General features: G+C 36.9%; 13 protein-coding genes, 1 long non-coding RNA gene, 1 other non-coding gene and 4 pseudogenes across 20 annotated transcripts; 6 read left to right on the top strand and 13 right to left on the bottom strand.

Moving 5' to 3' along the window:
* Positions 1 to 9601: 9601 nt before the first annotated feature.
* LOC125187604 (L-type lectin-domain containing receptor kinase S.1 pseudogene) lies at positions 9602 to 11899 on the top strand (annotated as a pseudogene).
* A 4446-nt stretch (positions 11900 to 16345) lies between these two features.
* Positions 16346 to 20023, bottom strand: LOC148926497 (uncharacterized). Its single transcript, XR_016130327.1, has 3 exons — positions 19499 to 20023; positions 16658 to 17011; positions 16346 to 16570 (listed from the first exon to the last, which is right to left on the bottom strand). It is a non-coding gene; the product is annotated as an uncharacterized LOC148926497 (long non-coding RNA).
* On the bottom strand, positions 17038 to 18771 carry LOC148926498 (uncharacterized; annotated as a pseudogene).
* Positions 20024 to 25745: 5722 nt separating the features above from the next.
* LOC125191475 (U4 spliceosomal RNA) lies at positions 25746 to 25882 on the bottom strand (annotated as a pseudogene).
* Positions 25883 to 26488: 606 nt separating this feature from the next.
* LOC125189642 (uncharacterized) lies at positions 26489 to 29064 on the top strand (annotated as a pseudogene).
* On the bottom strand, positions 28815 to 28969 carry LOC125191469 (U4 spliceosomal RNA). The gene has a single exon (XR_007171151.2). It is a non-coding gene; the product is annotated as a U4 spliceosomal RNA (small nuclear RNA).
* A 397-nt stretch (positions 29065 to 29461) lies between the features above and the next one.
* LOC125187426 (Mitochondrial import inner membrane translocase subunit Tim17/Tim22/Tim23 family protein) lies at positions 29462 to 31982 on the bottom strand. Its single transcript, XM_048084018.2, has 5 exons — positions 31785 to 31982; positions 31252 to 31356; positions 30267 to 30522; positions 30103 to 30180; positions 29462 to 29847 (listed from the first exon to the last, which is right to left on the bottom strand). The coding sequence occupies exons 1-5, from the start codon at positions 31821 to 31823 to the stop codon at positions 29720 to 29722; spliced, it is 606 nt and encodes a 201-aa protein (XP_047939975.2). The 5' UTR covers positions 31824 to 31982; the 3' UTR covers positions 29462 to 29719.
* A 6696-nt stretch (positions 31983 to 38678) lies between these two features.
* Positions 38679 to 41991, top strand: LOC125186851 (anthranilate phosphoribosyltransferase, chloroplastic-like). Its single transcript, XM_048083318.2, has 10 exons — positions 38679 to 39074; positions 39191 to 39334; positions 39799 to 39960; positions 40058 to 40141; positions 40657 to 40845; positions 40951 to 41041; positions 41164 to 41223; positions 41317 to 41435; positions 41615 to 41749; positions 41831 to 41991. Exons 1-10 carry the CDS (start codon positions 38892 to 38894, stop codon positions 41867 to 41869), a joined length of 1206 nt encoding a protein of 401 aa, XP_047939275.1. The 5' UTR covers positions 38679 to 38891; the 3' UTR covers positions 41870 to 41991.
* Positions 41992 to 44657: 2666 nt separating this feature from the next.
* On the bottom strand, positions 44658 to 50093 carry LOC125186524 (uncharacterized). 3 transcript variants are annotated; one of them, XM_048082895.2, is made up of 13 exons: positions 49607 to 50093; positions 48752 to 48887; positions 48484 to 48614; positions 48163 to 48364; positions 47838 to 48076; positions 47632 to 47743; positions 47407 to 47551; positions 47182 to 47324; positions 46939 to 47108; positions 46557 to 46862; positions 46429 to 46484; positions 46127 to 46338; positions 44658 to 46034 (listed from the first exon to the last, which is right to left on the bottom strand). In XM_048082895.2, the coding sequence occupies exons 1-13, from the start codon at positions 49814 to 49816 to the stop codon at positions 44857 to 44859; spliced, it is 3240 nt and encodes a 1079-aa protein (XP_047938852.2). In that variant the 5' UTR covers positions 49817 to 50093; the 3' UTR covers positions 44658 to 44856. The 3 variants fall into 3 exon arrangements, with proteins under 3 accessions (XP_047938852.2, XP_088915083.1, XP_047938853.2); XM_089058957.1 differs by lacking the exons at positions 48752 to 48887; positions 49607 to 50093 and having other exon boundaries at positions 48480 to 48613; XM_048082896.2 differs by lacking the exons at positions 48752 to 48887; positions 49607 to 50093 and having other exon boundaries at positions 48476 to 48604.
* Positions 50094 to 53253: 3160 nt separating this feature from the next.
* On the top strand, positions 53254 to 57577 carry LOC125191200 (serine/threonine protein phosphatase 2A 55 kDa regulatory subunit B beta isoform-like). The gene is made up of 14 exons (XM_048088709.2): positions 53254 to 53526; positions 53607 to 53710; positions 53946 to 54053; positions 54197 to 54316; positions 54730 to 54918; positions 55008 to 55099; positions 55322 to 55440; positions 55887 to 56010; positions 56104 to 56227; positions 56527 to 56595; positions 56697 to 56788; positions 56869 to 56943; positions 57034 to 57110; positions 57205 to 57577. Exons 1-14 carry the CDS (start codon positions 53421 to 53423, stop codon positions 57336 to 57338), a joined length of 1533 nt encoding a protein of 510 aa, XP_047944666.1. The 5' UTR covers positions 53254 to 53420; the 3' UTR covers positions 57339 to 57577.
* A 302-nt stretch (positions 57578 to 57879) lies between these two features.
* LOC125188985 (zinc ion binding protein) lies at positions 57880 to 68373 on the bottom strand. The gene is made up of 23 exons (XM_048086123.2): positions 67866 to 68373; positions 66774 to 66986; positions 66541 to 66680; positions 65910 to 66005; positions 65683 to 65750; positions 64993 to 65094; positions 64706 to 64847; positions 63920 to 64063; positions 63713 to 63832; positions 63526 to 63582; positions 63153 to 63212; positions 62961 to 63068; positions 62001 to 62143; positions 61618 to 61696; positions 61181 to 61243; positions 60934 to 61064; positions 60593 to 60698; positions 60315 to 60503; positions 59839 to 60066; positions 59570 to 59725; positions 59199 to 59360; positions 58560 to 58679; positions 57880 to 58318 (listed from the first exon to the last, which is right to left on the bottom strand). The coding sequence occupies exons 1-23, from the start codon at positions 68026 to 68028 to the stop codon at positions 58151 to 58153; spliced, it is 2958 nt and encodes a 985-aa protein (XP_047942080.2). The 5' UTR covers positions 68029 to 68373; the 3' UTR covers positions 57880 to 58150.
* Positions 68374 to 68697: 324 nt separating this feature from the next.
* On the top strand, positions 68698 to 77515 carry LOC125190941 (protein MICRORCHIDIA 6-like). Its single transcript, XM_089058459.1, has 20 exons — positions 68698 to 68999; positions 71190 to 71543; positions 71754 to 71828; positions 71928 to 71962; positions 72435 to 72513; positions 72650 to 72739; positions 72807 to 72882; positions 73575 to 73653; positions 73853 to 73981; positions 74142 to 74240; positions 74392 to 74493; positions 74569 to 74706; positions 74946 to 75038; positions 75431 to 75482; positions 75559 to 75670; positions 75843 to 76003; positions 76124 to 76239; positions 76444 to 76523; positions 76715 to 76757; positions 76947 to 77515. The coding sequence occupies exons 2-20, from the start codon at positions 71198 to 71200 to the stop codon at positions 77046 to 77048; spliced, it is 2007 nt and encodes a 668-aa protein (XP_088914585.1). The 5' UTR covers positions 68698 to 68999; positions 71190 to 71197; the 3' UTR covers positions 77049 to 77515.
* Positions 77516 to 83991: 6476 nt separating this feature from the next.
* On the bottom strand, positions 83992 to 87167 carry LOC125191309 (uncharacterized). The gene has a single exon (XM_048088828.2). It carries the CDS (start codon positions 87045 to 87047, stop codon positions 84117 to 84119), a length of 2931 nt encoding a protein of 976 aa, XP_047944785.1. The 5' UTR covers positions 87048 to 87167; the 3' UTR covers positions 83992 to 84116.
* Positions 87168 to 95358: 8191 nt separating this feature from the next.
* Positions 95359 to 99001, bottom strand: LOC125186262 (uncharacterized). The gene is made up of 4 exons (XM_048082618.2): positions 98330 to 99001; positions 96365 to 96454; positions 96228 to 96295; positions 95359 to 95738 (listed from the first exon to the last, which is right to left on the bottom strand). The coding sequence occupies exons 1-4, from the start codon at positions 98960 to 98962 to the stop codon at positions 95609 to 95611; spliced, it is 921 nt and encodes a 306-aa protein (XP_047938575.2). The 5' UTR covers positions 98963 to 99001; the 3' UTR covers positions 95359 to 95608.
* Positions 99002 to 99804: 803 nt separating this feature from the next.
* LOC125187192 (uncharacterized) lies at positions 99805 to 102363 on the bottom strand. Of its 2 annotated transcripts, none has more exons than XM_048083732.2 (5): positions 102037 to 102363; positions 101655 to 101721; positions 101073 to 101468; positions 100296 to 100636; positions 99805 to 100208 (listed from the first exon to the last, which is right to left on the bottom strand). In XM_048083732.2, exons 1-5 carry the CDS (start codon positions 102118 to 102120, stop codon positions 99981 to 99983), a joined length of 1116 nt encoding a protein of 371 aa, XP_047939689.1. In that variant the 5' UTR covers positions 102121 to 102363; the 3' UTR covers positions 99805 to 99980. The 2 variants fall into 2 exon arrangements, with proteins under 2 accessions (XP_047939689.1, XP_088914422.1); XM_089058296.1 differs by having other exon boundaries at positions 101073 to 101460; positions 102037 to 102094.
* Positions 102364 to 103368: 1005 nt separating this feature from the next.
* Positions 103369 to 106419, bottom strand: EMB2759 (embryo defective 2759). 2 transcript variants are annotated; one of them, XM_048088084.2, is made up of 5 exons: positions 106245 to 106419; positions 105808 to 105898; positions 105294 to 105433; positions 104488 to 104934; positions 103369 to 104123 (listed from the first exon to the last, which is right to left on the bottom strand). In XM_048088084.2, exons 2-5 carry the CDS (start codon positions 105835 to 105837, stop codon positions 103709 to 103711), a joined length of 1032 nt encoding a protein of 343 aa, XP_047944041.2. In that variant the 5' UTR covers positions 105838 to 105898; positions 106245 to 106419; the 3' UTR covers positions 103369 to 103708. The 2 variants fall into 2 exon arrangements, with proteins under 2 accessions (XP_047944041.2, XP_047944039.2); XM_048088082.2 differs by having other exon boundaries at positions 104488 to 104937; positions 106245 to 106418.
* Positions 106420 to 107051: 632 nt separating this feature from the next.
* Positions 107052 to 108536, top strand: LOC125187265 (glycine cleavage system H protein, mitochondrial-like). Its single transcript, XM_048083817.2, has 4 exons — positions 107052 to 107252; positions 107341 to 107429; positions 107991 to 108161; positions 108301 to 108536. The coding sequence occupies exons 1-4, from the start codon at positions 107150 to 107152 to the stop codon at positions 108427 to 108429; spliced, it is 492 nt and encodes a 163-aa protein (XP_047939774.1). The 5' UTR covers positions 107052 to 107149; the 3' UTR covers positions 108430 to 108536.
* A 500-nt stretch (positions 108537 to 109036) lies between these two features.
* LOC125187044 (uncharacterized) lies at positions 109037 to 110669 on the bottom strand. The gene is made up of 2 exons (XM_048083554.2): positions 110364 to 110669; positions 109037 to 109698 (listed from the first exon to the last, which is right to left on the bottom strand). The coding sequence occupies exons 1-2, from the start codon at positions 110573 to 110575 to the stop codon at positions 109245 to 109247; spliced, it is 666 nt and encodes a 221-aa protein (XP_047939511.1). The 5' UTR covers positions 110576 to 110669; the 3' UTR covers positions 109037 to 109244.
* Positions 110670 to 111156: 487 nt separating this feature from the next.
* On the bottom strand, positions 111157 to 113562 carry LOC125187684 (Sec14p-like phosphatidylinositol transfer family protein). 2 transcript variants are annotated; one of them, XM_089058497.1, is made up of 6 exons: positions 113347 to 113562; positions 112485 to 112637; positions 112217 to 112363; positions 111856 to 112008; positions 111616 to 111738; positions 111157 to 111430 (listed from the first exon to the last, which is right to left on the bottom strand). In XM_089058497.1, the coding sequence occupies exons 1-6, from the start codon at positions 113482 to 113484 to the stop codon at positions 111413 to 111415; spliced, it is 732 nt and encodes a 243-aa protein (XP_088914623.1). In that variant the 5' UTR covers positions 113485 to 113562; the 3' UTR covers positions 111157 to 111412. The 2 variants fall into 2 exon arrangements, with proteins under 2 accessions (XP_088914623.1, XP_047940268.1); XM_048084311.2 differs by having other exon boundaries at positions 111157 to 111412; positions 113347 to 113561.
* Positions 113563 to 116502: the final 2940 nt, after the last annotated feature.

Genomic DNA, 116502 nt, shown 5'->3' with positions numbered 1-116502 from the left:
CATATAAATCAGTTAACTAAAGGTACGCGTATAATTTTACCAAATTGGTTAACCTTGGTGACACTAATCACACTATTATGAAATCCCATTTGTTGAATGATTAAATTAAAAAATCTAATTGCAATATTTTCGATATATAGTCGTAATTTTTTATAAAAAAGAACATATGAGTATATTGCGTTAAAATATTGGGATCTTCAGTCCACATCCTCAACATGTACAAGCATCACCATCCACTAAAATGTAAACCTAATTAATGTATTAAACTAATGAAACATTGTTTTCAAGAAGAAACTAATACTAGTATTATTACTATGCAATTTCTTAGAACTGACTCAAATTTAGGCTTCAACAATGGTGTCCAATACTCATCACTTAAATTACACTATTTTACAAGCATGAATGACACTATATAACTAAAATTTCAATCACTCTAAATCATATCATTAACTCATCGCTTCAGTATTTTCAAGGCTTCTACAGTGCTAAATATTTATGCAGTACTCCTATTAATGTTCATATTAAATGTAAAAAATAAAGTAAAAAATATAATAAAATGGAGAGTTTATTCTTTTTTATTTAAAAACGTGTTACGTTGAATTTGATGAAAAAAGTAATTTATGCAATTAAATACTAGTATAACCTAAAAGGATAAGGAAAAACTATCCGATAACGGGTGTTAGAATTCAGACTCGTATATTTGCACGTCTCGACTAAGAGCATCCGCAATGGTCGGCTAGCGACCGGCTAGCCGATTCGTCGTGCTAGCCGAACCATTGCGACCAGCCAGCGCGAAATCGGCGAGCGCATCGGCGTGGGCTGGCCGATCGCTCGTCGCTAGCCGATCCGCTGGCCGATCGGCTAGCCGCCATTGCAGGGGCCCGATCGGCCAGTGGTGTTTTCCGATTTTTTTTATTTTTTTTTTTAAACCTATATAAACGCGATTTTCGTTTCATTTTCATTTGCACCACTTGTTTTAACGAGTTTTCTCTCTCTCTAACTTTCTGTTCAAGAGCATCATCGAGCGATGGATCACGCGGGTGGTAGCGGTAGCGGTAGTGGTGGGGATCCTGAGGAGTACGAACGGAGGATGAACGAGGCTATGGAGGCCTACATGAACCGCGGGATGGAGCGGTACATGCGTATGGTGGAACAGCAGGCGATACCTCGCCCTCCTCCACCAGTTGTCCACCACCGAGCAGTGATTGATCGGGATCACGTAGCTGCACATCAGCGGCTGTACGAGGACTACTTTGCAGAGTACCCGCGGTTTCCCGCCAACATGTTTCGGCGGCGTTTCAGAATGCGCAGGGAGTTGTTTATGCGCATCGTTAGGGCATTGGAGCGTCAATATATGTGTTTCCGCTTCAGGCACGATGCGGCTGGCAGACCCGGCCACACCCCTATCCAAAAGTGCACGGCGGCAATCAGGCAGTTGGCCTACGGAGGCGCGGCAGACATGTGGGATGAGTACCTCCACATCGGTGAGTCGTCAGCCCTGAAATGTCTGAAGGAGTTCTGTGGGGGCGTGATCAGCATTTTCGGTGAGCAGTACCTTCGAAGCCCTACTCCCGAAGATTGTCAGAATTTGATGCAGATGCACGGGGAGAAGTATGGGTTCCCCGGGATGTTAGGCAGCATAGACTGTATGCATTGGGAGTGGAAGAACTGTCCGATTGCCTGGAAGGGGGCCTACACGACCGGCTACAAGTCAAAGAACCCCACGATAATCCTCGAGGCCGTAGCTGATTACCGGCTGTGGATCTGGCATGCGTATTTTGGGGTAGCCGGGTCGAACAACGACCTCAACGTCCTGAACTCGTCTCCCCTCTTCAACGAGAAGTGCCAGGGCGTCGGTCCAGCCGTCTCATTCGTGGCCAACGGCAACCGGCATGATATGGGCTACTACTTGGCGGATGGGATATACCCTCGGTGGCCGGTCTTTGTGAAGACGATCCGACAAACAAGTGATGAAAAGAAGGCCTACTTTGCGCAACGACAGGAGTCGGCGCGCAAGGACGTGGAGCGCGCATTTGGTGTGCTCCAGTCTCGATGGGCGGCAATCAAGGGCCCAACGCGTTTGTGGGATGTCGGATGCGTTTCCGAGATAATGTACGCCTGCATTATCCTGCACAACATGATCGTCGAAGACGAAGGCGTACAACTGACTAGTTGGGTCAGTGACGATGAAGCCGGTCCAAGCCACGGAACGGCCACCCCTAGTGTGCGACAGGGGGTACCCCTCGATGAAGCCGGCCGACTCAAGGAATTTGCCAGCATGCGCCAAGTGGATGCTCATATTCAACTCCAAAAGGATATAATTGAAGAGTTGTGGGCACGGAGGACTGCACGACGATAGTTTTTTTTCTTTATTATGCATGTACTTTTTTTTTTATCTATGTAACTTTTTAAAATGCAATTAATGAATTTTCCCGTACACGTGTCTAAATTTAATTCCGTATTTTAATCGTAATTTTAATTCCGTAAATGTAGTATATTTTGAATTGTTTTTATTGCGGCTGGCCTATGGCTGGCCTAAATCTGACGTGGCAGGTGGTTTTTTTAGTGTTGCTGACGTGGCAGAGGAGAGAATGGCTGGCCTATGGCTGGCCTACCGACCATTGCGGATGCTCTAACATGATACGACAAATTCTTTCAATAAGCAGTTATGTGCGTGCGTCTCACCGATACTCGTTATGACACCAAACCGTGATATTTAGCTCTCCATATTTAGACGGGGTTGTGGATGACCTTATTTAACGAATCCAAACGAAACTTTCGAATCGAGCCACAAATCAGATTGTTTGTGCGTGAGAGAGAATCATGTGTTGACATGGCCCACTGAGGATGAGATTAGTGGCAATAGAGAGGTGGAGTCAGTTACAAAGACATAGAAATTCGCGCTCATATGGAAGCGACACGTGGAGTTAGGTTTGCTATGTCTGTTGCCGGTTCACGCCAAACCCATTCATATTTGGACACAACTATAACCGCCTCCGCCCTTTTCCTTTTTTTAAGGTGGGCGTATTTTGGGACTTTCCGCCCTACATTCGTCTGTCGTTATTCCTCACTAACTAATTATATTTTAACAATAATAAAATAGGACTCATATAGTAGTAACTCATTTTGATTTTCCATATAATAATACTATGCAGTATATTAAAATGAGAAATATTATGTTATTCATGTAAACATTTTGCAAGGTACAGTCTCGTTAGTTCGTATTAATAGTACTATATTGGTATAATATTTAAAAAATTATTATTAACATATTATGAGTTACATCAAATAATTGCTCGATTTTATACACGCTAAAATAGGCAGGAGATTTATACTTCGTGTGCCAACACGGCAACTCCAATTAATTGTTTGAATTTATAAAACTTTAATTTCATTATGTACAACAATATGACATACCATCGAAAAGTTTATTTATAAAAAATTATGGATATTGGCTTCTAATACCATATAATTTTAAAAAAAGTTGATTTTTTTTCACGAATTCTAAAATTGATAAATAATATCACGAACTTTACTCGAGTTTGTTATTTCTCAAATAATATCACGATACATATTTTTTTTACTAATTTCTCGACAACAACTTCGAAAGATTCAAGTTCTTCAATATTTGAGGATAGTTTACTTGAAATACACCCTCTAAAATTTATCTTCTATCCATTAGGGCATCCACAGTGGGACGGACTATAGCGCACCCTAAGCGACGCCCTATGCACCGCCACGTCAGCATTTTATCCTCCGCCACTTCCACCCAATGGGGCGGACTATAGCCCGCCCTAAGCATTTTACTTCTATTTTGTATTTATATAATTTATGCAAATATATCAAGCAAAATATATAAATAAAAACAACACAATTATTAAGGCAGATCCTACATTTACTTAATTAAAAAGAAAAGTTACAAAATAAGAAATTAAAAAAAAAAGTTACAAACTAAGAAATTAAGAAAAAAAAAAGGTGCACTACATATAAACTAAACCCCGGCTCGTCTAGAGTAGTCCCAACCTGCGGCCGAGGCCATCGATCATCCGCTGGATGTCTTCGATTTGAGCCGGGTTGGTCGCATGCATCAGGGCGTTGTGCGTGTCCAACAACATCCTGTAGTCGGAGGAGGCCACCAAATCGGTGTAGGCATGTGACGCAGCCGAAGTCTCGGTCGGGGTCGAGCTCGGGGCCGGGCTTGCGGCATGGTCAGGCGGCGCTGCGACGGATGTGGTCGCCTTGCCCTTGGCCTTGGCAACCTTGATGTCAGGGGGACGCCAGGATATCGGAGTGCCAGAACTCTTATCCTCGAACACCAAATTGTTGAGGTCCATTGAAGATGCGCCGCTCTCGCTGCTTGTATAATCAGCGAAGGTGCGCTTCGACGCCCTCTTCTTCGCCGTTATCGATTGTGGAATCATACCACCAACGAACTTTTGCTTCTCCTTCAAGATCGTCCAGGACTGATAGTGCTTGAAATCGCCGTACAATGACGTGTACAATCTCACCGCTTTGTCGCGCACATCCGACAGACTCTCGCCGCTGGCCTGCTCCCTCTCGCACTTGTCGTACAGATTGACCTGTTTCTTTATTTGATCACAGTGCTTGCGTAGTTGCTCCCTATGGCGCTTGTAGGCGTGGGGCGGCTTGGTCTCGTTGTATTTTTCGGCGATGCGCTCCCAATATGCCGTAACCTTCTGGTTGTTGGCGAACACCGGATCCTCTGACACATCAATCCAACATCTTGTCAAGACGAAGGATTCATCTGCGGCGTAGTTCGTCCTTCCCGGGGTGAACTCTTCACACACTGCCGTTTGCGGTAACTTCTGGGCTCGTGCCTTGGGCCGCCTCTTCTTGGTGGCGGAGCACGACGCGGCGGCGCCGGATGGAGCGGCGTCGGCTGCGGATCAGCCGCGAGGAGCAGCGGCGGCGACGGCGGGTGTACTGTTCGGAGAAGGCTCCATGTCTGACAGCCCGTACGAGTCCGTGCTGAACTCGGGATCGTACTGGGCGTTGGTGTCGAATGGCCGGTAGTCGTCGGGTTCTATACCCGACCATCGTGCACCACCGAACATCGGACTATTCGGACTTGGGTAATCTCCGGAATTCATTTTGTTTGAAGTGTAGAATATGTAGTGTGAATTTGAGAGTGAAAAAAGTAAAAAAAGTGAGAATATATATAGGTTTTGAAAATTAAATAAAATTAAATTAAAAATCAAAAACGCGTCGCATCATCCGTCGCATCGTCCGCAATGACACAGTGGCGGACGATGCGACGAACGATGAGCATCGTCCGCCTTCGTCCGCGGACGATGGTTAACCCATCGTCCGCGATGCCACAGTGCGGACGATGCGACGGACGTTGCATCGTCCGTCGCATCATCCGTCCCACTGTGGATGACCTTAATATAGCTGGAATTTTTTCGTTGGTGAGAAATAACAAACTCGGGTAAAGTTCGTGATATTATTTGTCAATTTTAAAGATCGTGGAAAAAACTTAACTTTTTGAAAGTTCCATAATATTAGGGACTAATATTCCAAAATATTAATTACTCCTAATTGTCTTATTTAATATTCACATTTCTTAACATAATTACTCATTTAGGAGAGATGACTACCATATGCCGCTGATGGAAGTATATATAATAATCATTGGAAAATTATGTTGTTTGGTGAATTAATTATGCTACTAAACTACTAGTAATCATATACTTATGATTTGCATGATTTTGTAACTGCAACTCATAAAATTTTTTTATTGCTATTTATTTATGGATTTAATAAATTAAATGGAGTATTAAACTATAATTGATTCGACCAACAAAACCACTAACAGAGATTGATTTCCTCCCATTAAAAAAACTCACTATGATGGAAAATGTTGCGTTCATGTGCAAAGAATCAATTAGAGAGAATAAATCTCACTAATTGAGATTAATTGAAATTAATCAATATTTTTAGTGGTCCTCGAGCAACACGTACATGGAATGTGAGCCAGATTTACGACATTATTCCCAATTTTATTATGCTGAGTATGATTATGCGCACAACATAATTAAGATTCTTGTCGTATTTTTTTTCATTAAAAAAGGTGCTATATTATCAATCATAATTGTATATCATGAAACAGACGAACAAAGAGCCTTACGTGGCTCCAATAAAGTAAAGATTCTTGTGTGCTGTTCCCTACAAATTTTACAAATTGAAATGAATTAATCATGATTGATAGTTAGTCCTAGGCCTGCTTAACCGGTTCTCGGGTTCTTGGGTACCCGGAATCGGAACCGGAACCGATCGGGTAATTGAAGAACTGGAACCGAAGAATCCGGTTCCAGTTCCGGTACCGGTTCTAATGTTTTCATAAATTTCGGTTCCGGTTCTACTCGGAACCGAATAATATATATTAAATTTAATTTATTTATTTTTTTACTAAAATTGAAGTACAGTACTCCCTCCGTCCCACTTTAGGAGTCCCGGTTGAGTCGGGCACATGTTTTAAGAAAGTGTTTAAGTGTGTAACAAATAAATATTGTAGTGGATGTTGGGATCCACTTTTAATTGGGTGTCCAATAAATAAATGTTTTAGTGGATGTTGGGATCCACTTTTAACACTTTTTTATTAATTGTAGTGGATGTTGGGACCCACTTTTAACACTTTGTAAGTATTTTTTATTAATGTATCTCAACCGGGACTTTTAAAGCGGGACGTCCAAAATTGATCAACCGGGACTCCTAAAGCGGGACGGAGGGAGTAGTAATTAACAATAATTCATTTATTATTATCAAGGTTGGTTTTGATTCTTTAGTATTACTGAATGTATTCCTTTTGCTACTTTGATATTGCTTAAAATAAATGCTACTCTTGGTTTGACAATATAATTTTCCAATTTATGTGTTTGGATCATTATTTACCATTATACTTTGAGTTCTTTAAACAAAAATAATTTTAACAGATCATGAAAGCTCTTAGAGGAGTCAAGGTGGAGGTTACCAATTGAGGAAACATGCGAAAGAATATACCGTAATTCTTGTTTGACATCACAGACAACTCGTGGGCTAACGTGAGAATCATATTTCTTGATACTAAGTGGAGATAATGTAATTGTTGTTATATATAAGTTAAATCTAGTTTGGTGTCAGATTAAAATTAGGTAAATAATAAACAACTTTTAGTTAATTAGTATACTTAAATTAAAATTAAAACTACAAATCGGTTCCGGTTCGAAACCGGTACCGGCCGGTTCTTACCCGGTCGGTTCCAAACCGGAATCGGACGGTTCCGGATCCGATTCCGGTTCCGAGATTCATGAGATTTTGCAACCGGGTACCCGGTCAATCGGATCGGGTAGAACCGGAACCGGCCGAATAAGCAGGCCTAGTTAGTCCAATATTTTCCAACATTTCGCTATGGTATGTTTGCAAACTTTAATAAAATTTTCAAACTAATAGTAGTATGAATTTTTGGATATCTCACTCAAAAATGATATAATTTTATCTTTTAATTTATTTACTTTTTACTTAACTTAATTAAACACCCACATAAATACACTATCGAAATGGGTCACCAAATTTTACAATATTATTTATTTTTATTTATTTTAAAAGGTAATGATTTGACTTCATGCAGGATATAATGGTGATATGAAAAATTATATTTTAAAGTGAATTTAATGTTTTATGAAATCACTAGCGACTAAATCAAATTATGGCAAATCACAATTTCCTTCTTTTCCAAAACCATGACATATTAACAACATCATCATAATTGGATCAATTTGGGCTGGAACTTCGGCCTTTTCAGCTTTTAGTTTGGGCTTACCGTTTTATGACATTTCATTATTTCAAATACACTTAACTCTAATTTCATTTTTCATTTTTCAGCATATCCAATGTAGTTTGCAAAAGATTAGTGTGGTATACTATATGATTTAATTTTTCAGAGTCAAACCTTAGGAAAATGAAAATGTGATTGGTTGGCTATTTAGCACTTTGAATTTGTGGTTTAATGTCAAAATAATATATTAGTGCTTAGTACGGAATATAGACATTTTAAATGGCGATTCTCGCTGTAATGATTTAGATAGTCAGGTTCCAAATGAATTGAGTATTTGTGGCCATTCGAGAATTTGTGGTTTAATGTTAAAATAATATATTAATGCTTGGTACGGAAGATAAACATTTTAAATGGTGGTTCTCGCTGTAATGACTTAGATAGTCAGGTTCCGAATGAACTGAGTATTCGTGGCCATTCGAGTTTGGGCTCGAAAAAAACTCGTTCCTACCTCTGTTCCTAGTAAACAAGTCGAGATTGAACATGATTTTGAGATCAAGCTGGTGGTACTAAACACATGTTTGACCTTAGCTTAGTAGATTTCCTCTTCAAAATTTAAACCTCATTAATGCATACTTAGTCCAATTAAATAATATTAGCCCCAATTTAATTAGTAAAAGTCCAACAGGTTTGACCCAAGTCCAACCTCTATGGATCCTTAATCTGGCCCATTATAACTCTATATAAAGGAGATTTAGACAGAAGACAAATAATAATTCTTAATAAAATTTCGTTCCTCTCTCTGAGATTGAACGCCATTTTTCAGTTCTCTCCATAACTGAATTTTTGTCTTCTTCTCTAGTCAAGTCCTTTTGATTCTGATGAACTTTGCCCACCCAAAGGTCATAATCTGAGTTCAGGATACATATTAGAAGATTCGTGGTTGAGTACGAAGATCTTCACGTGGAGATGGAGCAAGCAATCGTCGATTCTTTGGAGAATCAGATCGGTAATCCTAAACCGTAGGAATTCATGAATTAGGGTTCTTATTCCTTGTTTGTAAATTATATGTGTTCTAACATGTAATTTTCTGTTTAACATGTGATTAATTGATCTTATAATCAGTCAAATAGATCTGTATGCATGATTGATTTATTTATTTATGCATGACTTCCCCTGTGAAGGGACACCACCAATTCCCTGCAATTACAAAGGGTTGATAAAATCTCAAGGGCCATATAAAATGGTTTGAACGTTATTCCCAAAAACTAAATAGTTAAAGGTTGATAAAGTCTAATAATAAAGGCATGCATTAGAATAATGCGACTTCCGTTAACATACAACCACTAGAATTTATCTAAATATTACTCTAATATTTTCCCATTGAGTCAAAGATATAAATTTCGCAATCGTCATTAAAACCGTAAAACCGATAACCAGGGTTTGACTAGTAAATCACTAAATTAATTAAACATACAAAAAAGTAATTTATATTGTGAAACAAAGTGCTCGACTAATTATGTTTACATGTTAAAGAAAACTCATCACTCTAATACTGTTTACATACTAAAATACTAGTAAATACTTATTCTCTTTAAAACAATGTTATTTTTGTCACCCTAACATTTCCGCCGAATATTTGAGCTTCAATTTGAAAAAAAAACAATTATTTTTAAGAAAATAATAAAACAAATGCTAAATTTTATGTATATTTAAAAATTAAAAAAACTCGAAGATCTAAAAAAAGTCCACTCTTTTTGCGGCAAAATCAAAGTGAAAAGTCCGCGTTCTCCATCACGTCAAAATTCAAACTTCCTGTCCGAGAACAGCAACCATCATCATCATTATCATCATCATCATCATATCATCATCATGTCGGAGCTCCAAAATTCCCTAAAATTCCACAAATCCAACACCAACACTCGCCGAAATCCCCAACAATGTCCCCAATTCCACCAACACCGCTTCTCCTCCTCCTCCTCTACTCCGCAGCTCCATCCACCGCCCTCGACTTCATCTTCAACTCCTTCCCCGCCTCCGCCGCCGCCAACTTCACCTTCGTCGACCACGCCCGCATCGACCCCCCCGTCATCCGCTTCACCAACGACTCCGAAGATCTCTCCAACGCCCGCGCCTTCCTCCCCTTCCCAATCCCCTTCCGAAAACCCCCCAATTTTCCCGCCAACTCCACAACGACGTCGTTCTCCACCCAATTCGTATTCTCGATTCTCCCCCAAATCCCCGACAGCCCCGGCTTCGGCCTCGCCTTCGTCCTCTCCAACACCACCACGCCGCCGCGCGTCGTCACCGGCCAGTACTTCGGCGTCTTCTCCTCTCCCCCCCGCACCGTCGCCCCCCTCCTCGCCGTCGAATTCGACACCGGGAGGAACACCGAATTCAACGAGGTCAACGGGAATCACGTCGGCATCGATCTGAACAGCGTTTTATCAGAGGCGACGGAGCTAGCTGGCTATTACGATTCCAGCTCCCAATTTGTGGAAATTGACATGAGGAGCGGGCAGAATGTCCACGCCTGGATCGAATTCGACGGCCCGCGAAACGAAATCAACGTCACGATCGCGCCGGCCGGAGTTCCCCGCCCGGCGACGGTTTTGCTCAGCTACAAGAATCCGGCGGTGGCGGACTACATCGCGGCGGAGATGTTCGTCGGGTTTTCAGCCTCGAAAACAGAGTGGGTTGAGGTGCAGAGACTCTTAGCTTGGAGTTTCAGCGATGAAGGAATCGCTAAGGATATAAACACCACCGTTTTGCCAATTTTCCACCCCGGGAATTCGGGTGGCTCTTCGCTATCGGAAGGGGCGGTTGCCGGGATCGCGGTGGGGGCGGTGGTGGCGGTGGCATTACTTGTTTCTTGGATTTGGTGGAGAAAGAATGTAAGCGTTAATGAAGAGGATGACGACATTGAGGATTGGGAGATGGAGTATTGGCCTCATAAATACTCTTACGAGGAGCTCACCGTGGCTACGAAGGGCTTCTCGAGCGAACAATTGCTCGGGTCGGGTGGCTTTGGGAGGGTTTATCGGGCTACATTGGCTGGCAATGACGCGGACATGGCGGTCAAGTGCGTGAGCCATGACTCGAAGCAGGGGTTGCGAGAGTTCATGGCCGAGATCTCGAGCATCGGGCGGCTGCAGCACAAGAATCTAGTGCAGTTGAAAGGGTGGTGCAGGAAGAAGAATGAGCTCATGCTTGTTTATGACTTCATGCCTAATGGGAGCCTCAACAATTGGATTTTTCACAATCCGAGGAGGTTGTTGGGTTGGGAGGGGAGGAGGTTGGTTCTTGCTGACGTGGCGGAGGGGTTGAGCTACCTTCACCACGGGTGGGACCAGGTGGTGGTCCACAGGGACATCAAGTCGAGCAACGTGCTGCTGGACGGGGACCTGCGCGGGAGGGTGGGCGATTTTGGGCTGGCGAAGCTGTACACGCACGGGCAGGTGCCTAGCACGACCCAGGTGGTGGGGACGCTGGGGTACTTGGCGCCTGAGGTGGCGACGCTGGCGTCCCCGACTGCGGCCAGCGATGTTTATAGCTTTGGGGTCGTGGTGCTGGAGGTGGCGTGTGGGCGGAGGCCTATTGAGACGGGCGTGGGGGATGGGGACGAGGACGAGTTGTTGATAGACTGGGTGAGGCGGAGGTACTTGGAGGGGAGGATATTGGAGGTGGCGGACGCGAGGATTGAGGGGGAGTACGGGGCGGGGGAGATGGAGGCCGTGTTGAAGCTTGGGCTGTCGTGTTGCCACCCTGATCCGGGACGGAGGCCTACTATGAAGGAGGTGACGGCCGTGTTGTTGGGGGAGCGCACGGAGATGGAACCGAGGGATATGCTATTTGGATTGACTCCGAAGCATAGCATGATCGATAGAGATGAAGATGAAGATGAAGATGCAAATGAGCAAGAAAAGGTGTTATTGCCTCAATAAAAGGTGTTTGTGTATTTGATATGTGTAAATATATTGTTTTATTGTGTAAATTGAATGTATAAGGTTCTTGATATTGTTGTTGTGTCATATACTTAGGAAATTTTCCATTCATGTACAAAGTGCTTTGTAACATTTCCTTATGAACTATGATACACGTTGCAACTGCAATGTCTAAGTTCTTTCTTGTTGAGAGTCTTAGTGCTACATGTGAAGAGAGAAGAAAGAAGTTCAAAGCTTTTTTTACATGTTTGTAAAAAAAAAACTTGCAACGTTTGTTACGCATAACGGTTAGAATAAACAAATACGGAGTACTATGTGAACTATAACTACAAAATGAGCTAATTTTACTATGAATAATTAATTACTTGGATTGATTATTCCATAATTTAGGACCATCTATGAGTAGTAAGCCATGAAGAAACAGACATGAGTGGTGACTATTAAAAGAAGAGAAAGTGAGATTCATGTAATTTGGAGTTGAAGCATTGAAGGCTATGTGTTTTCTCTTTTCTTATTTCCCTTATTCTACCTTTTTTTTTTATCTTATTTTATTCAGTCTTATAATTAGTCAGTAATCATCAATTTAGACGCGCCACTCAGAAAATGGGGGCTTCATTTTCAATTACAAAATCCGATCTCCACATAACTTGAGGAGAAGTCATAAACAAAGGAATAATCAAAAGTTGAATTTATTTATTCATTTTCCATTTAACTTCGAACGGAGGGATAAATTTAATAAACTTGATTTTAAATATAATTTGATCAGCCTCATAATAATAGAGAAGGTATATAAGAGAAATAAAATTATGAAAAGAAGCAAACGAAAATTTTCCAAACGTGCTACTTCATCCGTCCCTGAAAATTTGTACCATTTTTTTATTTCTATACGTCCCACAAAATTTATCTCATTTCACTTTTTTGATAGTGGAACCATATTTCATTAACTCATTCATACTCACATTTTATTATAAAATTAATAAATAAAAGTAGGATCCATATTCCACTAATATTTTCAATTCCACTAAACCCTCACTTTCATTATATTTTTTAAAATCCGTGTCGGATTAAAGTGGGACAATATTTGGGGGACGGAGAGAGTATATTTTTTTGGGTAATGCTATGCGGCCACATTATGGCTGGCCATAAAATGGCACTTTAGTAAATTTAGATGTCGTAGATATTAATGATTTAAATATCTCATTTAATGCCCTAATAACTTTACACTATTACCCTCTCTATTTAATTGTTGTTTTTTTTATAATTTAACTTCTCTAATCCGATTGTAACATTTCTTTTTTAGATTTATTCTTTGTGAATTATTTTACACTGATTTTTTAATTTATGATTAAAATTTTATTTTTAAAAAAAAAATGTATATTATTATACAATACTAAAGTTGAAGTCAATAATAATTTATAAATTGTGATACTATATATTATCACATTATATTTTAATATTATCGATACGTGCTATATAATATTAAGAGCTATTATTGTTTTATACTCCACATAACTAAATATTATTAGTTACTATTACTAATGACATATACTACAGTATTAGTTACATAAGCTTAGTACTTTTACATTACTTTCATAAATCAGGGGCAGATCTACTCGATGTGTGTAGGGGGCAATTGCCCACCTCAATTTATTTTATGTATACTAATTTGTTATGTAATTTAAAAAAAAAAATTCTTTATAAATGCCTCATTTTAAATTTTAAGTTTCTTTTTTATATATATTTATTTTTGTCCTTGTTGAACTAAATTCTTGGCTCCGCCCCTATCATAAATAATAATGACAATGATGATAGTTTAAATTAGTCACCTATATTCACAATGAGCTGCTAGCCGAGGATGATGATTGAATTACTTAGCAAATTAATAAGTAACTTTAATTTGTCAAAACAAATACTTAACTCTATATTTTATGTAGTAGTATAATTTAAGGTTATATTCTATTTTAATTATTTTATTCTAAAAAATTATAATCTCATAATAATTTGAATTAACTTGGAGTAATAAACTGTATAATTACCACATCATTTTTTATTTTAAAAAAAAAACATAATATCATCTTATTATATCTTACTAAAATGGTTACTAAAAATAAATTAATAATAAAAGAAAATAAATCCGATGAATTTATGAACTATAATAATTAAAAATATTTAAAGTATGCAACTAAACGTATATACATATATATTATCAAATTACCTGATTATTATATCTTATTCAATTTTAAATAAAACCTCATCGTATTTCATATACTCCATATTATCAAAGTATTCCTACATTTCAAGTAAAAGGGTACAATTGTCTTAACATGTTTGTTGTTTTTGAGGTAGAAGTAATTATGTTGAATTAGCATTAATTACACTGATTTTTTATTAATATTTGAAGTGTGTGGCTGGCCACATTATGGCTATTTAGCATCACTCTATTTTTTTCCCTGTGAGTGTTATATATACGTTCTTAACATGTTACTTGTAGTGTTTTTTTTCTCTTCAACCCACACATTTGTGTTGACTCACTTAATCATCATCTTTGGTATTTAATCTGCCAAAGTGTTACACAACAGCCCATGCCAATCATTCGTCGACCAGTTTAAAGACTGTGACCTGCTTGCTTTGGTTTTACTAATTTTAAAGTCTGTTAATTAGTTTTCATAGTTAATTGATTTGTGGTTTAGTGATACAGTCAGTAATTTAGTGTTTCCAAGTATTTGATTTTCCTAGTTAAGTTGTGTCTATACGTTGATTATAATATGAATTTTATTTTATCAAGTCTTTCACTTTCGAAATCACTGATTTTTAGCATTTGCAGAATAATTCTGTCCAGAATTTGGGCGGTGGTGTATTTTTAACATACTCTTAATTTTTCGATTTTATTAAAAACAACAAAATAAGTTCAAAGAATGACCTGATCATCACCAACAATATATTGATTACTTTCACGTCATTGTTGTTAACAAATTAAAGTACTATCATTGTAAAAGAAGATTAATTGTAATTCAGGACAAAAGTCCAATCAACTTAAAGAATTTAAGGGAGGGTTAGTCACTCCTATGTTACTATGTGTCTATGTCTAAGAGCTTGAAATTAATATAGCTAAAAAGCCTTGTTTTTTTTTTTTGGATTACACCACGTTCGTATTTCGTTTGCGAACCAAAGAATTTTAAACTACTATTATATGATTAGTTCATGATCGATTTTTCAATATAAGAATTTTATTTTAAGTATTGAGGCAATATAAATGATCACAATCCTCTATATATATAAAAAAATTTATAAAACTAACAAATTGGACATGTTCCATGGCGAAGATTTGTGATGAATGCATACTTTTTGTACGAATACAATATTATAATTCAAATTCAGAATTTTTCATTTCTTATTTTATTTATTTTATTATCCGCTTTACTAACAAAATCTCATTTTTCTTAACTCATGTGCCCAAAAAAAATGTCTCAAATTTCCATTAAAATGTACTAATACAATATTGACATGTAGATAATAAATAAAAACTAAAACTTACCTAAATATTATATTGTGCACCCGCAATCTTCAAAAAAAGAGAAAATAATTAAACACTTATTAATATTGCCATAGATATTCTTCAAAGAAAAGAAAATAAAAAACTTGTTAAATCCTATTTAAACATAATAGATACCATAAACATATAGCTCAAATTATCCTCAATTACCGCTCCATTTAGTTTCTGAATTTGAATATAGTAAAGAAAATTTTGAGAGTAAATACTATGATTTTAAACAGAAAAAAATTGAGAGTAAAATTCGATGTCCATTGTTTACCAGTGAGATATAACGACGGTGGCCGGAGGCGATTAGCAGTCGATGGAGGCGGATGAAGATGTGAATTGCAAAGCTGCGCGTTTCTTTATTTTCACTTAACTATTAGTACTATTATGAAAGAATTATTTAACATAAAATATGGAGTATGCATCAAGTGGTCAACTTTTGCTAAAAAAGGTGCAATTTTGGTGTAAAAAAATAAAAAAGGGTGCAACTTTTGTTACGAAATTGATTGTAATTAATAGGATAAAGTTTCGAATAAACAAATATACATGAACTATAACTACAAAAAAAGAGCTTATTTTCTATGAATTATAAATCACTTGGATTTATTTTCCGTAATTTAGGATCATCTTTTACTCTTTTAGTAATGAGCCATGAAGAAACAGACATGAATGGTGACTATCTAAAGAAGAAGCAAAAATCAAGTTGGACTTATAATTTGTATTATATATTCTGTGTACAACGAATTTCACAATGGGGCGGTTAATAAAAATAAATAAATCGAGTTTCTTTTTGCTTCCATTCAATTTAAAAATCTCAATTTACTCCATAATTTATAAAAACACCCAAAATAAATTGCGAAATAGAAACCATACTTAATTAATTATACATTGTGCATTACTCTCCTAAGGTTGCAGTGATGAATTGAAGCTTCCTTGACTACAAATGATTGAGATTTAATGATTTGAGATACATGTTCAGCTTCAGGCTCATCAACCCACATGTCACAAATATAAACATACATTTATTAAGGCTTAGGCTTACCGCTTATGGTTATAAATCAATATGCAGATTTGAGATGACTTACACGATGATTGACTTCCTCCATATATAACTTATACTATAAATTCACATCCAAACCAATTGTTACATGTTCTGATTTTGTTCATAAACTACATCATGATGTTCAAAACATTTTGGCAGTATAGATGAAAAGAACCAATTCATCTATCTATCTTGCAGTATGGATAACTACATAGAAAGGTCGACGTTCTCGACTGGATATGATCCAAGTGGCCATAGTGCAAGGTCGCTTAACTCTGAAAAGAAATGCGACGAGAAGATGATTACAAGACCGGGTGGCACGAAATTATACACTAGGATATCATTGTAAGATGCAATCTTACCTTGTTGGCAATGTTGTTCGACAGCCAGTCCAACCCAGAAGTTGCACATGTAGTCTGGATGTAGCTGCATTTGAGAAGTAGACAGATGTATGAGTTACATGAGATTCAAGATGCGTAGCTTGGAGGGGAAGGTAATCATGATATATGATAAGAGACTATAGAGTCTGTCAGTTATTTCTGCAGCATTCATTGCATTTGGAAGATCCTGCTTGGACAGCATCCCTCAACTCGTCCTGAAACAAAACGTTCATCCAAAAGCGTCTCAAGAATAGAGAAGTTGAGTGACGTGTCTGTGCAATTCAACAACACGATCATTGCTGTCAACAACAAAGATATCTGGAAATAATGACGGATCTGCATAACAGATAGTGCACATCAAATTATGGGAAAAAGATCAAAGTTGAAGCTGGTGAAGTTAACATACATTGTTAAAATCCGCAGAGGTATAAGTACTACTTAAATATTTAACACATCCAGAGGGCATAAGAGCATCCACAGCGGTGTCTCTTATCCGTCTCTTAACCGTCTCATCTCTTCACTATTCATGGGCCCCACTGTACTTTTCACTCCATCTCTTAACTAAGAGATAGCACCCACATCAATCCATCTCTTAACCATCTCATCTCTTAACTATTCATTCAATTTCATTTTTCATTTTTATTTTCAACAAACCAATTAATAAAAAACACACTTCATTAAATAAAATAAAATTACAATTTAAAATCCTAAAAATAAAAAAAATACATAATTAAAAACCTAAAAAAATAAAAACACACATAATTAAAATCCTAAAAAAATAAAAACACACACCATTAAAAAAAAATGGAGGCAAAGAGTTGTCTAATGAAGATCATTTGCGTCTACTCGTTGCCAAATTTTGCCCAAATGTGCTCCATTAGATCCTCCTGGAGTTGGCCGTGGGCGGTAGAATCACGTGTCCTAGCCCGAATACACATCCGCTCTTCCAAAGAGGGATGCAATCCACTGCGAGGCGGACTACTTGCGGTAGAGCTTCCCGCGGTCTCAGGGTCGAACCAATTTCCCGCCTGAGGTCCTTCGTCGGCAACAATCATGTTGTGCAAGATTATGCACGTATACATGATGTCGACCATATTATCTATAAACCACGTACGAGCCGGGGCTTTGATAATGTTCCATCGAGCTTGGAGAACCCCGAACGCTCTCTCCACATCCTTGCGAGCAGCCTCTTGCTTCTGCGCAAAAAGAGCTTGTTTTTCGTTCGCAGGCCTGTTGAACGTCTTCACGAAGGTTGGCCACTTCGGATAGATGCCGTCGGCAAGATAGTACCCCATTTTATACTGGCGGTTGTTAGCGACGAAGTTGATGGCCGGCGCTTTACCATTCAGAACTTCGGTGAAGAGGTCGGAGTGGTTGAGCACGTTGATGTCGTTGTTCGAGCCGGGGACCCCGAAATACGCATGCCAAATGCATAGCCGGTAGTCGGCGACGGCCTCGAGTATAACGGTGGGGTGGGTGCCTTTGTGGCCGCTCGTGTATGACCCTCTCAACGCCGTTGGGCAATTCTTCCATTACCAATGCATGCAATCGACGCTCCCGAGCATCCTGGGAAACCCGTGTGCTTGTTCGTGAAGTTGGAGCAGAAACTGACAATCCGCGGTGTTTGGCTTCTTCAGAAATTCGTCGGTGAAGGCTGCCTGGACGCCTTTGCAGAAATTCATCAAACAAAGTCTCCCAGTGGTTTCTCCGACGTGTAGGTATTCGTCGAACAAATCCGCCGTTTGTCCAGTAGCAAGCTGACGGATTGCTGCAGTACATTTCTGGAGCGTCGTGTGACTGGGACGGCCAGTAGCGTCGAAACCTTCTTGGAAGTACTCTTCCCGGGCCGCCAATGTATTTGCGATATGCAAAAATAGCGGGCGTGACATACGGAAACGGCGACGGAAGTAGGTATCATCCCATCTCGGGTTGTTAGAGAAGTAATCGCGTACCAACCTTGCGGCGGCTTGCTCCCTGTCACGATGGATGTATTTCCGGGTTCGCTTTTGACGCGCCGCGGCTTCCTCCTCCTCCCTACATCGATCTTCTTCTAGCGATTGTTCCATTAGTTGACGCATTAGCTCAAATGGATCCATGAATTGATTAAATTTGGGAGAAGAAAAATATTTTGAGATGAAGAATGTAGTGTGTTTGAGTGAGAATAGAGAGTTTTTTTATGGTGGATAATTTGTGGGAATGATTTGGTATTTATAGAAGTGATTTGGGGCTTAAAAAAAATTTTAAAAAAATTAAAAATTTGTAAAAAACGGCTATAAACGGCTATAAACGGCTAGTATAATTTTTGAAATTTTTTTTATATATATTTTTTTATTTTTTTGAATTTTTTCTGATTTAAAAAAAAATAAAAAAAAATCAATTTTAACGGATATAAACGACGCCCACTCGCGGGACGGCGAGTGGGCGTCACGCACGAACTGGAGCTCGCCACGTCGCACAAGCGCGTGGCGAGACGTCTCGCGGGGTGCCTCGCCGCGACGGGACGCGGGACGGGTTGGCGACGAGATGGGGACGAGACGACGCCCACAACGCCGTCTCGCTGGCGTCTCGTCCCTCCGAGACGAGATTGGGACATTTTTTTTTGCCGCTGTGGATGCCCTAATACAAACTTCCAGCAGAACAAGAATAAGGCATTCTAATGCTTTAGATACAAAAAAGAACATATACCCATTGATACCCAAGATACTTGTTAAATTATAATGAATGAGTGTCTGGTGCAGGAACTATAGATAGATGAATGAAACAATAAATATGGTATAGATGAAAACAACCAATTCACATTTTGCTGCATCTAAAACACCTCACCGAGAATAACTGGAGTGTCACTGCTTTTCAAATCTGGAGCACCACACCTGGGACGATCGCCAGCTCACTTCATTTGCTTCCATGCCTCCAATTTCTTCAAATTTGGTTGAGTTTTCATTCAATAACAAGATTAACGAACTTAACCAATTATGGAAGCTGCCGAGTGCATGGACAAGATCATTCGACTTATAAATACCGCGGATCTTGTCCATCCGCTCAGCTGCTTCCATACTTGATTTAGAGCTTGAGCATATCTCCAAGTGAGTGATCTTGCAAAAATTAAGAAATAAAACTATAAATTGTACAAAAATACTGGAATAGTATGAACGGCAGATATATATTGAATCCTCCATCTTCATCGCCTTTTGCATTTGGTGTTGTGCATCAAATTTTGGAAAAATCCAACAAGGACACGAGATGGGGAGTGCAGCGATGCAGCTTTTGAAGACAACAGTAACACTAAATTGGAATGATGTACAAATTTTATCAGTTGATTTTCCAATCCTCAATCATGAAAGATGGAATTGGCGGACACAGAAAGCTAAGGATCTGATTCATCTTCCAAAATCAACGTGGTTGAAGACTAAATCTCTGAAAATTGAAAATTGAAAATTGGTTGATAGGAATCTACTAAAAAAAATTACAGAGGAAAAGGGGTAAAAATGGCCGTTCCCTTATTAAAGTCGAATATATTTATTATGATGGGATTCAAGCGCACTTGAATACAAAGGATATTACTTTCATTTTTGTTTAGGAAGTGTATATTAATTCCAAATGTAGATTACTTTTTAATAAATGATTAATCAATCAATGATTACTTTTTAATAAATGATTAATTATTTAGTTTTTTTTTAAAAAATTTATCTATAATATATTATTACAATTTCCCACGTAATTCACGAGAATTTCATAACTTTGTAGCTTTAATTTATAAGTTCAGTTTTTCTCATTTATTTAATTTAATTTAATTTAATTATTCAAAATTTAGTTTTTTAATAGTTTTTTGGTTTTATTATGTGAAATTGATAATGAAAATATGAAAAATAAAATTGAGAAAAAATAAAAATTTTGCTTAAATTTCGTCTTAGTTGGAGCATTTTATTGCACGGAAATTAAAATAAGATTGCTTAGAGATTAAGCGGAGAAAGAATAAAGTTTTTATCTAAATAAGAAATAATTCAACTATCGTAAGACGATTTAAAAAGAAATACGATTTAACTATTATGGGAGGGACGAAGTTTACTATGAAACCCCCCGAAATTCTAACTATATTTTCTGCGTCCGACGCTTGGGCTTTTAGAGTTATGAAATTGCTATCATTAAATATCACAAATATATCGTTAATTATTAATCATATTATCTTCGATCCTCCGTTCAACACACTTATATATCATACATATTGCATATTTTGGACGAGAATACAGGATTTTATTAGATACAATATTCTAGAATAAATATGAAAAATGTCTTTTAGTACACATACTTGACTTATCCATCTATATAAAAATAATCCACTCCTCCTACCCCACTCCTAATCCACTCCTCTTACCCCACTCCTACTCCACCTCTCACAATGCAATAAAATAATCTACCATCGCTTGTTAAAATTGGTCATAATTATAATATTATTTTATTGCATTATGAGAGGTGAAGTAGGGGTGGAGTATGAGGAGTGGATTAGGAGATCCTCTCCGAAATAAATTACATCTACCTCCCCTCTTTTTCTACCCAATTCCTCAACAAAATGAGTTATTTTAAGTACTCCCTCCGTCCACGATTAAGAGTCCCATTTTTAAATGGCACGGGTTTTAAGAAATGTGGGTGGAAGAAAGTTAGTGGAATAAGGGTCCCACTTGTATATATTAGTTTTAAAGGATATGTGAGTGGAATGAGTTAGTGGAATGTGAGGTCTCTTTACCATTTATGGTAATTATGAACTGGGACTCTTATTCGTGGACAGACCAAAATGGAAAAACGGGATTCTTATTCGTGGACGGAGGGAGTAAAATTTACCGACAATAATAATGTTAATACCCATCGGAACTCTATTCCGCAATAAAAATCATATTTAGTCATGGTACAGGTGTTGAGAAATATATAAAAAAATGAGTTAGAATAAGTTAGTGTAATATGAGTCTCACTTATATATATTTTATAGAGTAAAGGCCAAAACTGGTCCTGAACATATGACCATTTTACGATTTTGGTCCTACACTTTATCTTTTGAATTTTTGCATCCCGAACATATCAACTCGGATCATATTTGGTCCTCCGCTAACTTTTACTGTCAATATTAACAGACAACCTTCTTAATACGATTTTGGTCCAAACTTAAGGTGTTAATTATAATTTTTTATTATTTTAAAATTAAAAACTCAACAGCTTCTCCTCAACCAACAATGGCAGTAGCCACCGCATCAACCACCTCATTCTCCACCGCTCACCTCTTCCGCTCGTCCTCCCTAAACAGCCTCTCTCCTTCTTCTTCCCAAACCCCCGGCGCCGATTTCCATCCCAGTCCCTCCGCTTCTCCGCCGCCCCCGAAATCTCCGCCACCATCTCCGTCGGCGACAAGCTCCACGACGCCATCCTCTCCTACCTCGACGCCTCCGAAGAAGAAAGAAGTTCAAAGCTTTTGTTACATGTGAAACAAGTGGTCTCCTTCTTTGTAATAAAAGAAACTTGCAACTTTTGTTACGTATAAACAAATACTATGTGAACTATTACTACAAAAAGAGCTCGTTTTATGAATAATTAATTACTTGGATTGATTATTCCATAATTTAGGACCATCTTTGAGTAATAAACCATGAAGAAACAGACACGAGTGGTGACTATTTAAAAGAGCAGCCAAAATCAAGTTTGGACTTATCATTTGCATTGTGTACAACGAATTTCATAGTGGGCGGTTAATAAAAACTAGTATTAAGGTTACTGTGCACAGATTAGTATATTTTTAAAATATTAATTTTTAATTTTAAATTAATTAAATAAAATTAGAATCTATAATAATATGAGTAAAAATTTTAGTTATATGAGAATAAAAATCTATATAAATCAACAATGAAGCATAATAAATTTGAAACAAATCGCATAATATAATGTTTAAACATTAAATCTTGGAGTAGGAAGATAAAAATCTATCATAATGAAGAATTAAACACAATGGATTCCTCTTACCAGAGATATGATATACAGCAGGCTGCTCGTTGGATCGAGCAGGTCCTTTTCTCGTTGCTTCTGTTGCCTCCAAGGTATTACCATGCTTCATCATATTGATATGGCCAATGATTTGTGTCAAAGCATAATTTATGTTTTATTATCTATTAATTAAAACTTTTCACTCACTCTACTTAATCACATATGACATAGCGAAATCTCCCACTCACTTTACTTAATCACAAATTAATGATATATTTAATTTAATATAATTTTTTAAATTAAATGATAATCTTGTAAATTTATTTAATGCTATAAACGAAGGCAAATTTAATAAACATGAGCAAATTGAAGCTTCGGTCTTACCAATTTACTTAAGTAAGATGCTATGCTAATGGAAATTCGTTAGAAGGTTGGATTCCATCTCTTATATTTGGAATTTGCTAAACTAAAGCAAATCGGTATTCATGAAACAATTTCAGATAACTTAAAAAATAAATCGAACAGATCAAGAAAATAACAAATAATCGATACCTCATCGGCGATCATAGCTGCGCATCTGAGGTTTGTTCGCCTTGCTATTGAATCTCCACAATGAACCAAAAACTTAATTCCAAGCAGTAAAACGGACAATATGCAATAACTAATTGATGAGAAACGTGCAATATTAAATAATGGACTCTAAACTCAAAACACGTTGTCTTCAATATTCATGTTTATATTTAAATAATAATATCTATTTTAAAAGGGCATTTTCTTAAATACTCCCCAAAACTCCCCATATTTTTCTAAATACCCAAAAACTCCCCTTTTATATATTGTATAGATGAATAAATCGAGTTTCTTTTTGCTTCCATTCAATCGCAAAATCTCAATTCCGCCAGATGAATAGAGAAGGGTATATTATTTAGAGTGAACTACCTAATTGGGCTCTAGACTTGTATGCTCTCACTTTTGCGGTGTCTAAACAAAATTAATATCACCAGCGATACCCGGACTTGTAGTTATGCACGTTTGAAGGTTTTTTACACTTTTCGTCACTTTTTCTGGACATTATAACCCCCGAATGGGTGAAGGGCTAATTCATCCACACAATATCTTTCTTTGTCTACAGCTGCCAGCCTTTTCATATGCATTTTGATTTGAGTGGATTTTTGGACAAAGTTTGAAATGATTTAATATTAGTTCATGTACAAAGTGTAAGCAGATGGAAGAAGAACCTAATTCGCCGGAAGTGATGGAAGAACCTAATCCACCGTCGGACTCCATTTCCACAAAATTTGGGCACCTATCTTTGTGATTTTAATATCTTGGGTATGCAAAATGATGTTCTCTTTTGTTAGGTTTCAGTGCTCATTCTGTGTGTTGTTGAGATTAGAGGTGGGTAATTGATGACAAATTAAACTTATCCATAACATTCACACAATAGTCAACAATGCAATATACTAAAATTTATTTGATTACATTACAACACAACATACTGATTACTTTATCTAAGTAATCAGAAAGGCAAAAAGTGCAAAAAGAAAACCACCAAAAGCAAGTAAGACAATCAATCTGTCGTTTCTTCTACCTCTACCTTCTTCACTGAAATTTCCATTGCTTTGAACTTTTCCTTCGGTTGGGCAATCTCTCAAACACTCCACCGGACCTTCGGTTGGGCAGTTTCTCAAACGCTCCACCGGAAGAAATTACACCCACCAATATTTCCTTTCTTCTCGCACACAAAGTACAACATCCCGTACGATGCTCGCCTCGAATCGACAACTATTTTCAAACAAGCTCTTTCCCAACACCAACACTTCTCATACTAGAATCTTAGCCACCTACACCCATTTCCTTGTTCTGAACCATTAGTAGACAACGTCCACATTTGTATGGTGGCGGTCGTAGGACTGCAAAATATACAAACCCAAGATGCAAATAAAAGAACAAAAGAGGGAGGAAGAGATGAAGAAGAGATACACAAAAAAATTCAAATGTAATAGCGTACAAGTCTAGTTCCCAATCTTGGGAAGAAGAAAAGTAAGAAGATGAATGATGTCTGCGCATCTGCGCAGGCTGGCAGCTGTAGACAGAGAAAGATTTTGTGTGGACGAATTAGCCCTTCACCCATTCGGGGGTTATAATGTCCAGAAAAAATGACGAAAAGTGTAAAAAGCCTACAAATGTGCATAACTACAAGTCCGGGTACCGCTGGTGATATTAATTTTGTTTAGGTATCGCAAAAGTGAGAGCATACAAGTCTAGGGCCCAATTAGACAGTTCACTCTATTATTTACAGTGGGATCAAACGTAAGCAATTTACTCTTGTATACACTCGACGACAAAAATCAAAAGGAACTTACAAGGTTGGATATAGTTAAAAAAACAAAACCATTTTTTTATCGTCGATCAACACTCATTCCCACATTGATCCGACATTCCAAATGAGAAGCCTAAACTATTGTTAAAACGACACCATTTTTCAATTCTTTAATCATAAAAATCTATATGGATTATAATTTATGATGAGTTGAAGCTTCCTTGACTGCAAATGGTTGAGATTTAATGACTTGAGATACATGTTCAGCTTCAGGCTGATCATCCTACATTTTACAAAAATAAACATACATTAACCAAGGCTTAGGCTTATGGTTATAAATAAATATGCAGATTTGAGATGACTTTCTTACTCGATGGTTGAATTCCTCCATATGTAACTTACAGCAACCCACTAATATATGATCCTCTGGAGTTATCCATACCACATTGTGCACAATCCCCACCTGCTACATCAAATGTTAAATAATTCATTATTACTAAACAAAGATTTAGTAGATCAAAGTATAGTATGCCTTAAGAATATAGCAATAACCTTCTGCAATGCCTTGAAAGCACTAAACCTCAGCACAGGCTTGTGAGAACGAAGGATTCGGCGCACAACATCTATTTTATCTCTACTCATGCCTAACACCCCTTCCAGTGACCGGAATCCTTCTATTGCCACCATTTTATCTTTGCCATCAATGGTGCACCTTCAGTAACAATGAAACAACTAATTACCAGATGATAATGTTGTATCATGTATGCATTTATTTGTTGAGTTATCATAGTTTATATATCATTCTCGGCAGCCCGAGCCAAGCCCAGGCCAAAGAGGGGGTGTGGAAATAGTTTTCAACCAGCAATAGACGCGCCTCGGTTAGAACCTCACTAGCTGTGTCATTGCCCCAAGTCTATAATTTATATGTAAATGGAGTATGATTTTTGTCCTTAGGTTTATCCGATGTGGGATTTTCATTATTTGCTTACCACACATCTTTAATAATTTTACAAAGTTTGGTAATCCATAAGTTAAGTCTTGTATGGCTAAGTTGCTAATCCAGTAAGTGGTCGAGCTGCGGGAGCTGGCTGGCTCGAGCCAAGAGGAGAGAGTCAGCTTCAAAGTTGGTTGCAGAGTCAGCTTGTTAAACAAGAATGTGACTGTGTTAGACTATTTTTTCTTGGTTTTGCAAGTAGTCATGTTATATAGTATCATGCTTTTTATGTGAAGTTGATAGAGCAATTATGTTGATGATCTCCTCCATGTAATGACAGCATCAGACACTGTGATTGTGTATTTGACTGTTAGTTATGGATCCAAGGTAAGATTAAAAACTTTTTTAAGACAAATACATAGAAACTTAGCCTTACCCTATCCTAGTCCCCTTGATATTTATGTTTAGTGTTCACATTTAAAAAGTCTCTTGACCAAGACTTGAAGTCAACGGAAGGCAAAGACTTTTGCATCACCTCTTTTCATATTATAAATTCTTTCCAAGTAAATTAGTACATCTACTTCCCTCTAATCCTTCATCATCAAACTTGATCTCGATGGATTCCGACCAAGGATGGAGAAACAGTAACTGTGAGGACCAGCTCCAAACGTGTTATATAAAACTCTACGACTGCAACAACGATTACGACGCTATGATAGAGCGCAATCTTGATGCACCAATGCCGTGGATAGGAATGTACATTGCAGCAGCTTCGGCCATCTGCTCCCTTGCTATGGCAGCTGATGTTATCAGAGGCTTCCGAAGCAAGAAGCTATGGCTCCCGTGTAAGTACTTCTCTCTCAATGCTACTTCATTGACACTCTTAACCGTCACAATGAAGCTCACCGTGGATCTCACAAGTAGCATGATGGGAACCAATGACAAGATTGCAAGTGTAGGCAGCCTAGTGCTGATGTCAACTGCTGTGGGAAATTTCATGACATCTGTAGCTTCCATGGAGAGCAAAGAGATTCTGTTGAATCTAACCGCTTTAGGCATTCTTGTCATCACTATTTCAGTCAATGTATGCATCCATCATGTCCAGACATCTGAATTTCTTGATGGCATTGTTGTGTTGGCTGAAGAAGTAGCAGCTACTGGTTTCATGCTTGTTTTGGTTATGTTGTTGTGTTTTTCTTCGATGGTGGTCCCAACCACCAAAGGGTATGTGGAGTCCAAGTACCGGGAGATGCACAGGGAGATCACGTCAAATGGGAGAAGGGATGTGGGTGGATTTAGTGTTGAGGAGCTTAGAGTGGCTCTGAGGAGATATTGGGTGATGGCAGAAACTGGCAGCCCTCAGTTTGTGATGGCGCGTTCTGTCATCTCTGGTGCTTCTGGTCTGATGTGCCTTCTGATGGCTCTTACGTTGGTGGAGTCATATGTACGGGTGAGGTTGTTGTACGGGGAATATACAGAAGAATCCAACTACAAGTGGTCGATCAATTGGATTTTGTATATACAGTCTGTTGGAGTGGCGTTGGGTACTATTGCTCCTTTGATGAGATGGTATGTTGCTGCTTGGTTCAAGATCTCGGAGATTGGACAGAGGAGTTTAGTAGAAGAATTCAAGATCGAAAAGTATTGGACTTCGAGGGTGGTAGAGTGGAGGGAGAGGCCGCTTCCTTTACAGATTCGATCGCACAAGTTTAGGAAGCTGCTTCATGAAGCAAAGAGATTTTTGTTGAGTATTTGCAGTGGTGTTCTTGTTTTCTTTGTTCTAACTAGCAAAATGGTTATCTTCATTTCTGCCCTATTTGGAAAAGCAATCTTCATGTGCTTCCACCGGAATGATGACGAATCAAGAGATGGAATAGAGCTCGATTTGAGGCCGTACGTTCTGTTACTAGAAGGAGAGGCAAAGCTGCCTAAGAGGATCATGAGAAACATTTGCAATGAGTTGGATAAGTTGATTGAAAGAAGTGAGATGAAGCAATGCAAGAATCTAATGTGGCTGCTTAGCAAATCTGTGAGCTTCAATGGGGTGAAAGAATTTGACAGAAATGAAGTTCCAAGCTTGTATTCTCAAGAACCCGCGAACAGCTGGTCTCTGCCTCTTGTTACCTTGACAAGCATTGCAGTAGCACTTCCTAACATCACGGCTCGTGAGGCTAATCAGCTAGTCAGTGGTGTTGGTGAAGGCTTGTCCCTTGTCAAGCTTGTCGATGGAACTCTTGATAGAGCCGGGGAAATGGAACGCGTGAAGAATGCAGCAGACGCGGTATGGGTTGGAGTCGAACTCTACAGGAAATGGCAGGATAAGGATCTGCTGGGAGATGCAACGTACGAAGAAATGCTACAGAAGCTTTCCGATCTTGGAGAAAAGACGGTTAAAGATTTCACTACTCGGATTGAAGATATTCTGATGCAGAACCCTCTGAATTGGCCTAGCAAAGTCATAGCTGCTAACTCGATGTGCAGAATCACTCAAACCATTTTGCTGGCCAACAAAGACAGCATACATCGAACGGATAATGATCTCTTTGAGAAGCTATGTGTGATGATCTCGGACATACTGGCAGCTTGTCTTACCAACTTAGCTCATGTCATAATCTTCAAGTGTCACAGCAATGCAATCAGAGACAGGCAAGAGAGTGTGAGAAAAGCCGCTGTTCTTCTAGGCGAGAGTCGAGAGATTCTTGAATTTCTGCAGCAGCATCGTCGTCTTCCAGAGTTTGGATCATGAGAAAGCAGCTAATATTGAGGAATGGAGGGCATCAATGGTGCACCTTCAGTAACAATGAAACAGCTAATTACCAGATGATAATGTTGCATGCATTTACTTATTTGAGTTGGCATAGTTTATGTATCATTCACCAAGTGTAAGAAATGAAAAAATATTAGACATAGTTTTGTAGAGCTTTACCCCAAAAAAGGGGAGCTCTTCCAGAAATTCTCGACAGCCCAAGTCAAGCCCGGGCCGAAGAGGGGGTTTGGAAATAGTTTTCAACCAGCAATAGACGCGCCTCGGTTAGAACCTCACTAGCTGCGTCATTGCCCCAAGCGCAAAAATGAAAAACCAAGTAGTAACAAGCCTATATTTTATAGGTGAATTCTATGATATTTGGTCTTTGGTTTATCCGATGTGGGATTTCCATTATTTGCTTACCACACTTCTTTAGTCTTTAATCACTTTATAAAGTTTAGTAATCCATCTTTTTATTTCAAAATTCCACATTTCAATAGCATTTCTGTTCAGCATCTGAACAGTTCTTGCTAGTGAACTGGTCCTTTTCTTCACTAGTCCAGCAATGCCGAGCATCAGCTATCTCGGAAGGTGGCCCGTGTTATGCATAAAGTTGGCTACACCGTCGAGCAAAGATAAGACGAAGTGAATGACAAGTGTTACGCATAAAGTCGTGAAGTCATGAATAATATTGCCGAAAAGCTGGAGAAGTCATGAATAATATTGCCTTTGGGATTTTGCATTCATTTATGAAATTTAGGATTTTGCATTCATTTATCAGAAAATTTGGCATTACACGCACACCAATAGAGAGGGAGATTGTACATATAATGAAAATTCATTCCATTTCAAATATGTGTATAGGTATACTGTTAACAACATCATGTCTAAAGCTAGGATGCGCCTCAAATACAATACACTACTACACTTTCTCTATTATTCGCTCTTCTCCAGCCGATCACCCGGAAAGGAGTGTTTGACAAATTGTCGAAATTAGCCACCTTGCTTCTAGGAGAGAAAAAAATCCACGTGTGCTCAAGAGCACCACTGCTAACTTCAGACGTTGCAAGATGATGATCAGGCCCTCTTTTCTAAGTTTCCTTCAAGCCTCTCAACGGCAGCAGCAATACCACTCTTCGCTTCCTCGTTACTAGTAGTCAATTTCCCTCCATTTGCTTTCGCCACAAGCTTCAAATGAAGCCAACCTGAAAAGAAGCACTTCCATCAGTCTGATTCTTGGTTTGCTTGTATTCATCGTTAGATTACATCTACACCGTCGTTTGATCCCGTTAAAGTTTCCACTTTATATTCACAAGTTCCAGTTTTGGAAATTGAGTTCAATCTTCTTACCAAGTGGGAAGATTGAACTCAATTTCAGATGTAAAGGTTTATGGTTACAGAGAAGAGGTCAGTAGATTAAGGTCTGTTCATCAATAGTATAAGATGGATGCATTTTTTACCGAGTGGGAAGCAGATCGTTGCACCCAAAAGTGAGCCCACCATTGCATTCCTTAAGCGCCAACGTAAGGAACCCGGCACTGTAACATCAAGAGAGATGGAAAAATATGATTTTCCGAAGAGGAAAAGAAGATTTCTGGATTCATTAATAAGTTGTGATACTCACAGATTAAACCAAACGTAGAAGCAGTAGCAGAACCAGCTCCAACTACATTATAAACATCAATTACACCTCGTTTCTCAGCAAGAAGATTCTGCAAACCGTAGAAGGCAGCAGTGAACATCCCCAGTCGAATTCCACCGACTATGGAACCACGAGCAACTGTAATAAATCTCTTCTCCATTGCATCCCTCATGAGTCGATACTGTTCACGCTTATCCGGTGTGCTCCCAAGCTTCAACATTACTTCTGCATCCTTGCTCTGTATACAGATGCAAAGGTTTCTCCCTCAACAAAGTCTTCCACAAATATTTAAAATGATAAGAACATCAAGAAGTCATCAAGTAATGAGAACTACATCAAATTAAAAGCAAAAACGTTTTTAATACTTATCAATCAGTTTAGCAATTCTGAGCTTGAATTCCAAATCAACTAAGATCAAGTGTTCCCCGTGAATATGCCCGCCATACTTAGATATCAATAATCATTGTGATCATGTGCAATGTGATTACTCAAATTATCATTAGAATCAGCATCAATGCTTTCTATGGTGCTATACTAAACCAGAATAGCCACACAAAGAAAATCCTACGGGTCCTCTTATTTACTAGTTATGTGTAATGTCTGATTGATTCAACTCAATGCAGAAACCGAAGCTCCCGGACGAATGAGTTCAAAACCAAATTCAGCACAAAATTCAGGAGTAGGCACCTCTACTTAACTTGGCTCAGATATTTTAAAACCAAATAAACACGGCAAAACCACATATTTGCTTCCACCAACAGGATGTTCCTTGAATCAAATACGGACACTAAGAAGCAAAATTGGAATCACTCGCTTTCTTTCTATCCCTCAGGCTGATTAGAGGCACTTGGCTAGTATGGACAAGCAATACCACACAACCAGCTCGATATTCTTTTCACGAGAAAAAAAGTAGTAAGAAACATGGAAAAGAGCATAGGAGAATCTCTATTGCGGTTAGCATACTTACCACAGACTCGGAAGCCGCTTTACTACCTCCATACAACATGCCGGCAAATACTCCAACAACCGTGGCAGTACCCCAGTTGACAGTGCCAGCCAGTTTTCCAGTCCTCTGCCATAAAAAAATTGCTCTTAATCCATCAGCCACAACAACACATCTAAGATACATCAAGATTTTCCCCACCAGCAAGATATCAATATCAGCTTATTAAAAAGGTAAAAGGAGCTGAAATTGAAATTCAGTACTTCACATTGTATTCAAGATTGGATTTTTTGAGCTTTGAATAACATAACCATAGCATCAATATTGATCATATATAGTCCAATAGTAAAACAGGAAGTGATACTGACAGTAATCTACCTCATCATACTCAACAAAGTTTTAAAATTAACTGGAGTTTGCCCATGCTATGCACTAATTCACTGTTTTTCTACAAAAATCGCATATGTAATAACTATACGGCTCACTAAAACCTAAAATCTACAAAAAAATTGAATCTATCAGCTGCAATGATGAATAGAATGAATACACATGCTTACATCAGAGACGATCTCTTCTTCTTTCGCAGGAGCTTCCATTGTAGCTGAATGGATCTAAATCAGAACGCCAAAACCCTAATCAAACCCTTGATTGAAGAGTCTTCGATGGAATTGAGGAAAAAGAGTTAAAAAACTGAGAGACTTTCGCCGGAAATCGAAGAAGGAAGAGAGTGAAGGTCGGCCGATGAGAAGAGAAGAAAGGGTTGGGCTTTGATTAATTTACATTGATGGACCTATATTGGGCCTGTCATAAGTAATAACAGGCCCAATCATATCATTTATAATATACTTCCTCCGTCCGCGAATATGAGTCTCGTTTTTCAATTTTGGTCCGTCCGTGACTAGGAGTCTCGATTCACTTTTACCATAAATGGCAATAGGTCTCACCTTCCACTAACTCATTCCATTCACATTTCATTTAAACCTAATATTTACAAGTGTAACATTTATTCCACTAATTTTTTTCAATCCATTTTTCTTACAATATTTATTAAAACCTGTGCAGCTAAGAAATGAGACTCCTACTTGCGGGTGAGGGAGTACTAGTAGTATTCGTTTGTTACGAATATAAATTTTTAAAAAAGATACTAAAAAATTATAATTATATTGAGCTGAATGGTCAGATGAGTTAGCTCAAAATTTCTAAGGTTTAAATTTATAATCCCATAATAAAATATATTCAATTAGAATTAATTTTAATGGAATAGTCTAACAACCCAATAAACTAGGAGAAAAAAATTAGTGGTCTCAGTATACCACCATGGAATGCATATGTGGTATGCCCAATCAATAGTATTTTGACAAATAGATATGCTTTTGGGTCCCATTTCCAACTAGAGTCACACTTAGGCACACACATATATAGAAATTTCTCATGTCTATACATAAATCATATAGCTCAATGTACACACATATATATATATATATATATGCATTAATTACCATCCCATTTAGCTAACGGCAGAAATTTGATTTGATATGAAATTTTGCATCTCATGTATAATTCATATAACTATTTAGGGAAGTGATCAATTGCTAACTCATCACTTAATTGCTAACTACAACTAATTTAAGGCCATAGGATATTAGTAAATGTGTGGTTTACAATTTGCCACGTGTAATTTTCGTTTTTATTAATAAAATCAAAAAAGATAAAAAAAACGTCAGATTAGGGTTTTAGATGAAAATGTCAATATAATGTTTCAGAAATATCAACACAATGCTTTGAGAATGTCAACACAATGCTTTAAGAATGTTAACCCATTGCTTATATTGACATTCTACATGTATTATATTGACATATTTTATATAGTATGTTGACATTTCTGCTTTACGAAAAAATTGAAAAAATTTCAAATTTTTTTTCAAATTTTGACGTCGGAACATATGCATGTATGATATCGTTGGAATCCTTATAAAATTATCTTTAATTTGATATATGTTATATGAATTTAAGGTTTTGGGATTTCTTTTAAAAGTTAGTTATAACTAAGCATGTAGTTAATTGACATTAATACCCCTATTGATATTTTATGGAATAAATCATATGGCTTTATTGACGTTTTTTGTTGATCGTATTGACATTTCGTGGTTGATGATCTAGGCCCTTAATTTGAATATCTAATGGCTATTATTTAGTTGTAGTTAGCAATTAGGTATTGAGTTAGCAATATAACACTCCCCTAACTATCTAACTATATACACATAATATATTCATATATATGCAGTGAAGGCTCCATCTTTCTACGCACTTAAAATCTCCAATTAATTTTATTTATTTTTATTTTTAATTGCTATTTATTGCAACAATCATTTACTCTATTTTTTTTCTAGAATTTTTTTATGGTATATTGGAGAATTTTTAATATATTAAAAATATTTTTGGATCATGTTATTATTATTAAACACTCATATCTTTATATCTTTAACATAGAATACAACGCTTATTACGTTAAAGTGCTATAGAAAAATAAAATAAGAATTTTAATACTACTATATTATCATTCATATTTAATGTGCTACAGAAAAATTAAATAAGAAGTATACTACTATATTAAGTATTATTCGTATAGATAATGTATTGTGTGCCTTTTTTAATTATGTTAGAGATTTTTAAGAGCATAGCAGTAGCATAGTTATTGCGTGTATATGGAGCTAGTAATTAATGCGTATATATGTGTGTATATGGAGCTATATGATTTATGTATGGACATGAGAAATTTCCATATATGTGTATGTCTATGTGTGATTCTAGTTGGAGATGAGATCCATAAGGATATCTATTTGTCAAAGTACTATTGGTTGGGCATACCACATATGCATTCCATGGTGGTATACTGAGACCACTGAATTTTTTCTCCATAGCAGTAGCATAGTTATTGCGTGTATATGGAGCTAGTAATTAATGCGTATATATGTGTGTATATGGAGCTATATGATTTATGTATAGACATGAGAAATTTCCATATATGTGTATGTTTATGTGTGATTCCAGTTGGAGATGAAATCCAAAAGGATATCTATTTGTCAAAGTACTATTGATTGGGCAATTGGAGATGAATTCCATGGTGGTATACTTAGACTATGAATTTTTTTCTCATAAACTAGCCGAACCTAAACAAATTAGTGCAGTTAACATCCTTAAATTTAAGTCTTTGTAACATAAACGACGCTTGTGGAACATTAATTAGAAAGAGACTAATACTTTCATTCATGACTTAATTGCCAAAATCAGTTTGACAAACAATGTGAATTGGGCGTGTTACATCAATTGATACCCTGGATTTAATTTATTGAAACGCAATCAATGATCGTGGCATACTATAAAATTTCGAAGCAAATAGTTCTAAAATTTAAAAAAAAAAAATTAAACAATAAAAGTCAAATATATATTTTTTGTTTAGGCATAATAACAACAAAAAATTCAGAATATCAAACCAAAAATGACATCAACGTATTAAAAGGGAAAGGTCACCCTAACTTGCTAGGTTTGGACATAAAAAATGTTCATAAAAGTTTCTCACTTTATTTTAAGTCAAATCATATATATTATATATGAATCAATTATTTTTGCTTTCTCATTTATGATCTACGCTAGACAGGGACGGATCTAATAAGCAACTAGGTGGGGGCATTTGCTCCGCTTCAAATTTTCTTCTCCATATATATATATTATTGTTCATTATAAAATTTATTTTTTTTAATTTTTCACTAAATACATCTCTTCAAATTCTTAAATTTTTTTCATAAGTAAATTTGTCAACTTTCCTACAAATTCATGGCTCCGTCCTTAAGCTAGTTAATAATGTAAAGTTTTGCATGTAAATTAAGTTGAGAACGGAAAATGACAACAAATTATCTGAACTCCAATGTCCTATTAAGCAGGGGTGGCAAATCGTGTGTGTTGTGCCGTTATCGTGTCGACACGACAATAACAAACACGAACACGACCCGTTAAGAAAATTCTAAACACGAACACGGCCCATTACCCTCAGACACAAACACGATACGAACATGATAAGGCTAATTTCATGCATCGGTAATGTGCGAAAAATGTTATAATTTACGGGGTCTAACACGTTTTCTAAGCCAGGTGTGTGAAGAAAATCGCTAGATCAAGGAAGTACTGAAGGAGATGGTCTAGCGAAGGAAGGAAACGAAGTGAGCAGGATTTACAAGGAAAATTGGCGTGACAGGGGAGTTAAAAGCTGAGAGCATCAAAGTCTTATCTATACCTCGCTGGGCCTCACTCAAACGCCTATATATAGAAGAGCATGCAACGCAAGAATTATCACTTTTTTTCACTCTTCTTAGCTCACACACATTACACACACTTGGGAATGGATCTGGGGTAGTCGGGAACGGAAGGTTACTTTCTTAGAAATTTCGTGGTTGGCAACACCGTCCGAGTGTGGGCGAAGATACAATTCCTTTTAATTTCAGTTGTTTTTCTCGTTTTTACCGTCGAACTTCACTTTTGGGAGTCGACCTTGCTGTTGATGATACTTATTTGTCTTTCCGTTTGTTGATCTGCGTTTAGCAGTTAAATTTCAAGTCAATTTGCATAGATCTCTCTGCTGTTAGTTTATTTCTTCAAATGTTATGTCGATCTCTGTTTATTTTGATGTTGTGGTGTTTGATATGGAATTTGGTGATAGATCTGTGGTTATTTGAGTATTTGAAGTTCCTTGTTTAAATCTGACGTGATGAAGAGTTTCTGTTGGTTGGAGTTCGTGTCGGACGCTTGGATCCGGAGTGGATTTAGCGTCTGAGTTTGGATTCGACGTGTGGAAAGATAGTTGTTAGATGGATTCTGTTTTCTTCTTGTTTTCTGTTTGCTTCGTCTAGAGTATGCAAATCTGTTTAGTTCTTCGTTTGTTATGCATTAATTTGATTTAAAAGTCAGTTGCTCTGTTTTAATTTTGCTTATGTTGAATTTCTTAAGAGTTTTACGCAATTTGGTTGTAGAAGACGATGTCGCTGTTAGTTAGTACGAGAGTTAGTTATTCTGCCAACTTTTCGTTCGTACTTTGCTTTTTCAGTCATGATCCCCATAGTAGGTTTATTTCCTAGGTCTAGTAGTGAAGTAGTTTTCTTAGATCAAGTGTCGAACAGTTAATTTCCTTTACTACGCTCTTTCATGATTTTTGCCTAGGTCTAGCTGTTAGCTTAAGAATTTTTAAAGTTTCCCAAGTCAAGTTAATTTTGTTTTTCCTCAACCCAAGAAAATGCGTGGCAGCAGCCAACACCAAAAACACACCCAAAACCTTGAACATGAGTATTACGCATCCTTCTCTGTGGGATCGATCCCTACTTCCCTATGCTAGGTTTAGTAAAGTGGTTGAGGTTTTTTTTTGAAAGAAGTACTCTGTGTGTCCGACGACCGGGATTCCTTGCGATCAACGAGTTCCTAAACCACGTGATCTAGTGGATTTGCTGGATCTAGGGAACCTGTTATTTCCTATTTGAACATACGCAATACACGAAATCAGAGCTTTCAGAACACATTAACGACACGAACCACTTCGCATCAACACGACACGATAACAACACATATATGATACGACACAATAATGACACTATAAAAATAATATTATAATATATTAGTATTATTTCTTAACGTGTAACACAAACAAAACACGAACACGACACAAAGTTTTCGTGTCGTTATCGTGTCTACACGAACCCAATAAGTCTTGACACATACCCATTAATTTCGTGCGAGTTCGTATCATGACAAAAATTGTCAGCCCTACTATTAAGTACATTTAATTGCCTATAAAATTATAAAATTTGGTCGAATTCTAATTTATCAAATACAATTTTAAATTTAAATTATAGAATGCAAAGTCTATAACTATTCAATTATTATTTTTTCAAACTTTTTCAAACAAATGTGTTGCTAAGATAGAGGAAGCGTGCAAAACGTTTGAATGTAAATTAAATTTATATCAATGTTACAATATGGGTGACTAAACAACGTCGTAGAACCTAAAAAACTACTTAACAAATTTAGTAAAATGACACAATTGAGACCTTTTTTAAAAAAAGTCGTAATTTGTCATTAAAAACACCACAGACTGAAAAAATATATTTTTTGTAATCCTATATGGAATATCGAATTGAAGGTCTAAAGATTTCATATCTTTTTTTTTTCTTTTTTGTTATACTCTTAGGTGGAGTTTATTTTTTAACATTAGTTTAAATTTAAATAATACTAGTATAAATTAATTTAACATTGATGAAGATGGATTGAAAGTTGAAACTTTAAAATATCATAAAATTCTTTAAAATTTCCTATATTCAAGGCCTAGGGTCCCTAAAATCACAAAGGTCTAAAGATTTCATATCTTTTTTTTTTCTTTTTTGTTATACTCTTAGGTGGAGTTTATTTTTTAACATTAGTTTAAATTTAAATAATACTAGTATAAATTAATTTAACATTGATGAAGATGGATTGAAAGTTGAAACTTTAAAATATCATAAAATTCTTTAAAATTTCCTATATTCAAGGCCTAGGGTCCCTAAAATCACAAAATTAGGTCCACATTTGGCATTTACAACAAATATAAAACTTGTTCGTTAATATCATAAATTTGTGCTTTGTAATTCTTCCATTTCGAGATAGTTGAAACAATTTTTTTGGGCACAAGGTTTAAGAAATTGATGTGTTAAAGGTTAGAATATAGATAATAAAGTGGAGAGAAAACAAAATATGAGAAAGAAAAAGAAAGTTTTTTTCAAAAATAAAATGATGCAACTACTTTGGGAGAATTCAAAAAAGGAATACAACCCAATTACTTTAGGCTGGATTGAGTATCAATTTTCCAACGAATTCGATTTGTTCTATATTGAATTCGGCATGCAACATTGAATTACGTAGGTGGACAAATCGGTCAATATAAGAAACGTCGTAACTTTTTAACGAGGGTAAACAATTTTGTTATGTGCATATCTATGGTTCACTGATTCCTAATTTTGTGACCAAATTAAAAATTCGTGAGAATTACCAAATTTCTAACTAGTTTGTGATTTCAGAGACAATCAATCATTTGTTTAATTCATATCCATGCTTAAGGCTATTTTTTGTTAATTTTTTAATTCGCATTTCATTACATAAATAAATGAAAATAAATCCTAATAAATATTTCAATTATTTTAACAAAATACTACTAGTAGTATAAGTTATTCTCGGTGTACCTTTTTTGTTAGAAAACAAATACAGTAAAAAAGTCATTACTCTAAAATTCCATTCTTAAAATCTTACCTTTTCTCCTCATACATTCTAATTAAAATTTCAGTAAAAAGCCATTACTCTCGAATTCCATTCTTGAAATCATACTTTTTCTCTTCATGGAGTACATTTTAGCTCCCTCAATTAATTAAAAAGCTATAAATCATCAATCTCCAATTCGTCATCTAGCGATGACCCAAGAGGGCCACACCAGAAAATCTGCAATTCCAAATCAATTCACAACTACCCTCTTCCCTCACACTCACCCAATTTACATTTGATTCGTTTGTCACGATTCGAAGGTTTCAAGAATCATAGTATTAGTACTACTATTAGTTGAGTTTCACTCTGAACATTCTTCACTGCCAAAAAAGATGTCTTCTTTGCGTATCCCATCACTATCTCGGTTTCAATCCTCCCCAGCTATTCATCGCCGTTTTAAGCAGCGATGTGTGGTAAAGACTCCATTTTTCAACGCCCCTTTTGGTGCTGAGTGCTCGACGTTTTTGCCTTCTGCTCTGCCGAATTCAACCAGCCAGGTGTCTTCTTTCAGTCAGGTGAAAATTGGGTTCTTTTCATTTGACCATGTTTTGAAAAACACACACACACACACACAGAGGTCATTTTATCATGTCTGAATTTGTTCCCTAATTTTTTATTCTGGGATTTGCAGTTGATTGAGTCTTTAATAAGTGGGGTGGATTTATCGGAAGATGAAGCTGAGGCATCTCTTGATTTCTTGTTGGATGGTGCTGATGAGGCTTTGATTAGTGCATTTTTGGTGCTGTTGAGAGCCAAAGGAGAAACTTTTGAAGAAGTGAGTGTGATTATTCCCTTTTTTCTGCTGAGATTTTTGCATATGTTTGTAAGCCAGTTTGACTTTATGTTGCTATGTATGAGATCTGCCAAAAATCTAGTGATCATTCTGAATCAGAGCTGAGTATTTTGGATGGTGAATCTTGATTTTCATCATTAAATTGAGTAAGAGTATATCTGTATATGGGAATGTACCGTGACAACGACGTTTCTCTAAGGGATTTTCTTGCTCCATTTCCATAGATGGAAGGATTTTGCTTTATGGCATGGTAAAAGAATAAGATCTTTAGTGGTGGATGCTCATTTTATGCATGTTTGAACTTTTATGTGTAGTGACACCAAATTTAATTCAAATTGGGAGGTAGGAAGGGTGCATTAACTTGTATATCTTGTGACATTGCAAGAAAATAGGCATTTTGGTTAAAAAAACAGTGAAATAAATACTGACAGCACACTATTAAATAGGTTGTTGGGCTTGCCAGAGCGATGGTGAGTCATTGTAAAAAAGTGGAAGGGCTGATTGATGCTGTGGACATTGTTGGGACCGGTGGTGATGGCGCGAATACTGTCAATATCTCTACCGGAGCTTCGATTCTTGCTGCAGCTAGTGGCGCAAAAGTGGCTAAGGTGGGACCTCGGGCTGTGTTGATTTTTTAACAGCAGTCTGTGTTTTATTATGTTTTGGTTTAAAAAATGATTCTTGAAATTTGGGGTTGGATTTCAGCAAGGGAATCGATCTAGCTCATCCGCTTGTGGTAGTGCCGATGTACTTGAAGCTTTAGGGGTTGCAATTAACTTGGAACCAGAGGTAATATATTGATTGCTTTAAATATATATTCTTAATTACTGCTTCTTTTGCAATAAAAAACAGATCTTGCACAGTTTCGTATTTGAGTGTGGGTTCAAAGTTGTTTATTTTGATACAATGGTGTGAATTAGGGATTTGTTTTATGTGGTAATGTGACATGGCAACGGACAGAAACTTGAAGCTTCGTTAGATATGAGTGTAGGAATCTTGAATGTATGTTTTGGCTATTGAGCAAACCTGTCTCTACAACCACTTAAAGATGTCGATTTGAACGGTCACCTACTGATCTGAAACGGGACTAGTCAAAGCCTGTTTAAACTTGCTTCCTAGCCGCAAAGTTACTGCCTTTGTGGTTTTCTTTGTAAATTGAAGGTGATGTTACCTTGAGTTAATCTGTAGATTACTTTCAGACAACTCAACCAATAGGGGTTTACTCGAAATTGAGAATTCTGTAAACAACTAAGTGCTGTACATTTTTGCCTTGGATTTCTTTTTAATACATTCACTCTGTGCAGGGTATTAAAAGGTGTGTAAATGAAGTAGGAATCGGCTTCATGATGTCTCCGATATATCATCCAGCGATGAAAATTGTTAAACCTGTCCGGTCGAAGCTGAAAATAAAGACTGTATTTAACATCTTAGGCCCCATGTTGAATCCAGCCAGAGTTCCTTATGCCGTTGTTGGGGTGTACACAGAAGATCTAGTAAGTCCACGTGGTTCCTGTTAAAATCCTGTGTCTGCTACAAGTTTGGCTTAACGAAAACATATATCTCGTGATGTGAGAATAAGTTTTACTGTCCTTTGCTAGGTCCATAAAATGGCGAAAGCACTTCAAAGGTTTGGCATGAAAAGGGCGCTGATAGTTCACTCTGAGGGACTGGACGAAATGAGTCCCCTTGGTAAGATCAATGAACCGGTTGTAGTGGTTCTTGATTCACGCATCGCATATTACTTCGTATCAGTAAGCTTATGCTCTTAGTTTTATAAGAATCACTCTGAAAATTCCTGTAAATATAAACAGGGCCGGGGCTGGTTCTTGATGTCACTCCGGATAATATAGAAAAGTTCTCGTTTGATCCACGTAAGAACCTTATTTCTTCCTCCCAATCCTCGATTCCTACCTCGTTCTTACTCATTTCTTGGATGGTGACTTGTTTAACACCGATTATGTCAGTGGACTTTGGAATCCCTCGCTGCACGGTGGAGGACTTGCGGGGTGGAGGGCCGGAGTACAATGCCGACGTGCTGAGGCGCGTTTTAGCAGGAGAAAAAGGGTCTATTGCGGATGCTTTGGTAATATATCCTTGTATCTTTGTCCAATCATATAGGAGTACCAGTGTTCTCTTTGATAGAGCATCGTCGATTTTTTGGTATTTTGTGTGAATCGTTGTGGAAAAGTCTTTACCATCGCAACAAATTTCTGCGTTCGCACCTGCATCCAACTCATTTCCTTCGTTTTCATTCCAATTCAGGTGCTAAATGCGGCAGCTGCTCTTCTCGTGAGCGGACGTGTGAACAATCTAGCGGAAGGCGTGGATCTCGCTCGTAAAACGCATGAATCTGGCAAAGCTATCGAGACTCTCCATCGCTGGATCGAGACGTCTAATGTAAGAAGATGAGATGCAATAGGTAATGCCTCAATCTCTCTGAAAATGAATCTAAACGGCATTTCCTCTGTTCTATTTCAGAAGAAGGAAGCAGTTGTTGATGCGCCAGTTGCCGCGTAGAATACCGACAGGAAGCTGATAAAACAATCTTTTTGTTGTTGTTTTTCCATTTTTGGAACACACAGTTACATTGCAGATGTAGATTTATTGAAATAAAATTTGGAACACACAGTTACATTGAAGATGTAGATTTATTGAAATAAAATTTGCATCACCCATCACTGCAGCAAATTCATCTAATAAAAATTAAATTAGAGATGCAATTAGTTGTGTTGTTTTTTTAAAAAAAATTAGAGAAAAGCTTGTGTAAGTTGAGGAGACAATTATTTACTATACTTTAGTCTTTTGTTTTGCTAACGTTTTTATTTGTATTCCTTAATTTTGGTTGAGACATTAGAGCATCCGCAGCGGTAGCAGCTCAGCTGCTCGTCCGTCTGTGCCGCTGAGCACTCGTCCGTCCGTCCGTCGCTGAGTCTCGTCCGTCCGTGCCAGCGGCACGGCACTGCTCTTAGCTAAGAGCATCCGCATCGGTAGCAGCTCAGCTGCTCGTCCGTCTGTGCCGCTGAGCACTCGTCCGTCCGTCCGCCGCTGAGCCTCGTCCGTCCGTGCCAGCGGCACGGCGCTGCTCTTAGCTAAGAGCACGTCCGTGCTGCTGAGCACCATTACGTGGCAGCTTCTGATTGGCCAACGGCATAGCCGTTGGAAATTTCGTTTTTTTATTTTTATTTTTTTAAAAATTTGAAATTTATTTTAAAAAATGTTTTTAAATAAAAAAAAATATTTTCCCACTTCCCAAAAAAATATATTCGTTTTCTACCCACTTTAAATTTATTTTTCAATTTTTTTTCCCCAAAATTCACATTTTCATCTATAAATACTCCCTCCCCAACACAAAAAAAAATCACATTCTCATATATTATCTATTCTATCATCATCTACATTCTCTCATCTTTTTTCCTCATACTCTATCATCTAAATTCCCACCACACTACACAATGTCCGGCTCCGGCGATCACCCATCCGGCAATCGCGGTTGGAACCACGATTGGTTCGACTCCGAGGCTGGATATAGTCCGGAAACCCAATTTACGGCCCCTCCTCAAACCAAGGTTCGCAAGCTCCGGGTGGCTACCATCCTTACCCGTTGCACGACCTAAACGCCCCCGGGTTCGGGTGGGCACCCGAACCCGAATCGGGAGGGAGCAGCAACTCTACTCCTACTCCTACTTATGTTCCTACTCCTCCTGTTCGTGGCACCCGCACCCCGTACACTCCGGGTGAGATGATGGTGATATTCAAAGCCTACTTGGCAGTCTCCGAAGATCCGGACGTCGGCACGAACCAAACCGAGGAAACTTATTGGTGGCGCATCACTCGCCTCTACAATGAAACCGGCCGGCGGGAACCATATATCGCAATGATAGTATGGTTCGCAATTGCATCTTCAGATGCAACGAGACAATCGGGAAGTTCCAGGGGATTTACCTCCAGGAAGAGCGGTCGGCGGGGAGCGGCACGAACGAGCTCGACATCATCACTGCCGCCTTGGCGGCATACCAACGGGAGGAGTTCAAACCGTTCAAGTACCTCGATTGTTGGCAGAAGGGGCGCCAACATCCGAAGTATAGGGGCGGCATAGCAGCATCCTCCTCCAGCTCCTCCAGCAAACGGTCCAGGTCGGTTGCCCTATCCGACGGCGTCTCCGATGATGTGGCTACCCAGCTTGCCGGAGCTAACTTGGGTAGCCCCGACGCTGGCCCGAGCAGTTCCCGCCCGCAAGGAAGGAAGAAGGCGGCGGCCAACCGCCCCCGCCGTCGCGCCTCGACTCCATCCGCCCCCGCTCCCTTTGTGCCTCCTCCACCCCCGAACAACACGTTGTGGGCCATCTTGAGTCAACTCTATATGAACGATACGTCTCGGATGACTCTGGATCAACTTGCAACACATGAGCAAATGATCCGGGGTCTCAAGAGGCAATTGGGGATAGAGGACTAGTCTTCCACGTGTGTAATTTTTAATTTCTAGGATTTTAATTATGTATTTTTTATTTTCTAGGATTTTAATTATGTATTTTTATTTTTTAGTATTTTAATTATGTAATTTTTTATTTTTTAGGATTTTAATTATGTAATTTTTATTTTTTAATGTATTTTTATAATGTAGAAATGTTTTTAATAATTGGAGTATTTAAATTGAATAATAGAATGGTGGAACCCTTGAGCTTGTCCTTAGCTAAGAGCACGGATGTGGGTGTTGTGCTCTTAGCTGAGGACAAGGAGTAAAAGTGGGTCTGGGCCCACTTCCGTGCTCTTAACTAAGAGCACGGATGGGGATGTACTCAGGAATGAGGATGTTTAGAAGTGTAAATGGTTTATTTAAAAACACAAAGTCATGAGTTATTGTTTCAAATGTATATTATTTCTCAAGAATTGAGTTAAGTGTTTGTATGTAAGTACATTTCCGTCTTTTACTCTAATTTTTATACTCCCTCTGTTTTACGATAGTTGAGTCATTTTACTATTTCGGGAAGTTTCTTCATAGTTGAGTCATTTCCTTATATGGTAACTTTTTTCTCTTTCTTACTTTACTCTCTCTACTTTATTCACTTTATACTTTATTCTCTCTACTTTTTCCTCTCTCTTACTTTTTTATCTATTTATTTAACACACTCAATATTCATTTTTAAAACTCCGTGCCGAAAAGTTTCGCCTCAAATATGGCAAAACGGAGGGAGTACGGATGAAATAGTTACATTACCGCATTTAGACATATTACTAACATAAATTATAACACCTTTTTGAAATATAACTTTTTAACTCTTAATAAAAATACTAGGAGTAGTACTTAATTCTTGATAATAAGTAGGAGTATATTTAGGATGAATACACACAATATACAGATTCATTGAGCCAATGAAGCCTGCTTTGGTTCTTACAATTTGTTGAGTTATCATGGATCATAAAATGATAAAAATATAAAAAAACCAAAAAAGGAAAGAAAGGCATCTAAAAATGGTGAAACAAGGCTTGATCAAAATTCAAAACCTCTCATTTGGATGCAAAAATGTCTTCCAACTCTTTGTGCAATCCCCTCGGCTTCGCTTTATAGTCCATTGACGTCGAGGCGGAGGCTGACGCCGACGAGCTCCCGCTCCTCTTACTCCTCCAAAACCCACTCCACCTCACCTTACTCGAAGAAGGGTCAGTTGGAGTGGTGGCCTTGCCTTCTTCTCTTGTAAAGCTAGACCTTGCCATCTCCCTTATTTGCCTTAGCCATGGCTTCTCCCCGGAGCTCCGGCTCTCTGAGCTCCGGTTCCTGCTCGTTGTGTCTGTCTCCCCGGGGTTGTTGATCGGAAACCCCTCAAGCAGATTCTTGATCAAGCAACGAGGCAAGATCAAGAATGCAAATCCAATGGTTGCATTTTTTAGGCCAATAAAAATTGAGTCTTTGATGGGATCCAACTGCTTGATCTGTTTGTACAATGCGTGCCACGCATTGACCATTTGTACCACAAATGCTAGCAAGAACACCGCCACCATTGCAATCCCTAGTTTCCTGTCGTTTTGAGGCGAAAACTGTCTGTCCGAGAGGGCGAGGCAGAAGGCAAAGATCACGAGCTCGCAGGAGACAGAGATGATCTCAACAAGCTGGAGTTTCTTCTTGATGAATGGCTTCTTGAGCACCATGAAGAAGAGCTGGAACGCGGTGATGGAGAGGAGGGCGACCGCGGGAGTTCTTGAAGTCCACGTCTGTGAGTAGGCGCCTGCAACGATGCCAAGAGTTACTCGCCTCGCGGACTCTAGAAATGTGTAGTAGATTCTGAGGATTCCGAAGAGTTTCTGTATGAAGGGTGCCTCTGCATCCTCTGTTTCGTCGTCTGAGGCGATGATCCTGTCTCCCGGCTTGGTGAAGCTGCTCCCGGAGATCTGTGACAGCATGTACTTAGGAGGGCCTCTTAGGTCCTCAAAGAGAGGGCCTAGTATGGTTAAGTAGATGGAACGACGTTCGTTCTTCCATGTCCATTGGCCTCTCTTGCCCGGGCCTAGTGTGACTCGAATGAGCTCTTGATACCAGTGGAATGTCTGGCCTTCTTGGTGAACCTCCTTGTATTGAAGCAGTTTACCAAGTGTGATGCCGAAGGTGAGGAATACGAGCAGGCAGAGCAGCGCGAATGCTACTAGGCTTAGTATGAGAACACCCACAATCGTGCCAGTAGGCGTTGCTCCTAACGAGTAACGATCAAGATGACAATGTAGCTTCAGACAATGCATGTTTCTTCCGTGGAAAATGTAGAGAAGAGTAGTTTTTTCGATGTACCTTTGATTAGAGAAGCTGATGCTTCGGAGATGCAAGGCAGTGCCAGTATCAGAAGGAAGATCTCGAATCTTGGGAAAATGAGTGCACCGTAGCTTTGTTTTTCCTTGTTTTGTTTCTTAAATTTGAGGATCATGAGAACTAGAGCGTGGAGCAGTATTAAACCGATTCCGATTACAGCTAGCCAGAACATGCTTCTGCTGAAATCTCTCCATCTGGAAGAAACATTAGGCATTCATCTAACTGCAGTGGTAGATTTTGCCTTAAAAAACCAGTTCTCGGTAAGAACGAACGTGCTTGCTTACCCGTGTGAGTTCTCTGGATCCAAGATGTATTCAGCTACCGGCATTGTAGACTGGCTCTGCGTTGAAAAGCCTCAATCAGTATACAGAAGTGAACAGCAAGATTAGCGCGGAAGTAGTTCGATCCTTACCTCAAAATAGGATGCATACTCCATAGGATTCAGTGGCAAACCAAAAACCTTTGGTGAATCCACATTTGCAGCTTCTGGTTTAAGGCCCTCGACGAATATTGAGTCACGTTCTTTGGGAGCAAGGATCAGCCGGTCCTTGGGAGAAGTCGATCCCACCATGACTGAACGCTGGTCGCCCGTCTCCCATGGGAGATTGAAGTAGGGAATGCTCCACTGTAAGCCTCTTGTAAGTTCATAGTATTCGACAGGTAAGGTGACTGCTAGCCATTTAGACAATGCGAAAACTTGAATATGCGACGCGACTCTCTGCACCAAGTTAGATCACATAAGTATGGTATGTAAAACATGAGCTAATCATCATCAGTAAGTAATGGGAGATTACAAAAAGATTTCTGGCAGCATCTGAGCACAGGATAGCGCTCGGTTTGGAGTATGCTCCAGCGGATAGCAAACTTGCTGTTGAAACAGTCAGGAAGCCGGCTACCAAAGCTGTAACACCAAAAGCACCAGTGGCAAAGTACGAAAGCACCATAGATTCAACGGGTGCTGAATCTAAAGGGAATGCGATTAGTGGGGAAAAAATGGTTAAAATATGATCATAAAGAAAAAAAATTTGAGTCCTTACAGTGCCTGACTTGCAGGGTGTTAGATGCTCCGTTTCCATTCCCTGAAACATCGGATGTCACGTTTTCAGGAATATATACGGATATGACATCCGTATCTGCTCGTACATGGGCCGTGTAGATTCTCCTAGTCACCTCTATGAAGCTGTTGAATGCACAAACAAGAGAAATTTTTACCTGTGGAAAAATGTGTAGCTGAATATTTATACACAGCAATTATATATCACCTCTGCACATGCCCTCCAGAAATTGATAAATGAGATGAGTTGAAACCGAACACTGGCTTCATGAATTTGATCATTATAAGTATAATCTTCTCTCTCGTCCGCACGTTACATGTCGTGCTCAGCCTTACAGCCGGTCTTTGAGAGTCTAAAACCATACATCAGCAAATGAAACTTCAATTTCTGTGGAAACACATTAGTTTCTTGTGTTTGGGTTCTTTTGCATACCATAGAGGAACGTTACAGGCGACACAGGAGCAACGGGCGTCCCCTGTCTGGCAATCACCATGTTCGACTGCAGGCTCACGGTTGCAACAGCCAAGTTCGACATATTAGTGATCTGCAAAAAACCAAGAGGGAATTTCAGTAGAAAAAAACCAAGGTGTTAAGTTAGTTAACAAAGTAGAGTTCATCTCGAGAGAGTGAAAATGGACCTGGTAGCCAAATCTACGCTGTCCACGGCTACTCCCATTTATGGGAACGAGCGATCCTTGATTTATATTGAGGGAGTTCAAGATTTCAGCAGAAGAATTCATGACAGGTTCGGTGAAATACAGATAAACCTTTAAGAACTTGTCCTTATTAGTTGCCAATACAGTTCTAGTTTCAGTGCTTATCTGAAGTAGCTGTTCCGGTATATGAGTTCTCATGTTCACGAGTACGGTTCGTTTATCTGCAGAGCGAGAGAAATGCACATTAGTAATGTGAAAAGTAAACATGATTAGAATTTAGACCACAACTGATAAGGATCAAACTCACCAAAATGTATAACCAAACTAGAATTATCTGTTCTTGTGAATTGGTTTCCTGCAGAGTCTGTACAGAAATCTTTGTCCATTACCAAGATCAGGCGTCCATATCGAACTCTCTCAGACACGCTGACATCAAGAGAGTATTTCATGTTTGGCTCAATAACGTTGAGTGTATTTGGCAAGACTTCTCCAGCACCATACACAAGAAGCTGTTTTGTCAAGAACACAATCATGAGTCATAATGGTCCACAAGCCAAAGAAATGATGAGATCATAAAACAGTTCGAACACGTGGATTTCTATCGAGTTCTAGCTGACCACCTACTCACGTTGCAGGCATTTACAGAAGGGCATACGAAACCACCACCACAGGGCTCACTGAAAGATATGTTCACTGAAACACGAGAAGCACTCGTGAAGTTTGTCTCTCCTGTTATGCGCGCTGTGGGTTTAACGGTGTCTGCAATTTAGAGGCACGGCTCAATTAGGTTCAAATTCAAGCATTGTATGCTGTCTCATTCACAAAAATGTAGAGATAAATAGACTTATGCAGTGCCATATTATCATGATTCAAGAGAGTTAGGGAGGTTGCTCGACCAACGGTCCAGTCATAGCTCGCGCAGGCAGCTCCGCGAGACCCTTCCGTGCACACCTCGAATGAATGGTTCCCATCTAACAGTCTTGAATAAGATATCCTTCCACCATCACAAGGTAAATCCTTGCCATGATCCAGCTGCATTTTTTGAAACATGTCAAAATTATTAAGCAAATCCTATTATCAGAGCCAAAATTGCAGAGTGTCATTATTCATTAGCAAGATTCTTCTCCTTTTCTTCACAAAATAAGCAGCCATAGAAAAACTCAATTTTCAAAGCACATAGATAAATCTAGTGTTCTGATCTTTCTATAACAGAAAAACTGCTGCTTAGGTATTTTCCTCTTTGAAATATAGAAACTAGAAACCATATTATAAATTAAAAGTAAAACCAAAATTGTCATAATATTATTAGCAAATTTCTCATTTTCTTACAAAATGAGCAATTTTATCCTGCCATAGAAAACTCAATCTAGTAAAACTAGCTGCTTATGTATTTTCTTCCTCTTTGCAACATAGAAACAAAATCATCTATTTTTAACAAAGAGGAGTAACTTTTTCAACCGACACCCTTTTATATATTGCCTCTGCACATGGTTTACAAGAACACTTCATATTTATTTAATCAAGCCAGAGCTCATGCAAACAATCTATCTCTATGAATAAAAATGAAACTTTGCATCTTTAAAGATTTGATTTTTATTGAACTACAAAGCTTAATGTGGAAATATTACATCTAAACATCATATCTAGATTTGCTATAAGCACATTAAACCAGAAATTCCCAGTTCAAAAAAAAGCTAAAAAGATTACACCTTTACTAGGAGTGTGTGTGTGTGTGTGAAGGAAAAACTGACCCTGCAAGTGGGGGAGCAGTCAGAGCAAATGGTGGCATTGCCACCCACCAAAACTTGGAAAGAGAAAGTGGAGTAATTCCTGCTGGAGAAAGCATGAGGAGTTTCTAGTAACTTCACAGCCACCTCAGCGCCGTCACAGCTGACTCCCAAACTCAAAATCAGAAGAAACCAACAATGCAGAAGGAAGAAGGAAGAAAATCTTGACCCCATTTTGCCAAAAATTTTTGCATAAAGATTAAAGATTCAAACTTTATGCTGCTCTACTTCATGCTACAATGTGCTTTCATATCAGACTGCTGAAACACTTCAACAACTGTCAACAGACAATGCACTGTGTGTGTGTGTGTTTTTGAGTGAGAGTGAGTGATAGAATAAAAATAAAACTAAATGGATATAAAAGGATGGTAGTGGTGGAGAGAGCACATGAGACTGACAGAGCAGCTCAGACTACAGTGAAGATAAGAGAGAGAGAGAGAGATTCGTTTGATGATAATAAATGAAGACTGGGGGAAACAGTTCAATCAATTTGGATTCTAAAACAATGTATGAATGAGAGGAAAAGGAGAGAGACAATAAATTGTTGCAAACAAGAAAGCGACATAATTCAACAAGACAGAAGAAATAGGCCTTACCCATTTTTGAGCCTTTCATTTCCATGTGTGTTTGTTTCTGAAGATAAATAGCAATTGGAATCTATCGATTTTTCGCATAATATCAAACTCAGTGTGTGTATTGTTATGTTGCTATTTGTTAAATTCTTAGTATTTACTTATGTTGCTATTTGTTAAATTCTTAGTATTTGTCTCTCACACATATACTTAAATTCCTAGTATTTGTCTCACACATCTACCTAGTAGGGAAAGGTCATTTTTTATTAGTATATATGTATGAAATAAGAGGTTGGTGTCAAAATTTTCCAAAGACACTCAAACATATTGTTTCTCGATTTTTTGACCATTCTCAACTAGGTGGTTGTTTTAACTGTTTGCGTTTTTATTGGTATCATATATGGTATCGTTTGGAACATTATGTGAGGGGTCTTGTAAGTGATTTAATGTCTTTGATGCCAGTTGTATGCGTTTTTTTTGTTCAATAGGGCCGCAAAAACAGTTGCTCGGCCCGGTTGCTCCGGAGCTGATTTTGCGGCCGCCTCTTTGAAATGTCTGCTGGACAGTTCTATTGTTGATTCTCTCAGTTTATTGTCTTATATTTTTGTTAGTATGATTTTGAGTTTTTTTTTTCATAATGAAAAAAATGTTATTATTATTGTTATACTACTCTATTTTCGTATTTTAAAAGAAAGTAAGAGTCTGGGGTAATTTTATATTTTTTCTATTTGACTTCCTTATAAAATTAACAAGGACTAATAATGATGATTCAAATATAATGTATGATTATGTCTTTGCTTCCACGTGCGTCGACAATAAAGTTATGAAATCATATCTCACTATTATGGATTTAATAATATCAATACCTTTTTGGATCTCTGTATATATGTTCAATTATATAAACATACTTCGTTTTTGTCGAGGAAAAACACTTTTCAAAATTTATATGATTAGGAAAAATCAATGTTGGATCCATAATAATAAAATAATACACTAGCTAAAATATTCGAAAAGCAAAGTTAAGCTATGTAAAGGAATTCAAGATTTCGATGAATCAAACAAACAAAGAGCCTGCAGCCAATTGTAGTGCAGAAATCATCTTTTTGTTTTTTTACTCTCATCTAACTAAAAATTTGAAGATGTTTATTTATTTATTCATTACTTCATTCATAACTAGAAAATAAATAAATATATATCGTTTAAAAAAACATAACTACTATCTTAAATTATATTTTTAATTCTTGACATATAATCAAAAGAACATTACTTTGACACCTCATTATTTGTAATAATTTGTTAGATTATCATTTAAGTGCTCACCAAATTAAGTAGTGGTATTACATTAATTAAAATTTTGACTCCATCTATAATGATTCCAATTCATTCTCATATCACGTCTCACATTTTCAATTTCACTATTAATATTCCTAAACAGTTTTAGAAACAGATCTTTAAATTTGTAGGACATCATGAGATGTTTGCTCATTGTAGTCTGTAGACATGGTAGTTGAATAATATATTCACAGTCAATTTTTTGTACCAAAGGCTTAGGCCCACAAATCCAGCTATTTTCAATGAATTAAAACGACTATAAATGACAAAATTAAGGATATAATATCATGTCAAAAGCAGTTTGTGGGATATTGGGATGGATATGAAATTGATAAATAATCATGGATGTATCTAAAATTAATAAAGGTACTTTTTTTATATATGTGTAAATCCAAAAATTTGCGAACAAGCAGTTGAGAACAAAATCAATAATAAAAAAAATAAAAAAATCAACTTATGAATGAAGAGACATTTGATCATCTCAAATAACAAGAAATAAACCTGTGAAAATAAACAGTAATTAAATCTATACGGTATTAATAGCTTTTTCAATGCTTAAAAATCTTTGTTATCGTATGATTTACAATCAACACAAAAATTAAAGTTTAAAGAAGATAAAAAGTTGAAAGTATATATAACACACAACTAAAGAAAATTTCATAACTCTGGATAAGCAATTTGAGGCCATCTATATTTACCCCACATTTTTTTTCAATACTTCACCAAAATTATTGGATAGTGACAACGACTTTTTGTTTTGAGAATTTTAAGAAAATAATCATTACAATACAACAAAATAGTTTATTCCAGACGAGACCCTTTTTCCTGATCTTCTTTCTGCTGTGATCTATTATAATTAGCGAAAATCTTCAATGAATAAAATAAAGTAGATTTTTGAAACTATATTAAAAGATATTGACTGATAGTATAAAATGAGTATACCACTTTTAATAATTTAATATATCTAATGGGCTTGATGTTGGGATTAAAGCCCATTATAATTAATAGTACTACAACTTCCTATTTTTTATTCAGCATAACTACATAAATTTATTTGGGCCAAATATCTGGAATATATGGGCCTCTAATATGTGCTATAAACCATTTTTTTAAAATAATCTATTCAATCTTAATTTAATGTAAAAATTGGTAGTAACTATAAATTCACTTAAAATATAAAAAAATTGAATTTTTATTTAAGAGAACATGTGAAAAAAATTAAAATAATACATGTAATCAAGTAAATATTAAAAAGAAATCACGTAAGGATGTTATTAGCCAATTGTGGAGCGGGACGGAATTGAGAGGTTGACTGACCCTTGCTGGCTACCGCCAATATACGTGAGTTGAGAAATTCTAATGAATTTTATTTTTAAAGTTGTCGTCGACCCTATAATATGATAACTCTATTGCAACCTGTCTGAATCGTAATGTCGGTTTTGAATTTCAGTAATTTAAATCTACTCGTCATTATTGCAACCTGTCTGAATCGTAATGTCGGTTTTGAATTTCAGTAATTTAAATCTACTCGTCATTGGTTCCCAAACTTCATAATTGTTAAGTGGTCAAACATATATAAAATGTGATAATTTTAATTATTGAAGTCTTCACCTAAATCCAGTTCACTAAAATAATTTTTCTACAAAAAGAAAAAGTGTAGAAGAAGAAGATTACAATTTACACCTAAAATAGCAAAATTGAGCCTGACGTAGAAGCTTTGTTTTACAACTACTGAAAATAATTGTGTGGATAACGGAAACCCAACACCTCTCCCTCTCTCTCTCTCACGGTCACCACAGAGAAAATCAGCAATCGACGCTCGTGTTGCTGCTGAAGAATGTCGAATTGAGCTGTCGATTTCAACCTAAACGAGTATGAGTTTCAGCTCGGACTCTTCCTCTTCGTCGCCGGCCGCCGCTCTGGACTGGAAATTCTCTCAGGTCTTCGGCGATAAACTACCCGGAGAAGACGTTCGCGACAGTAAATCTCTTCGCCGCTTCACCTTTCATTCTCCGATTTTTCACTCCTTGACTCTAATCTGCCGTTTCTCCTGCTCGCAGTTGATGTAATTTCCGCAATTGAGTTCGACAAAAGCGGCGATCACTTGGCCGTCGGCGATCGAGGCGGCCGCGTCGTCATTTTTCAGGAAAACGGTGCTAAAGATGTGCGTATTTCTTTGTATTTGTGTTTTTCTGTAACGAATAAGTTTTTGCTGGAAAAAATGAGTTTGTTTTGGATGATTACAGTAGTGGATATGTTCATGTTGATAAGTGGAAATTGATGATTATATGTAGATGTTGAGTGTAGCATTGAAGATATATTTATTTTAGATTTTTTTTTGGCGTATTTGTGTTTTGTATTGAGTTCACAAGCTTCATGTGTTCTCATTGGCATTATAGGACTTAGTCCGATCCACTCCACGGAACGAGTTGGAGAGACTTGATAGAGTTATTGCGAAGCATCCTAAATATCATTACAAAACGGAGTTTCAAAGTCACGAGCCAGAGGTGCGTGCTTTAGCTTTTAGTTTCTCTGTATTTTGAGATTTTGGGAAGGATAGTTATCTTTCGTTGGCGGTTTTGGAGCTCGAGGGGTCCTGACTGCATAGTTCTTGTACTTGTACCCGTTTTGATTAGCACTTTCCGTGCAGTTTGATTATTTGAGGAGTGTGGAGATCGAAGAAAAGATCAATAAAGTTAGGTGGTGTGCAGCATCTACTGGATCACTAAATATTCTATCATCAAATGATAAGACTATCAAATTGTGGAAGGTATCATACTCTTCGCCCTTCGTCCTAATAAAAATTGTTGAACAGTTATTTGAATTTCTTGAAGATGGGATTATGTAAGAAAATTTACACTATCTGACTGTGACGTGTGATAGAAAAGGTTAAAAATTCGGTAAACTTTTTTGAATTGGTGAATGTGTTCCTAGTCACTGACAGTCTAGCTGTGAGGAAAGTGTAAGCATCCACTCATATCTTCTGTTGACTCTTTGATGATTGAATTAAACACAAGTTAGTAAATATATCTTCTTTCGACAGACCTAATATGGGAAATTCTGTTATCAATTCATCAAGAAGGAGTCAATTCCACTACCTGTGGATATATTTTCTTGTTTCTACTCTATATAACAGTCTTTGTTTTTTCCCCTATGATATTATTAATGGGTGCCTAAAGGCAGGTCAAGGATCGTCAAGTTAAGCAAGTCAAAGAGATAGAGACGAGTCAACCAATATCTTCAGAGAACTCACTTTTAGGTGAAAAGAGTTTTATTAATGGGCAAAAGTCATCTTTTGTCAATGGTCATTCTCTAGAATGGAAAGAAAACATAGGGAATGGCGTGTCTTCTTATGATGGAACAAATGACAAGGTATGTGTTTCAAATTTGTCATTTTTCTTAATAAGAGCATGTATCTCTAAATTAGCTTGGCCATGATATCAGGTTTGTTTTGTATCTAGATAGCATGTTTAGAAGATGCTAGTGTTTCAAGAACTCGAAAGGTGTATGCGCATGCTCATGATTTCAGTATCAACTCTATCTCTGTTAATAGGTACGCCTTTTATAAAATAATGATTTTACTGTTATTTAAGTTCAGAGCATATAAAGCTTCGCTACTGTATGCATGCATGCATTAAACCCCCCCCCCCCCCCTCCCCCAACCCAATAAAAAAGGAATAATGGTAGTAATATATGTATTAAGCATGACAAGTGATATTTTGTAACAGATTTTTTTATTCTCCATGTTTATTGGCCAACTAATATTTCATTCCAGTGATTGGGAGACATTTCTTTCTGGAGATGATCTGAGAATAAATTTGTGGAATCTAGAAGTCAGCAATCAGTGTTTTAATATCATTGACATGAAGCCTGTAAACATGGAAGATCTCATAGGTAATTTGTCACACACACAAATGGAAAATGCTTTGTTATCTTGTCATTATTCAACATTTCATAATTGCCATATTCTCTCTATCTCTCTATTTCCTTTTTCCATACCTTAAATAAAAAATAACTTCAGATGCAATCGCATGATTCGCATCACATTTACCTCGAAAACAATTTCATCACCATTTTAGAGCACATTTTTGTTATTGTGCTCTAAGTAAAACAAAACAAATAGTACGAGCAAGTCGGCAATGGGCACTCGCTTTTGTTGTCTTCATTATCTAGAAAATACCTTCAATCCCTCACTAACACATACCATAAATTCTATTAAGGAGGAAATGTTAAATATATTCGGAAGTTTCTAGACGTCAATTCTGGTATTCTGATATTTGCACTTTTCCTTTTTACTTATGATTAGATGAATGATTTGATTTTCGTGAAATATTGTCCAGAGGTGATCACAGCAGTTGAATTCCATCCATCTCACTGTAATCTGCTAGCTTACAGCAGTTCAAGAGGTTTTATTCGGCTAGTAGACATGAGAAAATCAGCACTATGTGATCACAGTGCAACGATGTGAGTGTTAGTTTTTTCTACCTCTTTTAAGTTTTATATGTATGTAATTTTCGGACCTTTTCATCTACTGAACCTAAATTTTTTATGCTATAGACTAAAAGATGAGGAATTCCATGGTCAGAAATCTTTCTTCACCGAGATCATTGCGTCAATAACTGATATGAAGTTTGCAAATGATGGAAGACATATATTAAGCCGTGATTTCATGAATCTGAAGGTCTGTCAGCCATTTTTGTTCCTTTGAATACGTTGTTTCTCCATTAGAACTTCATGTTAGCTATTTTTATTACTTGTCTTTCTAGATTGTACTCCAAGAGCATTATTAATTATGAATACTTTAGTAGGCATTTCATTAATAACTCCAGCCTATTCTTCTGATAAGCCTTCCCAAATCGATAAGACCTCAACGAAATTCTTATATTTTGCTAGCACTTACTCTATGTTTTGAACATCAATACAGATTCAAAGGAATTTGGTGCTTTTCATTTTCTTATTAAGCTTTCTCTTCTATGTCAGCTATGGGATATGCATATGGACTCTGGTCCAGTTGCAACAATTAGGATTCATGAAAACCTACGGCCGAAGGTCAGGGTTTCATATGTGACATTCGTAACTATAGTATTTCTAGGTTCTAGCTTAATAAATATGGATTTTATCAAGCTGAATAAGAACATTATATTGCACAGTTGGCAGATCTGTACAACAATGATGCAATATTCGATAAGTTTGAATGCTGTGTTTCTAAAGACCACCTTAATTTTGCAACTGGATCTTACAGGTAAGTCATGGCTACCAGCAATATTACTATAACTTTTCTTTGTATTAATACTCTAAAATGATGCCTGGTTTCTCTATTAGCAATATTCTACGTGTGTTCTCTAACGGAAGTGGGGCTGAAGGAGTAACCATTGAAGCTAGTCGAAACCCAACTAGGTGGATGCTTTGTATAATCTCTTCGCACCTCTTGCAGTTCTTGCTGATTTGAACTCTCTTACATCGTTAGCTCCATCGTATTGCTTGCAGAAAGCCCCAAGGCCAAACCACATCAAGACCTCGAAGATCATCTCTAAGCAACATAGCTAGGGGATTCTACAGACAAGGTGACCTTTTGTTCTATTTACTTCTTTCTTATCTCCTTGTCAGCTTTACTACATCATGCATTTGATCTCTGTTACTGCTTCTACCTGTCTTCAGTTGATGGACGTGGTGCAGAAAGTAACGATTTTTCGTACGATTTCAATTCTAAGTTGCTGCATATGGCTTGGCATCCATCAACTAATCTGATTGCTTGTGCTGCTGGAAGCAGCCTGCTAATGTATCATGCCTAATGTATATAGCAATTGTACAGACTGCTTATAGCAAGCGACTTTTAGATGGTTCATGTTTTGCGTTGTACCTTGCAACAACATAGTTTTCGAGCAGCGAAGACTAGAGCCAGTGGGGCTTGTTGCCTCTGCATATATAGATGTAGCCAGTTTTTGGGCTTTGGAGGATTCTTGTTTTCCCTTTGGATGGTGCATTCTTACCAGTATCTTCACAATTGCAAAAAAGTAGTATTATTTTCAAATTTTTGTTGCATACTATTTTTTCGAAAGTTAAACAAACAAAATAACCACAAAGAATCACATTAATGATCAAGGTTATTGTATTGTACATGAATGGTTCAGACTAATAGCATCTGAAATAGCATTTGCAATGGTTGAAATATTCACATATAAGTTGGTTATAAATGTAAGGTAAAAATCGATCAAAATAAATACATAATTAATCACTTCTCGTATCACCAATTGATTTTGATATAAAACCCCAATTAATTTTGACATAGAACCTCGCTGCAGTTTGAATATGAACAGTGAAAAGACTCACGTGTGAGGAGGAGACGTGTTGAGGTATTCACATATAACTCCCAAATTACATCTTTGTAAACCTAGAAATCACCCGAAAAAATCAGAACACTAAGCAAACTCTCGAGCTAATGGAAACACACTACATCCGGGTAAAACGGAGAAAAGAGTGCATGGAACCGAGAAATCACACACACGGGCGCACGAATGAAGAGGAAACAACAAATGACTATGTACATTACAAAATTGCGTTTTGCTAGAAATGTTGTTTGGAGGCTCAAGCAACTTATATATAATCACGCAATTAAAGAGATGCTCTTCTGTGATGAAAGGTTCTGTGGCGTAATGTCCCATGCTTCACTCTCGTCCTTTTCCTCTAAGAAATGCAAAGATATCTCGCGGATCATCAAATCACCACAATATGGGCATTCACTTGCTATGGCATCGTCCAACTGTGACCGGATCTGCAATCCAAATTGAGGAAATGATGTGATTAAGATCGTAATAGAATGTAACTTTTTTAGTCCATCCAGGCAAAATCGAGTGGCTGGATGCACAGAAGACATGCGGTTATGAATCAAAAACCAATATGAATAAACGTCCTTCGCTAGCAGGCGACAAATTCAGTCATGAACATGTTTTTAGAGTCCTTAGCTAGCAGGCGACTTTGAATAACGTCTGAAATTTGCAAAATCAAACTCAAACCTTATCTCCAGGAGTCATGCTTGCTATTGGCTCTTCTTCTGTTAAACCTCCATTCATTTCCTTACTAGGTTCGTTACCAAGTAAAGTCAGCTGCTTTTGCATATCCAATATGTACTCAGCCTGATGATCATCGAAACGAAACAAAAGGATACAGATAAAAATGGTTTACACATTCTCAGAGAACTTACTAGGAACTTGGAAATTTTAACTTTAGACGATATATGAATTGAGGAGCTTCTTGAAATCTTAGTTCATGCGATGGATTAAAATTATGGCCAGAGACAGCGGTAATATGAGTTTGCACTAAAAGTAGTACAACATGGTATTGGCAGGTCAAAGACTCAAAAATATATCCTTAGTCATCTATTAGTTGAAGTGTAATTTCTGAATAGCATAGGTAGGCTATGAATGTGCTCAGAACGGTTCGAATCGATCATCCAAAATCACTTGGCGTTCATTATATAGATTTGGGGTGGTTCTTATCATTTATCAGCTTTAAAATTTTAAGGGACATATTGTTCCAAAACTTACTTTCCAATTAGGAAAACCCAAGAATATTGTAAAAGTTTGAAGTAGATTTATTTAATTCAGTTAGAAACAAAAGCATGAGCAGTGGAAAGAGTGTGTCCCTGAACTTACTTGAGATTCACTAGAGCATTTAGTCACATGGGCAATCAAGCAGTTAACGTGAAAGGAATGCCCACATGGAAATACATAGAAAGGAGCCATCGATCCAACTGAAGTGTAGGTCCTAGCCGTTCGGTAATCATCAGCTGCATTTAATATTTTTCTCCCACAAACCTGTCAATAACAATTGACGATAAGAATCTTAATATATGGGGAAGTACATTTCATAGACCTTACGAACTAAATGAGAATATGACAATATCAGCCCTGTTTTGCCATAGAAGCATAATCAACAAAATGAAGCATGACGCTCGTGGAGAAAGCCATGTAATATGCAAAAATTTCTTCCGAACTTCGACCAGCAAACATAATGAAACCATTACCCCACATGCTTCGTCCTTCTTCACGACAGCATATCGTTGTGCAAGGGCACTAATATCATTTCTTATGTTGTCTGCTCCATGTGTAGCATCATTCATCTCGTCTTTAAGTTTTTCAATTTGCTCATTGTAATCCTCCAGCGATGAGCAGATAGCTTCCTACACTTACAACCAAAAAGGTCAAGAAAGGAATCTGACAACCTCAATTTTAGGAACTTGGCCAGTAATTATGGAATGGTGTATCTGGAATGAGACTAAAACAAGTTAAGAACCTTGAAATCATCTATCAAAGCAAAATCTGGGAAAAAAGGTAAGATATCTTCTATTTTAAGAAGTCCATCAGTTTCCTTCAGAAATGCTATAGCCTTTCGTATGTTCTCTCTCTTCGTTCCTTTTTCTTGTTCAATGACATGCTTAGCAACCATAAGCCAAAGTTTCTTCCTCAGATCTTCATCATCTTCAACCTTATCAGCCTCAGCCATGGCAAGCTCCGGATCAACCTATTTGATAAGGTGGAACTTCATAATTAGGATTACGTTACGAAGTAATGGTTTCACAGGGATTAGAAATATTGACCCAGAAAATTTCGAAGTGTGCATAAATATGATACAAGCATTTCACCCTAAAGAATAGATCCTGAGATGCATCATGTTTCAATTATTAAAAACTTGAATTAAAATCTCATATCTGTCATCATTAAGATTTAATAATACTACATGTATAATTCAGACTTGTGTACATAAACTACCTGTAGAGCAAGGGCAACTGCTTCTTCGTGCATAGACATCATACTGTATATGTGAACACAGGCACGCATTCGTTTTTCCTTAAGACAAAGACGCAGGGCATATTTTGGATCATAGAAGAACTCGGGACCATTTAGCTGCCCCTTCCCAAACTTGCATTGGAGGAAGCGCAAAAGACTGCTTTCGTCATCCTAGAGCCAGTGATGGTAGCAATTATATTTATGAAAAATATTAAATATTTCTAAATATCCTTTGAGGAATGCCCATCAAGCTAGCATACCTGCTTAGCATACAAAGACAACAATAAATTGTGAATGCCAGGATCCTCATTCTGCAAACGATGAACACAGTACTCCAAGTATTTTATCACTTCATGGGTTTCATTCCTGCAGATAAATATTAATAGTATGAGTGCACTGATTTATCAGAAAACCAACAAAAGTCTGTTATTTGCCACAATAATGACCATTTTCCCGTTAAGAAGTTTCTACAATTATAAGAATGAATTGATGATGATCATGCATCATTGCCGATGATGTTATATATGCAACTTCAACAACAGAATAGAAGTACATAATTGAACTTCAACCATAATTTAACTAATTCTTCTATGCATATTACTTAGCATGAGGTTCACTTGAATATCGCATCATTGCAGGAATGAGCTTCCTTGGATTCAGGTCTTTCTTGGTCATCCATGATTCAACAGTTTCATATGCGTCAAGCATAATAAGGTCCGGCGCAAATTTGTACTGCATAACAAGATATACTTTCAGTAACATTTCATATCATGGATAGAAGCGGGTATATGACTCAGATTGAAGCAAAGAGAGGAAGAGGTGTATATATAAGTTCTCAATAAGAGTACCTGAAGCTCTGCCTGAACGTTAGGTTTCTGAAGAACTCGCAGTGCTTTCTTAGCCTCACCTAGCTACAACAATATCAAGTCCCATGTAAAATTATCAAATCCCACAAAGTGAAAAAGGGATAAAACAAAAAATGAGGAAATAAATCACTGAGAGGAAAGGACTGAGGAAAAGGCAAAAACAAACATAAAATATAAGCGCTGTAATACCTAATTTTTCATACTATATGCTTAAAACAGTTTAGTTGCTGAAGAGACCAAATTAATGATGAACTAGGGACTGTTTGGAAGAAACATCCAGAAAATCAAACCAAAATTCAGTTCAGTTTACAAGCTAATGACATTAATTTACACTTCAACGCAGGTCAGTGTAGCTGTGCATCAAAATGGAAACATGAAAAGTAAAGACCGAGGGAGTATAAAATTTGAAATAAAGGCACCTGAATATAATGATGAACCACAATCTCATGCTGCTCTTTTAGACTAGCAAAGAATACCAATTCATCAACTCTACCATAGCTGCAAAATTTTGCAAAAGGAATCCTTTAAAGTGGAGATCGGAAGTTAACTTAAAAAAATGACACCACCTCACCAAAGAAGCCCAATATAGAACGGTATCTGTTATTAGCTGTAACAGACAAAATGAACCCTCACTATAATATTACAGATATGAAGATACTATTAAATACTATGAACTATGTGGGAAGCTTTAAAATGCTATTATAACATAAGAAATCCAATTAGTGCTTCTCTTTATTGACAACTATTCTTCAGAAACAAGCTAAGCTCAAAAGATAAGAAAGTGCAACAAAAGGAAAAGCACCTTTCTAGAAGTTTCATGGTAGTAGCCTCATCCAATACATCCTTGCAGTCACTCAAAAAAGCTCGAAATTCAGTGATAATTGATTGATATTCTGAACTTGAATGCTCAGATATGGCATCATCTTCCAAAAGTAGTCGATTAATCTGATAACAAAAAACATAATTGGAATAGAATAAAGAACTCATGAACAAACTACATGCACAACAACCAAAAAGTTGGTATATTTATGATAATCAACAAATCTCTCATAACCATAAACCATGTGAGCGAGACGAAGACAGAATTTACAAGATCCAACATCTTAATAAAGAATGCAAAGGTGTCATATATAAGACATCAGTAAGCCAAAGTCAAGTTAGTGAGTAATTTGAGTAAGGCTGATATTTATAGATATGCTAGAAAAGAAAGGTCAGACTACCAATTAGCAAACAATGCCTTCAAAACCTCCTAAGCTTCACACCAAAGGTATCTAGATAGACCTATAAATAATTTGGCTAAGACTGAGTTCAGTGAAAGTTATTTATATGAATAGTACTCCTTCCGTCCCACAAGAATATGCACTTTCCAATTTTGGAAACTCTTTTCCCTCTAATGAGGTGGGCCCCATTCTCCACTAACAATACTTTAATTACTTTTTCTCTCTACCTCTCACTTACTTTACAAATTTTGAATTAAAACCCGTGCCAAACCCAAAGTGCATATTCTTTGGGGACGGAGGGAGTACATTTTATCTTAACACGTGCCTTCGGACACATAAGGACAAGTGTGTAAACAAAGTCTGGAGTGAAACAAATATTTACTTCCTACCTATTCAAAAGCAAGCAACTAAGTCGATCCATGGTCTGCCTCATTAGTATAAAGTTGGAAACAAGTTTTATACTCATAAATTCAAGATTGCCATAAGAGAACAGAGAAGAAATCAAAAGCTTTTATGTAGGAACCTTTAAGTAGCAGACAAACCTTATCCAAGTACAATTCAGTCACCCAGGTTGAAATCATGGTTATCTGGCATTTATCATCCTTTGAAAAATTATCAAGCTTCCGCAATAAAAATGTCCTTACAGCATCCTGCAAAGTGAAACAAACTACCAAATCAGCAAGCAGAAAAAAAATTCTTGACAATTTCTGTAAAGATGTGAAGAACTCTTTTACCTGCTCGCCTATGCTAATGAACTTTAAAGTGATCTCTTCAAATGACAATGCAAAGTTGATCTGTTGCAAGATTAGGAGTTGTGAGAATGCCAAACAATATATAGGTGCATAGCCTTCTCAGGGAGGGCAGGGGGGGGGGTAGTTTAATAACTCGCTACTAGCTTGAACTAGTTCACATTTAACCAAAACTGAGTAAAAGAATAATGTATGTATGATGAGTCTTCTTGGCTAATGCCAGTTCAAGCAAACCAAGATAAATATATTCCAGTTGTGCCCTTAATAAGCAACCTAATGTCGGTCCTTTAAAATTTATACCCAGCAGGTGTGTAAGAAGATGGGGCATTGTCAAGGTTATGGGAGAAAGATAGACTACCTTGGCGTAAAAGGAAGCAGCCCTGAGAAAATCCTTTCCAATAAAAGCTTCTTCTGCCTGCGTCACAATATTTTTAATGACAAAGCTCCAAGTATATGTGAGGTGTAGCAGTATCATTTTGGAATTATTGATAATGTAGTTACAAATAAAAATTTGACACTCATATACTTTACAGCAAACATCAGACCTGCACCAGATATACTTGATCTCTCTGGAGAGCATCACGACAATTTGCCAAGGCTGCAGCATATTCCTTTAAGTCTAGATACACTTTCCACATGTCTCGACCTTCGTCACTGACAGATACCTATATTATTAACAGTTTAAAAATCAAGACTGGAGTCTTTTTGTTGCTCGACAAGCAATGTTAAAGGCAATGTTACCAATGTAGCACCTGAAAGATGGAATTCTGATCGTATGCATAGAAAAGCCCGGCCGATGCGTCACTGCATAAAGCTAGAACACCTCTTGAAACTGCATCAGATGTTTGATCAAAATAAAGCTCCTCAACGATCTGTTGGTTGATCCTATTAACAACCTAGAAGATGATTCAAAACAATAAATGAGTAAATAAATCAGCCAGAAGAGTAATCAATAGAATTAAAAAAGGAAACCAAAAAGTATGAAGATGTTACATATTATGTTTTCAGTTCTCAAAGTTTGAAATATACCTAACCAGTGAATATCAAGACCGCTTTAATAGGTTGAAACAGCTGATATATGAATAGTAGGGAAACCAATGTGCATCCAGAAATTTTTGACAAGAATAAAAGAGTATCAGGGTTACTTTCAGTTAAATGAGAGATTCTCAGTGTTATCCTTCGATTAGTAGTAAATGATATTAGGATATTGTGTGAGACGTGAAGAAATTTCAAAGCAGGAATAAACGATATAAATCTGCTAGGTCGCATTTGGCACAGTGTTTCATGGGACATTGTAACACAATGGAGATTAAAAACTTAAAACATACTGTAAAATACGAAAGTATCATCTCTCGTGATTTCCCAATATCTTTTAAACCTTTATTATTTGTATCCTTCGAAAAATTTAAAATGCATGACATGGCACAGTGTGATGCAAGATAGCCACATTATGCACTTCATTACACAGGGTGTTTGTTCCAATTCATTCAATCACTAGGTATGGAATGACTGCACCAATAACATCAATAACAACGCACCTTAACCTTGTTTCCAATTAGAAGAAGGAAATGATATTCTGACACTGCCATGGAGCTAGGTTTAACCATCACACCTTCACTACATTTAGAATAATCCAAGAGAGCCTTGTTCTCCACAAAGTTTTGATCCCCATTTGGTAAACTGAAATCAGCTCCAAAATGTTAGTTTAGGACATAGAGATGACAAAACGGTGCTTACTACATACGGAGTACTTTAAATTAATATAAATCAGGGTATAGGAACAATAATTTGTTAAGGAATAGAAGTCCGAAGTCCACTTCTCTACCTATGATGTGCTGCAAAATTCAGGCCACCATGATAGATTCCAGCTCCAGACAGCCATGCAAAATGTATTGCTCTTCTCTGCTTAATGAAAAAATGCAGCTCACTGCACGAAGGGAATATTACAATTCATTACACTTCTCAGAAGTGATACACTTGCTTATATATATTAATCAGAAGCTGATGATTACCCCCAAAAGAATTAATTTAGGAAATTGATGATGAAAATTACGAAAAAAATTCATAAAAAATTGCTTGAAAATCTGTAAACAAGCAAACAAATAAAGTATGGTTTTTAAACAAGAAAAATTGCTTGATCTTGAGCACTGAACCAAAAAATTACCAAAACTTGTTTGGTCAAAAGAGCAAGCTAAAACTTCAACAATTGGAATTTGGTGTGCGTGTTAAGATTATGTGTTCATCTATACCCCCCAGGTTTCAACAAAATGTTCAAGGACACATCAACCTCTTTACTTGGGAATATTATGGTTCTTGAAGTGACAGCTTGATAGGCCAAATATTCACATCTAATACCATTGTGAAAAAAAAATCAATTGATCAACTTTAAGAAATATGTACTTCTTTGGCTTTACAAACCATTTTTATGTTGAAAAGATTTATTTGAATTCGCTGGCAACCATATTATTCATCATTTTTTCAAGCAACACATCATTAAAATCCTCCATGCACTTGCCTGTTTGGGATTTCACCAGGAAGTTCCATGAAATGAACTGAACGCTCTGCGTAGCTAACAAAAACAGACTGCACAAGAATGTAACAAGAAGGCATTACATTTTATCGAACATAGTTTTGAGGAATGGATAGTAATTGTGAGCTATCAGCTATGAAATAGTTTACACTTCAAATGCAGAATGACGGCAGCTCTAGAAACTGAAGGAAAAAGGTATAATTTTAACTTACTTCCAATGAACCTATTCCCGTGAAAGAATAAAGCCGAGTTGGAGTAACAGCCATCACATAATATCTAATTCCATTATTTGTGCCTGTTGTTTCCATCTGGAAATGAGAGGAGGAAACAGGATTCAACAACTTGCATGAGAAGTATTAGAGGTTAAGACTTGAGTATATTAAACAAAACACAATTATATTCTCATGAATGACAACACCTATACATTGGCATAGTTGATATTACCATAAGCAAGAGCAAAGGGGGGGGGGGGGGGATGACGAATAATTCAAAATTAAAAGCAGGAAGGTATTCATCACACTGCTGAGAACCTGGAGCTCAGACTTGCATTATCATCATCTATTCTAGCATTAATTTACTAAAATAAAATAGTTTCCCAGTGACAATAATCTTAATGCACCACGGACAGTAGCATAATTAAATTATAAACTAACAAGAATAATCTTAAGATAAAAGAATATAAACCAGGTGATAAGAACAAAATACAATTACTACTAAAATTAGAGGGTGGAATGGGGTAAGGGGCCCTAAATAAAATATAGACATACTACAGCACAACACTCAAATGCTTATCATTATCAATGTTGACTAAGCACAGTTTAAGTATGACTAGAGGTCCAGAACCTGCAATCCTGTAAATTCTTCAGTAACTTCATTGAGTTCAAACAAAAATTTGATGTACTTTTCCTTCTTGTCTTTCTCCTCCACAGAAACTTCATAAAGTTGTCCATTTTCAGTACCGAGAATGATTTCTTTCGTGTAAGCTGCACAGGGGTGTCAAACATAAGAGGTGGGACCAATATCCAGAGAGATAATATGCGAAACAAAAAAAGATTTCTTTGCAGGGACTACTTTACCTTCAGTAATATGCTGCCTATTCCAGGCAACAGCATTCACCAAAAGGCCCTTTAATCTAGTCAAAATACGAGGCTTTGCCCACTTTGCATGTGTGTAAAATGTATCTGAAGTCCCACCGCCAACTACAGTAGCAATACAATGGCTACCTCCAGGATCAACAAAAACCCTATGGATTGACTGCTCACCAGGTCTTCCAACAGAGAGATCAATATCTATCAAATGACCCCAGTATAAATAAACAACAAATGTTTTAAAATTCTGTTACCCAATCAAAATTAAGTTTCAGGGAAAGAACATAAACAAATATGAATAAATTCACTGTTCACAGAAAGCAATTCCTTATCCTACAAGAGCTCTGCTAAACAGACTCAACAACCAAAATTTGATCATCTGTCTATTCACAACAGCCCCATAGCTACACCAACAAAAAAGATTAAATTGCAATCAATCACAAAAAATTAAAGCACAACTTGTAGCTGCTAAAACCCGTTTTTATAATCAAATGATGATTATCACAGTCTACATAACAAACTTGCCAACGGGAAATCTTCGTGTAGGTAAAATAAATGCATTGGCGATAACATCAACTCTTATGTGTTTAGAGATCAAAACATGAACCAATTCTTGGTAGAAGAGCTGGTACCTTGCCTTCTCTATCTTTAGGAGGAATAGAGATGAAGCCAGGAGTTCAAAACCTACTCTACCTCAGTTGTTTAAAAGTTCACACACAGGAAAAACAAACCAAAAGACATAGATTTCATATTTCAGTTATATCACTAGTGATATCGACATTGCCAATGTTTTCATCGATTGCCTACGACACTTGGAATTCCTATACTAAGAAACAACACAGCTAAATAACTCGATTGCATCACATAAGACACTCAATTGCGATAAACTGTTTCAGTTAATCACTTAAAACAGACACAAAAATAGCTCACAATTCCTTGTAAATACCTCTAACAAGCAATGCAGCTTTCTTAAACCGCATAGATAATGTAGCTATTAACACAGCGTCCAAATACAAAAACATCGCAAACAATAGAAAAAAGGAAGTAATTAAACACTCAATTGAAGTAAAAAACCCTTACCAAATGAATCCCCGACGCCGAAATCGTGGCGGATGACCCAGCCCTTGCTGGTTCCAAGCACAATGACGTCGTTTCCGGCGGCCATACATGTAATCACTCCCCGCCCCTTGGCGGCATACCTCTCCAGTAGGTCGACCGAGAATACCTGCCGCGACGACTCCATTCTTTTCCTGCGAAATCTCGGATTATCTTCCTATCGAGTCAGACCAAAATCGACCTCGAATTCAGCTGACTGAATTGAAATTTCGCGGTCTAGGTCGGCGGAGTTGACGATTTGATATTCAGCTCGATCACTTCCTTTGATCGGGAAGGAATCCAACTGTCATAATAGCTAATTCGCTTCAATGGAGAATAAATTGTGGCTTTCTATAAATCTCGCATAGAAAAATAGACGCAGTGCAGGCAGTAAGCAGATCGGAGATAGCCGGCGGCACGGCGGAGGAGAGGCGGTGGTGCGGGCAGCTTTAGTTTTTGAGTTTTGACGATTTTAACTTTTTATTTTTAATTACACTTGTTCATATAGGTTGCCATGGACTATAATGCGTAGCTAATAAAGTAAAATGAAATAAGCCATGTTTAAAATTAAATTTGATACATTCATTTATTTAGGTAGTATATGAATTTACGATTTATTTCATCTTTTCTAAGTTAATCTATTCATATTTTTTTTCATATATTTTACGTTATTTCTCATTTTATGTATCTTATCTTATATTGATAAAATGTGATTGAATAGAACGTATCACAATTAATATGGGGATATACAGCTGTCGTATAAAACTCATAAATGTGAGTTTTATTCTTTAGTTTTCCAGAATCATCACTGTGTTGAACAACATCACAATCTCAGTCATTAATATTTTGAAAAAATCATCTCAACAAATTGGCGGCATGAGCTCTTCTACTGCCGTTGAAGCTCGAAATTCTTTTACCGAAGAAATGGAAATGTGAAAGAGCAGTGTTGCTGATCATATTATTCGTACTACATTTAAAGAGGATTTCATTTTAGGGAACTCTGTTTTGGGCGATCCTAACCGTCGGAACTCCAAATTCCAGTTGTTGGTGCTGAAATTGGGACGAAATTCATCCATTATCTCCGAACTGCATGCAGCTTCGAGCCGCGCGGATTTCGAGGTATGGCTACATGCCCTCACTCATGTTTATCGTTGCTTCAATATACTTTTGTTTGCTCATTTTCTGTGGCTATTACGCACAATTGTGCTCGTTGTCGATTTATTCAGGAGTAGCTCTGACCTAAACACATTTTTAGTGTTATTCCGTTTATGTATGAAAGGGGTTATGGCGGAAGCCATGAGAGTAATGCGAAGCTTTTAGCTAAAAGAGGAAATGTGCTCTCAATTTTTTATTGGATTTAATTTGGATTACATGGAACAATATACAGCTGTTGTCACTGCTTATAGTAATTTATTAAAGAAACTAGAAGAGAATCAAATCTTAACAACAAACAAATACTAATATACTATTGAAATAGCATAACTGTCTCCCAACAAGCTAAACTATGCACTGGCCAGTCTCTTCCTTTCTCTCATCAACACTTCATCCAGCTAGGAGCACATTGACATGGCTCCTATTCAGCTGATGTGTCCTTAGTTTTAACCTCAGTGATCTTGATCACACTTTCAACAATTGCAATTTTGGATTGACATGCTGCCACCTTGAGTTGCTGTAAATATGCATGGGATTTAGGTGGTCTTTTATCCTTCTTAACTTGACGATTATCGTTCTCCTCTTCACGATCGTCAATGGAGCTACACAGGTTAACAATGTAAAACAATATGCTTCTCCCTCTCTGGTTAAGCTCATGATGTAGTAGGTACAGTACAGATGGTCAAGCGGTGTACTGTTATCTGTATTTATTGAAAATTAGGTTCTATGTAGCTTTCAGGGGCTTTAAGTTGGAGATTCATTTAGAGGAATTATGGCATATGGACTAATGTTGGATGATACTTAAAAGTTTAGAACTGAAGCAAAGGTACACATTGAGCAAGAAGGAACCCAATTAATCAGTTTCGCCACTTTAATTTTATAATTAACCGAATGACAATCAACACGGTGGAGTGCTCCTTCACCTTCTTCCAGTTCCCAGCACTGACGCCCATGGCTGAAAACAAAGGGTTCTCATTGGTGCAGCTGCATGGAACACAGTACCTCCCACACCATATATACACAGTACCTTACCATTAGCATGAATGCATTAATCATTTTTGTGATGAAGAAAACATTGGTTAAATTTCCTCTACAGTTCCGTTTCTTGATTTTGGGGGGTCGGCAACTTGAATTTGGTCCTCATTGCCATTGCTGCCACTTCCTATGACATCCAATCTCACTGCTGGCCACAATAACCATTGTATGTCTAGCGTCTTTTGCCATTAAAATGTTGAGGTATGGAGCTTGAAAGTACTACTCACCTGGCCCAAAATTTTTGGGCATGTTTTGTTAGTTTGGGTTGGCGTGTAATTAGGGCTGGATCAGGGCTATTGTTTCTTATAAATAGCCACCTTTGTATTGTTGTAATTGTATAGGAAAAATGTAGTGCAAAATATCCCTGGCCTGGCACAATCCTCTGATGTAGTCTCGTGTGGAGGCATGCGTGCGACCAATTCTGATTTCTTTTTTTGTTTTTGTTATTGTGTTGGGTTTATTTTTGTAAGATGAAACTCATCATCTAGATGAGAAAACCAAAAAAAAAAAAAAATTGGTGTTTAATTGCAGAGATTTTGCAATGCTCATTGTCCAAAGTCCAAACCCCATATCTTTTTTTCGTAGCTGACAAGAAAAGCCCAAATCCTTATCATTCTTTTTATTTTCAAATATGGCTGTGTTTTTGTCTTTAGCATGCTAAAATGGTTTATCTATATCTGCTCTGACCCACCATAAGCGACTCATATTCCTTTTTGGGACGTCCCGTCTTAAGTGAGTCATTTCCCTTTTTGGCAAAATGACGAAATTACTCCTGGACATAGAAACAAAAGATATGCCGATATCCAAAATTCTCTTACATGATTTAAAATGCTGTTTCTGCTCACCGTTTGTTCCCCTTTTCAAGTAATGCATAAAAATGTTTACTGCTAACTTTTTCCCTCTAATTTTCAAGTTAGTTTACAAACATGTTTCTGGTGTTTTTGATTCTTGAATCAAGGTCTTATGTCCAGACCTTCAGTTTTTTGTTAAAATTTGTCATTTTTGTTTCCTGGTTTATTCTTTTTCTTTAAGTCCTGCTTTGCCTCATACAACTTACCCTGTTAGTAAATCTACAAATGTTAATGGTACATTTGGTAACTGATTTTTGTTTCATTTTTCCAGTCCCTAAGATGAGTTCCATGAACCTATATAGCAACAACAGTCTTGGAGAGCTTGGCATGAATGCTGTTAATTTGGAGCAAGATATCAGAAGATCTTTGCAAGAAAATGAGTCACAAATATATGATTCAATCTGTCATGAAGAATCCAATTCAATTGTTAGAAGGACTGAATCTGAAAATATTAGAAGATTGACTGTTTTAAGTGCTCCAAATAGTGTCCAGGGTGTTGAGTGCTCTCCAATTGATGATTCTGGCTTTTGCTCGACATCATCAATATCTCCAGCCCCCATTTGTCGACAGTTCTGGAGAGCCGGAGACTATGAGGACATGCTTATTTCTAAACCACCATGTCTAAGTACTTTTCGATCTGAAATCTAACTTGGTTGGCCATAATTTCAATTTTTCAGAACGCTAGCTAAAATGTGTATGTGACGCCCAAAAGGGTTTCAAACTCGTGCAGTTGTCTGTATAGTAGGATTTTGATAGCTCATGAATATCATTGAGGATAATGTAGTCTTTATATGACCTTTACATGTTAATCAAGGATTCTTTTTTTAATTGGCAGATCGCACTGGCTATCTTCATATACACCCTAAGTTTCTTCACTCTAATGCTACTTCTCATAAGTGGGCCTTTGGTGGTATGAATCTTTTGATATTGTACCCTATTTTGTCTTAGTTATATCATATTGGACATCTTACTTATTCCCATTCCTCTTATTCCTGACCCATGTTAACAGCTGTGGCAGAACTGCTTGATAATTCGATTGATGAGGTAATCTTTTATCTATCATAATTATTTTTTTCTTTACTTTTCTTGTCTTTACATTGTCATCTTATGTTTATGATGGTAATTTGCTTCTGTTGATGAATATCATTGCTGCTGCATAGTTACAATTTCATCTTTGTGCAAACCAACTTTGCTCGTAGGTGCTGCATGTACCTTTTCTTTAAGAGATTAGATTCATGTTGTTTGTGAACATATTACACAGTCCCTGGAGATCATGTTTGCAAATTTGCTAATACCGTAATGCACTCTTGCATGTGGTGAGAAAGATTAAGCATGTAGGTTGTGAATCAATTTGACTTGCCAAAGGAATGTCTTTTGCAATTACATTTTGTTTTGTTTAATTAGCAATCAGCAGACAAGAATATGTCATCACTTGTGGTATATATTATTCTCCTGTTTGCACAAGTGATGTTTTGATTTATATTGGTTTTGTATTCCATGTCTCGTTTATGAATAGGTACAAAATGGGGCCACCTTTGTTGTTGTTGATAAGATCTCTAATCCCAGGGATGGAACTACAGCTTTGTTGATTCAAGGTACTTAATATTTCAAACTCAGACTTATGAAAAAAATAATAATCAACTCTTTAGGAATGATAATGGTTTATGCTCACACCTTTCCCTTGACAAGAATGAGTGATGCATGATTGTAATTTTACTTCTCTTCTATTAGATGATGGTGGTGGAATGAACCCTGATGCAATGCGGCGTTGCATTAGTTTTGGGTTTTCAGACAAGCATTCAAAAACTACAATTGGACAGTGTTAGTATGAAAATTTATTTTTTATTTCTTCAGTATGACAGTAAGATTTTGACTTAAAGCTTTTCAGATGGAAATGGGTTTAAGACCAGTTCTATGAGACTCGGGGCTGATGTTGTTGTCTTCAGCCGCTCCATGTGGGACAGGTTTCTTTGCTTTCTTTTGTTCAAGGCTTATTGTTAATATTAGTATTATCATTGTTATTATGATTATTATTTTTATTATCATTATCATTATTTTATTTATTGTGGTGGTGGTGTGTGTGTGGGGGGGGGGGGCACTTGTATATATGTATTAATGTATATTTGCTTGTTTTCTACCCATGAAACAGATCTTACGAATACTACTAGGTCCTGAAGAAGTTGGATCTAGTCTACTCCGTTGATACAAGAGTTTATAGGATATGGTGTTATTTGGAGTATAATTTCGTTACACTGCCAGTTTTTTTAGATAATACAAAATCAAAACCATGAGAAAAATGAATACATGTCATTTCTGAGAACTGAATGAGTTTTAACTAATCGATACAATTTGATTACTTCATTAAAAAAATAGAGAAATTGTATTGAAGTTGTTGTTTTCAGATACACTGAACCATCCCGAAATGCTGCCACAATCTTCTTCTTGACATTCTTCTTGATCCTCACTCACTTCCATTTATTTTTATCGTAAACTGATGATTTAGTGGATCTATTTTTATTTAGTTCTCAATATTCTCATTGTTAAGGAAGAAAGTATTTAGAGAAGCTTGAATATTCTGTCCCGCTGCATACTTTACATTGCATTGTTTGCTGCTGTTGACTATATGATTCTTCATTACTTTTCTTTTCTCATCCAGGAAAATGACCCAAAGTGTAGGTCTGCTATCTTATACATTTTTAAAACAAACAGGCCAGGATAGAATAGTTGTCCCGATGGTGAGTGTTTAGTTCCCATCTTAAGTTGTAATTTGTATAAATGTTTACAGGACTTCTATTTGTAGAGATTTCTTTAGCAGAAAATTCTCCTGGAGCTACATGTTTAAAATTAGCAATTTTCCTTCTATTGTGGTGCATCTTTTTTCTGATTAATATGTGCTAAACATACTTTATAGATCAGGTTCTCTTTGCAACGCAGGTTGATTATGAGTTTGATTCACATACAAGCACATGGAATTCATTACACGCTGAACAACATCTAAATAATAATCTTTCCACCCTCTTACAGTGGTCTCCTTTTACGACTGAAGCTGATCTTCTGAAGCAAGTACGTAGAGCATCCAGGGAACTAATGCATAGCCATTTTAAAAAAATATTGTCTTGTTTAATTTATTGAAATTCCTTCTCATTATCTCTGCGCCTTTCATTGGTTGATTGTATTACATCTTTAATGTACTTATTGAACTCCTTTTGTATCTATCTTGCAGTTTGATGACATTGGCTCTCATGGTACCAAGATAATAGTCTACAATTTATGGCATAACAATGATGGAAAATTGGAGCTCGATTTTGATTCAGACCCAGAGGTTTGTGTTAACTGCTACATTTCGTGAGAGGAGTTATTATTGTGGGGTGTGATTGAACTTAGTGCAGTGTCAGTTCTCCTTTTTAATTTGCCTACTTGGTAATATTTACATGAATTTTCATAATCATCCTCATTTGAGTTTTATATATCAGGATATTTGTCTCTGTCGGAACACTACAGATAATGCCAAAATTTCCTCTAAGACGAACCCAAATGAACAGCATCTTGCTAATCGTCTTAAGCATTCACTTCGTGTAAGTTTGTGCCAAATATGTGTATCTGAATAATCTGTAAATACTTGCTTACACTTGGCCTTCTTTTTTCTGCAGGCATATTTGTCTATTTTATACTTGCGATATCCTGCGAACTTTTGCATAGTATTGCGTGGTCAAATTGTTGAGTATCATAACGTTGGATTGGATCTCAAATTTCCGCAATTCATACGGTACAAACCTCAAAATGTTGAGGTATGGATTTATTTCTGCAAATTTTATAGTGATACATGAGTTAGTTGTGCATATATTGCACATATTTGTAAACAGAATATTAATTACGTGTAAGTGAATGCTTAAATATACCTAAACAAGACTCATCAGAGATATTGTTTTGCATTGGCCTTTTAACTCGATAATTGTTTGCTTTGGTTATTTAGCCTCTGATCAGGTTGAATTGTGGAGATATATCATCCTTATTTTACTGATTGCAGGAACCTGTCATCACAACAATTGGCTTCCTCAAGGAAGCTCCAGCCGTAAATATACATGGTTTTAATGTCTACCACAAGAATAGACTGATACTGGTGACTGCTTTTACTGTATTCATCAATCTTTCGATATTGTCGCTAGCAGAAATATAGTTAAACTGAATTCTAGCAAGTATAGTGTCGCTTCCTGAGGCAAATCAAGCATTTTAGATGATGCACTCTGAATTCTGACATTTTAACATTTGTTAGGAAAAATTTATCTACCCTTTCTCCACTTACTATATATAGCTTTGCCAACAATGAGTCATTCAGTCAGTCCTGTGTCCCTCTAGACTTCTTATAGTAAAGGCATAGTGATATTCTGAATTCTTATGATTGCTCCTTTTACATCCTTTTCCTTTTTCTAATATCTAATCTAAGATCTCTAATACTGGCTTTATCTACCATTCTACCTACAGTTTAACCTATTTTGTTTCTCTTCATTGCAGCCATTTTGGCATGTTGTAAGCTATGCTACAAACAGAGGCAGAGGAGTTGTTGGTAAGAATTTCGTATAATGCCAGGTTTTGTATTTTTCTCCTGAATTGCATAAATTTGATACTACACAACATGGCAGGGATTTTGGAAGCAAACTTTATTAAGCCTACTCACAACAAACAGGACTTTGAGAAAACCCCAGTTTTCGAAAAGCTTGAAGCCCGTCTGAAAGACATGACAGTAGAATACTGGTTAGTGATCAATTTCAGGAAGGAAAAAAGAAGAAAAGTTTATACCCAAAATCAAGGAATTTGAGCTTTCCTGTCTCTGTCCTCTAACTTTAAAGGCTTTTATATAAATTGCAATGAATATTATGTCCTTGATGGATCATACAGTCTATGCTATAATATTCTGCTTTGACAGGGATTACCATTGTGGACTCATTGGCTATAAAGTTATGAAAGCTCCTCGACCAATGACACATCAAGTGACACCTAGTCCTAAGTCAGATCGTGGACCTGGTATATATCAACCTGTGGTGCTGACTAGGGACTCCTTACCGTCCTTCCATCAAAACACAGTGGGTAAGAACTCAGAATATGTTGATGTATCAGCCTTCATCACATCTCTGAATCTCTTTACTGAAGTATGCCTGCTAAGGTAACAAACAATTTTAAAACTCATTATGCACTGAAATTGCACAGGAGGAACTCTCAAAAGGAAAAGAAACGAGCAAATTGTGGAGCCTGGAAGGGTAAATAGGATGGGACGCACAGGGTTGAGACCTGTTGACAGTGCTCTCGGCAGAGATGTACTACAGGTGCTTTCGTCTTTTATAATCATTAGCTCCCCGTAGCATAAATCCAAGTTTTCTCCTTTGTAGGGTAACAAATTCTAGTAACCAAACTGATGAAATCAGTTTGGTTATGGAAATAGCTTTAATTGCTTAGTGTTCTGTATTTTTTTCATAACAAAGCCATCCAGACTTGTAAAACCTGATGCTATCTGTTTTTTCTTGATGCAGCATGCTATTCCTGCCAGAGCGGTTCAAGTTGCTGATGCTGCTGTTAAGATAATTCAAGATAACCAAAAACTCCACGCTCAGTAAGTCTTGTATCATAGAACTAATGCACTTGTTAACTATGACTAACAGCTTTATATCAGCCTATGAAAACAAAAACCTGCCAAAGGCGACTCTAATTCTCTTCCACAATCAATGATAATAAGTAATATGCTTGCGAGTTCTGAATGTCTATACCCACGCTTACACAATTTTGCACCTGTCTGTATCTCAGATTCAAGGAATACGAGGAGACAGACAAAGAGCTCAATCTCAAGGTATCGATGTTTTGCTGTTTAAGACATTTTGAATATTTGTTTAAACCAAAGGATATTTTCACTGATTACATGAAAATGAATTGTGGTATAGAGATCTTGTCCATAATGCACTATCTATGAGCTGCATTTTGGTATATCATATCAATTTGAGGACATGAAATTTAGAGCTTTTCATTCTTTTCTATGCAGATTACAAAACTCAAAGATGAAATACAAAAAGAGCGTCGTGAGTATGCTCGCTTGCTGCTAGAAACGAAAATGTTGGAGAAAGTGAAGGGAAAGGGCAATTAGGGAACCTAGACATGCCTGCTCCTTTTACTGAAATTTTTGGTAAGGTAAATGTTACAAATTGTCTTAATCTAAGCGCGTTTTGCGTTTTTGTGTCCTTGTCCCATCACAAGGATAGTAGTATCCCAACATAAGGATAGTAATAAACAGATTCATCACTTCGCAATTTTTCCATGTCCGTGTCCGGACAACGGGAATTTGAGCTCATTTCCATAAGTGGCACTCCAGGTTCTAGCCAAAGTGCCTAGGCGCGCAAAACAGTCCCGATTCCGGGTGCGAGGACACTGATATGAGCCCGTTTATAACGTTATGAACAAATTTGTTATTATACTTATGTTGGGCACATGCAAGAAAATGTGCATAGGTTTGAACAAGTAACACTTACCCTTTTGTAAACATTTAGTGGTATTTAGTTATGTAATTTGCCTTTTATATTGATGTAGTTTTGTGTAAATTAAGTAGCGTAAATGTTTTGGCTCATTTCCCCCTTTTCTTATCCCTTCCCACAAAAATGATTCCTGATGTTGCTGAATTTTTAATATACTCTTTATTTAAGAACAACAAATTAAGTTCGATTAATGACTCAAATCCCTTACCAACAATTCATTGTAAAAGAAAATTTATATTTCAATAAAAAAGTGTAATCTGCTTAAATGGTGTTAGGAGGGCGAGACACTTGTCGTCCCCTCCAATATATAACTATGAGCTCGAAAACAATAGTACTATAGAAAACTAAATAAATAAATAAATAAAAACTTGTGTGAAATATGTAAGAATCTTTTGTTGGTTTAGGGTTACACCACGTTTGTAAATTGTAATTCGTTTGCACACCAAGAGTTTTAATTTATGATTAATTCATGATCGATTTTTTAAACCAAAAGTCTCTTTTTAGTATTGGGTAAATATAAATGATCTTAAGCCTCTATATATAAATCTATAAAACTGCAGGTAATGCTCTTATAAATCGCACATGTTCTATTGCGAAGATTTATGACAAATGCATATGTTTGGATGAATACAAGATTATAATTCAATTTTTAGGAAGTAATTGATTGCAGCAAACATGTAATTCAAGAGTTTAATATTTTTCATGTTCATACTTGACTAATCTCAGTAGTAAATTGAATTAACATAAAACAAGTTATAATTACTTTGCGTTTAAGGAAAGCGGTACGTATTAAAAAAAATATAGAAGTAGGAGTAGGAGTAGTATATAAAAGAAAAAGAAATGAAGCAATATTAAGAATTTGAAAAAAAAGCCCATTTTGAAGCCAATTAGCAGCATAACCCTAGTCTTATTTGACCACCGCCTGCAATTTTACTTATATTAGAGTATCCACAAAAGTGGATGAGTGCTCGGACGAGCGACCGGCGAGCGCGCGACGGACGAGGGGTTGTCCGTCGGATAATGTGATCGTCCGTCCGCTCGTCCGCTATTGTGGATGCTCGACGGACGAATACTATTTTTCATTTTTTTTTTCAAAAATCTATATATATGGCTTATTGTAATTCATTTTATTTGCACCACTTGTATTAACGAATTTCTCTTCTTTCTCTCTACATTTCAAAATGGCTAGTGGTAGTGGTAGTAGTGCGGGTGGTAGTGGTGGGGGTGCTGATGACGTAAGGCGGCGAATTAACGAAGAGTTGCGGGCCTATACGTCTGCGGAGATAAATCGCCCGATACAAGCGGCCTTACTGCAGCAGCAGCAGCCGATGGTACCTCGCCGCATCCAGCATCGAGATGTAGTACCCCGAGACGCCGTCGCTGCACACCAACAGTTGTTTGACGACTATATCGCTGAGTAGCCGCGGTTTGGGGATAACTTTTTCAGGCGGCGTTTTAGGATGCACCGCGATCTATTTATGCGTATCGTGAATGCTTTAGAGCGCGGTACAAGTATTTCCGGTTCAGGTTGGATGCAAGTGGCAGACCCAGTCACTCACCTATACAGAAGTGCACTGCAGCAATTAGGCAGTTGGCCTACGGAGGCGCGACCGACATGTTCGACGAGTACCTCCACACATCGGCGAGACGACTGCCCGCGAATGTCTCAAGTATTTTTGTCAGGGCGTCATTGAGATATTCAGGGAGAGGTATCTTCAGAAGCCTACTCCCAAAGACTGCCAGGATCTAATGGTTATGCACGGGTTTCCCGGGATGTTGGGCAGCATAGATTGTATGCATTGGGAGTGTAAGAACTGCCCCACCGTCTGGAAAGGGATGTACACGACCGGCTTCAAAGGCAAGAATCCCATGATGATCCTCGAAGCCGTAGTTGACTACCGGCTGTGGATTTGGCATGCGTATTTTGGGGTAGTCGGGTCGAACAACGACATCAATGTCCTCCCTGAAGGGGTTGGCAGCGGAAGCGTGCGTTTAAATCGATTACATAATAATCCTGATCTATTTAGCAGATTATTTAGACAAATTCTATTCGCGCAATTATCACATGTATCATGCTCATAACTCAAATAAATCATGCTTTAGATTAATTAATACCTAAAACATGCTTTTCTACGGTTTAGCTATTTTACCTTGATGATTGTCTAAAGAATCGAAGATAGCCAGCGCCTTCTCCACGTGAAGATCTTCAGTACTAAACCACGAATCTTCTATCTGGTTTCTGGACTGTAAACTGATATCAGGGTGGACTGATCTCACCAGTATACTAGGACTTAAATAAAGAAGACGGGAAACCTTTCCCACGAAGGAGAAAAATCGTCCCTTTCCTATGTAGAGAGGGGGACGAAATTTATGAAGAAAAATAAGTGTATTTTCTGTCTCCTTTATTCTCCTATTTATATTAAGTCACATATTGGGCTCAGACAGGGATCTATGGAAGGTTTTGGATATGGGCTCATCCTTTTTACTAATTAAATTGAACCCACAATTTAATATAAGCTTTAATTGGAATATTACGAGCAACCACTACAGAAGTAATATTGAACTCTCCCCATCTAAATCCGAAATTATAAGTAATCCGGGTTTCCGTTGCTTGATATTTATTTCCCGCTCTTAAGATAAAAATGTTCATTAATTAATTAATGTCTGCTATGGACTTAATTAATTAACTTCTTATTAATTCCAAGAGTGGACTCGGCATGAAACGCTTATTTATTATTCATAGAGTAATCAAACTCCAACTAGCTAGGTTACGAATAATAAAACCTCATTTCGCGCTCCTCTTGAGGATGTTATCAAACGAGACTCACCTCGCGCACGATTCAACATAATAGCAATCCTAGCACCGCTAGATATTAATCACCACTACCCAATATACCAGGCTTATTGGGTTGCGAAAACCCCGCACCATTTGGTAAGTTAAAGTAATGCATAATCAATACTGTATGCTCAATGCTAACCTACATTGATTAAAAAATAAATATTTATCAAGACCTTGCCTTTCAGTAGATAGCCCAAGGACAAGTCTTGCTGTTAGATCCGTTCAGTGCTATACCACACCAATGTCATCTTATTTCAGTAAGGCTAAGAAATATGCCGACTGACATTGCAACCTTTCTCGATGGATCGTCTAATTCCATCTAGGTTGTGAAATTCTTCTTTTCCTTTGTTTAGGACTGACCGTGTTACCTTAAAGTGGACGCCGCCCACAACCGGTCTACTAAAACAAAGACTTAGACTTTGTCAAGTTAACTTATACATTTAAACATGCAATAACATCTATTAAATGTAAAACATAACAATATTATGACAAAAATAATTTGTTTTATTCCTTGGAAAATAAAATAAGAGTTTTACAGTATTCAATCACTCAAAACGTGATTTCTAATATACAAACTCTAACACTTAAAACATTTAAATGAGACTTCGGTGTTAGAGTTTAATCCACAGGTTAGGTGCACGGGAGAGGGCCAAATTTACAATAGTGATCGTTCTAACAATTCTAGAGACACATAAAGATAGAGGTTATATCGTTCTAACATTTAAATAAAACATTGGTTTTTATTGAATCATTTTATCATCTTAGAATTTAGTAAAATAAAACTCTTCTTGCATCATCTAAATAGTGAATGATCCTAACTTGAGGTAATTAAGTTCTTTAAATAATCTATGTAGAAATGGCACTCTTACCTTACCCAACACTACGATAGCCTCGTACACTTGCGGTAATATCTTGTAAAATAAAGGCGAGTCATTTTGTAGCGTTTAATACTCACCTTATGAAAAAATTATGCACTATTTGCGATTTAGAATTTAACATGAAAAGCGATTGCTAAATAACATGGAATTCGTTATTAGTTTGTTTTTAGTTCATGAACATTTTCTTTGCAGTATGTTGGACACTATGAATTAATCACAACCCAGAATCTCTAAAATTAACTAAATACCAACTAACAATCAACTCTAAGATATCTAACAATAATGACCTAGATGTTATGATTTTGCGTTTTGCATCTAAAATTAATTTTGTATACAACACAATCCTATATACTCGCTCTGTCCCATTAGAAATGCAACGTTTTCCTTTTTGGGTTGTCCCACTAATAATGAAACGTTTTCTAAAATGGAAGCATCACTCTCTCTACTTTTCTCTCTCTCTTACTTTACTCTCTCTTCATTAACTCACAAAACAACACTGCATAAAATCCTGTGTCGGAAACCAAATGTTTCATATTTATTGGGACGGAGGGAGTATATACTACTATATTAAAAATTTTGGCTCAATGATAATATCAATAACACTGTTTAATAATCTTAAATCTTTAATTCATAAAGTAGTACTATATCTCATATATAAGAAATTATCACAATAAAATACTAATCTCTTTTCATCAACAACAAATATGGTGAAAGAGGTGATGCTGGGGAGGAGGAGCATGATTGTAATGTTGGGGAGGAGCATGGTGATGGGGAGGAATATGGTGGCGATGTTGAGGAGTAGGAGCAAGGTGGTAATGACGGGGAGCATGAGCATGATTTTGGTGCTTGGGGGGTGGAGCATGGTGACGATGCTGGGGAGGAGGAGCATGATGGCGGGGCTGGAGAGGACCATGATGGTGGCGTTCGGAAGGAGGAGCATGGTGGCGGGGCTGGGGAGGAGCATGGTGGCAGGGGGGAGTATGGTGGCGATGTTGGGGAGGAGGAGCATGATTGTAATGTTGGGGTGGAAGAGCATGGCGGTAGGGCTGGGGAAGAGGAGCATGGCGGTGATGTTGGGGAGGAGTATGGTGGCGGGGTTTAGGTGGAGAGTAATGATGGTGCTGGGGAGGAGGAGCATGGCGGCGATGGTTTCTTGTTTCGCCACGGCTTTGAGGAGAAGGAGCATGACTATGGTGATGGCCCTTGAGCGACTCTATATTCCATAATATTTCATTATCTTCATTGTTGTCATCTGTATTAGAATCCAAGAGCGATGTATTTTCATCTAAATGACGAGCTAGAGCTGGAGTCACCACAAGAATCAAGAAACCAATGAGAACAAATGTAGAAAATGTACTAAGCATTTTGTTTGATAATTAATTTTATGAGGCAACTAAAGAATGCTTATGATATTTTATAGTGGATGAGAATAGTAGTATTCCGATATTTTATAGTGGATGAGAATAGTCGTATAACAATATTTCAGTTTGTAGGTCAATAATATTAAATGCACACATACTAAGAATTTTGCTTTCCATTTATATAAAGCGAATACCAAGATTTTAAAAAAATCTTGAAATACCTTGACCATTTATTTGACTTAGTCTTCACTCTACATTACTGAGCTTGATTAACTTTGAAAATTTTCATATAAAAAATCTTCACAACTTATTCGAATTTTTGAAAAAATAATTATTTTCAGATATTGTTATTTATACTTTATAACTAATCAAAATCCATCTATTTCTCAAAAAATATGCACATGTTTCAAATGATAATAGTCCTATATTCTGTAAGTATTTTTATTATTAGTGGTAAATAGTTGATCATAATCACTATACTATATATTTAATACTCCATATTATTTACTACTTTAGTTACATAGTAGTAAATTATTATACTTAAATTCTTATGTTTATTCAAATTAAAATAATAAGAATATAACTGTAAGTTATAATTAAATTACATAAATAGATTTTATATTATACAAATGTATTTACTAATGTAAATAATTTGAAATAAAATTTACTTCAGTTTTGAAATAAAATTACAAAAGGCATATGACTGGTAAAAGTTTAAATTTATAAGGTATTTGAAATATTCATTCTATTATGCATAGAATAAGATGCAATATGGATCACAAAAATTAAGCAAATTAGAATAAGTAAATACATAAATTGGAGTACATAAAAATTGAGTGTATAAGTAAATTAGTAAAAATTTAGAAGAAAAAAAATGGATTTACAAAATTGACAAAAAAAGGAGTATTATACCCACTAAGAATTGAATCATGGTCCTCTTGGTTTTTAGTCACTAGATCTTCTAATACAAGCTTGTACACCATTTTCTTTTCTCAAATTCTCATGTGGATTTCAAGTCTTGGAATTATATCTTGTTTCAAATGATCCAATCGACCATACAATGACATAAAACATATTTTGAAGAGTGTCCGAGCCATGAGAGTAAGCAAGACTTTGATTATTTGAAGACACAGAGAAATGTCCTCACAATTATAATAATAATATCTTCAGCTACTTGATTGTTACTAAAGAAAAGACATTCAATTGTTCTGATCCTTCCACACGCAATGTAAATCGATCGTTCAATCCCAATCACTCCAATTATGCAAAGTCCGTTTTTGGTGTTGAATTGATGTCGTTGTGCTTAACATTTTTTCGTGGCCCCATGAACATCGAGCAAAATAGATCATAGTCGTTTATGACATATAGACTTTTTGGTTATGAATTTTAATTTATATGCAAAATCAAAATAAAAAAGGTAATATTGGAGATTAATTAATTTGAAATAATAATGATCAAACTGCTTAATTATTACTGAAAATTAAAAAAAAAATCTCTATACAAACCTAAAGCTCTACACACCATGGAAGAACTGCATGAATTCATCGTTACAGAAAAAAACTCAAAATTCCAATCGAAAAAAAAAACACTCAAATTGTTCAATTCTCACTTCTTAGCAGCAGCTGAGCTCCATTTGAACTGAAAAATCCGCGCTGTATCCGAATCCGAAACCTGCTTGGATTGCGAAGGAACCAACGCCATTGAATTGGAATTCCAAAAGTGATGATCACTGCTCTTAGCGATCTCCTCTCCATAAACCCAATCCTCTCCTTCCTTCTTCTGCTCGAAACCCCCCTTTTCGGAGCAGGAAATCGCCACCTTCCGCCAATTCCACCATATCCGCGCCATGGTATACATCAGAGAGAGGCAAATCAGCGTGGATGTGAACACAATCGCCACTATTATCCCCGCAATTTGGGATTCCGAGAGTCGTTTCCTCGCTTTCAGCGACAGCTCCGAGCAAGAGATCAATGGCGGGCCGCACAAGCCATCATTGTTGAGAAAGGAATTTGATGGAAATCCTGCGAAATTTGATAGCAATTGGCCGCGAAGGTGATTGCTGGAGAGATTCAGTCTGTGGAGACTCGACAGTTTCCCCAACGAAGGTGGGATTTCGCCTTCTAGTTTGTTGGATGAGAGATTCAATCGCTCCAATTTCATCAGATTTCCCAGTGAAGAAGGGATTTTGTCCGATAATTGATTGAAGCTGAGGTCTAGCACGACTTGGAGCTCTCCGAGAGTGCCTATTTCCGAGGGAATTGGGCCGGAGAGGCTGTTTTCCGATAACCTAAGCTCGTAAAGCTTCCTGCATTGTTGAATCGTGGGTGGGATTCCGCCGGAGAGATTATTTCTCTGGAGGTTCAAGACATTCAAAAGGTATAGGTTTCCGATTTCCGGTGGGATTGGACCTGACAGCATGTTGTTCCGGAGAGAAAGCTTGAGCAATTTCGAGCAATTCCCGATTTCAGGTGGAATGTTTGCACTGAAACTGTTTGATGAAAGGTCTAGCTCACCTAGCTTCGTTATTCTCCCCAGCCACGTCGGAATAGGCCCTGACAAACGATTGTTGCTGAGGAGGAAGTGCTCGAGGCTCGTTAAACCGGAGAGATCAGTGTCAAGCTCCCCCGTAAGGTTGTTGAAGGATAAATCAAGAAGCTGGAGCTGCTTCAGCTGGCTGAAGTGAAGAGGAATGCCACCGGCGAGGGAATTGTGTGCGAGGCGGAGACGGATTAGGTTTGTGGATAATGTTGAAGGAATGCTGCCTGAGAAACTGTTATTGGTTAAATCTAGTTTGGTTAGAGAATTTGAACCACTAAAAGGAGCAATGCTGCCACTGAGCCTATTATGTGAAAAATTGACAATGCTGAGGTTTTTGAGGTGGTGGAGAGATTCTGGGATTGGCCCTGATAATGAATTGTTGTAGAGAGTGACGAGGAAGAGCTCGGAGAGGAATCCAAACGTCGGTGGGATTGGTCCAGACAGCATGTTATCAGCCAAGACTAAGCGTTGAAGCTTCCTGCAGTAGCCTAAACTCGATGGGATTGTGCCGGATAATTCATTCTGCCTGAGTAGCAGATTGACAAGGTTCTTGAGCTTTCCTATGGTAGGAGGAATCGAGCCTGAAAATCGGTTTCCAAAGAAATCTAGGTCTGCTAAGCTCGAGCAGTTGGTTAGCTGTCTTGGAATGGGGCCAGACATTTGGTTGTCATAGAGGTATAGTGTTGTGAGCTGCTGAAGTTTTCCGATTTCCGGTGGGATTCCACCGGTGATCATGTTGCCAAATAGGAATAAAGAGTTTAAGTTACTCATGTTGCCTATTTGAGGAGGGATTTCTCCAGTGAAGCTGTTGTTGTTGAGCAGAAGATCAGTGAGGCTCTGCAGTGAGTCGAGGCTGGGTGGGAGAGCCCCGGATATGCTGTTCCCGGAAAGGTCCAGTTGGAGGAGTGACGAGCAGTTTAGGATATGCTCGGGGAAACCACCAGAGATGTTGTTGTCAGCTAGGAAGAGCTGGTGGAGATTTGAGTTTTTGATGCAGAGATTTGGAGGGATGGTGGTGAAGAGATTCTCAGACAGGGCTAGAACTTCAAGATTCCTCAGATTGGAGTTGAGGAGGCTTATGTTGCCTGAGAGATTGTTTCTAGATAGATCTAGAATCTCTAGCTGATCCAATCCGTTGAGCTCAACTGGGATTTCGCCTCCTAGCTCGTTTCCCTGCAGGTTTAAGTACTTCAACTTCGATAAATGGCTCAGCTCCGGAGTGATTGCTCCGGACAGGCTGTTGTTGGCCAAGTTCAAGATTTGGAGTGATGAAAGAAGGCCTATGGTGGTGGGGATTCGCCCTTCGAATCTGTTGTTTGATGCAGCAAAGCTTCGAAGCTCGTTGCATCCACCGATCTCCTCAGGTATCTCTCCATCGAAGCTGTTCTGCTGCAAGTCTAGAAACATCAGCTTCTTGAGATTTCCAATCTCTTTAGGTATGCTTCCATTGAAGTTGCAGTAGGCAAGCCCTAGAACTCTGAGTTCGGATAAGGCACCGACTTTTTGCAGGGCTTCGCCCGTGAGAAGATTGTCTCCGATTCTGAGGACTTCCAGCTGCCTCAGAAGGGCAATCTGCGGCGGAACTGTGCCATTGATCGAGTTCGAGAAGAGGCGCAGTTCCTTCAGATTTCCGAGGTTTCCTATATCCGGGGGGATAGGGCCAGAGAGGGAGTTGAGAGATAAATCAAGTGTTTCAAGAAAAGTGAGTTTTGAGAAGTGTGGGGAGATGGCTCCATTGAGGCCAGAATTTGAGAGATTTAGTGATATGATGTGTTTTTTGTCGTCTCCACATGTGATCCCATTCCATGTACACATGCTGGTTTCTTGCAGCCAGGTGTCGAGAGCTCCGAGAGGGTCGATGAATTCGGATTTTATCCGAAGGAGCCAGTACGAATCATCATCAGGTGTAGCATCTACGAGACCGGGGTGATCGAGATAAGCAACGAGGAATGCGAAGGAAAGAATTAGATGGGAGAGTTGAAGTATTGTTGTTGTCATTTGGGAATCTTGAGGATGTGATAAGGGAAAGAGTATGGTTGGGAATTATGTAGTTTGGATTATGGAGAAGAAAATGAGTTTTTAAGGTTATGTTTCTTCACTTTTCTCCTTTTGGAGATTTTGATATTTATATAGTTTGTCACAACAATGATAGTAGTGTGGAGCATGATTCTTTTAATTGCATTAGATGGGAAGAAACAAAAGAAGATAAGAAAAAGGTGGGGAAAGAGCTATGAAAGAAATCCACTAGACCATGTTTGGAAAAATTCAAAATGTTAGGTGGGGGTAACCCTAAGTCTATTTGGATACCTATAAAATCCCATTATGGATTGCTGTTTGATAATAAGTGTAGGATATGTGAAAATATATCTATCAAGATACGAAATATGGACTCTGTGTTTAGATACTTTTAAGATACGATCAATTGATAAACTTAAATAGTACAATTTAGAGACTCTTTTCTGAAATAGATGCTCTAATATGTGTAGAGTGTATTCGAATGTAATTTGTTAATTTCGCAAATTCGATCAGGCAGAATATTATGAAATCAAATAAAAATACACAAAACAACAAAAGAGTTGTAGAGAATTTATAAGATTTCTTTGAAGTTGACTTTCAGGTTTCAAGAGATGAGATCAGAACGGAATTATGCATTTGTCAACTTAATTGGTAGAAATCCATTAATCCCTTGCCTCGACAATGATCTAATATTTATAATTAGTTTATTCTAATCTTTTCAACTTATATCATTTAAATCATTCGTTTTATAGCAATTAATTTTTAAAATTAAAATAAAAAATAAATATAATATATTAATATTCTCGTTTACTACTTTTTTTTGGTGAGAAAATCATAGCTTATCTTTCAATATGTTATGTCACATTTTTGATAAATTTGAAAAAATTGAGATATAGTTATTTATAAATGGAAAAAATAGAACGGAACTAATACAATTACGAAAACTTAAAGATAAAATTGATAAAACCACAAAACTCAGGATAGTTTCGACCCGACCCGACTCGTGCCCACCTAAGCAAGTAGTAAGCACCCTAACAAAGCGTGTGCCCTTGTGATCCCTACTAGCTCAACCTATTCTGTTTTATTCAAAAGAGTCAAATACCATAAATTATGGTTCAATTTAATTAATTCCTTCTGCTTCATTAGGTATTTGACAGATAATCCTCTCTTCTTTAACCAAATCCCACCTAATATCCATTTTAATAACGGAAAAAAACAGATAACAAGAACTGCCCCCTTTTACTAATCAACCCTCAACATCATGCAAGAAAACCTAAAGCTAGGACCAAAACTTTACAACGAAACACCACACTAATTACTACTACCTCTTTCCATGAAAAAATAAGCATATTTTTCCATTTTGGTCTGCCAAAATCGATCTTTAACAATTCATGGGAGTATATCTTTTCTTTTGTATGAGGTGTGTTATATTTTCAACTAATAATATTTTTATGGACAGATGTAGTAGTATAGGTTACGACGACGTAACATATATGTGAGGACAAAAGTTGTCAACTCAAAGAATGCAATAATCTTTGATGGTGAAGTTACATACATGCATGCATTACCAAGATTTCATAGTTGTTTAGTAGTCCATGATTTGGGAGAAGCAACCACTAGGACTGTAGAAGGATAACTTTTTTCATGGACCAATGTCACTATGATTACTTTATTTATTTCCCCTTTCTATATTTTCAACTTATTGGATATATGTCATCATAGATTCATAGGTGAAAGCTGAATTAAATCACTTTATCTTCTTCTTTTCTTCTACTATTTTTTCCATTTATTATTTTGGAGATGTAAAGCACTCCATGAAAAAAGAAAGAGTTCAACAAAACAAAATCTTTCATCTTTAGAATATGTTCTATTTATATGGAGACATTTTGGAAAACGCGGAAAATTAGAGAATTCTAACATGAAGTATTAAAAAATATAATTTAGTACACCTAAGAATTTGGCGAGTTGACTTATTGTTCCATCGTCATATTATATTAAACATGACATATATCAAACTTTTCACAAAAGTGAAGAAGTAATTTGGGGACATTTTCTAAAACGCCCTTAATATTAGGACATAGTAAAAACTAGCTAGTAACCCAATTTAGTTTGACAAATGGAACAAGTGGTGTGCTCTTACACGTTGCGGTGTGAAAGCACAATGTGCTTAATAGCCAGCAACGTCGTGCTTTTGCAATAGAGCACGCAGGTACATGCTCAAGAAGCACCTACGCGCATGCTCGACTCGAATCTCAACTCCATTAATTTAAAAGCATTGGCAAACTATTTTTGCTTGTCAAATAGAAGGATTAAGGTGAATAGTCAAATATTATTAGTTTGTTACCATGTAATAAGAGGGTGCAAAAAGTACAAAATTTATTAAATAAATAGTCTTTGGTCCAACAATTAACATCATCTAAGAGAATTTTTTCTTGTCTCCACCTAATAATAGTGTCTTGTTACCAAATGTTCCAATCCATAGTAAAACAAACAGAATGCAAACACAGGATTAATACCTAACTCTCAAATTTAAATTTGAGAATGTATTGAAGAGAATAATTGAGATTGACTTATCACTAACAAATAAACCAAGGAATGATAAATAAGTTGTAACTTCCAAAGGAGAAGGTACAATTATTGACACCTTGAGTATGCAATTTGTATGCTTAAATCAAAGAATATAGCTATAAGTATTATGGGAAACGAACAAACAAAAATGTCCAAAGTCCCAACAATAAAAAAACAAAATAAAATAATCCTCACTATCCTTCATATATATAATCTTATTATTTATTTTATTATAAGTTTATTTCTCATTGGTTTGAAATATTATTCCACAATAGCCCAATACGTCATAGAGGAAATTACTGTCGAAGAACATAATTCAATTTTTTCCAACAATTTTGATTTTAGACGCTACAACAAGCGAAGTTTGCCGACGGACCACTATCCATCACTGATTAGCGATGGGTAGTCTGCTGGCAAATTTCGCGACATACTTTTCGTCACTGATCTTCAGATTGAACAAATAGCAAATGTATTTGTTCGATCACGTTAAAACGAATTTTAAGACATATAGACCAATCGAAACCCCTTGTTATTATAAAAAATCTAACATGCTTTTTATAGGGGCTGATCTAAATCAACAATTTTCTTAGCCACAATACTTTCAATTGAACCATTTTTCACTTTATGAATTATGCTTCTACACTTGAAAGAGTAATCACCTTTTATTAATGGAAAATGGATTTCATGACTGTCATCTCATTAGAAAGAGAAACTATATATTCTCTGTGTCCATATTTCTAGCTCTTTCAATAATTTTTTTTCCCTCTTTCTTCATCTTTCAAATTTGGATTAAAACTCATGTTAGCCACTATCGAAATTATTTGTTATGCGTAGAGGTAGAGGTAGAGGTAGTACTTATTTTAGGTGGGTTTATACCTAAAAAGGATAATAAAAGACATTAGTTCATATGATTTGATTTGCTAGGCTCCAATAATATCGACTCAAGTAAATTTACTTTTGACCAATTAACATAACTATCACCCCATATTTTTTAATATTTTTCTATATAACTTATATATTCTCTGTGTCCACGAAAAAATGTTTCATTTTATCCTTTTGATACGTCCGCGATTTATAATTTTACCATATTTTTTCTCATAGTAAAAGGACCACACACTCCACAAAATCATCACACCTAAAAATATCAATCGAGTCAGTCCATTGTGTCGAGTCAAATAAAACATTTAACAGTGGATAGGAAGAGTAATAAAATCAGTACAATCAAGTTTAAAACGGTAGGAATTTCAAACATAATTATGCATGCGTTTGTTGGGATGAATGTGGTGGTGGCAAGGATGAAAGGAAGTGGTTGAGGCATTTGTTGTAGACCAAGGGCCTTTCAAGATGAACTAAGTGGCCTCCTTTCTTGATGCTTTCATACGTTGCGTTATATCCGACCACCCTGCATTATTTTTCACTACGAGCACGACTTATACTAATTAATTAAAAGCAAATTGCCGAATCGAAACTAGTCAATTTCTGGTCAAACTCGCAACTTTAAAAAATATACGATTATATCATTTCTCAATTGTTCCAATTTTTCCAAAGACGGACTACACATAATTTTTTGGTTATGGGACAAATGAGAAAATTATAAAAAAAAAAAAAAAAAAAAGGAGTATAATATAATCAACTATTTTTGAAAGTTGTGGGATTGATCAGAAATTGACCGAACTTGGTGGGTTTTCGACTATTTGATCTATAAGAAGGAAACTAATTGGCTTACTCTCTCATGTGTTGAGCAAGTTCTTGCTTGAATATCTGATCCTCCTCACCCCACAACAAATGTACTTTCTACAAGAATTCAATAGTAGCATGTTCATTTTATAGCATGTTCACTAGCTACTCAATGGAGAATGCGATAAATATATACCTGAGAAAGTTTGGGGAGTTTTGCATCTGTATCAAGAACTATGAGACCCTCGAGCAGCTCGGCCCTTTCCTTTGTATTTACAAACATCACCTATCCATTGTACCAAATAATTAATTTAAGATAGAATCATATTATTTGGGAAATTAGTAAACATAGCTTTAGTAAGATTATAATGAGACCAAAGAATCGTCGTCATCACACTTTAACATAAATGAACCAATTTAAAAGGGAAATAATGAGAACAACACATGTTCATATGAAATTTTCCATTGATTAAGCAATAGTAGTACTTATTTTCTATTGATTCATCCAAAAATATCAGTCTGAATCGAAAAAATATAATTGCACTAATATATCTAAAACCTAAACCGTGGAGTTGAGTTGTATCGCTTTCCAGATAATATAATTTCCTTTGTCCACATAAACTAGTCTTATTTATATTTATGAAAACTTTTTCATCATTTTCTCTCTCTTATTTTACTTATTTCTCCGTCTCTTTCACATGCTTTACCCATTGCACATTAAACTCGTGATGTATAGAATTGAGACTATTTTTCGTTGATAGAGGAAATATAACCTATTTGTAGTTGTCATCTGTATGCCCATCACTTGATGCAAACTGCCGGAAAAATCACCAAGCTTTGTCAATTTCTCGTCAACCCGCAACTTACTAAAAATAGCCGATTATATCATTTTGACATTTTTTCACAATATTCCATAATCTCGGATTTTGGGAAATTACCTATGAAGTGACAGTAAAAAAATATTACGCGGACAAACGTTCAACTATTTAAATGACGTCATTTAATACATATAGTCAACTACGTCAAAAATTTTCGCCATGAGACAATTCAGAAAAATATCAAATTAATTTATGATATAATCGACCATTTTTAAAAAATTGCAGGATGACTAGAAATTGACAAAGCTCGTTAATTATAATAGAAAATCTCTTTTATGTTAATCTAATACCTCAAGAAAATCTTTGTAGAGACGATTGGGAAAGCATATCTTCTTATGCATGCCAATTCTCAAAAGAGCCTTACAAAAAAATAGCCGATTTCTACAAAGAGCTCCCGAAATAGACGATTATATCATCCAATTTCTCGTCAACCCACGAACTTACAAAAAATAGCCGATTATATCATTTTAACATTTTTCACAATATTTCATAATCTCGGGTTTGAGAAATTATATATGAAGTGAGAATAAAAAATATTAAGTGGACAAATGTTCAACTACGATAAATGACATCATTTAATACATATAGTCAATTAGTCAGAATTTTTTGCCACAGGACAATTGAGAAAAATATCAATTTTACGATATAATCGACCCTTTTTAAAAATTGCGGGATGACTAGAATACCTCAAGAAAGTCTTTGTAGAGACGATTGGGAAAGGAGAGCTTCTTCTCAAAAGAGCCTCACACCCCTCAACAGATTCCGGCAGCAGCATCTCCGACAACGACGAAAACCCGAGCCTACTAAGCACATCTCCGCTAACCGACTCACTCAGCTCCGCCACCGACCCACTAACCACCACGGCCTCCACCAGCTCCGGCTGCATCTCCGCCATCTTGAACGCCACAATGCCGCCGTAGCTGAATCCCACCACCGTGCACCTCTCCACCCCCAGCTTCCTCAGCCCCTTCGCGAGGCACTCCGCCTGGAGCGCCGGCGACCACTCGGGCCTGGCGGTGGAGGAGCCGCCGAAGAAGAGGAGGTCGGGCACGTAGACCGCGTACTTCCTCCTCAGAGATAAGACCTGGAACAGCCACGTGATCATTCCGTTGCCGGCGAAGCCATGGACGAGTACTACAGCTCGTTTAGCGCGCGTTCTGTTTTTTGGTGGGGCCCAAATGTTCATGTGTTGGAATCTATGCCCGGTCAATGGACTTTGACCAATTATAATTTCAACGAGACATTTAATTTTGTAAAATTAAATGATATAGCGTCGATCTACGTTCGGAGTAGATGACCGTGGTATATTTATTTTATCAAATCCGATTCCCGGTGAGTGAGAAATAATTGTTTAAAGTTGTGCAAAAATTGCAAACTTAATGAGCTATGAGAGGATATTAGGGAATAATTAAGAGAGTTAATTATCCCAAATTGAAAGTTTCAACCTTATTAAACTAGTATTTAATAAGAAGGATTATTACATGTAATAATTATAGTGGACTAAGATGGGCTGTAAGAGCCCACGCGCGCGCGCCGCCCGCCCCGCCGCGAGCCGCGTGCCCTTGTCCTTGTATTTTGGGCTTTGGTGCTTGGCAATTGGTCTTTGGGTGGTCTTTGGGCTTGGTGCTTGGGCCTAGTTGCGGGCTTGGCCCAAGTCTAGTGGGTCTAGTTCTTTTTAAACCACCACCGTTTCCACGTCAGCGGGCCAAGCGGGATGCCACCTCGTCAGTATGACGCGGTAAGCCAACGTGGCTGACACGTGATAGTCCACGTCGTGAACGAATCTAGAAGCTTCTAGACTCAGCCTCTCTAGCTCTGAGCGCGTAACGGCTTGTAACGCCCGAACGTTACGGTCTAGCTTTAATGACGGCCATTATGGCCGTTGACCCCCCTGCAGTGGACCGAGCCTATAAATAGGCTAGTCATTCCATGCATTCTACACACATCAAACACTAGAAAGCATTCTGCATCATAAACTCTCTCTCTCTCTCTGCATTGTTCTTCTGTCGAAGCTCTGCCCTCTCCTCCATCCAGTTCGCCGGAGCTCTGCTGATAGCGGTGCTGCTTCACCAGAGACGTAGCCGTTTTATCTTTGGGGACGAAACGACAATCCGAAGAGCACTACCGGGGCGTATCTCGTCTTGCAGAAAGAGGACTCCTCGACTCGGCTCTTTCCTGTTCTACACTTTGTAGTTTCGATTTCCATTTGTAATTTTCGTTTCAGTTCTTTTCTGTATTCCTTCTTGTAATCCCTAAATCTCCAACATCATGACGGTGCCCGGCTCGATTTCGACGGCGCGAGGGGATTTCCGGCCATCTTCATGAGGCCGTGTAATGATGGCGGGAGGTTCACCATTTCTTGTGAATGGAGCTTGGTTGAAAAGCCAGTGGCGCGAAGCTACCATGCGTTGGATTATGACTTGAATTATGACTGAACACCTCTAAGTCACAATAATTTATGTTGCTATTCTAAGTATGAAAAACATGATAAGTTTAAGAATGGCAGAATCATTAATGAGCTATTGATGATGGAGTATGGGTTGGGGGCAGATTGTCAGTGCATATTTTCATTTAATCCATTTGCCATTTTATATCTCGATGAAAAAATACTACCTTTGTCCTGCATCAACTGTCACATTTACTTTTCTGCACTCGTTTTGTAGAAATGATAATAAATAGTTAAAGTGGAGAAATAATAAAGTAAGAAAGAGGATACGGTAGACAAGAGTGCAGAAAAGTAAATGTGTCAGTTAATGCGTAGTATCATCATATACGTTTTTGGACGAAATTGTAATTCCCTTTGAAGTAATCCGTTGGTAAATGTCTACCAACGGACTATGACACGATTCCTGCGAACCAAAATCAAAGCTGGATTTACTGACGGGTTTGTGCGTTGGCAAGTCAAACTGGGCCTATTATTGGTGAACAGAGAGAGTAGTTATTTTAGGTGACAGGCAAAACGATAAATGTGCATTCGTTGATCATAGTTTACTTCGTACGATTAAGTTTAAAAGGTCACAAATTATGTTAGTTTGAAATTTTAGGTCTATGCTACTAATAAGTATCTGGAGACTGGATCGGTCTCAGCGAGATGCCCCTTTCGAAAATAAGGAATGGAGATTTGTTACTTTAGTTCTATTATGATAATAAATCAGTAATAAGAATACATGTATATGCATAGAGTAATTTCATATTATATGTTGTTCGACTCATTTTTGCTATCTAGAAAAACAACAAACAACATGGAAAAGAATACACAATGAAAACATGTAAATGAGTTTAGAATTGTGCTCTCATTATTTTATATTACAAAATATTAGATAAAATGTGGCCGAGACTCGGGCTATGTCGAGGTGGGCTAGGTGGCTTGCGTCCTGCGGCTAATTGACTCGGGCTTGATGTGTAACTGTCATTATCAGTCTAGGTATGTGGTGGTGGCAAGGAAGCAAGGAAGTGGTTGAGACATTTGTTGTAGGCTAAGGGCCTTTCAAGATGAACTAAATGACCTCCTTTCTTGATGCTTTCATATGTCGCCTTTTCTCCTACCCCTCTGCATTATTTTTCACTATGAGCCCAATAAGAGGTAAATTTCAGGAAAATCACAAAGTTCGATTAATTTCTGCTCAATCCTACAATTTTGAAATAGCCAATTTTTTTTAAACTACGACGATTGAGAAAATTGTGAGATTGATCAGAGTTTGACCGAACTGGTGATTTTTCCAGCAATTTGCCTAATAATTAAAAACTACTCTCTCCGTTTCTTCATAGTTGAGGCGGAACTTTTCGGTACGGAGTTTTAAAAATGAATGTTGGGTTTGTTAAATAAATAGATAAAAAAAGCATAAGAGAGAGGAAAAGGTAGAGAGAATGAAGTATAAAGTGAATAAAGTAGATAAAGAGTAAGAGAGGGTAAAGTAAGAAAGAGAAAAAAGTTGTCATATATGGAAATGACTCAACTATGAAGAAACTTCCCGAAATGGAAAAATGACTCAACTATGAAGAAACGGAGTAAGTACTAGAAGAAGACTAATTGGCTTACTCTCTCATGTGTTGAGCAAGTTCTTGCTTGAATATCTGATCCTCCTCACCCCACAACAAATGTATTTTCTACAAAAAATTCACAGAAGTAATTCATAGCATGTTGAGTAGCTACTTAATTGATAACAGATATAATACCTGAGAAAGTTTGGGTATTTTTGTATCTTTATCAAGAACTATGAGACCCTCGAGTAGCTCGGCCCTTTCTTTTGTATGTACAAACATCACCTATGCATCACACCAAATAATTAATTTAACTTGAATCATAGTATCATACGTATTTATTTAATTTTATGTTTAAGATGATTTCTTTTATATATTTATATAGAGGGAACATCTTTTTTGGTCCACGAACTTTGCCAAAGTATCATTTTAGGTCCGTGAACTTTGAAAATATCATTTGAGGTCCATCAACTATGGGTTAATATCATTTGAAGTATTTTTTACTATTTTCAAATTTTTCTGGACGAAAATACCCTCAATATCTTTAAGGGTATATATTTTTAATAAACTTATCATACACTCATATTTTTTTATAAATATCTTTACTATATATTTTGATGAATTTTCTAAATATAATTTGACATTCAATATTATAACTTAATTTTATGACATGCAAGAAAATATTCTAATTTAATTTTTTATTATTAAAGAAAAGTTCTTTATTGAACCTTCAATATTAACACTTAATTTTGTGACATGCAAGAAAATATCCTTATTTAAATTTTTATTATTAAAGAAAGTTCTTTATTCCATTTTAAAATTCTTTAATATAAAAAATTGAAGAAGCAATTTTACTTGCATGTCACAAAATTAAGTGATAATATTGAAGGTCAAATTATATTTAGAAAATTCGTTAAAAATATATTGTAAAGATATTTATAAAAAATATGAGTATATGATAAGTTTATTAAGAATATATACCCTTTAAGGTATTGAGGGTATTTTCGTCCAGGAAAAATATGGAAATAGTAAAAAAGTACTTCAAATGATATTAACCCATAGTTGATGGACCTCAAATGATATTTTCAAAATTCACGGATCTAAAATGATACTTTAGCAAAGTTCGTGGACCAAAAAAGATGTTCCCTCATTTATATATATTGACACTTGGAACTTTAATTTTGCAGATCGGGGAAAATCAACAACAACAATATAAGTCCTAGGTGTGTCAAATTGAGTACCCGCGGATACCCGATCCGAAATTTTCGGGTACCTAATCCCGAAATTTCCAAAATCCAATACTCGATATCTGACCCAAATTCTATTTTGGGTTCCCGGATATCCGACTTGGTATCCAGTCCCGATTGTAAATTTGAATTTTTTGTTTTTTTTAAATCAACTACAAAGTTTTACAATTTATATAATATTATTTAGTTCGAATTTGATACAAAGTTGAAGTAGTATTCAAGAGAAAATAACTATAAACTATTAGACATACAATTCTTGTAGTAGTTCGAATTTAAGAGAAAACTAACTACAAACTTTGAGAAATAAAAAATTCATAAGTTATAGTAACATATTAACATCTTTCATCTATTCAAAATAAGAAAACAATAGTATACATTAAGAAATTTAATTGCATATTAACATCTTTCATCAATCCACATGTAATTAAGAAATTAAATTAAATTTTTTATCTTTCATCCATCCACAATAAGAAATTAAATTAAATTAAATTTTATCTTTCATCCATCAATAATAAGAAATTGACATATTAACATCTTCCATCCATCCACATGTAATTAAGAAATTAAATTACATTTGATTATAATAAAAACATAATTTATTATTTTTATAAAAAAACGGATAATTCGGGTATACCCGATTGGGTATCGATATCCGATCATCCAAAATTCTCACTACCCGATCCCAATCCGCCCGAAAAATCGGATTTCGCGTATCCAAATTACCCGACTATTTCGGGTTTGGATATCGGGTATCCAATAGCCAATATCCAATTTAAAAGGCCTACATATGACCATCAGAGTTTTAAGTTCGTGGAAAATTCCAGAATCGATCAAAGTTTATGATTTAGCTACCAATTCTCCTCGATTAATAGAAAAGTGAGACCACTATGAGGGGCAAAGGAAATTTCAAAACCTGAAGAAAGTCTTTGTAGAGGCGATTTGGAAAGGATAGCTTCTTGTGCATGCCGATTCTCAAAAGAGCCTTACACCCCTCAACAGATTCCGGCAGCAGCATCTCCGATAGCGACGAAAACCCGAGCCTACTAAGCATATCTCTGCTAAACGATTCACTCAGCTCCGTCTCCGACCCACTAGCCACCACCGCCTCCACCATCTCCGGGTGGAGCTCCGCCATCTTGAAGGCCACAATGCCGCCGTAGCTGAACCCCACCACCGTGCACCTCTCCACCCCCAGCTTCCGCAGCGCCTTCGCGAGGCACTCCGCCTGGAGGACCGGCGACCGCTCGGGCCTGGCGGTGGAGGAGCCGCCGAAGAAGAGGAGGTCGGGCACGTAGACCGCGTACTTCTTCCTCAGAGACCACACCTGGAACGGCCACGTGATGATGCCGTTGCCCGCGAAGCCGTGGACGAGCACTATGGCTCGTTTAACGTGAGTGCCGGCTTTGCCATTGCGCATTCTGTTCTTTTTTGGGGCCCAAATGTTCATGACGGTGCCCGGCTCGATTTCGACGGCGTGAGGGGATATTCCGGCCATCTTCACAAGGCCGTGTAACGGCGGCATCATCGCTGCGACGAGGTTCACCATTTCTTGTGAATGGAAAGAGATCTCTTGATTGAGAGAGAGACAACTCTTACAACCATTTATGTTGCAAATGCAGTATGATAAACATGATTAACTAGCAGATTGCCTGTGCAATTGTTTTCAATTTAATGCTGTAATTAAGACTTAAACTACCGTGATTAATAGTACTAAAACTCCCACGATTAATGCTTAACCATCTCAATTAAATGACAACATCTCACTAATGGTCCTTCGTAAATTTCTCGACGAATCACTGACGGACTATGACATAATGCATGCGTGCAAAAATCACAGTCGGATTTACATTTACCAACCGATTTGTGTGTTCGGAAATATTTTAGACGGCCTTATTTTTCGGTAACACGACCATTAGTTCAGCCCATCTCACCGTTGCCCTCACGAACCTTGCACATTGTGGGAGTAACCCAGAAGGAGATACCGATGAAGACGGACTACTTCTGCCCGGTCTGCAAGTTCTTCATACAACACATACAACTATACTCAAGTTCAACTCAACTCGATTAAAGCTCGTTCGAGTGTAAACATAGCCACTACTTCCACAACCGCTACTCATAGGTGCGTTCTAAAGCAAAGCAAAGAATCCGCAATTATGCAACTCAGAACAAGCCTGACTCGACTAAAGCCCATTCAAATGCAAACGTAGTCCCTAGTCGACTCGACTAAAGTTCATTCAAATGCAAACATAGTCACTACTTGGACAAATGCTACTTATAGGTATGTTCTAAGTAGCTAGTTAGCAATGAAACTCTCAAGCAAAGCTAAGAATCTTCATTCGTGCAACAGAGCAAGCCCCCAAAATACGAAAGAAGCAGAAGACAAGCATCTAGCTCAGCCCTTTTATTAGGCAACGGATCTATAAAAGACGAGCAGTTTACAAAAAAAAACAGCTTCAAACTAAGTGTTTATTATCAATTTACACTTGTTGAACATAATCAGACTAAGTTAATGTGAAGCGACTAAGTACCAATATTACCGAGACATAATGGCGTGGTGATGAAGTTCAGCTTTCCGCCACCTTCCTGCTGAGCATTGGCACGTCAATATATCTCATGATGAAACTCGAGAGCGACCAGATGCAGATGACGCCAAGGAATTGGAGGATGTTGAGAAGTGTGCTCAACGAGCTATTTATTGCCAGGTTGTGGGGCGTCATCTCCGCGCCCTTCACGGTGAAGGAGAGAGCCGTTACCAGCTGTGCTGCCCGATTCAGTTGGTGCAACCGATAAACCTTCATAGTGAAAGGAAAGAACTTGTGCTATCACATATATTAATTTAAGAATTTGTATACGGAGAATTCGAGTTTCATATGATTTACTTGGAAGATGACAGGAATGGAAGGCCATGATGGCGAGCTGACATATCTTGCATACTGCTCAAACGCGAACTGAACAATGATTCCAACAAGGTACGGAGCCAGAGTCGCAGAAGCTGCAGGGCCGGTCCAGGGCCAGACGAAACCCATAGTCACTGTCGGGATCACAAGACTAAGAACCAATACAGCAACAGAAGAGATGCGGTCTCCAAAACGAGGAACAAGAATTTGGCTCGTTTCAGCATAGGTTGGTTCCTTAGGTCTCCTCAGACGGTCGAGCAAGACAAGGAAGACAGCAGTTCCGCAGTAGAATATGGCTTCCGTAAAGAATAATATTAGAAAGTCTGCAAACCAAAAACATAAAAAAATATTATAAATCACTATGAACAAAAATACAGTACTATGAAATAACTTTGTGTAGAAGTTATAAGAAGAGTTAGTACTGAATAGATACGACAAAAAACTCCACCACCGTGTGACGATTCAATCTTGCATAGCTAAGTAAATCACATTTGCACGTAAAACGAACACATGACTAGTCTTGCAATATTTGAGCTGAGAATCAAGAAGTGTCATATCGAAATAAGCTCGTATTATGTATTTCATTCCAAAAATCTTCAAACAAAATCCATGGTCTTATTATAGCCCCACTCTAATGAACTGCATTTAAGTTTAAAACTGACTCAATTCAAGTAATTTGCAGAAAATTTAAGGAAGAAAGAAAAGTATAACAACAAACAAGCATAAGGAATTGTCCAGATAAAATAAATTTTTACCTACCGGTTAATAAGGAATCCTCAAATATCGAAGAGATTATTCTGCGTAGGTAAAGCGAAGGAAAGACAAAAGATGCAACAAGGACAGTGGGACCAACAAGCCACAAAATGTTCTTTTGATCTTTCACGGGACCAGGAACAATAACTTCTTCATCTCTTCTCTGCTGCACGCTTCCATGAAAAGAAATAAATCCCGGTTTCCCCACAGCTCTTTCAGTATGATCATAGGAAGTATTCGAAGAGCCATTGTCTTCACAAGGAGCGCCCTGTCCTTCCAGCTCGAAACCATCTCCTTCAAGCTCACTGAATGATTCTTGATCTTCGGAGATAGCAAGGAGATTGTACCTCTTCGACAAGGTTTGTTTCAGCATTAGCTTTCCACGCTGGCACGACTGAACAACTTGCAAATCAAACGTATACCCTCAGACATCATTGTTAACCGAAAGTAACCAATTCAATACTTCAACGAGTGAACTCGAATACTATACCACAACAAGTGGAAAGCTAATAACCATTTCGAAAATCCAATCAATGCCGAAACTCCTACGATGATTGCAAGTTATGTAATTAAGTGTACGAAAGCTACCTTTGCAATTGCTCAGAATTTGTACATCAAAATGCTGCCTTCCCAACAGTCCTTTCCTCCACCTTAGCTGGAACCAACACAGTCCAATCAGAATATGCAGTTTGATAGAAAACAGCAAGGAAAAACAGTCTTCTCCAACAACTAAATAACTAATTGAGTTGGGATATAACCAGAAATTAGGTGGACTAACAAGAATGCTTCATATAAATTAGCTCCACTCTAAATTCATATAAATTCCAAAGTCAATTTTGATAGATTTTACTTCTCAACTCAAAAATTATCACAACCCAATGCATAACAGTCCTCATAAAAAATAAACAAAAATGAAAAATCAGTCTCACAAATTAAACAGAATGCAATAATAACTGAATAAATTGCATACATTGAGCTGCTTTCCGTCTCTTTGAAAAGGGGAAGAAAGATGCGGAGACAGACATGAGAATGAGGAATTGATTTTGAACGACATTTCTATTTCTCAGTAAACAAGAAAATAAATGGTGATTGCCGCCGCTGCCTCACACTCTTGTAAGCTGAAAAAGACACGATATTTTTATAAATTAGAGAAAGCCCATTTCATTCTGAGGTGAATTAGAGGTACCCAGTTGAGAGTGGCAGCAGAAATCGTGAGAATTGGGAGAATTTGAGAGAGGATATTTTGGTTTGGGGAAGCTGAAAAACGACTGCTTTGTTCTTTTCTGGATTCTTTTCGTCGTATTAAGGTTAGAAATGATGGGAGGCAAATTTGGGAGAGAAGGGAAAAAACAAGTTTTTGTTTTTTTAGAAGGAAGGGAAAAAACAAGTTGAAAATCAGAAATAGTAGAACTAATATTAATTACCGTCTCTCTGCGTCCCATAGAAATAGCTCAGAGTTGACACGAGTTTTAATACCAGTAATATAAAGAGAGAGAGGGAAAGTAATTGAAATTGTATAATGGATAACGGAATCCATAAGAACATCTCTAAAGGGAGAGGTAAATTGAGGGATAAAGTTATATAATTACCATATTTACCTTTTTTTATGAAAAATCATTCTCCAATAGGAGAGGTAAATGGAGAGGTATTATACATTTTCCCATTTTGAAGAGGTTTCTTTCCCTCTTCATTATAGAGAGGTGAAACTTTATAACTACCATATTTGCCTTCTTTTTATGAGAAACTATTCTCTAAGGGAGAAGGTATCACACTTTATATTTTTTAATGCATTTTATACTATTATTTTATGTGTAAAAAATCATTTACCTTTCTATATACCTTTTTCCTTTGGAGTATGTTTCTTTTTTAAGGGTATATATTTCACTTTTTGAGGAGGTATATAGATGATATACCTTTTTTATTCACCCTTCCTTGTTGGAGATGCTCTTAAAGTAAAGTAAAAGAGAAGAACTATTTTAATGAGATAGAAAAAAAAAATATGGCCTATTTCTACGGACTGATGGAGTATCTCACAATGAAGTGTGTTTCGAGCGATGAAACCTTCACATTTTTGTCTATTTTTGACTTAATAACATAAGTCTATATTTCACTTAATAACCAATATGCGAAAGGGCTAAATAAATTATTTTGTTTTTTGGAAGTCATTAGTGTAAATTTAGCTCTTGTATATGTAATATAGATTCATGATATAGGACATAGGCAAATCAATCAGAATCAGGATAATATTGGAGCTCAACCAGTCTTGCCAAGTGAAAAAGAGACAAGAAAAGATCAAACAATGTACTCATAACATGAATCAAAATTTATCAAAATATGAAATGTCAATGAATAATGGGATCTCTCTACAACTACTGATAGAAAACTCAGATTCATTCAAAATAGATTTCAGATCACTAGAGATTTGTTATAGAAGAAACAAACATTAACATCAGCCAAAGACTGATGCTGCCACAAAACAACCTAACCAAGAATGTGCCGCCAGAGGAGAAAAGGAGATGTCGAATACAAGTATCCACCTGCCTACGCATCTCCAATTAGTCGAGGGAAGGGCCCCAACTCAAATAGGGGCTCCAAGGAACGAGCTAAGCCACAGGAACGGATCTCATAACGAGGAGTTGGAGCTATATTAGGTTCGCCCTCTTCAAAAACCTTATCGTTCTGCAGTAATAGGGCCAAATGGATTCAACAAAATCCAGGTATTTCTCCTTCAACCACCCTTGGAAACCCTTCAATTTCCGCTTCATCGCCTCCTTGTAGTCCATATTTTTTATGTCAACAAGAGGTTGCCATGCATATTTTTGCATGGCTTCTTTTAGCTTCCCACGGAAAAGGTACTCGTGTACCACCATGCAGTAAGCTGGCAAGTTCTTGACAATTCTGACAGTTTGCATGAAGCTGAACACGTAGAGGCTGCATATCCCTCGGAGCATCTTCACATAGAGAGCAGCAACTATTGGTCCAAGAATCCATAAGGGAGTTAATTCTTTCGAGACTTCTGATCCATATACAAGGTTAACTGCCAGGTACAGCGGTGTGCTGCAGACACAATGCAGATAAAGTCATCATAAAGTAGCTTTCAAAGAGGAAAAGTAATGCAGACGGCAGGCCATAAGAAAAGGAAAATGAACTTCATGATTATCGGAAACGGATTCTGCATTCAAATCTTCATAGTAATTCTGAAAACCATCTCTTGCTACATTATAATCATAAATCAGGACAACATCCATAAACATTGATAAGCCAACCCCCCCTACTTCTAAGCACCGACATCAAAGTTCAGATTAAGCCATAAATATGAAAAAATTGAAATAAACAGAGGGTTGAAAACAAATGCCTGTACTTACAACAGTTAGAGAGAGAGACAGAGAGAGAGAGAGAGAGAGCAAATGACTGTACTTACAACATTAACAATGGTATCTTTATTGTTGGATCCAAGCGCAGAAAGTAGCACCAAGCTGCCTTAAAAACTTGGGGTCTTTCATTGTTTTGCACAACATTTGACTCTTCTGAGGTTTCCTCAGAAGGTTCTTCGAGAGCTCTCTCCACTGGTTGTGTTCCTAGTGGGGTACGCAGTAACATTAACCAGTTCTTAAAGAGATTTTGTATAGCCAAGGACCTGGTTGTTCTCTCATCTTCAGCTGTATAAGGTGCAGGCACAACATTCTGTACCTTTGAAGATTCAACGAAAGATTCTTCACTCTCATGCTGTAAATAAGAAACTTTAATAGGATTCTTTAGGGACTTCGAGTCATTAGCTCTGCCACCCGGATCATCATGTCGACTGCCGCCTTTGAAAGCTGATATTTTAGATATTTTTGACTTTGGTCCAAGAACAAAAGAAGCTCCACTACTGTGCGAGATGTTTAATCAGTTTCGTATAAACAGGAAAAAATCAAATAAAACAATCAAGCATTGAACTTGTTAACACGATAGAAGAAGATCCAAGAGTGATCCTTATAAGGTTTATAAGGCTGATCATATTCATTAAGTAACATAGATTTATCACCATAGCCAAGCTTCAAATATAATAACAGGATAAAATCCACACAATACATATATCACAACTAAAATGATTTGCTAATGATGCAAGTGGCATGGCTAAAAGGTATTAACACAGATAATCAATATTTGGTGCCACCAATGGTTGCTCAAATGACATGTTATCATTTAAAGATTCACTAAAAATCTTACAAGTAAATCTCTAACCTTGAACATGATCTGGATTTTAAAGAGATTGGTCTATCTTTTCTCCCAACTCGTGGGACTGTGACTGAGGGCAAAAGGTATTGCAGTTGGCTCCCTCTGTCCCGCACCGAGGGCACACAAGGGAAGCTTCTATAAGAGCCCTGATTAAATCCACCAAGAAGAATCGATAATAAGGACAGATGAGAATAAAGTTGATAAAGCAAATGACAATTAGGTGATAAATATGTTCCGTCATTTTGAATCGGGTTTCTATCAGGCCATATTATCCGGATGACAATACTCTATAACCATGAAGACAAAAACACAAATAATTTGAAATGCATTCAATATAGCAATTTGACAAACATATGTTGATCTAGGACCATCTCGAACATATAAACATAACAGTTTCTAACAAATAATGCATCTCAAAATCATTCAAATACTACTAAATTATCCTTCCAGAAACACTTTCCAAGGACAGCAGTGAAAATGTTAGCTCAATTTCTATTAATCAATAAAATATCAGATTTACCTGCAGCTGAAATGTTGATAATTCCATCATCTACGCATCGAGCAAGCAAGAATTTCCCATTAAACCCATGTTCTCACAGACAAAAGCACGCCTGAAATGAAAGCCAAATATATAAATAAATGTTTTTCTTCAACATTATATGATACAAATATCAATCAATGCGTTCGTAAATTAGAACACAATCTAACAAGAGAAATCATTTCCTTACCCAAAAAGATCCCAAATTCATAAACGTATTAAGTAATTCATTCAAAACGAAGGATAAACAATTTATAAATTCAGAAAATTTTACAAAAATTGCGACGCGTGATCCAAAGTTGTGATTTTTATAGAATTAAACAAAACGAAACCGCCTGATTTGTGGACATAGATTGCATCCATGTATATCTATGTAAAAATTACACACGCAAACAGAGAGGGAGAGAGAGAGGGGATACAATAAATTCTGAGGCGGTGAGGTGAATTGGAGCGATTGTGAGCTGGGAGTGATCCTTGGATAGAATATGCAGAAAGAGGGGAGAATTGGATAGACTAGACAGTCAATAGAAAGGGCGATGTCAAATTTGTGAAATTAGGGTTCTTCGAGGCCCTTTCTTTCTTGATTTATCTGCTATTTTGAGAAATTAGGGAGATATTGTATTTTATAGTTGGTTAATTAATTAATTCATTTTAGTTAGATACCGAACTTCATAAATTGTCTTCGTAACTACGTTTTACTATAATTTTAGGTTAATATTTTGTGTATAGATTTTAATGTTTTTCAAAGTATGTCCCCAATTTATATCTTGTTTAATACATAATAATAGGATAACAGAATAGTCATCTTGTCGAATTTTTAGGTGGATTATCGTTTTATTTAAAGTTGATTTTATTTGATCGATACATATAATAATTTAGCGAGCTGGCTAATTATTCTTGTCGAATACATCATGCATAACATAAATCAATCCTTTCCATAGTATAAAATTTTCAAAGAAAAAATTGTAATTGTTATTTTTATACTCAAGTAATGAAGTCATGTGTAATTTAAAACTTAAATTTTGAAATTTAGTAGTAATAAAATCAAATTCTAAAATAAAACACAAAATCATTATTTTAATCAAAAAACCCGAGTAAACAAAAAATAAAATGCAATACTACGATTTTTTTAAATCAAAGGCAACTTGTGACTTACTCTGAGTTCCAAAGATGAGGTTCTAATTTTCCACCATTCATCAAAGATAATAGATGCCAAAGGAGACTATTATAATGCAACCCCTCTTCTTTTCTTGCTTTTTTGCACTCAGAAAACACAGAGTGAGAGGCTGAGCAGAAAAACACAGTACACACATTGAAGCTGAAAATGGCTCTGAGAATGTGGGCTTCTTCGACAGCAAATGCTCTCAGACTCTCAGTTTGTGCTTCCAAATCTCCTGCCTTTTCTCTCTCCAGAGCCTTTTCAACTGGTGAGAAACCTATATATTATTGAATCATTCATTCTTTATTCTTTTTGGAATGAATGAATGAATTGTGGTTTTATTGCTGATTTTGCAGTTTTGGATGATTTGAAGTATGCTTCTTCGCATGAATGGGTGAAGCATGATGGCCCCGTGGCCACCATCGGAATCACAGACCATGCCCAGGTGAATCAGTACATGTGGTTTGTTCGTATAACGGGAGATTAGATCTCTTAGAGTTTAAATCCCATTAACGAAAAACTCATACACATTATATACGTATGCATACATACTTACTTACATTGGTGGAGATACATGGTCGGGATTCGGGAACGGGGCCAACACATTTGAAATTTTCTAAGGATGTTTTTGTAATTTATATTACTAATAATCTTAGCAGTTGACAATATATATGATCTTAATAGAGAAAGAGAGAGAGAAAAAAAAAAGTTACTAATATATTGTTAGTTGAGATTAAGATTCACTACTATACAATGCTGATGAAACTGTACAATGTCTTCTTGGGCCCACAACGCATGCGTGAGTGTGGGTGTATGTATATTGTAACTAAAAAATAGCAATATGGGAAAAGGAAAAATTCACTTGATGTTGGGACAAGGTGCTGTTGATACCTCTTTTAGTTAAAGGAATTAATATTAAATATTCTTTTGTAGAGAAAAAGCCTAAATTATTCATTGCAAAATCAAATCCAAATTCTCATGAGTAAATACTTAATCTTGTTTATAGGACCATTTAGGAGAACTTGTGTTTGTGGAGCTGCCGGAAGCGGGGAAGGAAGTGAAACAAGGCACCGGTTTTGGAGCCGTAGAGAGTGTCAAGGCCACTAGTGATGTGAACTCTCCGATCTCCGGTGAGGTCGTCGAGATCAACAAAAAGCTAGCAGACTCCCCGGGACTGGTAACTGATCCCGCTAACAAAATCTTATCATATTTTTCATTAGTGCACTAACTAATAAAATACGAGATTAAAACACGATAGAGAACGTAAGATATCGGTCTACGTTTTCCTAACATATACTGTGTTTTTTGTGATGAAGATCAACACAAGCCCATATGAAGAGGGGTGGATGATCAAGGTGAAACCAAGCAATCCCTCAGAGCTTGCAAACTTGATGGGATCCAAGGAGTACATTAAATTCTGTGAAGAAGAAGATGCTGCTCACTAAACATGTCTCCATTTGATTTTTTATTTCTTTAGTTTCTTTTTTTACTCTTTTCCTTTTTGGGTATCCAAAACTGAATTTCATAATTTTATGCAAGTATATTAATTAAACTCCGGTTAATAGATTATTAACCACTTGCACACCATCATTCCCATAATTATGAAAAGTATTTTGCTTCTGCAGTCTAAAGTGAACGAACAATGAAGATACTATTTTTTTCATTAACGAGGGGTAAAATTTATAATTCTAAGTTTAAGAAAGATCTCAAAACAACCTAGTTTGACGTTTTATTCTTTGAAAAACATATTCTATGCGGATCGGGGCGATTATGTCGTTTCTGGCCGACCCCAAGAGTAAATTAGGCCCAATTGACGGTCTGGGAAGCTATCGCCCCTCCCCCCTCCTAAATTAAGATTCGAGCACCATTTTCAATGCTTGAGTTCTAAATCTTATATTTTTCTAAAGATGATCAATAATGATTCTCATTTACTTCTGTGGTGACTCGAACCTCCAACTTATATTGGTTGGATAAGAAGCGTTTTACCAACTAAGTTGTGCTTTATCGTATGTTGTTATTTGTATCAAGATTCAGCATGTCTACACCAACATCTACAAATCAAATGTAGTAACATGTGAATCAAGACACAACACAATGTAGGTTTATCCACATGTAGATGTCATAGCAGAAGACAAACTCATAATTTACATCAAGAATTAGCGGAAACTGATCATGGAATATTAGGCGAACTCGTGACCGAGACGAACATCATCCCTGTGCAACGACTACCCCGACGTTCAGTATATACAAGGCTGTTGCGTCAGTATGCTGCCACGAGGCTCGATCTGCATCCATTCGACTCGGATCCGCCAACATCCACCCAGACTTCATTAACGCGCGAAAATATCTTAAAATGAGAACTATACTGTGCGATAGAGTACGCGTAGCCACTCTCCGCAGAAGTCGAGTTAGCCCACTCGGACCTGCTCAAACTCAGAGCCAGCTTCTCGGCCTCCTTCACGATGTTGGTATCCCTCGCGAACCCTGAAAATTCCCTCACAGCAATGCAGCGGCTCCTCCACCAGTCAGGCTGGAGGTTGAGTTCGGGCAGGGGAAGGGGAGGGTCGGCCTCAAACTCCGTGGGGAGGTAGAGCTTCACAAAGTAGGCCGATGAGTGAAGGGGGCCGGCATCCGGGACTATGCTCGTGAGGATCGGGTAGGTTATTGGTAGCCTAGAAAAGTTCAAGTTTGCACCTTCTGTATACTGAAACAATCTAAATAAAACATAGAAACCAAGTAAGGGTGTGTTTTCTTTGATAGAAGATGGTGGAAAACATATTTTTCAACTCTTTTCACATTTTCGGTTTAAGGACGTCCAATAAAATTCCGGGCAAATTTTTTCGTCTTTTCGTATACCTCAATTTCTTACGATAAATTTGCAACCGAAGAAAATCACCCTAAAGATTCAATTGTACTACTACATGAATATGAATGTGTTTCATTCCCTTTCCACCACACAAAGTTGTTGGAATATGGAGCCTGAAAGGAAGTGAATCAGTCGACAACCACAACGATCCAACTCGGATTACGACTCTCTATATTTTGCCTATATAAACAATTGTTCTCTCCTTGTAAATTTCCATCCGAAATTATAGTGAAATTCATGGCTTGACATCACAGCATACATAGATACACATTGTATCGAACTGGATAAATAATTCCTATATTTATTAGTTTATATTCGTGATTACTTGTGTTTATTTACAAACAACAAAATAATTGACTTCTGAAAATTTGGTTTTCTTTTAAAACTAGTCGAACAAACAAGAAAGCTACACTAATTAGGTCATTCAAGAGATCAAATTGGGGCAAATTCAAAATCAATCAAAATAAAATGCATCATGATTATAGAAAGAACAAAAATTAGAGGAAGGGTTACCTGTGGAAGCCTTTCTTGGTGGCTTTTTCGAAGGAAATATCATCAGATGGAGCAGTCATCCAAGCTGATTCTCTGTAGAATCTCACCTCAAAATCGGATTCTGAGTGGACTACTGTGTACTGCGGTGATTCCGATTCCTTCTTGCATCCAGCTCTTTCGGTAATAGCTGTTGAAATTGTTAAAATTAGGATCAATATTTTTGCACGACTCATTTCCGAGAGAGAGATGATTATTGGTGATGGAGTCAATCGGTGAGTTTGTTTCTTCAACTTTGAAAAAATAGGAGAAACAGACGGTTGAAGAATTTGGAAGTTGAAGTCGGAACGAAAGCTTTTGATTTGTTTTGCAGCGCGATTACAGGTATAACTGTACAGAACCGTAGAGAGGGAAATGGAGAGAAGACTTTGGTTGGTTGATTATCTTTTCTACATTTTTCTTAACGACTTTGATTAAAATAAAGTGCCCCTAAAAACATTTAAATTTTTTATAATAATGATAAAGTCATTAATTTGGCTAAGATTATGCGTTGATGTTTTGTTATACTAGTGTTAACACCCGTGCATTGAAGTAACCCTATTCCAATTCTTCGGGATTAAGATCATATGTCATTCATTGCTAGCAACAACTGCCGATATCCTCATATAGTACAGCTAACCAAGTGAAAATAAAAACAGATTTCATATCACAATCGAAACTTTAATAGCATAACTATATGGTATAGTTGATTTCAACAATCAACAATTAAAAGACCATCTGTTTATGAGTTTACCCTGATATATATACAAGCTAGACGAAATCAAAACGCGATTTTATAAGTCGGAAAGAAATCCCCTCTACCGAATATTCATTACGAATCACAATCGGAAATATCAAGGAACAACAGAGATGAAATATCAACAGCTTGTGCAAAAAAAGAGAGATTGGTTTCAAACCATCTGTGTAAGCAATGAAAACTCTCAAGCTTCACTTCTTCACTATCTGAAGCTGGTAGGAATCGTGTCTGCCGTGAAGTACTCTTCTTTAACCTCTTTCGCTGAGCAAAATCTCACCTATGAATGTTCCGATATATGTGAGAAGCAACGAGACGTAGAGGCATGGATCAAAGAGAAAGAATTAGTCAAATAGAGTGTTTACTTTTCTTGATTTATATGATACTACATGATTGAGTATTACACGGATATCAAATCCTACCATTTCAACGTGATAATTGGAATTTACGAAGAATAAGTATATGAAGGAGATGGATACTCACGAGAGAGGCATATGATTTGAGTAAAGGCTTAACTAGCTGCCAAAATGGCTTGAATATGAAAGGAGCATCTACGAAGAGGACTTGACCCAATCGCCTCGGGTAGTAGCAGTAGAACGCATCAAACTGCAAGCATAAGACAATGTAAAGCAACTATCACGCTACTTGAAATATATTCAGATTAGAGCATAGGCAAATTTTAGCATATCATTAAATCACAAGTCAACATTATTAGAGATTTACCACAAATGTTAAGAATCTAAGATCAGCATTTTGAGTCTGAAACCCACGGAGATCAATTAAAATAAGCACTTGCTGCTGCCCCTCGGGGAGTTTTCTTAGTGCCTTCTCAATCAAGAAAACACACAGACTCTCGTCTTCATTAGGTTCGTACTCCTGTGTTGATGCATAAGACGAGCATCACCACAAAGCTGGTTAGATTTTGAAGCAACAAAAGGCAGCAGGAAAGAAACTTCCACCTACACTCTAGATGATAAACGAGGGCATTCAAACACGGAATAACTCTTTGATGTGTTTTTCTTTTTTTTTTTCAAATCCACAATGTATATCAGAGAAAGATGTTCGACAAGTTTAGCTTGCATACCCCCGGTAAATGCTTGGATGCTTCCACTATTAGCACTGGTCTGTTGTGTACATCAAGATAGTCGTGCAGACGCGCTTTTCCACTTTCCGCAACACGTTTCACTGATTCTTCCGACAATTCTGATACACGAAAATCCTTGCGCCAATTCTGTTCCAGGGAAGGACAGAAAGAGATTACTATTATGTGTACTTATATTCTCTAGTTTTTATGTTAAATACAAACATTGATTTTTATTTCGAGAGAAAGAAAAAGAAGAAAAGTTACTTACAATGGCTTTAGTCAATTTGGAAACGGTCTCTTCAACAGAAAACTTTCGATCTTTGAGGAACCAAAGAATCATTTCTTCATCATCTCGTCCGTATTTTCCCACTGGCAGATTGCTGTGTTGTTTTTCGAGCCTTGTTTTGACTTCAGCCACAAGCTACAACATTAAAGACCCAATCAACCATACGATTTCTTCGAATAATTACTATCAGATTGCTAATCATTCTAAACCATCAACTGGAGCATCTATACGAAAGCCTTAATGGGCTGAAGCTAAGATTAGAAAGTTTTTTTATGTTCAAGAATCACTAAACGTTAGTTTGCTTAAAGTGCCAGTTGTTAGGATCTAAACGCACAAGTAATCACGACTATAACAAGACAAACACATGAATTGTTTATCCAGTTCGATCATACGATATGGCTGTGAGTGATGACAAATTGTCAAGCCACAGATTTCACTATAATTTTCGGATACAACTTACAACGAGAGAGCAGAGAGATAAAAACAATGAACTAACAGTTGGATCATTCACTTCCTTTCAAGCTTCATAATCAACAATTTATACTTCAATTAAGGCAATGCTTATCATAATTGAAATTGATAATAGAAATTATAAAGGTTCATTCTTTCCTTGAAATCCCCAACCACCCATTGCAAAAATCATGAAATTCAACCAAGGAGAGTTGTTACCATCAATGAAGCAAGGCGCGGAAGAGCTATCTAAATTGGAAAAAAGGAGCTCGGATTCTGCAGTTGGTTAACTAAGGCAATTACTATCCTAATACATTTCATCAAATCAAATATCCGAATCTATATAAATATAATGCTAATTCAATCAAGTAAAAGAGGCAACAAAATTGAGTACTTTACTAGCGTTTTCAGGGGGCGCCGAGCAACTGCGGATGCTGAGATTGAGAGCCTTCGAGGAGGATTTGTGGTGGCGAGAAGAAACGGCGGCGAAATTGTGAGCCAAAGAAGGCCGCAATCTCAGAGTGTGCGACATTTCATCGAACAGTTTGCAATCTCGGTCGTTCAGATAACTTGGGACTGAAATGCATCACGACTTTCATTTGCGATACGACGTCGCTACACATATTACTACAAGAATGAATAATGTGAATATCCCACCAAATTAATTATTTTAATAATTATATTATAAAAATAAAATTTACTGCTATAATATAAATGATCATAATTATTAAAATTATACTGTACTTCTGATTTTTTTTTTTCAGTTTTTTATGGATAAGCCTATGGCCGATTAGGAAGATAAACTCGTCTCATTCTTTATGAAGCCCAAATAGATAGTGGGCTCTGCTGATCCAATATACTCTATACTCTTTATTATTGAGAAATCCATGTTTATACGGTTATACCTTTGATTTTTATAATTTTTAAAATTTTTATAAAATTACAAACATCTTTTAATATAATAGACTCGAACTAAATCTATGAAATAAAATAAATAATGCTAAACGTATATCAAACTATCTCATATAAGGTATTCACATGAAATGTGTAGGATATCATTTCTTATAAGACTAAGACGATGCTTATATAAGGTATTCACATAAAATGTGTAGGATCTCATTTCTTATAAGTTATATAGTTGGTGTTAATTTATTTATATAAGATTAGATATGAATCCTTTCGTGGCTAAATCTCTTTGAAGTTGCGTTACATCAGCTCTCTTTTATTATATATAAAATTATAATTTAATTCAATGCTTTTACAACATTTCTTCTATCCTCAATGAGTTTGTATATTTGTCACGAGTGTGATATTTTTGCTACCACATAAGTATTTTTGTTGATCTCTAAATTCACCTTGCCAAAAAATTGACATCCTAGCCCGACTCGAGTCCACATATTCAGTGTAAACTTTCAGGGTGGAGCCGGGCTAAGCCCACCGAACTCCTCGTTATTTTGGGCCGGACCAAAATCTATCTAGGCCCATATTTTCCTGGCCCAACCCAGCCCGAAATCGGCTCAATCCGTAGCACCAAACAGATCAGGCCAATTTTTGCCACCTCTAGTTCCTCATGTCCGGGGGCGGATCTACACTAATTAGAAGTGGGGCTATTGCCCCACCTCATATTTTCATGTTCATGTATATATTGTATATTTTACCATTTATTTCTTTTAATTTTCCACTAAATGCCCCTCCTCAAATTCTTAAAATTTCATCATGTACAAATTTGCCCCTCTCCCTACAAATTTCTGGCTCCGCCCCTGCTCATATCCCACACAAAAATATAGATATCATAAAAACAAACTCTATGTATATATATAGTCATCATTCATCCAACTAAACTTCAAAACGATATGTTTACAACTAGTGGAGTGCACATGGAATAAATGAAAAGAAACATATATGGAAATCGATAACAGAATAGATGCATTATTAGTAATAAGACTCAATAACTTTCGAGATTTTTATATGCACATGACTAAAAATTGATCATTCCTAAGCACTATGCCATTGGTATAAAGAAAAGTGAAACCCCTTTCAAGTAAAATGGCCCCAAACCAAATTAATTTCTTGCTTTTCATATACTATTTTCTTTTCTTTTAGTCCAATCCCTTTTGATAAAGAGTCAAGACCTAATAATATTCCCCCCTCCCTTCTCGTGTAACGCAGTTCATTTTAGCGCAGACGCTCTCGCATGAATCTTTATATATACAATGAAATCGATATAAAGTAAAGAGAAGTTATGACAAGGTCGAGAGACGTTCTCATATATATATATATATATATGTCTTTATATGGAGTAATAAAAATTGATACAAAATAAATAATAAATTTATTTATGGAATATATATTTAATGAAATATAAAGAAGGACAAGGGACATGTCATTAAGTTTTAACCACATATATCACATCACATGGTTGGTTTTTATTTCTCTTCTTATTTTGAAAAAGATAGTATCTACTATTAGTTAAACCATCACAATCTTGAATTTGTAGCAAGTTGAATATGTGCTTTTAAGAAACACTCATTTTAGATGGTGTAAAATAGTGCTTGCAAACCAACATATGCGCGTGCTCCTCTACCATTTTAAATACTTCTATCATGACTCATAATTGTACCTTTTTTCTTGGGGAAATTAATAATTATAGGGATATAATTTGTGGAGTTCTTTTTTCTTAAAAGATGTGTTTTTTTGATTGAGCTCTTTATATGTGATATAATTATGTTGACACAAACAATTATTTTTCTTGTAAAAACTAAAAACATCACGTTGAAGGTATAAAGTTATTAATTGTATCTTTAATATACTATATTAAATTCAATAAATTTTTATTTCTTATGCATGTAAAATGTAGACTCTTATGCTAATTTTATATTTGAAAACGTACCTCTAGACTACATGTATAGTACATACATACAAGTTGAAAATAAAAGTGATTTTAAGTTCTACAAAAAATACTACTACCATATTTACATTATTAATCCAATCCCTATATTATTTGAGTTTTAAACCTATATTATTACTATTAGTGCCCTAATTAAGCAATTGGTCAAAACTCACATACACCACACAAATAGATATTATGTGAAGAAATTTAGATTTTATTCAGTTTTGATCGAATCGAATTCTATATATATACATAGTGGAGTAGTTCGTAACTTAGGCATAAGGCAAAAAGAATATTTATATTTCAAATCAGCCCTCAACATGAAGCCAAAAAAAAGTCATGCATATATACTACGTATCATGAGCATATAATTAATTTCGGATACAACATGTTTTCAAATAGTAAAAGAACTTTAGAATCCTTATCCTAAATCTCCAAACATAATCATTAATTTATCTTTTCCCTACTCATCCTATCTAATGCCTAACAATATGTTAATTCGATTCTTTCTTAGTGTGCACTTCATATCTGATTGATTGCAATCAAATCACACTTAATCTTTCATTGACCACAATATATTTGAACAAAATTATCAAAAAAATTACGAAATTTGCTCAAATTTTGATCCGTCTCATAAATTTTAAATTCAACTTGATAAAA

The sequence above is a fragment of the Salvia hispanica genome, chromosome 5, assembly GCF_029641045.1.
Source record: "Salvia hispanica isolate PSC_SH4W2 chromosome 5, Shi_PSC_v1, whole genome shotgun sequence".
Classification (NCBI taxonomy): Eukaryota; Viridiplantae; Streptophyta; class Magnoliopsida; order Lamiales; family Lamiaceae; genus Salvia; species Salvia hispanica.
This window is presented reverse-complemented; position numbering and strand designations above follow the sequence as displayed.

Coding starts and splice junctions, on each gene's coding strand:
- LOC125187426 (XM_048084018.2), bottom strand. CDS start 31,823: ATGGAAGCTCCTGCGAAAGAAGAAGAGATCGTCTCTGAT. Junction 31,357..31,784: donor AAGAAGAGATCGTCTCTGAT/GTAAGCATGTGT, acceptor TTTTTATGGCAG/AGGACTGGAAAACTGGCTGG. Junction 29,848..30,102: donor AACGATCTGCTTCCCACTCG/GTAAAAAATGCA, acceptor GCTTCTTTTCAG/GTTGGCTTCATTTGAAGCTT.
- LOC125186851 (XM_048083318.2), top strand. CDS start 38,892: ATGTCTTCTTTGCGTATCCCATCACTATCTCGGTTTCAATCCTCCCCA. Junction 40,846..40,950: donor GGGTGTACACAGAAGATCTA/GTAAGTCCACGT, acceptor GTCCTTTGCTAG/GTCCATAAAATGGCGAAAGC. Junction 41,436..41,614: donor GGTCTATTGCGGATGCTTTG/GTAATATATCCT, acceptor ATTCCAATTCAG/GTGCTAAATGCGGCAGCTGC.
- LOC125186524 (XM_048082895.2), bottom strand. CDS start 49,816: ATGGGGTCAAGATTTTCTTCCTTCTTCCTTCTGCATTGTTGGTTTCTT. Junction 48,365..48,483: donor CTTCTGTAAATGCCTGCAAC/GTGAGTAGGTGG, acceptor TTGACAAAACAG/CTTCTTGTGTATGGTGCTGG. Junction 47,744..47,837: donor AGCGTAGATTTGGCTACCAG/GTCCATTTTCAC, acceptor GGTTTTTTGCAG/ATCACTAATATGTCGAACTT.
- LOC125191200 (XM_048088709.2), top strand. CDS start 53,421: ATGAGTTTCAGCTCGGACTCTTCCTCTTCGTCGCCGGCCGCCGCTCTG. Junction 54,054..54,196: donor TTCAAAGTCACGAGCCAGAG/GTGCGTGCTTTA, acceptor CTTTCCGTGCAG/TTTGATTATTTGAGGAGTGT. Junction 56,596..56,696: donor ATGAAAACCTACGGCCGAAG/GTCAGGGTTTCA, acceptor TATATTGCACAG/TTGGCAGATCTGTACAACAA.
- LOC125188985 (XM_048086123.2), bottom strand. CDS start 68,028: ATGGAGTCGTCGCGGCAGGTATTCTCGGTCGACCTACTGGAGAGGTAT. Junction 63,833..63,919: donor ATCAGAATTCCATCTTTCAG/GTGCTACATTGG, acceptor TTAATAATATAG/GTATCTGTCAGTGACGAAGG. Junction 63,213..63,525: donor CTGCTTCCTTTTACGCCAAG/GTAGTCTATCTT, acceptor ATCTTGCAACAG/ATCAACTTTGCATTGTCATT.
- LOC125190941 (XM_089058459.1), top strand. CDS start 71,198: ATGAGTTCCATGAACCTATATAGCAACAACAGTCTTGGAGAGCTTGGC. Junction 75,483..75,558: donor CAGAGGCAGAGGAGTTGTTG/GTAAGAATTTCG, acceptor ACAACATGGCAG/GGATTTTGGAAGCAAACTTT. Junction 76,240..76,443: donor TCGGCAGAGATGTACTACAG/GTGCTTTCGTCT, acceptor TTCTTGATGCAG/CATGCTATTCCTGCCAGAGC.
- LOC125191309 (XM_048088828.2), bottom strand. CDS start 87,047: ATGACAACAACAATACTTCAACTCTCCCATCTAATTCTTTCCTTCGCA.
- LOC125186262 (XM_048082618.2), bottom strand. CDS start 98,962: ATGGTGAACCTCGTCGCAGCGATGATGCCGCCGTTACACGGCCTTGTG. Junction 96,296..96,364: donor AAATACCCAAACTTTCTCAG/GTATTATATCTG, acceptor AATTTTTTGTAG/AAAATACATTTGTTGTGGGG. Junction 95,739..96,227: donor CTTGCTCAACACATGAGAGA/GTAAGCCAATTA, acceptor AAAATAATGCAG/AGGGGTAGGAGAAAAGGCGA.
- LOC125187192 (XM_048083732.2), bottom strand. CDS start 102,120: ATGTCGTTCAAAATCAATTCCTCATTCTCATGTCTGTCTCCGCATCTT. Junction 101,722..102,036: donor GAGACGGAAAGCAGCTCAAT/GTATGCAATTTA, acceptor TGTTGGTTCCAG/CTAAGGTGGAGGAAAGGACT. Junction 100,637..101,072: donor TGAGGATTCCTTATTAACCG/GTAGGTAAAAAT, acceptor TTTGGTTTGCAG/ACTTTCTAATATTATTCTTT.
- EMB2759 (XM_048088082.2), bottom strand. CDS start 105,837: ATGATGGAATTATCAACATTTCAGCTGCAG. Junction 105,434..105,807: donor TATCAACATTTCAGCTGCAG/GTAAATCTGATA, acceptor GGATTTAATCAG/GGCTCTTATAGAAGCTTCCC. Junction 104,938..105,293: donor AAATCCAGATCATGTTCAAG/GTTAGAGATTTA, acceptor CATCTCGCACAG/TAGTGGAGCTTCTTTTGTTC.
- LOC125187265 (XM_048083817.2), top strand. CDS start 107,150: ATGGCTCTGAGAATGTGGGCTTCTTCGACAGCAAATGCTCTCAGACTC. Junction 107,253..107,340: donor CTCCAGAGCCTTTTCAACTG/GTGAGAAACCTA, acceptor CTGATTTTGCAG/TTTTGGATGATTTGAAGTAT. Junction 107,430..107,990: donor GAATCACAGACCATGCCCAG/GTGAATCAGTAC, acceptor TCTTGTTTATAG/GACCATTTAGGAGAACTTGT.
- LOC125187044 (XM_048083554.2), bottom strand. CDS start 110,575: ATGAGTCGTGCAAAAATATTGATCCTAATTTTAACAATTTCAACAGCT. Junction 109,699..110,363: donor ACCAAGAAAGGCTTCCACAG/GTAACCCTTCCT, acceptor TGTTTTATTTAG/ATTGTTTCAGTATACAGAAG.
- LOC125187684 (XM_048084311.2), bottom strand. CDS start 113,484: ATGTCGCACACTCTGAGATTGCGGCCTTCTTTGGCTCACAATTTCGCC. Junction 112,638..113,346: donor CCCCTGAAAACGCTAGTAAA/GTACTCAATTTT, acceptor TTAATGTTGTAG/CTTGTGGCTGAAGTCAAAAC. Junction 112,364..112,484: donor CCAAATTGACTAAAGCCATT/GTAAGTAACTTT, acceptor TCCCTGGAACAG/AATTGGCGCAAGGATTTTCG.